The sequence below is a fragment of the Lygodium microphyllum genome, unplaced genomic scaffold (genome assembly GCF_053477565.2).
Source record: "Lygodium microphyllum isolate KBCC unplaced genomic scaffold, Lygodium_microphyllum_v1.1.10 scaffold_207, whole genome shotgun sequence".
Classification (NCBI taxonomy): domain Eukaryota; kingdom Viridiplantae; phylum Streptophyta; class Polypodiopsida; order Schizaeales; family Lygodiaceae; genus Lygodium; species Lygodium microphyllum.
In genome coordinates, this window is record NW_028229690.1 from 2,328 (window position 1) to 137,836 (window position 135,509).

General features: G+C 41.4%; 1 protein-coding gene across 3 annotated transcripts; it reads right to left on the reverse strand.

The window, feature by feature from the left end:
• Nucleotides 1-29,280: 29,280 nt before the first annotated feature.
• LOC148008298 (glutathione synthetase, chloroplastic-like) lies at nt 29,281-114,645 on the reverse strand. Of its 3 annotated transcripts, XM_087674334.1 has the most exons (15): nt 114,091-114,109; nt 111,830-111,953; nt 111,580-111,739; nt 93,313-93,497; nt 92,924-93,093; nt 92,608-92,683; nt 46,443-46,573; nt 31,821-31,943; nt 31,012-31,096; nt 30,814-30,890; nt 30,639-30,708; nt 30,408-30,529; nt 30,181-30,323; nt 29,905-30,100; nt 29,281-29,815 (listed from the first exon to the last, which is right to left on the reverse strand). In XM_087674334.1, the coding sequence occupies exons 4-15, from the start codon at nt 93,487-93,489 to the stop codon at nt 29,677-29,679; spliced, it is 1,509 nt and encodes a 502-aa protein (XP_087530460.1). In that variant the 5' UTR covers nt 93,490-93,497; nt 111,580-111,739; nt 111,830-111,953; nt 114,091-114,109; the 3' UTR covers nt 29,281-29,676. The 3 variants fall into 3 exon arrangements, with proteins under 3 accessions (XP_087530460.1, XP_087530459.1, XP_087530458.1); XM_087674333.1 differs by lacking the exons at nt 111,580-111,739; nt 111,830-111,953 and adding an exon at nt 114,491-114,645 and having other exon boundaries at nt 114,091-114,192; XM_087674332.1 differs by lacking the exons at nt 111,580-111,739; nt 111,830-111,953 and adding an exon at nt 114,366-114,638 and having other exon boundaries at nt 114,091-114,192.
• Nucleotides 114,646-135,509: the final 20,864 nt, after the last annotated feature.

The window sequence follows — 135,509 nt, forward strand, 5'->3', positions numbered from 1 at the left end:
GTAGACTTGCTTGTTTAAGGCACCTTTGAATGTGATGTCCCTAAATTCATTTTTGTGGATGACTAATTCATAGTTTCAGAATTTGCTTTAACATAAAAAACGGACAACATATCATGTTATCCACTGCTTTTAAAGGTCGGCATGAAATTGTGGGACTTCACAAGCAACTGTTCACAATGGTGTATGATTTTATCCATTTCCTAATTAAAACTTCATGCTTTGGAGTGCATGTAAAGTTTTCAGTTTTGGCTTCTATTGAACTGCTCTCTTTTTGTGCAAGCAAGAATCTACCAACTTTGTACCCTCTCACCATCCTTTTTACATAAATATGGGGGCTTTGTAACTATGCCCCTTTGTAGTGTCTAAAATGACTTCATGTTGAGTACATTGGAGGCTTTGTATCTCGACCTCCCTTAAAGAAGATATAGAATGTAATGGATCATCAATGGATATATTGTAGACACATGTCAACCTTTTCATATCAACGACATGAAAAATTATGTTGAAGGTTTAAATTTTGGAGGAGATGGAGTGTCATAACACAAGAAAGGTGTAAAATTAGTCCAAGGTAAGAGAACAATTGGAAAACTAAGGAATTTAGCTTCTCGAGGATGAGCAATATTCCTAATCTCACAAAGAGCTCGTGAAAAGTAAGTGATTTGAGAGGCGGGCAAGGATTGGTAGAGGACATGAAGGTATGCATTTGCAAGATGAGAACACATTAGTGGCTAAGGTTCATGCGAAGAAAAATAGTGCCTTAACAAGATAATGGTGTGAATAGAACCAAGATAAGAACCATTGGAGTTAATTTCTTTTGAATGAGTTGTGTGTTATACCATGAATGGGTAGTGTGTGTTATACCAATAAAGAGCTTGCAAAAGGCAATCCCAAATGACATGTAGGTTGAGGTCCATGTATCTTAGTATGATAATGGAGGAGTTCTTAGATGGAGAAGACGGTCCTTGAAAAAGGTTGTCTTTGTGCGAATAAGTTAGCTCCATGTCCTTTCAATGTCTATTTTGGTCATGTTAATGCCGGTGACCAAGTTGTGTTGTCAATCATGTACAAGTCCATGTGAACAAGCACCATGCCTTTTATTGTCATTTGTGAGGAGCATAGCACTATTTGGAGGTGTCACATTTGGAATCAACTCTTGTATTTTTTGGATATATTTGATTGGTAAAAAGAGAACTTGAACTATGATAATGATAGTGTGTCGTTTTGAATGTAATTGCGACCAAATTGTCCTAACATGTCCATCATAATGAGCAGTCTCTTTGTAGTCCTCTTTCTTGGTTGTTGGAATTGGATTTGGGTGCATTGCCTCCTTTGGGAAGCAAGGGCTATGCTTCTTGGTGTAACTCTAGTATTTACAGCTCATAGAGAATTTGGATCCAACAAGAGTGTTTGGACAAGACATGGCTTTTCCTTGGCTTGTGGAATTTGGATTGTAAGTGTAGTCCTTCTCTAGGGAAAAACAACAAGAGCAACGAATCCTAGTGTTAGTTTAGCATTTGTGAAGAACTTGGTTCTAAGAATGTGACTCCAAAGTAAGCATAGGAGGATAGAGGATACTCTTTCTAATGTATCATCCTAGTAGGCGAATGTAGTGCTAAGATGGTGACCAAGTAGTTAAGGATATTAAAGATCATAATTTTGGTCTTCCTTGGATTCATAGTGCAATTTCCCTTGGCACAAATATAGGGCATTAAGATGACCTTAGAATCCCTTGATAGAACTTAAAATGAACCCAATATAAAGCCTCCTTGTAGTTGTAAGCTTGGAAACATATGGTACAACTCCTTGATCGTGTAGTTAATGGACCAACTTATTTTGTGTAATAAGATATTGCAATTATCATCATATCTTTTGCATCACACTCAAATGATGCAACTCTACTTATACTACTAACTCTTTGTGGCATATGGTTGATGCATGTAAAACCCCATTGAAAAGAGAAGCAAGTTTGTTTGTCTAAGCTCTACATGTACATGTTGGCAAAGTGTATATGATTAATGACTTGCAAGAAGTGGTTCATTGAATGTCTTTAGGACCAATATCAAACAAAGGGGGCCTTTAAAAAAAATGTTTTGATAGTTAGAAAATATTAGGTATATGCAAATTAAAACGAGCCACATGTTGTCAAATGATTCAACACCGTCACCTTTTGCCAAAACTTTTAGTTTTGAAAGAAAAGGCCAAAATCCATTTCAAATTCAAATTTGAATGTCCCACCTACTCATTACCTACTCATGAAAAATTGCACAAACTTCATGGTTGAAATTTAATCCTTTACTTTGGGTTTTTGGTTTTTCTCAATGCAAGTATATAAAATGTGAGGGAAAACACATTATGATGGTCTCTTATCATAATAGATTTAGAATGACCTTGCTTGTTCTCATTGAGCTAAGACCATCCTCATGATCACAATCCCGAATAGTAGGCAACCTTGATCTCGTCCTCCTTATACAAATTAGGCCATCAAAATTAACATTGGGAGCCTATAATGTAAATGGTGTAGGGGTGATCAAAAGTGTACGAGGGAGACTTTGGAGCTCCATTTGAAAGGACACATTTGAGCTTCCAAAGTTGTTGACAAAAATTTGTATGTGAAGGTGCATCATGTCCAGATCCATGCTGTTATTGTTTTGGACACCAAGATTAACACATCAATGATGCTCGAGCTATAGTTGTAATGGATCAACATATAGTGTGGCAATAGAGCAATCACATGCTTGTTCCGATCATTGTTTGCACAACAACACGATCAACATTTTATTATTATGAACTTAACCTTGTGTTGTTGGCTTGCAATGGTGAGGACTATGCTTAAAAGAGGTGTAGAAACTTGCATTTGTTCAATACATTGATCACTCATTTGTGAGAGGATGGTCTGATGCTGTATGGTTACTACTTCACAAGATCCACATATTGTTAAGTGTCTGAATGATACTTGCACATTTGGTTTCTTGAGGTAATTCAAATTTGTAAATACCATACCAACTTGCGGCACATGGTTTTAGTGATGTTTTTTGAGAAGCTATAGTTTTCCTTTTCCTAGAAGAACTCAATGCGACTCTATGATTTGGCATTTGCATTAAATGCATTGCTATCGTATATTCTATTAGCATAAGAATGCATATTTTTTCATGAGATCATTACCATTCTATGTTTAAACATGGGTCAAGCAAAATAAGATGTCTCTTTTATGCTATGCGTTTGTTGGACAACACTCAAAAGTTTTTGGAGCTAATCAAATTTTGCTACAAACTTGCTGCACAGCTTGAGACATTGTGTTGATGAAGAACATCTTGTAAAACATAGAGTGAAAAATCAAAAAGTTGCTTGGTCAAAGTTTGAGATGTGGTGGTTTTTACATTTGACTTTTTCTATTTGTTTAAGATTTAACTTATAACTTCGTATAACATAGCAATAGTAGGAAAAAACACATAAACATGCGATACAAGTAGTTGCATGCAATAGAGTTGTCACGTCTCTTCATTGTTTTATAATTATGGAGGAAAGTGCCATTTCCCCAGTAATTATGTGCTTGTCTATCTCTCACACATAGAAATCATTATTGAGTACATTTAATAACTATATTTATATAAGAATTGTAAGTTAAAAAACTAATTTCATGTTCAAAGTAGTTTTGAGATTTAGTTCAAAACTAGTTACTACTCACAATCCTCCATGCCTTAGCCATTATTGTCCCCGTCACATTATAAAACTATAATTTTAGCTTATAATAACTAAGCATACAATGCTAACTTGTATCAATAATTAATTACTCTAAATTAAGTACCATAATGAAGCTAAGAATAAAAACACAATCAATATATGCATGTATAACTAATTGCTAAAAAGTAATAGGTAACTAACAATAATAATTCAATAGTAATTATCTAACCACTTAACTAACTAAGAAACTAACCTAACTAACTAACTAAGAAACTAGCCTAACTAACTAACTAAGAAACTAACCTAACTAACTAACTAATTAACAAAAGTAATAGTTAACTATACCATACACTAACTACACCCACTACACTAACTAAGAAACTAAGCTTAATAACTAACTAAGAAACTAACCCAACTTACTAACTAATTAACATCATTAATAGTTAACAATATTATACACTAACTACAAAACCTTTCTTGAGTAATTGGTTAACATTAGTAGCTAATTATTAAGCATACACTACACTATACACAATTTCTCTAAGTAATTACAATAACAGCTAATCACTAATTATTTAATTAGAAGATCTATTGAATATTACAGAATCTAATTGATAACTAAGAACTAAGAAATTAACCCTAATAACTAACTAAGAACCTAACCTAATCAATTAACAAGACTAATAGTTAACTATACTATACACTAACTACACACACTTTTCTTAAGAAATTAGCTAACTACAATGATAGCTGTCACTAACAATACACTAACTGTACGCACTTGTCTTAAGTGATAAGTTAACTACAATAGTAGCTGTGACTAATCATTAAACATGCACCACATTATACACTAACTTTACACACTTTGACTAAATAATTACAATAGTAACAGTCACTAATTACTTAATTAGAACATCTATTGAATATTATTGAATATGATTGATAACTATACTCCCTCCTACACTAATTAATAAACTACACTCAATACTCTCTCTCTCTCTCTCTCTCTCTCTCTCTCTCACATTACCACCTAGTCGAGTAATCACTAAAAGCATCACGGACGACTAACAACGAATCACCTGGACGACGCCATGCCGCCTCTCTCTCTCTCTCTCATTACCTCTCTCTACCCACCGAGGCAATGCCATCCATAATGAAGGGAGAAGGCAGGAAGCGAGGAAAGGTGGCAGGAGACGAGACGTGTTGGGATGGGGATTTGTTGTAATATTGCTGTTAAGAGGCTAATAACATTGGATTCTCATCATGGCTTTTATGCTCAAGTATGTATGTGTATAATGGAGAGAGAGAGAGAGAGAGAGAGAGAGAGAGAGAGAGAGAGAGAGAGAGAGAGAGAGAGAGAGAGAGAGAGAGAGAGAGAGAGAGAGAGAGAGTTTCGTGTCATCTTGTTAATTTATATCTGAAATTGCTATTGAGAATTCGATGTAATAGAAAATGCAACCAGCTTTAGACCTCCAACCTTGACAAGTTAGTGATCCAAGTGTGTGTTTGAGAAGCGTTTGCATTCTTTAGAATTTCTTCTATGAGGTAATAAGTTAGAGCCTTCATTTCATTGTAGTATCTTTTTGGTGGGCTTACAGTTTACATGCATTCATACTTTCAACCACCTCTATGCTATTCTTCACATGTGGTCTGCCATATGTAGTGTCGTTCACTCTTATGAACAATGATGGAAAAATCAAAATCTGAGAGAAGCAATAACCATTTGGCAATGTGTCTGGTTGTGTGTGGTTTATTAACATGTATACCATTGCCTAACGAGATCAACAAAAAATGCAAAGGCTACTGCCAAAATACAATGGCAAAATTTATTAATGGAAAACACCATGCCTAGACCTTCCCTCTCACTAGTGGACATAGTTCATTTCCATGTTGGTGAGCTATCTACTTGCAAAGCTTACCGGAAAGCCCATGTTGTGTTGTGTCAGTTGGCACAGTATCACTCCAACAACAAACTTAGAAGCATTGATATGCGCATGTAAGGTTATTGACCAACACAGGGATCGTAAGATTAACTTTAGCTTTTTTAAAAGTTTTATATGCTCCCTTAATACTCCTCAATCTAGTAAGACAATAAGCAATTTGTATATCATCTTGGAAACTAATGCATAGTTCAATAAAAATCACAAGTCATAACCTATGTGGCCTAGGAAGCATTGAACACCGTTGTAGTTGGTCACACAGGTGGAAGCTCAATGATCACTTTGAATGGGTCCTTCCCATTAGAATAGGTCCTTCAGGAGAATCTAGTCTCTTGGTATATGGCAATTTCATCCAGTGTTCTAACTGTCACTTTAGCTTTTTATGACTCTTGTACTCTTGTAGTTTTGCTATAATAAATACAATCCATTATTAGGAGAAATATGGACTCTCTTTTTTACCCCTTAAGGGGAGTGAATAAACAAATATAGGCCTAACCAATGAGAGAGCTGGGATTCTAGATTCTTGTAACATGGATCTTCTTGCCATATCTTGGCCCAAACCTTCCCTTAACAATAAAATAAGGAGAAATGTGAGGAATACAATGCTGTCACTTTCTAGATGTTCGTGACTCGAATTTTCATTTTCTTATTTTTTTTATGTTTCACATTTCATTTCTCCCATTTTCGGTTTCCCCCTCTTTCTTAGGCGGAACTTAAATTTATCATATCTCTTTCCTTGTTTCTTCTTTCATGACGAAATTTTACAGCCTCATTGTTGCTTGCCCTATCTATAACCCTGTGAAATTTCATTTTCTCTATACAAACACAAAGTGAGTTTCACATGTTTTATGAGAGCATAGCTTGTTCTACCAAAGCCCTAAGATTTTCTTCACAAAACTTTACAGGTATATTGTTCTCTTCCATAGATGTTATATGGTAAAGTTTTATCTTGTTTAGACAAAACTTGTGCAAGTTATGTGCATTCTTTGACATGTAATTTCTTTTGTTTTGGTACTCTAGGAGTCTCTTACAGTATGAATAATGATTTTTTGAACAGTCAACTTCTTCTTCAATGTCTTAGGGTTTCTTTGTAAACAAAGTTACATGTAAGTTGTCTTGTGGAATGGTCATAATCATTTTGTGTTAGCGCTGTAGAGAGTCATTGGCCCATTTCTTTTATGAGACAAGAAATTTAATAAATGTCAAATAATGAGCCCCTTTGCAACTTCTATTTCAAGTAATTTAAAAAAAATAAAAAATGAATATAATTTTTTTAAAACTTTTGAGTACTTTCAATTTTGATAATCTTAGTTTACAGTGATCCAAGAGTGCGATAATACATACTGTAATTAGTCAAGCGTGCTAGTTAAAGTCATAATTAAATTGTATGTTGGAGTTCTATAATCTATGGAATATTGTCTTTGCATGATGATATATTGTAGCTAGTCTATTCTACTCATTTCTTAAATTTAAATATTAAATTGGATCCAAAGGGATTTTGAAGGTCTTTTAGATTTCTTTTCTTAAAATTTTTTAATATTTTCTCTAGTTAGACTTGAATATACTAAGCGATCTAAGCATATTTGAGGATATAATAATGTAAAACAAAGTGTTTGTTTGTATGAGTAATTTTAATGGTGACTTTAGAGTATTGAAATAAGGAAACTAAGGTAAGAGTTTTAATTTGAAACTTTAGGGTTAAAAAATTTATAAGAACCTTTATTTAAAACCCTAGATACATAAAAGCTATAACTCCAAACTCATTTTCACTTTCATTCTCTACTTTCCTATACTTGTGCTCTCCTTCCTACTCTCTTTGTGTGCCACTGCTACCAGTCCCACCCTCGCCACATGGATTAGCTCCACACGCTACTACACGCACATAGGATACTATATATACCCTAGGTTTTGCGTGACCTTGAGTCTAGAGAGCTCGCTTTCCACCGTAGACCCTAGCTCTAGTATAGTGGCATCGTTTTTGTGATGCGGCAAGCCCTCTCACTTGCTCTATTCCAGACTTTGCTCTTAGGTGGGTCCCCATAGATTTATTGTATAGTTTATGTGCCAGATTGAGCCATGCAAAGGTGATAAATCGAGCCTTGGTGCATGTGGGGCAACGTCTCCATGCCAAAGCAGTGCCCACCTCATCCCAAGGCCACGCCACGATGGATCTCATCGAGCGCGATGTAGCATTTGTCATATATGTTTTGTGCACTGAGGTGCAACTTGAGGACATTTCGAGAGAGAGCCTGAGGAGATCGCACTCAATTCGAGTGTAGAGGTATCACAAAGCTTAGCCATTGTGCAGCCACCTCCCTGCCCTGATGACACTCCGACAAACGATGAGCCACCCCTCGCTTCTCCCCATGTTGTCACCATCGAGGGGGTGGAATATCTACTCATGCAAGATGTATTAGAAATTTTGGAGCTAAGAGAAGAAGAACTATACTTTATCATGGTGCATGATGCACCTAATGATTTATAGATTTCGATATACAGGATGCCCCAACACATGTTGATGAGGTGACTCGATATGATGGCACGAGTGTCGATGACATCTCTGCCATTGGAGCATCCAAGAGAAAATTGAGGATGTGGCGTCATAGTATAAGATCTTAGATGTGAGGAGTTTGAGCAGTTGCAAGAAAGCCTTTTTCGTCCTCGACTTGACTACATAATACCTTCCTAGGAGAGAGACATGAGGGTGACCTAATTGCAGGAGCAGACCTAGATGTTCCATTACAACAACAAATAGATGATGCAGAGAAGATAATATTCTCGGATTCACGTGCAACTTCACCAGTAGAGCCTCTAGGGCATCGAGACCCTTGGAGTAAATTTTTGCCGGGATCGAGCCCCCAGTCTAATGTATATATCTTTAGCACACTCCATGCATAGTAAGTCTGACACTGAACTTGTGTGATGCACGACATTGTCTATGTAGATGAGTTTTCATCTAGGCAAGGTGGCCGATCTGGTAGCCAAGGAAGGGTGCAGGACTCGGTATTGAAAGAGTATATTGACCATCTTGTGAGTGACATTATTGTATTTCATAGGACATACTCTCTAGCTTTTGCTGAGAACTTTCTGAAGTTGAGGGCACTAATGAAGGCTGGGCCCTTTAAGACCATCCCAACCAACTCCAACTTGGAGAAAGTAGTGTTGCTTTGACGTTCAAAGTTGAGGGCACTAACGAAGGTTGGGCCCATCAAGACCATCCCAACCAACGCCAGCTTGGAGAAAGTAGTGTTGCTTTGACGTTTGAAGCTACTCTACTTATTCTCTAGTACTAGGTTTGGGCCACTTTTTTCCATGGTGGCCCATGGCATGGTTGTTGGTGTTCAAGACCCCAATGTCATTAGGCAGGAACTACTATGGTAAAATGTATTGCTGCCTATGATCAAGAATAGCTCTGACCATGGGGAGTGTAGCTCAAAGAAGCCTAGGAGAGAGTAGATGTACTTATTGCCAAATGATATCTCATCACCAATGTAATGCACTTTGTAATCTTCTCTTGAGGTTATGAAAACCGATGTTTATTGGATTTGAGTGCAATGTAGTTTGTCATACGTGTTGTTTATTATTGTTTTTTACTTGAATGTTACGTTTATTTATTGGATTTATATACAACATGATTTGTACCCTAAATTTAATACGCAGTGCTCTATCTAATTTGTGCGCAACATGTATTCGTTCGAATGCATGTAGCGATAACTCAAAGACATAAATAAAACAAATAACAAGCGACTAACATGGACTTACTTTACCTTCTTGCATGTAGCATCAGCTTCTGACATGGACTGCATCTTGTATGCAGAGCATATATATTCATATACTAGCTTCTCAATTATTCTAACCAAACAATGCAATGTGCAAAAGTAAACCCTTGTTAGTGGTATTTCCAAAATAGGGCGCTAGTTTGGATTCACTAAAACTAGCATTCCATTTCTCATGACTTTTTGATCATGTGTTGGGGCACCTTGTTGTTCTGCCTTGGCAAGCCATTCTTTCTTTCCATGTTTCCCTTTCTTTCTAGTTTGCATGCAGTATATGCATGGAAATTTTGCATTCGCTGCATTTGATAAACCAAACATACACTTTAATGTTTTTAAATCACCTGCAAGATGCCATTCAACTTGATAGTCTCTAAACCCCTCGATGTGTAAAATTGCTCCATTATTTTAGTATTGAATAACATTGGGTATATTAGTGTGGTTAAAAAAAACTTTAAGTACTTTATGGTCCTCCTTTGGTACTTCAAGTGCTGCAAGCCACCATATTTTATTCTCTGATTGCACACTGAAGTATAAAGGGCAGTTTTCATTGATGTTGGGATCCAATGCTCGATTCATAAGTGTTATACTCACACGTTCAAGTTTTTGCCCCTTAATAATCTCACTCTCATCAAGTTTGAGGACAAACTTAAGCTTGCCTCTACATTTTTCCATAGACATATTGTAGAACTTGACCATAGCAATGTGAATCCTATATATATCCAATATAAAGTTGTTGGATGCATTCAATACAAAGAAAACTTCTTTGGAACCATGCTTCAATATGTGTGTGTGTTCCAGATGTGTCGGCTCATCAATTAGTTTTAAAACTTTCTCATTTAGTTTTCTTTTAGCCTTCGTCATGTGAAATGGTTTTGGTAGAGGTATTAATCGCTTAGTTTTGAAGACTTGCTCAAAACTTGTATCGAGCATATTGTATGACTCAGAACTCATTCCCACCTTGTCACATAATCCATGAGCATTTGTAGTAGTAAACAAATTGCTCACATCCCTAAGATGCTCACTTGTGACACCATCTACAATGTCCCTAGATTTACGATTTTCCAATGCATTTTTGACCATATCCTTGCTTTAGGACTTTGGCAATAGTATCATTCTTTGCATGAGGGAACATATTTCTCATTGTAGCAGATTGAGCATATATCCGCCATCTATGATATTGACCTGCATTTTGCAAAGAAAAATGTATGGAAAATTTAACTTGGATTAACATTCAAATCACACAATTACACCCCTTTGATTCACTATATCTGTGTTCTTTTTAACCCAGTTGGATCTTATCTCTTTCTCTTGATTTCAGTCATGATAGACCCTAATCAACCCCTAATCAACCTGTAATCTTAGCTTTTAATCTACCTCTAATTAGCATCAAATCTTATCTTTTATTCTATCCAAAATATTTTCTCTCTCTCTCTCTCTCTCTCTCTCTCTCTCTCTCTTTCTCAACAAGAATTGATCAAAGATATTTAAACACATTTATATAGAAGCTTGGCTAGTGGAGAACAATAACATCATCTTATCTTCTGCCCTAATTTACTCTCTATCACTCTATCACTTATTTTCTTAGATAATCTCACATAGTCCTCTCTCTTTCCCCCCCTTCTCCCTCCCTCTCTCTCTCTCTCTCTCTTTCTCTCTCTCTCTCTCTCTCTCTCTCTCTCTCTCTCTCTCTCTCTCTCTCTCTCTCTATGAATTGATGCTTAAGGATTAAACAACAATTGTGAAGAATAATAACATCACAGAGATTAAAAAATAAAAGATACCTCCATTATCACTTGCTTGCTTGTAGTATAGACTATTGAAGAGGAATATATCTTATAGCATAGTACTGAAGAGGGAGATTGCTTGTAGCAGGGTAGATAGTGTTGTAGATAGAGATTATTTGATTTCAACAAATGGTATCCAAACCACTCTTGAGATTGCTTGTAGTAGGGTAGAGAGTATTGTAGATAGTACTGAGTGCTGCTTTAGAAGAACCCGTATGTAAGAAACCATATTTTGGAGGGAAGGAGAAGAGTACACAAAATTTGGGATAAAACTAGAGCTTTGAGAGAGAATGAAAAAATGCCTAGAAATAGGCATATACTTGTTCAAAAAAGATAAAAATTTACAAGAAAACTCTCGGGCTAAAAATGTGTTTCTAGATAAAAAAATAATCTTAAAATATGACATGTATGCTATTTTATATTATTTTTTAACTTCCACCCTTTTAAGAAGCTAGAATGAGAATGATTCTAATATACTTTAATATTGAAAAGTCATGAGGGCATTAAATAGTCATATATCAATGATTGGCTCCCTTTTTAGAGAAAATAGAATGGTTTTTTTTTAGTTATGAGGATTTTGAGAAAAAGTAACCTTATCCTAGAGTTTGGGAATAAAATAATAGGTGAAATCCATTGAAAATACAAATACAAGATTTGCTTGATTGTAGAATGTCTCTTATTATAATATTATTTTGGAATCTCCTTTTATAGAGAGAAAGGTGAGAGAAACCCCTTAAGGGGAAAAAAAGAGAGTCGTTATTTCTCCTAATGAATATTTATGAGAGAGAGAGAGAGAGAGAGAGAGAGAGAGAGAGAGAGAGAGAGAGAGAGAGAGAGAGGAAAAATTAGTGCTCATATGCATGTCTACTTCCAATTGTGGTTATTGAGTCTTAAAACAAAGCTTATAATCAAGAGATGGACTATTTATTTTTAAAAATATCCTTCTAGTCATTTTCTGTGGTTAAAAACATTGTACCTACATGAGAGATTGAGAGAAAACTATGAAGACATTGAAGATGAATACTATGTGATAAAATTCCATTCAAAGTGGAGTATTCTTTTATGCTTTTGTGGTTATTTGATGGATTCTAAGAAGAATATGAAGAATGTGATCAATTTTGTTAAAGATATAATCGTGAGAGATTCTTTCTATGATGCTACATGAAGATTTATTGTGCTTGGTGTTCTTTTTCCTCGCTACGGTTATATAAAGAATAAAAATAATAGTGTTGATAATATAAGATATATTTCCTTGTAGTAAGATCCCTATTTTCTTAGTGTTCTCTCGAGAGCTCCATGTTTTTGGTGCATAGTTGCAAAAAAAATGCCATCAACAAGCACCGACAAAGGCTAAAAATGGAAGAAGTAGCATTGTTGAAGAGGAAGAAAAGCAATGGAAGATTGTAGAATCCCTACTACTATTGAAAAATTAGAGATCTTCATTGCCAAAGCCACTTTTTGAAGAAGTGCATCCGTCAATGGTGGAAGCATGTTACTATCTTGATGCGGGCTCTATGTACCACCAGACTAATCCCATTGTCTTTTGAAGCTACAAAAAGTTGTATCACAATAGCCAATTGTTTCTCACAAAACTGAACAGCAAAGCAAAAATAGAGTGAATGATCATCCATGGGAGATTTGGCCTTCATTGAACAATTTCCAGACATCATCAAGTGGAGATTGTGAAGAAGCTTTAGGAGTCGTGGTCATTAGAAGTTCACAAGAACAAGAAGTAAAAGAGTTGGAATTTGTTCATGGATGATCAATAGCAAGATATGTGGGATGCTTTGGTGCACTAACAACCTTCTATTTGTCCAATTCACAATCCACTAAAAGTTAGTAGATAGATTGATCTTCACAACCTATACTATTGAAACCCTTTGAAGTTGATATTATGAAGACAATGGCACTATGGCGATCCTCAAAATAATGAATTTTGATACCTTCAAAACTGAATATCTTTCCCTTTGTAGTGGAATGAAAGATGAATTCAGAAACATTGAGAAGAAGAAATGTTGGCAAGAGAGTCCTCCAGAGACTGAAACCCTTTTGGTTTTGTCATGTTGAGTACATACAAATTGGATAGAGCTAACTCCTTGATGAATGACGTGATCAAGAGGCAAGCATTAGAATGAGTCTGGAGTTACATGAGAAGAGAGAAGGAAAAAATCAAAGCCCAGAACAAGCTAGTAGTAGAAGCCCTTGTGGCACTCTTTACAGAAGTCTCCATGGCGAGTCAAGGTCCCCTTCCTAGCCAAATCCATCCTGGAAATATTGATGCGGCCAGCGAATGTAGTCTCGTTGCCAATCTTCAAGGGAGAGTACAATGAAGTCCCTGATCTTCATCTAGATGAGTTCATGGTAGCATGTGCATCCAACAATGCCAGAACCCTCAAGTATTGGTTGGCGATATTCCTCACCACTTTCAAAGGTATGGTGTTTCAGTGGTACAAGAGACAAGTAGCATAAACTTTCGACACATGGGATTACTTGAAGGTGGTCTTTCTCACTAAATTCAAGTGTGAAGGTTTGACACATGGGATGACTTGAAGATGGTCTTTCTCATTAAATTTAGGTGTGAAGGTTTTGAAGAGTGCACGCAAGAGGAGTTCATGAACTTGTCACTCCTTTGGTGAATGGGTGGAAGCATATGTCTTTGGAATGGAATCCATACTTAAGAGATGGTCCAGCCATCACTTGGATGAAGGCATCTAGAAGGAAGTTTTTTTGAGAGGCCTACAATTAGAAGTTCGTAAGTTTGTGGAATTGAGAAGATTAGTAAACCTGCAAGCTGCAGTGGAAGGTGCAAGATTGTATGATGAAATCAAAGTAAGATTTTTGATGACCTCAAGACGAGGAGTCTTACCTCCTCCCATGCTAGGAATGGTATATCCACCAAATGCATCCCAGGGACTGTTTCCTACCCCTACTCTCAGATGTATACAATGCTATAGTACAGTGCACCGAATCCACAGTAGCCATAGACAACATTACCTTAAATGATGGTTCAACCACAACAATAGTAGCCTCAAATAGTTTCCCCAATGGCAACTCAACAACAACAGTGGAACCCTACCGACTAGAACCAACAACCACCAGTCTCAAAATAGGAGCTCTGAAATTAGAATCATAATAGAGGACCCTCTAGATCAACCCAACCAATCTATGTAGTGAGTACGGAGGCTTCCCAAAACCCTACTGTGAGTACTCTAGGAGGAGAAAATTTGAAGGACTATTTGTCCAATCCATTTGCAAGCATCAATAAGGAGTTGATGGTGGATGTGATTACAAAACAACTATAAACACGCTGAAGGTGAATACTGCCAACATATCTAGTCTTGCATGTGGTGGAAGAGATGTGATGCGATCTAATATATGGTGCGGAAAGTGTCATCATGCAGGAAATTTGGCCCCACTGAATGTACCTGAAAACTAACTATATTTGGAACCTTCTATTCATACTGTTTAAGGAAGAACCATACATAAATATCTACTCTCTGAAAAGGAGATGCATAAAAGAAGGAAGAAAGATGAGGAAGCAAGATTCAACTTGTTGAAATCCAAGATAGCCACCTAGGATATATGACCAAAATCTAGAGAGTTAGGTCCTAATTTTGGCCCAATGAGATTTTCCTCTTAGAGTTATAGAGGATGGCAATCTGGCAGTGGCCAAAGATTAGAAGTGGAGAGTTAGAGATGTGGAGAAAAGGGACATTTCCACCAAATTATCCAAACCTTGGAATGTCCATGGACTACAAACCCTTATGCAGTCGATGCAAAGGAGAAGGCCACACTGCAAAAGACTATCCTAGTCTAGCACTTGTGAAAGCTACCACCACTGATAACCAACAGAAGACCCAAGAACTTGCCTCCAATTTGGTGAAATTGAAAGTTGCTGCAATAATGTATGCCAAGAAAAGATAACCCATAGTTCCAAAAGAGAATGTTCTTTCTGCCAAAATTGTGAAGTTCAATCTACCAAAAGAGAAACAGAATAGTACAAAAAAAATGATACAATACATAGTAGTCCAGTACCACAGAAGGATACAAAGATAGTTACAAAAATTGGTGCACAGATCGGACGCCGTATGCACGCGTAGTGAGCGTCAGAAGGTCCCCAAGAACAAAAGAACTCTACTTTTTGCACAAAAAACAATGAAGAAGCTTACACGATATGAAGCAAGAGACTAATTGGGTGCAATCTCCCCCCATGCCTTGTATGAGCGCTCCACAAAGCATGTATTTTATATATTATTCATCTTCAAGCTCACGAAATAGCCCAATTTACAATTAGCACGCTTTAGCTTTTGTGTTTGCTTTTGTGCCACTAAAGAATTAAAGCTATTGGACGCCCAAGAAGTCAGGCGGTACCCAAATACAATGTCCAATACAAATATTTAAATCGTGTGCCCATGCGCATACAAAGGTAATAAATAAATATCAAGTGCTTTGATAAATAAGCACGTCAAAATATGGACGCCATGCGTAAGATACGTGCCCATAAAAAATTGATGATAATTTGAATACACGCTATCCTCCAATGCTTCCCACTGCCACCGCTGCTTGCTCTACACATTAACAGAAGCATTCACAATTGTTAGAAAAATAATACAATTAAACCGACAAAAGTGAATACCTAGCAGTCTTCAGCTACAAAAATAAATTGGTTAGAACTCAATCCTAACCTTAATTTATTACGAGTGTGCACTCTAAACTCATAAACGTTTATTAATTTAAATATGAATTTTGTGGAATCACCCGCTATGGAATCACCCACTTACATATTAAATTAAGAAAACGCCCGAAAAGGATAGGCGTCCCCATCGACTTTTCGCACAAAGAATCCACCTTGTGTATGAGCCCCGGTAATAAAATTTTACGGAATCCACCGCAAAACCTCACGAAATCCACCGTGGAATATGCCTCCTGTTGGCATAAAAAATAGGAATAGACATTCAAGAGATAGAGGATACAAAAGAACCCCCAGTGATAGAAGAAGTGTAGATGTTGCCACTTCTAGAGAAAATAGGAAAGATGAAAGTGGGTGTTACCCCATTCTCTAGCCAACTGGAGAAGCCCATGGATCTTATGAAAGAGCATGACACTTGGTCAAAGACCAAGACACCTTTAAACCAAACCTAATATTTTGACAATTGCTAATGCTATCCTCCAGTTTTCGAAGTAAATTTTAAAAGCATATTGACAAGAACACGTGGCCAAAGGATTGCTCCTACGACTGCCACTAAGTCTAATACAGCCCCAAAGCCTATGAAAGAAGTGGACGTGGCTAATGCCTTCTTGGATCTTGGTACCCTAGAGATTGGCGTTTAGATTGAAGGATGTTTTATTGTGGATGCATTGATTGATGGAGGTTCATCAGTAAACATAATGACGGATGTGACAATGAAGAATCTAGGTCTATAAGGTATGCAGCCTACACAATGGCTTATTAGACTCACAGACCAAATAAGAATTAAGCCTTTGGGTATTCTCCCATATGTGAAGACAAATCTCTCGTAGGACGAGACTATTGGTGGTTGACTTATTTGGTGGTAAAATCGAATTCCTACTATGGGACTTGATACCCTCTATTTTGCTAGGAAAACCATGGCTTTTTGAAGCAATAGCATGAACGGATTGGTTTAAGGGAACCCTAACCCTAGGCAGAGGCGTTAATATTTGCAATCACATCCATGCTACCTCTTTGTATGAAGTAGATGGGTAGAGGATATGCAGGCTACTTGAATCCCATAGGCATAGAGGGGAAGACTGCCACCTACCCTATTCTATATAACATTATACTTGGATGTCACTTTCATATATGATGAATGCAATGTCATTGTCTTTTTGTTTTTTAGCTTAGTATACTTGATTTGCTTGTGTTTGTACTTCCAATCAAGTCTTGAATCCTATAATGTCTAGGTACTCATGAATCTAGTGTTGGTCTATGAGCCACCATAACTGCCATGCTTTAGATCCAAGTTTTTCCCATCGTATCAGAGTGCACTTGAGCATAGATTAGCATGTTTTAGCTTACCTCTCTGCTCCTACATGTCTCCTCTCAGCTCAAGTCCAACTTGGCTTGAGTGCATGAACTCAATTTACACCTCCATCTTTACTTTGCCTTCTTGTCTACCATAGCCAGATAGTACCCATCACATATTTCTTCATGCTTCCTTTTGGAGAAACATTCCTTGACTCTGAGCACTTCTCTGTGCCACATAAAACCCTTACATTGGTGCCTTCCCAGCCCAACATTGCAAAAATTAGAGGTCCCTGCCCATTATGTGCCATATTCTGATCGTACTATCTCTACTCTTCCTGCACGTTGTGATATGGGCCGCCACCATGGGGTTTTCAAAGCCCATGAGATAGGCTTTCTATCCATGTAAAATTTTTGGGAAATGATCAAGTCTACAATAATGCACACATAATAGAAAACTAGGCCAATACAGAAATCCTAATGAAAACTCCATAGCCAATCTTTCAAAAGCTTTATCTCTTCTTCATTTTCTCCTTTGCCACTCAAGTCACAGTGTTACCACTCAAATATCATTGGATGTGGCATACAATCTCACAAAAAATCATTGAAGAGGGGAGATCTTGGTGATTTTTTTTGGCAAGATTGAAGCATAGTGTCTCTTAACATTGATCTAGTGACTTTTGTCACTTGTGTCATCTGACACAATCAGCTTTGCCTTTGATCAAATCAGAGTTTTTGTGCTACTCCATCATCAAATCAAGGAGGGAAAGACTCGGAATTGCAAGACCTTGAGGACCTCAAATATCTTTGAAGATTTCAAGTTCAAAAGGCATACTAGTCACCTAGTATCTCTTGATACTAATCACCTAGTGCTTCTTGGCACTTGTGCTCAACTCTTTTGCTATGCTGAAATCTAAAATTTTGGGAGCTGATTTGTTGCTGATCTTGCAGCCTCAACATAGGCAAGGAATCACCGACAGTTCAATTCAAAGGGGTGGCAGACCTGCATCAAGCTCATCCTAATGAAGAAGGGTCTCTAGGCTATCACAAATGGCAAAGAGAAAAAGCCTTGGGATGCGAACCTTGCAATCACATGGCACAAGAATGATGATAAGGCATAGAATATTATCACATTGGAATTGGATGACAGCTATATCCACCATGTGGATACATGTGAAACGTTTAATGATACATGGAAGAGATTAGATACTTTGTTTGGTGCACAATCAAAGTCATCTAAGTATGGATTACTGATTGAATTTTTTAGGCTAGATATGAAATCAAACACATCTCTTGCAACTCACTTAAACTACACGAAAAGTCTCTTAACTCAGCTTGCAGGAATTGATCTCAAGATGGATGAAGATATTTGTATTGGTGTGTTGTTAAAAAGCCCGTCTCCTGACTATAATAATGTGTCAACTACATTGATCAACATGCCTAGTCCTAAACTAGTTGACATTAAGGCCTCCTTGCTAGAAGAAGAAAATAAGGTAAAATCCAAAGAAAAACTAAGCACCTTTAAAGATGAACAAATGTTATATGTAGGTATCAGGTACAAAGGCAAGAAAGGTCAACTGGTATGTGACTTCTCAAAAGGATCAGGCACACTGAGAAATTTTGTCATGCCAGGAAGAGGTCCCAAAAGGCCTATCCAGTTGTTGTTAGAGAAGAAGAAGACCATGGAGCAAAAGAAGAAGAAGAAGAAGAAGAAGAAGAAGAAGAATATCACTAGGAGAAGGACAAACCTCATCAGCCCTTCTATTATGACAGACTTTTTTAGCCTTGTATTGCCTAGCCCTAATGCTTCTGACATAAGATTATAAACTCCTCGTGTAAACCTTGTACTACAGCCTTTGTACACTTTGTGAGGCCCTTGTTATAGCCTTTGGATGTCCATCATGTCTTTGGTACCCACGCTTAGCCTTTTCTGCGAGACAGCCTATGGTGTTTACCATGTTTTGGTATGCCCACACTTTGCAGGTGGTGCTCACTAAAGCCTCTACACACATTGTACTTCTTGGTTGTGATTAAGGAGGGATGTTGAGATTTGCAATCACATCCATGATGCCTCTTTGAATGAAGCAGATGGGCAAAGGATATGCAAGCACTTGAATCCCATAGGCATAGAGGGAAGGACTACCGTGGATGCCACTTTCATATATGATGAATGCAATGCCATTGTGAGAGCGGAATTTTGATGCCAAGAAGTGCTTAAAAATAGCTAAAAATTACGAATATCAAGGGAAAAATATTCAACGTCGAAGGCGGCGGCTCGACCTAGGACGATTTTAAGTGCCAAAGTGCTTTAAAGGCGCCCGAGCGACACTTGTTGATTTTTCATAATTTTTCAGATTGACGTGCGGCTTGACAAGAGTTACCGGCCAATGTGGGATGGCAAGCCGGATGCCCAGGATTTTTCAGAGCTCAATTCGGAGTCCGGACGGGGAAGGAACCAAGAAACTGGTCAAGATGCGAAGAGGTGGACAAAATTTGGCCAAAATAGGCAAGTGACCCTTGGGAGCCCAAAATTTAAATGTAGCATGAAACTTTTCATGCATATGAGTGAAAAAACGTAGAAAAAACGTGGAGGAAGATGGCGCCCAAAAATTGCGCTTCTTGGATGGAGGAGGCATCATGGTTGCTGCAAACAACCCCCCCAATTGATCATGGGGCTTCAATCCCCCCTGGATGCTGACTCTATCGCCGTGCTTCGCTCCTCCAATGGTGGTCTCTGTGAAGAATTTTGATTTCAGTCTTTCTCTCTCCTCCCTCTCTCTCCCCTAAAGGCAGATTCATGTGGTGAAGAAGAAGAAGAAGAAGAATGGATGACGGATGCTTGTCCAATGAAGACCGAATTGCTCCGTGGTTCAAGAGGAATGAAGATTGCTGATTGTGGACTGTTATGAGCATTAATGGTGGCTGGAAATCAGTCCCAAGGTATGACAAATAAAAACCCGCAACCCGCAAAGAATGGTAATCTCATTTTTACAAAGGAAATTGATGTTTTATGCAATTTGCTTCATGAATATTTGTTCCCATGGGATGATTATGCATTATAATGTTGCTTGCTATGATTTTGATCAGTGTATGCTCAGAAAATCAAAAAATCATAAGTGTTGTGGATGAAATTAATGGTGTAAAACCCGTAAAACATGCGAATTATGGAAAAATTGGGTGTTTTTGATATATAAATGGAAAATATAATAAGACACACCAACTAAATTTGTGTTTTTTTTGCAAATGAACCTAAGTGCCACAGCCCACAACTCATTTTGTATTTTCAGTTATTTAATATTGTAAAAAATACAAGAAAAATAGAAAAAATGGGTAAAAATAAGGGAAAAATGGATTTTGAGTGCCGAAATTAAGGGAAAATAAGATTCATGTTTGTGTATGTATGGGGGGTCTGAAGTATGAGGTTTAGCCTCAGTTCAGCCCTACCTTTATGTTTTAGTGAGTGTTTATTGTCTTTATACAACAAAAAAAAAAGTGAAGAATGAACTCTAAACCGATCAATAATGCACAACCTAAATGGGTGAGGGGGTAGAGTGTATAAAAGGTGTTTAAATGTTGAATGAGATGATGAAAAGCTTGCTGGTTTTTATGCATACCATTTAGATTGGTTGATAATTAAAAATTACGGATCTAGTAGCACGAGGGTTTCTCGGTGCTAGGTTCATGCAATGCCGTATACGAGCGATAGTTAAATTCATTGAAAGAATGCTTTTGCACTAAGCACAAATGCTGATTTTCTTAATTATTTGAGCACATGGACATTCACAATTTGCATGAAGCATAAAATGATAAAAGGTATCAGACAATATCTCCTAGATGCATGGCAATTGCTTTCTAGAGGAACACGACCCGCGTTGAGTGAGAGACAGGATATCCCAAGCTGTAGGTAGACGTGGGTCCTAGGGGAAAGAAAGTGAGGAAAATGGTACATTCCTAGATACGATCAATTGGTACCTTGAATGAAACTATGTGCGATATAGTGTTATATATGTTTAGCGACGTATCGAGGGGCCAATCCCTGAGATGTAGGAGAGCTGCAGTGGGGCTCCGACTATTAGTCAGTGGAGTGCCTCCTATGTATGTGTGACGAGGCGTTATGCCTAAGTACTTTGGGATCTCCCTCTGAGGAGTTTTAGGGAAACGTTGGACTATAAACTATAAACGCATAGATTAAGCTTTAGGGCAAGTTTGTCCTTTAGCATTGGATTGACGCTCCCGGTCCGCGAGGCCGTGAGGGTGTTTGTGTGTCATGAGCATGAGGTCCGGCTAGTGCCATAGCCAGTGCCGGCCCATTTTAGGTCCCATCACATTGTCTTTTTGTTCTCCCCCTTAGTGTACTTGATTTTCTTGTGTTTGTACTTCCAGTCAAGTCTTGATTCTTGTAATGTCTAAGTACTCATGAATCTAGTGTTGGTCTATAAGCCACCATAGTTGCCATGCTCTAGATCCATGTTTTTCACAAGAGGACCCAAGAAAGTGGTAGTCAAGTTGTATGGCTCACGAAAAGGTAACGGATCTACCTCTATCAAAGTCTTAATAGACATCTCCAAACAAAGTTATAGATGGTACATCAACAAATGAATAAGCTATCAAACAGATCTTTCCCAAGTAAACAGAGGCATAGTCCCTAACGGGGCTAATTTTTTTGGGGGGGGGGGAAGGAGGCACGCACTATAAGCCAACTCCTGAAAGAAGCAAAGTCCTTGTCGATTGGGTGAATACTTGCTGTCTGAAATAGGAATGACTTCTGAATTCACCTTTGAAAGTGAGATAGAGGCATAGATGTACTGCTCTCCTTGTTACATGGCCATAACAGAGCCAAAGACAGAAGCATAGATAGAGACAGACACATGAGCAAAGAGATAGACACAAGAGTAGAGCCAAAACCAAAGGTAGAAGTAGAGGATACAAAACAGAGAGTTTGTTTTTCTTGTACAAAGCCCCTACTACAGAGGCTGAGACAAAGTCTATAGAAGATGAGGATGCAGGTCAAGATAAAGATTACAAAAGTGAGGTGGAAGAAGCTATTCAGCTTGAAGAAAATATTAAGGAACAGAAACTTCTAGAAGCATTTGAAGCTAAAGATCCCATTTTATGGGATAGGATGACTTGCCTTTTGGATTAGTAAATGAATCGCATCATAGAAAAAATATCCATAAGAAATGGATTAAGCAGAATAAGCCCTCCTTTAATAGTGGCTCTTGTTACCCTAATTTTCTATTCTCGAGAAAGGACGATAATGATTCTCCTAGCCAACAAACACTAGTCCTACAGCCCAAGCAGAATTTAGATGGTTTCTGTTATGTGACGTTCCTAGAGGCCTCCTCTTAGAAGATGAGTCCTCGAGTTAATGGATAAGTAATTCTCCCATAAAATTCAAAAGTGCTTGTATTTTAGCATCCCAAAGAGTTAGTCGAGTCTCCATGGAAAGAAGAAGTCACTTCCAATGGAGCATTAGACGAGGAAGCCACTCCCTTAAAGGAGTTAGATCTACACCCAAAAGCCGTCTGTGGAACCTTCATCCGCGAAGTGGAAGGCGAAAAGCAATTAAATTTTGTGGATATAGACAATAGTGAACATCAACTAAAGGTGGGTATCAGTCTTCGAGAAGAGGAGTTATCGATCCTACATGACTTATTAAAGGAGAACTTGAACGTGTTTATATAGTTGTATAAAGATCTAAAGGGGATTGATCCCATGGTGTGTCAGCATCACATCAACCTCGAACTTGATGCCAAATCTATGAGAGGCAGAGACAGAGGTGCATGAATCCAAAATATTCAACCCTAGTGAAAGTCAAATTGTTGAAGCTTCCTGAAGCTGAGTTTATTTATCCAATGGCCAATAGTGGATGGGTTTCATCCATCATGGTAGTGCCCAAGAAGAATGGGAAGCTACAAATTTGCATCGACTTCCGAAAGTTGAATTCCAAGACAAAAAAGAACATAGTTGGCTAGACATGAGCTCTATTCCTTATTGGATGGATGCAGTGGATTTAATCAGGTCCAAATAGCAGAAGAAGATCAATCCAAAACAACCTTCACAATTGAACAAGGAACCTATGCTATAGAGTGATGTTGTTTGGGCTTTGTAACACCTTTACTACCTTTCAAAGAATGATGATGGCCGCATTCCAAAATCACCTGCATGATTTCATTGAGGTATATTTGGATAACTTTTGTATCTGTAGTCTCGCTTTGCTCCTTCCTAGAATGTGTTAACCCCCAAGGTACTTAGGGTCAAAGGTGCACTAAAGCAAGATTATGGAGCAGGGTAGGGTCGGTTGGAATTTGCACCTTCTACCCATACTTTCAATCATTGCCAAATCAATGGACTATCTTTGAGCAGAGTGCTAAGTGGGATGGTAACTTTGGTTGATGTAAGTGCTGCAATGATGGAAGGTTCAATGTTTTTGTAAATATATTGCGAGTGGCTTCGTGCATGATGGACTATAGAAACCTTCATGCATATTGACAAAGATGTGTTTTCTTATTCCTTGTGCTTTTCATATATTTTTTAAAACTTATTAATAAAAAATATAATTAAAAATTTTTACTTGTAAATTAAGACTTCCAAAAAAAATGTAAGTCCATATGATGGTGGTCCTAACTATTTGTATGCACGTTTCAAAGTAGACAATTGCACATTGACCCCTCCTATTCCCCAATACAGTGTGCATGTGACTTTGTTGTTGATATGCCCTTGGTCCTACTAATGGAACCAATGTTGGGTATCACATGCTCAAAGTTGGGACTTTAGACACCCTCTTATTGATTCAAGAGGTTCAACTACTACATCGATGACTACCTCTCACATAGTCTCTCGCACACAAGTCAACATCTGATTGTAGTGAATACGCAAAGCATACCTTCATGCATGCAAAATGCTCTTACACACCCCAAAATCCAAGGTGTACTCCTTAAGCTCTCAAACATTCCATGGCCTTCATCATGCAAGAAGAAATCATGGATAAGGCATGACAGAGTACACAATAAGAGATAGGGGCTTCACCCTTAGTCCCTCACCACACATCCATACTCTCTTTCTCTTAATCTCAACCTCTCTCTCTCACTCTCTCTCCCATAAGACAAAAGCAAGAGCCAGAGCCAAAAGTTAGTAGACAAAAGAATATGTTATTCTATTCTTTCTCGTCCCCTTTATATAAGTTTTTAGGATTAATGTTCCCCCATCTCCCTTGGGCATTCCATCTCTCTTATTGGTCAAGTGACTGGTCACTCCTCCTTATATGTACCTAGAACTATTGATTTACATGCCTCTAACTCAATTGCTACTCATATCTCAATACAATTTGCATGAGAGAAAGCCTGCCAACTCTCTTTATATCTTTCAATACAATGGTAAGATATAGTAGTTTGCAAAATATTGTGGCCCTTCCATGCTCTTTTCTTTCTTCATATCTTTATATTGTTAACACAAAGTTTTTACACAAAAGATATATCTAACTGTAATATTTTCACGCAATAAAAGTTAGTTGGTTAGTGCAAAAGTTAGTTAGGTGAGTAAGATTACTAACTAAGGTAAAAACTAACTAACATTAATAACTAATAATTTTTATTTAATTAAAAATATTTTATTTAAAAATGGAGAGTCGTAAATCCGATATTTTTCTCGTATTGACAAGGGCCATAGCCACCATTCACGTAATTTACAACGTGAACGAGACTTATGAGCTATATTAATCACTAGTATTAATGTGTATAGTTTGGATGGTCCAAAAATATTAGATTTTGGGCAAAACTAGTATATTTAGATATTTTATATATTATCTTTAAAAAAGATATGGAGATTTTTGGAACTGGATGTCATTTAAAGAAAAGACAAGTGATGTTTTAGTTAGTTTTGGAGATTTTATAAAAAGAAAAATAAAGAAAAGTGACTGGCGAAATCGTGCGCACCGCGATCGCTGTCTACAGATAGAAAAGAGCACTTCAAACAGAGAAAAAAAGGAGTGAACTAAGAGCTTTTTAATCAAGTGTCTTAGGGTTTTACCCCCCTTTTGGAGCCAATAGAACCGTTAGATTTATGATCTGAGCATCAGATCACTAATCTTCCCAAGATCCCTCTCCACAAAGAGCTCCGCTTCTCAGCCACAAGCCCTCTTCTCTAATTCACTATAAATATGAGGCATGGGGAGGCACAAGGGAGCATAAGGAGGCCCCGAGAGGCTGTGAGAGAGAGGTAGAGAGAAGGATACCTCTCCAAGAGATTGTGAAAGAAAGCTTGAGAGAGAGAGAGAGAGAGAGAGAGAGAGAGAGAGAGAGAGAGAGAGAGAGAGAGAGAGAGAGAGAGAGTTAGCTCAATTCCCTTGTCTCGATCTTCAACTAAGCCATATTCTTTTACGCTCTCTCATCTTGAATCTATTCCACCTTTCCTATCTCTCTAACCACTCGTGGACGATGGCTCCAAAGCGGCGAAGTGAAAAAACCATGGGGACTAACGGAATTGGTCAAGCAACGGGTATTGCCAATGATACGGGAGTGCCCGACGTTATGGTAGTTGCCACTATCAACGGAACATTGGATGTGACTAATGCAAACGCGAGTAAGACGAAATTCCTAATGTCGTCGTGCTAACAAACTAGGTTATTTATTACTAGATTATTATTATAATGTATAAGATAATTACATAAGATATTAGCTCCCATATTCTTCACTTATACAAATTGATAATTCATCTAGAAAATATATTAGTACAAGCATAAATAATCATCGCTATGATTTGCAGCTAGGTTAATTGAGATTCTAAGTCATAGAATCACGTTAAAATTAATTGCCAAAGGTTATTGTACATATGTCTTTATGCACATTCGATATAGTTATGGTCAAATGCGACAAGGTTAAGAGTTGACTAGAGATGGTTATAGAAACTGATTGTCTATTTAAGAGTCCGATAGGACATCTCGTTGAGTTTCTTTAAGGAATTTCGCTTATGTTGGGTAAGATAGCCCAAACGGAAAATTCATGCCTTGCTTAACATGTTATAAGAGGAGATGTACTTAACACTTCTTTATGGGGAGGAGAATCCTCATTAGAATGTAAGGTTACCTTAGGATAAGGTCTACCTTGGCTATGTGAAGTTGTGAATTGCATGATGGGGTGATTGTTATTGCATCATTTAATATACATTTGAAAGGACTGTTTGTGTTTTCTAGAATTTAGATCTCTGATTGAAATTATTGTCAAACAAAATAAAAGGAAGGATCGTGCTAGGCTACCCCCAAGCTAGCGATGAGACCCTACTCCAAGAGGGTCATTATTATCGCTACGAGAGGCTTAGACCGGCTCTGTAGGCGAAAGGTCTATCAATAGGGATAGTCTTGGACAGTAGAAAATGTAGGTGCTAGAGAGGGCTCTGACTGTAAATCCTGCATTGTTCCTAGAATCTGACGAGCCCCTTCGTGACCCAGGATGGAATCCTAGAACCCTAAATACTAGTTACAAGGGTGGAATCTTGGTGGACACAATACCCTCGTGGAATTCTGTGTATCTTCTGCTGAGTTAGAAATATATGGAATTTGTAGTGCCATGTGAATTGGACCGATTACTTCTGCAGGGCAGAAGGGATATTTCTGTTGGACAGAAGGGATACATAATTTCTCCTGTATGGACGGGAGACAAAGATTAACTTGAAGATAAGTTAAGGAACTTGTTTGTCAATAGATTGCTTGCTCTATTTTCATATCTGTGCTATAAGTTATGCGAACGAACCCTGTTTCTCTAAAGGCTTAATTAATGAAGTTGATTTTAAGTGTCGCACATAAATGTGATATGACCTAATTAGAAAACTAAAGCTATCAAGGGAAGCGGGTGGGCAGACCCACGACGGATTTGCCCTATGGCAAGGTGGTCCCAGAGAACTGGGAGGCTTCTCACAGACAACTCTTAGGAATTGTTAGATTAGAACCCTGATTCATGCCGTTCTAGGGGACTGGAATGGAACTATGCCCTACGGGTAGAGAGGTTGAGTAGTGCATCTCTCTCGTTTCCCATTCTCTTTGAACCAAGTGCGGCATGGATCTGCTTTAACTTGGGTATGTTTGCGTAAAGTAGGATGCCCAAGATCTAATGCTAGAATGTTGTTAGGAGACCTTGGCCACTAGGAGCCTAAATTTCAAGTCGATCTTAGTGGGTTCGCCGTGAACGTTTCATTTCGAGGCGGATTCAAGAAACCCTAGGCGACAAAACCCGGAATATTCCATGGGAGTGCCAAGTAGCGACGCTTAGATTCGTTGCTCGATAGACCGCCAAAAGTGTGCCTAGATAGCCGATGGGCGAGCTCCTTATACTAACAATATCAAGTATCATGTTGTCTTGTTCAAATTAACTTGAAATATGTAGCTCTTTCCTCCAAAAGTTTATCACACAATGAATCTTTTTGAGCAAGTTTAGAAAGGTTGACAATGTGGACAATTGTGAACACTCTTTCCTCTTATTTTTTACTATCTTTGAAGCAAGTGTAATACTAGTCCACTTTGGTTCAGGTTGTCTTACATAAGCAACTATCCATAATCAACGTTGGAAACTTTGTTAAGAGACTTTTGAAGCCTTTTAGGACCCCTTTTTAGGTTGACAATCCTTGTGGGAATTAGGTGGAGCATCCCTAGCAAGGGTGAACTTTTCCTTGGGCGTTTCAGATCAAAGCACTTAGATTCATCTCTTTATATACTACCAAAATTGTGCTATCAAAGGCTCGTTAGATAGACTTGTTACACAACACCTTGTTTCTCCAAAATGATTCGATTATTAAGAGTGAAGGGGTTTATGTGCTTCTCAATCCCATACTTGTTGTATGGGCAAAAACCCTTGTTCAATTGTATTGTAGAAGAGTTTCTTGTCCACATGGAAACCCAAACCTCCTTCTACTTAGGATAGCTCTCACTTTAAGTCATTGAAAATACTCCATCTTGCTCAATCACACTTTTCACCCCCTTATGGTCAATACTCCTTGTGCACAATCCTTGCAAAGCAACATCCAAGGTTGTGTGTTGCTATTTATACCCTTTTTAGCTTGTAACTTAAAAAGAGCAATGTTTGATATAGAGATGATACTATCAATATGGAAAAATGAGGAGAAAAAGAAGGTTACATTTTTTTAAAGTCAATTACATTTAGACATTATTGGTGATGAGATTGAAATTTTTCCTTCTGTACATAATAAAATATATAAAGAAATATAACTTCTCATTGGGTTTCATTCTTAGAAGAATTAAACAATGCCAATAACAAGACCTCTTGAGATCACCTCTCTTTTTTAATTTGAGTCTATCCTTGTCTCCTTTATTAAACAAATAAGTGCCCCTCTAAACTCTTCCCATTCTTATTAAAATCTCTCTCTCTCTCTCTCTCTCTCCAAGGTCATTAGTTTTTCTTTCTTTAATGTGCATCGCTCCTTGTCTCATTCATTCATTCATTCTTTACTATAGAACCCATGAGAGAGATCTTGGGATGAGAGTGCCTCTTGAGCAATTTCACATTGTATCTAGCTTAAACATCATTTTGTACTCATTACCGATGCATTGTTCATTGTTTATTTCCTATCTAGATAGTCATAGCATTAGATGATAGCTATTTTGGAACATGGAAAAATCCGTGGACTTTTCAAATATAATATTTTGGTCTCATAGGCTGATTTGGCCTTTTGTAGATGTAAATATAAGATTCTTTCTTTCTTTCTCTCTGTAGAGTAACCTATCATTCATACGAATGAACTATTTACATTAAAAAATATATGTACAACCTTTTTCTTAAATGCAGGTTTTTTTGTTGTTGGCTTTTTTCTTTTGACTCACAAACATAATAATTAAACATTAACTTTTTGGTGCATTACATGTATATAGAATTTCCAAAATATGTAAAAATATTGAGAGAAGTATATTATGTAGTTTGAATCCAATATCAGTATCTTGATCAGTAACTATTAGGGATCTATTGGAAGTTCAAATTACACTTTCTTGTATATATAAGAGAGATAACTTGTATGCATCAAGATAGACCAAGTTACATTTATCTCATAGTTAACAGCATCTCTACAATGACATCTACTTTATATAAGCGTGCAACTATACCTTTGGAACATCATGATTCAATTTGTTTTGATATTATGTCACATTAGAGTAAAAGTAGAGTATTCACCTTAGGGAAGAACAGATCCACAATTTCCTATTGGGCAGCATTCAACATCCTATCTTTTCCACTGCATTAGCTGAACTTTTCTTTACTGACTGTTTATTAATTTTATCAGTTCATAGACCTGTGAACGAGGCATATGCTGTATTTTCCACTGAATTAGCTATGCTGGCTTATCTTTTGCTTATTGGAGGCCCATAAATTTAACCATTTCATTGACCCATAAACAAGGCACAATCTGTAACTGAGAACTGCAAAACCAGCAGCCAATCCAACTGGGCAGCATTCAACATGCTATCTTTTCTGCCAACTTAGTCCACCTTTTCCTCTTTGGCGTCATTAATTCCATCATTTCATTGACTCATCAACAAGGTATACGCTGTCTAGAACAGCAAAACCAGCAGCCACTCCACCTTCATTAGTGGTTGATGCTTTTGTTCTTAGCAGATAACCGGCATGCTCATTTAAGATCACCTCTTCCTTGTTTCTGCACATAAAAGCTCTCAGAAGTCAGAACTTCATAAACATATTTCCTTGTTTCCACTGTATTACCAAAAAGGGATGAAGACCAAATACCTCAAATAAGCAGAGAAAACTCCTAGCTCAGATACAGCCGGTTGAGCACTAAATCTGCCATTCCGTGCAAAATATGTAGTATGAATTGGGGGGAAAATCCTCTGCATTAGAATGTAAGCAGCACGAGACTCCCCTGTGTGATCCTCTTTCAGCTCTATCAATTTCCTTTTAAGTTCCTCACCAAACAGATTGTTTCCTGCAGAGGTTCAGAATAGCAAGAATAGAATCAGCAAACCTAGTGACCCCTAAAGGTCAACAGTGAAGTTCAAAGGTTACCTCCTCCTTCGCGCTGTGGCTTTAATACAAATGCATCAGGGCTTCTTATGGCTTCATCCACTATAGCATCATCATCATCAAGTCCCCACAAACCAGCAAAACACTTTCGAAGCTTGGCAATTGTCTCTGTATCCTGCAGAAATCTGAACTTGCAGGAGCTTTACTTGTCTCAAAGCACATCTTTTGGTAGACAACAGCCTAGATCAATCAGGCAGTCAGCAAGATACCTCTCAAGTACACCAGGTTTGGCAAGTTCTTGCTGAACCTTCTTTGTACCAGCAAGATGATACGCTATATTTGGGCACTTGATAGCATTTGATCTTTCAATTGTAGTCCTTGCACTCCACTCCTGAAAAATTAAAACTACCGAACATAAGGATGTTGATCTGGTCATGAACTGGACTGAAGAAAACTACTGCCTTTTCACATTTAACCTATATACACGTTTTATAACCAACATTTTCAGTTGGATAGTCCTTTGGATCATAACCAGCACGGTAGTAAGCTACTGCCACGATATGGTTCCCACTGCAACCCATACAGTCAGCATGTAAGTTTTTTAAAGATTCAGACATGTACTCGATGCTATCACATAAAGCTTGGTGATGTTTATTCAAAAGCGATGATACTCACATGACTAAGTTATTATCCAGATTGATTGTTGCTTCTGAGTATACTTCTGCAAGTGTTCTCCGAATTGTAGTAATTCCATATGTGGGTTTGGTTAAGATGACAGATGGTAAACCACTCATTTTGTGTTATGCAAAGGAAATTTTAAGGTCATTATTTGCAAGATAAAGTCATTTCTAGAAAGTAATCAAAGATTTCTGGATATAATTCATACAGCCTCGTGCTAAGCCAGTATTGGTCATACATATTTCTTTCCTCGGACTGCACAATCATGAGGACAACAGCACTACACCACCAAACCAGTATATCATATCAGCAAAATAGAATCTCAAGTTGCATTAACATGTTCCTTCAAAGGCATTATCACTGAGATTTCATTGTGGAATGCAACTGAGATTAGGACACAGAATTTTAATCCTAATATGATAACCTGACATTATTTCAACACTATCTCAAAGCTAGTTTCTAATCCCAAGTTAGAAGTCAACTAGCACACAAATGGTAGGATGGTTCCAAGCAGCATAGGCAATGGTTAAATGCATGTAAGCAGATGCAAGACCAGGCATTCGGTGCTCTATGGGAGATGGGAGAGACTACAGGGCACGACTCTGAGTGGATGAGGAGGAGAAAGGCTTTATGCCAACATAAGATTCTAGCAGTTTTCTTTAACCTAGAGAAATATGAGGTCTACCATTACAACCTATCATATTGGTTGTTCACACAACCATTGTATTTATAATATACTTAATAGTCCCTTATAGAGCCTACATTGTAATTTGTATTTTACCTCAGGGATTTCTTCCAAGTGTTAAATAATAGAATCTCTTTTCCTGAGAAAAGAACAAGTATCCCTCCCTCTTGGAGTTGAATTTTCAATACTTAAGCATCACAATATCTTGTTCACATGGTTGCTGTATTGACCTTTTCATCTATGGACTCAGCCTAACCAAAGTATTTGCAACCACACAACACGAAGCCATGTTCAAAAATTTAAACATCAAACTTCATACCTTCTGTTGCCAAACTCTTTGAAAGCAAGTGCCAGGGCCTTGGCAAATCCTTCTACAGCTGTGTTTGGAGATACTTGCTCTGGTTGCAAGCTACAATGATTTTTGATACGGCCAAGTAAATATCTGCAACAAGCATTTCTATCAGCATTCCAGGACATGTAGTTGCTGTAACAAAATACCTTGATTGAAAAGACAATGAGGAAGCAGAGAAACTGCATCTCTTGAGAGAAAACTCATGCAGAAGATTATGATGCCTCTGGCTGGAGGATAGTAACCAAAATAAATTAGAGTCTACAAGACATGCCAACTGATTACTTGCTGTCTGTGATGTTGAGCACGTGAACAATGTCTGTCTGTACACAGATAAGGTGTCTGAGGTGTCGGCATGATAAAGGCCTAAATTAACCTAAAAAATACTATTATTTTTTGGCCAAAAATTAACTCCCAAACAACCACAAAAAAATTATTTCAAAACGAAATGTGACAACATATTTGAACTGGTACAATAAAAGACTCAAAAGTTTCTAGAAAGGTATGCCTTCACCTTCATCAACTTCTGCCTGCCTTGCATTCATCACGACACTGCCTGCTGCATTTTAACACTCCAGCCCTGCACAGCAACCTCTCAGTCTGGATTGCTTATCATCTACTCCATCAATAGAAGGACCTGCTGCTGTTCAACCTGCTGCTGGAGGCTGTCTACTGCTGCATTTTGCAGCCCTAGATGTGCTGTTGTCATCCATCTACTGACATGCTGCTGTTGCTGTGTTTTGTATATGTCTCAAGTATGACACACTTGGAGTTGTTTCTAGCATCTCTTGACTCCCCCATCAGCTCATGTCAACCCAATCCTTGAGTCACGAAGGCTTGAGGCCCATTTTATCATTTTACATTTCTATACACTCTTCTTCGTTGAGCATTCATCAAATTGTGCTGTTGTGTGTCATAGACTCTGCTTGCCCTTCCATTTCCTTTCATGGTATCAGACTTGGGTGCTCTTAACACCAAAGCCTAGATTTACAAAACTTGGCATTCAAGAGCACACGAAAACACTTTCAGAGATGTCTCATCCTTGTGACCAAAGCTCTCTCCCCCATGAATCTTGTTTTCCCCTCTCTACAGGCTCAAAGGCAGTGGTACCCTTAGTCATCCTCCAGGGCTGAAGGGGAAGATCTCCCTCCCATGGGATTCTACCCCATATCGAACGACAAAAATTTGGAAGTCTTGAGGCAGTGATATGAGAGACACTGCAAAGAAGCAAATAAAAGCAATCCTTCTGCACCAAATTATCCTCATAATACCCCTCCACAATACTCAGAACAGCCTGCACAATGGCAGGGCCACAAGCTCAACGGCATGCCAACATGGGGATGTCAAGCTATCCTACGCCTTCATATCTGCCATAGCATCAGGTATGTATGGTTCATATTCCATTGACCCTTCCTTTGTTACTCCACTAAGAAGCAGGTTTTGGGCATAACTTATCACACATACTTCGACCCATACCAGGGTTTGAATTTGAGAAATGGAGGTTCTAGAGATAGAAGGGCATGTTGTAACTTCTTCTTAAGTTTGTTTTTGTTGCACCATCTCACATGCAAAACCCAGCAATTCCACTTCCTTTACCTGTTCTTCTATCTTCCATTGCTCCAATCCACCATCCTCCTTTTCACCATTCTTGGAAGAACCACCTAGGTTCAAAATGACTGAGAAGGATGACTTGACAATCAAATTGCCGAGGATGGGCGCTTACTTGTGAATCACTATCAATGGCCCTTCAAATTATGATGACAACCAAGTCACTCTATTCTTTTTAATAAGGTGCCCCCAAAGCATTTCAAACTTATGCAACAAACTATTTCAGAGCCTCCATTTCCCCCCTTGCATGTGTTCGGGTGTCAAATCTTGCATTTTGCAATGTTCTTTGACCAAGAACACAAATAATTCCTTCTCTTGCTTCAAAGGGGGCTCTGGTATCCACTTTTCAGAAAGGCAAGCCAGCGAGTGGGAAAGACAACACTCTAACACAACTGATAATGAACAAATTAGTTCCCATTCAAATCTAGCTCGGATGGCAATATATACCCAGGAAAACTAGATTTTGCCACAATTGTCAAAATGCAAGCCATTTTGACAAAGAATGTCACTAGAAGGCCAATGGTACTTTGCCTGAATCCAGAGATTCTACCCCCCTAGAGAGGACAATGTTGCACCTTCTTGGCAGCCGAGAGGAGATCATGCTCTTGTACATGTGGCTCATTTCCCACGAGATGATCTGGTCTAGAGGATCATGGAGTGTCAAGCCTCCCTTGGTTCAAATGCCTATGACACTAACCAAGATGTAGCCCCCCTTCCCATCTACATATCTTTGAATCCCACAAGGCTCCGCAAAGTGGCTCACCCAACTTGTCTCTCCCTTCTGTTGCACATTCTTTCCCTGACTATCTTACATCTTAAGCTTGCCTACATTTTGGCCATCACATCTCTTCTTTCTCAAAGCACAAAGAGCATCTTCACTGAAATAGAGGTACGTGTGTCCTAAAGTCTCATGCAGCTACTTATGTTTGATTTGCATTTTAGTTAGGAAGTTACATTGCAAGGACCTATCAGTTTTGGTTGGGTTAGAGAGATGGATAGTTAGGAACTCCCTTAGCAACTTCTTCTGTGACTGCCAAGGCAAGTTACAAGCCTTCCTTGGGGATACCATAGACGTCATTCTCTTCACAACCATGCTCAAACATCGCCATTAAAAGCCCCATGTCAAATTTATTGCTTATCTTTGTCAAGCAAGCAAGCTAGTAGAAAAATGGCCATTGTCACTATTTCATCATCTCCTTGTATCATCTTCCATTTGTATCATGATCATTATTGTAAAATGGTGCTCTAGTATGTGAACAATTCCCTTGCCAAGGCACTGCTCAAGTGACACCTACAGCATGCATATTTCCAACGGGCATTACCCCTTGCAAAGCATTGAAATTTGTGAACTTGGGTGCTTGGGACAATGAAAAAACCCATAGTGTGGTTCCCCAAATGAAAACTCTTGTGCTGTGTGCAAGCAAATCTTTACCTTGTGATTGATTACCTTGTCATTATTTCATCTATGACACACTTGCACTATGTTGTCCTTATAAAGTTACATAGAAGTCTACCCAAAAAAGACCCATGGGCCATTAAAATGGGCTACCCAAAAGAAGATATGCATCGCCTCTACAATCCTAGCAGGCCCTTGGGCAATATTCAATGACACCCTTGGTCCAACACCTTGGTCTCTTTGGGTTGGGACCTTTTGGGTAAATGAGAGCAAAGCTATGCTTTCCCTTCCCTTAGGTACCTTTTCGGGCTTGAGAAGGGGTGTTTAGCAAAAGGAAAATTAAGGCTTCGATTAATCTTACAATTACTAAATTTTGGGTCTAAAAATAACTCCAAAAATTCAAAAAGAAAAAGATATTTAAAGTAATAGGACAAAAGGCCTAAAATTAACTCCCAAAAAAACCCAAAAGATTTATTTTAGAATAGATTAAAGTATTTTAAAATTTCTGTAAAAGGCAATCATGAGCATTCCCATCACCAGCTTTTGCCTTCACCTTCTACCATTCTTCAGTTGTCACAACACTCTCCCTGCCGCATTTATATCCTCCGGCCCTGCACAACAACCTCTCAACTTGCGTCACCATCACCCACTCCCATTGCCAAGTGGACCTGCTTTTGTACCTGCTGCTGTCATCATTGAGTGACATGCTGCTGTTGCTGTCCCCTAGGTGCACCATTGCATTTCCACTCTTGCAGTCCTACTGCCATCATTGCCACCCCTCCCGAGTATGACACACTCTTGGAGCTGCTTTTATGGTCCCCGACTCCATCATCTCACCTCATCCACAATCCTGGAGACATGGAAGATTGAGGCCCCTTTGTATCATTCTTAAATTCTATACAGTCTCCCTTTGTTGACTGTTCATCAGATTGTGTTATCATGTGTGTCATACACTCTGTTTTCTCTGCTTGGCACTACCATTTTCTTACAGATATGGGCTGCTGAACTAGAGGGTCACTGCATCTTTGAAGGTGATAAAGAATCACAGATATGTTGGAGGAAGGGAGGAAACATTGAGCAGCAAAGTTCAATCATTGCTAGAAGAAGAGTGCAGAGTGCAAGGGTATCTTTATAGAGATAAAAGTGGGACACCATGGAAGAGGACCCAAGAGAAATGGGTTGAGCACCTAAAGCATCCCTGACCACAATGTTCAACAAGGACAAAGACCATGAGTGCCAAATCCACAATACATGCAGCTAGAATTTGTAGAAACACCATTATCTAAGAGAAACCAAGCCAAGGTGGAGGATAGACCGAGTAACAAACAAGTGAAGAAGTTGACACTGTTGTTCCATGCCCAAAAACGATGGAACTTTGTACACATGCAATGGAAAGAGTAGCAACAACTATCACCCATCATCCAATGCTGGAAAATGCCACATGTAAATAATTCCAAGCCACCTCTCTCACAATCTTGAACTTGCCAAGGCTGAAGAACTCAATCAAGGACGAAGGAATAGGGTGTGTTGTGATAGGGTGTCCAACTCCCTTTTGGGCACGGCCACTTTAATATTCAGGTGTCCCTATTTCAGTCTCTATTTCCATGCATGAATGACGCATCTCATGTTGCATCCTATCCATTGTTTTGCCATCCTCTTGTGGGTTTTCCTTTCCCTGCCAACCTGTAAACACTACATGGAGTGTTTTTGCACATGTTCTGCCCTTCTCATCCAAGTCATTGCCTCAACTTTGTTTTCAAATATTCTGATATCTTTATTTACTACGTCTATCTGTTCAGTGTTCTCTCCCCATTCTTCCTTGGTTTGCTTGGCAACTTGAGCACAGGATTTGATTTCCTTCTCTACTTGTGTTTTCAAACTGGCTTGTTTGCTTTGTATGTGGCATTGCACCCACGCCATCTTGCACTCTCTTTGTTTCCATTTGAGTCTGGCATGCCTGTTGGCATCCCATCCTTTTATTGTATGATTTGGAATTTAATATGCAATAGGGCTGTTACTGTTACCATTGACACCCCCCCATTATTCTATCACACGTCGTTCATCACTCCTCTCCTGCTATTAGCGCCCTGTTTCTTCATCATCAGGCTGAGTTTTCAGGGCAGACCTGGGCACCCAGCTGTCACAACACTTTCTCAAGGCTGGTGACTACTTCCTGCACATCTTCAATAGCAACAGGCTGTCACATTTGCAATTTGAATGCTGAAGTCCATCTGACTGCTGCACCTTTCTTCATGATTCTGACCAGTTTTCTAAGTCTTCTACAGCTGTGTTTCAGGTGAATAGACCCTTAAAGCAGTTGCATAACCTTCACTCCTGCCCACAGAGCTCCCGTCATCTTTGCGATTACTAAGAACTACTTTTTAACTGCTGGTCACTCTTTTGTTGCTGCCATCTTCATCAAACCAACTCATCTTTATCACTGACAGCTCCTGAGGAATGTGTTCCACTCCCTCTACCACTATCCAGCATCTTTCGATGTCTTCTCTGAGATCCCCTGCCCAAATGACTGTGCTTCATTCCCTCCACAAAGCATTCCTTTATAGGTGCTGCCACCTGATCAACCAGGGCAGTGCAGTCATCTCCAAGCTTGGACATCATTGACTTGACTCTGCTCACCTTGATACCAATCCTAGAGACAAGGGTCACCTGTATCACCATAAGTCAGTGTTCATTTTTTTTGCATGAAAAAAGTGGCCAGTTATATTACTCAGAAGAATTTACAACGAAGTACATGTGCTCAACAGACTAGCTGGAGCTGATACAAAGTCATGTCGGAATTATATACAAGCCTCTCAAGGTGGTCTAGGGGGAATGGGGGATAGAAGCTACAGAGTAGGAGAGTATCGCCACCTGCGATTGCTTGCCTGCATCGTGAAGAACAGATCATGACCACACTAGGTACATAGGAAGTGGGGTTAAAGCTCCTCATGAGCTCCAAGTCACCCAGCACCTAGTCCCAGCAGCTGCGGAGGGAGTGGATGATGAAGGTCCAGAGCTCTCCCAAATTTGCCCAGCCCCCCAAGAGATGAAACCCAAGCTAGGCACCACTCAAGAGAATGTAGCATCCTCCTCTCTGCACCAACTATGCTGCCTCACAAGACCAGAGGCAATGCTTTGGAGTTTCCAAGCGCTACACTAGATAGTGCTTGAAGACTCCGTCCTATTGCATCTGAACCAGCCAACTCCCAACTGCCAAGCCTCCATGTGCCAATAACCATAGGAAATAAGACGCCCTCCGCGGTCTCCAACTATCCCACAAGCGTCGCCAAAAGGTCCATTGAAAGGCCTCAGTAATGTTGTGTTCCGCCCACTCTAGCTACCACCTATAAGGGGATGCCAATTGACAAGAACCTAGCCACCCACACCTCTCTAGGCAACACCAGCTCCTGAGTGGGGGGTCCAACCAATCCTGTGGAATCCTTGCCTCAATCTCGCTCCTCCTAGTCTCAACTCCATGCTCGCATCCAAATGCCTGCGATAGGATCGCCTGGTCAGCGAGCCTATAAACCTACCTCCACACACTAACAATACGGGCAAGGCCAGCCCACTAGACATGAGGGCACTCACTAATCTGGATCTTGTCACAATCTCGAACTTGGGAGAACCTTCCATGTCTATCCCCTAGCGTGGGCCCACAATCACCAGCCTGCCCAAGAGGGCCAAACTCTAATACTCAGGATCAATGATCCCTAGTCCCCCCCTTAGCGCAATGTTGGATGATACTCACCCATGCCACCATGGCCCAGGAGTCCCTAGAAACATCTGTACTAGGCTAGAGAAAATTCCGCACGATGCGGCGAAGCTAGGCCACACAAGACAAAAAGAAACACCAGCAAGAAGCAACGTACCAGTTGTCACTAAGAGAACTCGATTGACCACTAGGGCCCTGGAAACCGGGGAGAGGTGGGTTGTGCTCCAATATGTTAGGTTCCTTATTCTAGAGTCAAGTACTGGGAGAAACTACTAAGGTGAGGTGATGTCGAGACCCACCTAGAAACCATAGTTGCACTAGTACCAGATACGAAAGGGTCCATACTATACCGTACTTTCGGTACCGTACCTTATGTATTAGTATCATGAGGTACCAAGTTAATGGATACTTCTTTTCCTGTCCAAACTGCACTTCGAGATGAGCTAAATGCTCCTTACACTAATAGGATTCTCCCATGGGATTAAATTATTTAAGATTCAAACAATTTCTCTATCTTATTTTGTCAAAAAGAATTGGATTTTAAAATGCTTTAGGATAGAGTAATGTACTCTCATTGTACTATACCTTAAAAAATCTCAAGGTACCATTAAGTACCGTGTTTTATTGTACTGTACCGTACCGTTCTTTTTGTACTTGACAACCATGCTAGAAACCAAGATAGCGGATGGTCTTCCCCCGCTCGCCCACATGAAACCCAAGTGGATGCCCCACTCAATGGTAAACTTTAGATTAGTGAGAAAACCAACTAACTTCCTCCAATTGACTCTCACCCCTCCAATTGTGCAGAATACTTCCAATGCAAGTCTCACCCTCTTTAGCATCACCCCACCATCCTCCACATAGAGGGCATGCAGATCACATGGCCCTCTATGTGGAAGATGATGGGGTGATACTAAAGAGGGTGAGACTTGCATACTCACAGTCCACCAACTTTGTCGCCTCTCTCATTGGGAGCCGAAGGCCTTGCAAGTTGCTCACTCTTGAGTGGAGAAAGTAAGACATTGCCTTTACAAAGAATAGGAAGAGGTAGGGGGCTAAAGCGAAACCTTGCTGGGCCGACCTCTCCAAACAAAACTCCCCCTTCTTGCCTCCTATGAGTACTATACTAATGGCTAACTTGTACATGGCAGCTATCCTTTGATCCACTCTTGGAGGAAGCCCAATCGTGCCATAGTACCTTGTAGGAAGTCCCAGTCAACCTTGTGATAGGCTTTCCCGAAATCTAGTTCAAGCATAACCATCCTCTGGTCACTATGTTGAGCGGGCCTCAAAGAAGGTGAAGATGTTCTCTAGGATGCTCCTATCCTGGACGAAACATATCTATGTGTCATGGATGATGTCTGGGAGAATGGGGCGAAGCTTGCTGCCAATCATCTTGGCCAAGGCCTTAGAGGCCATTGACAACAAGGTGATCAAGCACCACTGGGACAACTCCAAATGGTCTTCCCCTTTAGGGAGGAGACTGACTAATCTTGCTAACAGTTAACTCGACATCCATAGTTGCCAAGGAACCCATTTCATAAGGTTAGGAAACTCGTTTCATACCTAGGCATTTCACAAACACATGAAACACCTATTTTAAACTTTCACAAATCTCATACCTAAATGTCTTGGGACTACTGTAATCATTGTTTATCATAGATTTATTTAACACGTTGACATGGATTGCCAAAATTTTATTTTGAGTTGTTATCCATGATGATTGCATATATTGACGACTCGTTTTACAACTAAAGTTGATGTTGGGCATGGATAGTGGACCACGATGCATGCAAATATTGATGCTATGTTGAATGTTGATTTGCATTGTATAGAATGAATAATGTCAATTTGTGTTTTCTACTTCACATGGGTCATATAGTATATGTATATAAAACTTTCATACTTTTTTTCATCTCGAATGAAACCCCTTTCTAACATTTTTCGAAACTTGTATGAAACCTATGAAACCCGTTTCATACCTCCCGTTTCAAAAACCCTTGGCAACTACGTCACCATCCAACTTGAGCTGAAGTTCTCTTGGAGAGCCTGGAGCAAGGGGTCCTTAACCTCCGAATATGTGGTGAACAAGGCTTTAGACAGCCCATCCTCTCCAAGGCATTTTAATCCCATCCTGTGTGTGGAAAAGCCTCAAGTAGTTCCTTCTCCGTGAATGGCTCAAGAAGTGCCTATCCCATCACCTCAGTCTCACAAGGGACGAGACACACTCCCACACTTGCTATCTGCATTGAAGCACTGTCTAATACGGCCTCTTGTTGAAACGGTTCTATGTAGAAGATCATGGCAAGCTCCATCACCTCCTCTGGGCAAGGGTGTACCCTCCAATTATGGTTGCAAAGACTCCAAATCTAGTCTCCCACGGTACATGCTTGATGCACTTGGAAGAACTCTTTGCACATCATGTCCCCCTTCCATGCCTAAAATGATGCTGAGGTGTAGAAGGAAAACTTTGAGCACCTATCCTCTAAGCCTGCAAGGGCTGCCCGCGCTTGAAGCTCCTACATGTGCAAGGTGGGATCTCCAAGTGCCTCTTGAAGCAATCTCTAAATGACTGCTACAACTCTCTGAAGCGCCCTCTCCTCCTCCCATCACTGCTACCAAGCCTAGAGGGCGTGGCAAATCCTACTCCACTCCCCCAAAATCTCCATCACCTCCTCTGCAGTTTGATCATCGCCAATCCCTGGTCCAAAGTTGCTCAATCTACCTCCTCTTCTCCTCTTGTCAATAGATGGAGTCTAGGGTCAGCACCAGTGCGTATCCACTACTAAAGCAGGCGCATCTAGTGTGAGTAGTACCAGAAAGTGAAAAAAAAGGGTGGTCCCAACCAACTATCCAAACTGCCCTCCTCTGAGCACCCCCACTCCCCAACATAAAACCTGTCCAACCGCTCCAAGAGAGTGCCACCAAACCACTTGTAACCCTAAGAGAACTCCAAGGAACCATCTCGTTTGTGGAAGATAGGGTCCGTCCAACCATTTCGAGCACCTACTGTAAGAAGGAAAACCTCCCATGCCTCCAGCTCCTCCACCATGCCTTGGAAATCTTTGCCTTGGCCCTGCTAATCCTCTAAGGTCTCTAGATATCTAAGAGTCAACCGCAAGGAGACCTGGTGTGACCTCCACCCAAAAGTGTGCGTGAATCTCTGTAGGAGCATAGATGTTGAGGACCAAAAGATAAGAGCCCCTCAAGTCAAGCCTTACTCATAGGACCCTTCCTGCCACAATCGTCCCATGGTCTCACACATAAGCTAACAAATCCGAACCAACAAGCAAACTCCACTCCTACTGTGGGCATCGATGGAGTGCTCCCAATAGATGTGCGATCTCCCTAGGAGTACCTTCCCCACCCTACTGGCCTGGGTAGGGGAGAGCTTATGCTCCTAAAGAAGTAAGATGTCTAGTTGTACAGATGCACCTCTTGCCTAACAATCAATTCCCTAGGACCACGTGCCCCACTATAATGGAGGTTGTTCATATTCTAGGATGCAAGGTGTAAACTCATGGATAGGGCTAGGAGTTTCCGAATAATGCTCCCTATTGCACAACTAGGGCATTTGAAAGATGATGCTGACGTGCCGAACTTAAGCCCCGCACCACCCATACTTTCTTGGTATCTTCCATTGCCACCCGTACTTTCAAATCCCCTACAACCATCATGGAGAAGTGCCCAAACTATCAATACTCAACTAGGAGTCTAGGAAAAAGCAAGGTGACTAGATAGCAAGGGAGCCTATTGTGGAGCTTAGAGCTCTCAATAGTGAAGCCATTGTACGACAGGACCATGTAAATGACTTCTTTCGTGGAATTGCCAACAAGCTCCAAAGCTGCCTTTGTTGAAGTGAGACAAACCATAAAAGTACCCTGACCTATCAATAATGCCTTTGCAATCTGCATGGTACCAATGTGCAAGGTTGAAAGAAGCCAATCACAGAGTCGTGCCTTGGAGAGAGAGTTCCCAATGACCTTATCGAAAAGGGTGGTCTCCTCTAGTTCCCCTTCCATGGCATGAATGGACAAGAGCTATCTGTGAGAGTGATATGCAAGGCATGTGACTGGGGGGCACTCGCAGAGTGCTTTGGCATCGAACTAGGGGTTTTCGTTGTGGGTCTTTAGGGGGGAGTTTCCAAGGGTGCTATCGAATGCGCAGGGAGAGAGGCTACCGCCAAGGGAGGGGGCAGCAATAACAGCTACAGTTCGACTGGTTTGTGGTAGATATTTGGTTTTTTGGTGGAAGGGCGGGGCCACTGGGGTAGGGGGGGCAAGCAAAGGATAGGGCAAGGGCTACTAGGGCAGAGTGTAGGGGAGGTGTTGAAAGAGGTACCAGGCGCCAGGTAGGAGGTTGTGTGGTTTAGGCAAGAGAGTGGTGTGGCTAGGTGGGAGGGTAGTGTGATAGTGTACCGAATTTGGCAAGGGCGGTAACGTAGCTTAAAGGGGGTCATGGGGCTCATCACATTTGTGCTTCAAAAATAAAGCAAAAAGTTAATTTGCCCTTAAGTGAACACTTCTTTATGATTCAATGTTCACGATTCATACGATTCATTAGTTCATTCTTCTTTTGTGTTTTTGAGTTCTTTATCACAATGTTTGTTGTACACACTCTGTGTTACTCCCTGTAAACCCTACTGTTTCTTGACATGGTATCATGGCAAAGGTGTTGGGAGAAGATGAACAATCACTCTATTGATGAAGACTATTGTCATCGATCTTTGATCCCTATGCCACTGGAGTGTATGTGTCTACCCCCTAACACTCCTTGTACGACTTGTCATTCTAGGCAATACAGATTGTCATGCATCATCTTTCAGCATTCCATGCTCAAGGCAATAAGCTCCATATGACACACCCCAAGCCGTTGTGAGTAAGAGGAGGCTCTAAGACCTCACAAGGCAATAAGCTCTCCTAGAGATCACTACAACAGGCTACAGAGGTTTTTCCTAACCTACTTTCACGTCTAGTAGTTTCCACGGCCCTTGGCCTTACAATCCGCTCTACCAAGAGATAGAGGTAGCTGGATACCACCTTTTTGGTGGTCCAATCTCTTAAAAGACAAAGTTGTTCAATTCCTTCAACTTCGTAGTTTGCTTCGCTGCTAGACAGTGGCGGTTCATCACCACCTTTGGATCTGCAATCCACTTGACCAAAAGACATAGAGGCTGTCACCCACCCATGTTTCCAAGAGGAGCTACGCATGCCCACTCCCTCATATGACTCCACAAAGTTTCATTCTAATGAGGGCATTGAGAAGATCATCCATGATATCCCTCCCTCGCTTTTTGATTGGATCCATGCTATCTGTCTCTCCTGTCACTCTTCTATTTAGTTTCAGGATGCCACCTTTGGAAGTCATCTGCTCTCTGTCCCATCACAGCCTCTCATATCTTCTTTGGCACTACTGGCAGTCATTCCTCCGTCATCAAATACATAGACAGCTACGAATCATTAGCTTTAGACTCCCTATCTCTTTCCTTGTCTCGCTCATGCAGGTCACAAAGCCACCACCAAATTGGGTTCATCCCATTATTTTGAAATACACTTGAATCCACTACCTATAAAGTTGGCCATTCATTGATAACGAATATTGATTCTTTATATAGCAACATTATAAAGAAAGTGGTGGGAAAGGCAACATTACGGGTTGAGCTAAACACATGCTACAAGGGCAATTACAATTATTCACCAACCCAAGGACTAGAGGCACACTTTTCTTCGTTACTTAAGAGTTTTAAGAAAAACTATAGAGACAAAAGATCCCTAATACAAAGACATAAAGGTGGATTCAAAGGGGGGCTTCAGAGGAGGATCTTCTTCCTCCACTTTCAAAGGGGGTCACTCTTCACACACCTTGGAAAAGGGCCTTGGCTTACCTCTCTACTATTTTGCACACCACCATCCAAAATCTATACAATTTACCCACACCAAAGCCTTGGATGTTTCAGCCATGAATTGGTGGCTACACCTTTGCATTATTACCAACACGGAGCTAGTGGCTTCTCTCTTGAGGTCAAGTTTTAGGCACCATCAGCTATCAACTTGTCTATTGTTCTTCCAAACATGTTTTCTTTTAGGTGTTGTTCCTTCCTTTCTTGGATTACAGGTGTTTCCTCATCATCAACAACCTTTCCCGTACTTTGGGAATCCTACTATGCTTTTACTTGCCATACATGGGTGGAAGATGTCTCTCTCGCTCCTTTTAGGGCACCTTTTTGGGCCTAAGAGGAGGTGTTGAGCAATCAAAGTCATTAACTCATTAACAAACAATTATACTGCATTAATTCTTATTTTTGGTTTCTATTTACAGCCCCAATAAGCTTTATTGTATTATTTGGCATTTATTATGCATGGTAGAGCAAACATGAGGCTGCACTTTCAGGGCAGACCTAGCCACCCAACTCTCACATCACTTGCTGAAGGTGGCAACTGCTTTCCCACTATTGCCAACTTAGTTTCAGGGCTGATCAAACCTGTGTTTGCTGCCTACAGCTGCTGCCCAGTAAATCTTCATCATTGACAGGCTGTCAAACTTGCGTTTGACTGCTGAAGACTATCTGATTCTGGCGACACCTTCATGATTGCGACCAACTTTTGGAGCCTTCTACAGCTATATTTCAGGCGGACAGGCTCTTATGGCAGCTGCATAGCCTCCAGCTCCTGCCTGTAGAGCTGCCATCATGTCTGGCATGGCTGAGATCTGTGTTTTTCCTGCTAGTCACTCTTTTTTGCTGCCATCTTCATAAGAGCAGCTCATGTTCATGACCAGCAACTCCTGAGAACCGTGTTTGTCTCACTCTAGTGCTGTCCATCATCTTCTGGTGTCTGTGTTTCTAAGTTCTTTGTCACAATGTTTGCTGTACACACTCTGTGTTCCTCCCCACAACCAATTTTTGGAGTCTTCTAGAGCTACATTTCACAGGCTCTTATGGCAGCTGCATAGCCTCCAGCTCCTGCCTGTAGAGCTCCCATCATGTCTGTCATGGCTGAGATCTCTGTTTTTCCTGCTAGTCACTCTTTGTTGGTGCCATCTTCATAAGAGCAGCTCATGTTCGTGACCAACAACTCCTGAGAAGTGTCTATAGTGCTGTCCATCATCTTCTGGTGTCTGTGTTTCTAAGTTACTTTGTCACAGTGTTTGCTGTACACACTCTGTGTTCCTCCCCACAAAACCTACCATTTCTTGACAACACCTACAATAGAGACTTTCTCGGATATGAACTTAGATTATCCACAAGCTCCATGGGAGATGGAGAGATACATGGTGATTCTAAAGCTCCGTATTCCTCCCCTCAAACCCTACCATATCTCAACAACACTCATCCATCCAAAGAAGAATATGGTTTGTCACAATAGGCCTCATGATTGGCTTTTCAAACACTCCTCACAGACTCACTTTTGTTATCTCACAGCATATCACTACTGTTCTAAATAGGACTTGTATTATTTGTACCATGAATTTCTGACCAACATTTAATAAGAGAGTTTTTTCTTTCTTCCAAAAAGAAAAGGAATTCTTGCAACCTCCAAAGTTCAATCTGCTCCTGTGGAACATGAACAGACTAAGCCTCCTCAAAAACATATTCAACAATAGTCTGGATGGCATTACCAGCTCACTATTTCAGCACGCAGATTACATATTGGGCAACTTAGAACTGACAGATATGATAAAAATAAGACAAATTCACGGATCCGGATTTCAAATTTCACTGTTTTGATCTGAACTGCACTGTTTCTACAAGAGAACAAATTATATACACAATGACCTTAGTTTTGAATTTACAAAGTGGTCTCATCAAATTGCATTCCATTTGCAATCATCCAAATGTATCAAAGAGAATCTACAAACCCTACCAAGAAGGCCTCACCGATGCAAATAAGCTACTTGTGAGCCCAAACCCGCAAATGAGGAGGAGATGGTATTCATCTCGACTTGCAAAAGTTTGCCCGTTTGTAGATCAGCCATGTAATCTGATCGATGCAAGCCTAATCGCACAGTCTGTGTTCCATGTCCAGGAAACCCTCAAAAAGTCAGGTTATTACCATTAAAATTTTCATTTACTTGTCAAGTGAAATCACACTCAAATGTCTGATATCTTGTCACATTCTCTGACAGAAAAATAAATAATTAACATGGCATACAATCCCAAGTTATGTGAAGGTTTGCAATTTAGTATTTGGGGATCTGATAACAGATCATTTCAACCTTGTGAAATGCAATGAAAAGAGAGTCCGACTGCCTACTGAAACCAGAAAGACCTTATTAAACAATATTAGCTATAAATTATGCTCGATGCACAGTAAAACCACATACATGCTCTTTGCAAGGTTATATCAAAACATCTAGGTGACAATCACAACCAAGGTAAAAACACATGTGAAATTCCTCTGCAAATAAGAAAACAAGTAGAGGAATTATCCTAGCTCTCTGCTCTCTGTGCCAGATCAAAACACAAAAAGCCTATTAGGCTAGACCATCAGAGTCCCATGAGCTCTAGTGGTTTTGCACATGTTGTCACCACATGCTCTCATATCATGATAGGGTGGGTAGACATGAATAGAACCAGGGTTTCCATAAGGCACTGAAGAAGAAGGCACTCAAACCGGATAACCCTGACCAATCGTCGGTTGTGGCATGGAACATAACCAGAAGGCCCACAAGGGAACCAACAGGTCCAAACTCCACACTCGGGAGTGGAAGTGCTTGGGAGGGTATCCCATGCAAGGAAAACCCTAAAAGTGTGTGAGGTGGAGGATTCCCCCCCCCCTTGTGTATCTGTGCTAGCCATATGTGAAAACACAGAGGCCCTAAGAGGAAAGGATGTACCTATTGTAGAAACCCCCAATGTGATGTGAGATTGCACACGTCAAATCGAATGGAGATGTGAATGATGGTGTGAAAGTAGATGCGGGTGCAGCGGAAGAAAAAGGTGGGGATGGGTGGGATTGGAAATTGAGGTCTAGAGGGGATAGATATGAATGAACATGAATGATTGTTAAATTGGAAAGTAGATGATGGAAAAGATGTTTGAAATAATGATGATCATGCACCAACTTTAGGCTGACTATGAGATACAAAACTTGAAGAAGGGGGATTACCTATTGTTTTCTTATATGCTCCTCTTCTTGTGTTTACATACAAATACCGATCCTCTTCAGGATGTAATTGTAGTGAAGATTTTCTTCTTCTTGATTATTACCAATATCTTGCATGGAAGCACAAACAACATGTGTTGATATAGAAGTAAAAGCATGTGTACCTAACACCAGAGTAGAAGAGGAAGAAGAAAGTGTAGGTTTGTACTCAGCGCTTGTTTCTCCAATGGGATGGCCACTAGGAGGTTCCATCCTTCCTGCACAACCAATAGGTCTATGCATTGAATCTAAAGGGGAATAATCAATATTACCTTCTAGTTGTTGTTGGGCTCGATGCATGAGAATCAAATCAAACTCAGCCCATAAAATCGCAGTCGGAATGTTTCTCCAGCAATGCCAGAACCTCGCAAAGCAAGATGTAAAACCCACTCTTGCTTGATTCTCAGCATAGGCTATTCTAGAGACTGAAGCAGTAAAGAAGTGTTCAAAGTCATCTTCCCTTTGAGAGTTCTTGTTCTAATGATGAGCTTTCTGATCAACATCTAGCTTTGACACCATGTAATGAAATACTCCTATTGACAAAGCACAAACTAATAATAAAACTCAATAGGGTTAGGGTAACTCATAGACCATGAACATAGAAGATGAATGAATGAATGAATGAATGAATGAATACAATGCTCAATGCAATAAGTATACCATGCAAAGCAAATATAGAACTTCAAACTCCCATGTCTCTAAAGGACCTAGACAAAGAGCATGAACTAGGGATAGTGTTGTACTCCGTACGGATCCCGAAATGCAGCAGACAATCTCTACATGTAATCAGCAGCAGGAAACACAAATATGGAGAGTTTCGATCAAGCTGAACAGAACTAAAGCACTTCATAAGATGGGCATCCAGCTGAAGACCATTAGCTAGGCCTAAAGTGCCTTGAAGCATTCAAACTGCAAGATTGTCATAACTTTTAGGATGCATTCACACTAGTGACTTGTAGAGGCCACTGTTACAGACATCCATCAATGATGTCAAACGATGTAGCAAAGCAGCTCACTCAACAACTCAAGGAGAATCAAGACTAGCTCAAGGTGCAATGAAACCAGCCTTCAAAAGCCCAAAGGGACAATAGACCACATTTTAGCAAACACTTAATGTAGGTTAACAGTAAATTCAACAAAAAAAATCCACACACAACCGGAGCTACAGTGCTCTTGTACCATACATGACACCTGTTGGTATCAAAACTCGACACCTCTTTCAATATTTCTTTAGATTACTGATGTATGTTGAGTGCTCAAATTTGATAACAAATGGATGCATTTCAGTAATTTCTCAAGAGACAACTTATCCACGCATGCACAATGACCTTGTCACATTCAATGTTGGTCTCCAACCAGCTGTTCATTCTTCAAAAATGTAAATAAGCACTTCAATTTGCCAAACCCTACAAAATATAGCCAACATTTGGATCCAATTTTGTAGAGCATTCACCTAGACAACTATCGTACATAGTTCCCATGCAATCCCACGTTGTTCCTCTCACAAACAAAGGAATTTCTTGCAATGAAACTTAGAGAATGTCGCTTTCTTTGCGACAAAGTTGCCCAAAAAGTGAGCTAGACTTCAGATCTCAAAGGAGAGGAGAGGATCTCAGCCTACAATGCTGTAATAACCTATTTTTTTAATATTTAGTTTAAAAAAAAGCATGCCTTGCTGTATATGGAGTTACAGGCTTCCCAATGGTATCCCTATGCCAAGATGAGAAGATTGGTTGCTTTCCACACTCCATTCATGCTGTCAACTCATATTTCATGGCCGAAACCTACAATTTTTGTAGCAAAATAAGAGATGAATGGTTGTGTCCAAACTTAGGTTGCTCGAAATGAGAGAGAAGAAGTCCCAAATGGCCAAGATAAGCTTTTCAAATGAGTAACCAGCTGCTTCTTAATGACTAATTAATGACTTAGTCACTAATCGTAAGTGAGCTACTCACTAGACGAAAGTTTAGCCCAAGGCCTGCTTAATAACTTAAATGTCCTAAGTGAGTTGCTTTTACTGGGACAAACTTTCAATGTAACTCAATTCTAAGATGCAAACTTTCAATTTAATGAAAGTTTCACATTGCTTTTTGTTACTTTTGCCACACTTGTCCACTACATATCCAATGTTAAATCCTTCAATGTATGTACAATAGTCACCATGCCAAGAGCTAGTGATACCAAAATTAAAGTTTATTTTTAAAATCTTCATGAAGTTTAATTAAATTATTAAGTTCATATCTCATTCTAGTGACATAATCCCCTCTTGAAACATCACAAGCAACCTTGATCGCATATAGTTAAGATCCAACACTTTATACGAAATGACCAATATATGTTTTCCAAAACCAGACATACTCCCGTTACTGCATGTTTTCTAGCAACCAAGCATAGTGTCGTTACCACATCTATTGCCAATGTACAGTTGTTCATACATATTTCCAAGTAACCAAGCATGCTATTGTTACTCCATGTACTATCAATGTACAATTATCCATACATGTTTCAAAGTAACCAAGCACACTGCTGTTACTCCATATTTTGGTCTGTACTTTTTCTTTTCCATTACTACACTAGTACACAACCAATCATAATTATACAAATCCAAGACTATTAAAATGGTACTCAGTGCACCAGTAAAAAAACCAAGCATAACCATAGAAACACAAGTGTCTAATAGGTGGATCATAGAATACCTATATGGAATCTAAAAGATATTCAAACAGCTTCTAGATGCATGAAAAACATCGAGGTAAATTTGTAACAAATGAGATGATTCTATCAAATCATCCTCCATCCCATTTACATCAAGCAGTGCATGGTTTTGAAACTTTACCAAATAGCGATAAACTTCACCAAATAGTGATAGAAGACTTTACTCTTAATCTTCATTTCTTTATGTGCCAATATCTGCTCAAGAACCAAGATTTCATTAAGTTTCTCAACCTTTGGCTACATCTCATTACTAATATCCTCAAGCACATCACCACAAAAAGGCCTAAGAAGACTCGTATGAAAAGCATTGTGAATCTTCAAATGATTAAGTAGTTGTAAGCCACCCCGTAGATCCTTTGAAACACTTGGAAAGGTACATAATACCACAAGTTGAGTTTAGGGAAAAGACGCTCTTTACCCTTCATTTTCTTTGACCTGGTTGTTTCGAAGCATAATAAGACTCAATCATCCTCTATAAATGCCAAAGCTCAGTGGTGATGGTAGCTGCTTTCTTTTTCTTTTCTTAAAATCTTTTGGAGATCTATCTTTACTTTAGCATAAGCTTCATCCATGCTCTTGACATACTTGTTAGGAACGATATTATCCTTTGTGCAAAATTGGTAGGACTTTCTTTCCCCCTTCCACAATCTCAAACACTGCCTTGCCAATGGAACTATGCACTGTGTTGTTATAAGCATATTCCACAAGAGGCAAAAACTATTTCCATTTCGTTTTATGCTCAGATACATAGCATGTCAAAATGTCTACAATAATAGCATTTGCCTCTTTAGACTAACCAACTGTCTGTAAATGAAAAGAAGATAGAACTTTAGGATCGGACCTATATTCTCAAAAGTACCTCTCCAAAAGGGACTCCTCATGTACGGATCCTTGTCAATTACAATAGATTGTGGCATGCCATGATCTTTAAAGATGTTCTATATGAACAATCTTGCCATGTGATTCACAACTACCTTTTTCCTTATCGAGATGAAATGATTCAGCTTGCTAAACCTGCAAATAATGGTCCATATACCATCATCCCTACGAGTGTCCTAGGAAGATCAAAGATAAAATCCATGGTATACTATCCCACATTTTATCGGGAAAATGCAAGGGCTACAACAAACCTAGTGCCTTCTGTTGATCAAACTTGACCTTTTAACATACAATGCCTATGTGTACAAAGTGATCCATATCACATCTTAAAGCTGGCCAATAAAAGAAAGTCTCAATTGTGTTCATTGTAGCATCAATTCCATGATGCTCTATATAGAGAGATGCATGACTTTCAACCATAACCTTGGCCCTTAACTATTTTGTAACACATAATCAACCATGCATCATAAGAAAGCTCTCTCTAAGAGTGGCCCATTGCATATGCTTCTCAAACAACTTAGTCTAAGTAACAAAATATCGTAGAGTTTAATTATCTATACGTACAACAAAATCAACCCCTACCACATAGTGCTTCTAAGTTTAGTCTTCCTACCCTTATTTTCAGCATTGTCCTTTTAAGCATCTTTGCTGCCCCTAAATCATGTGACATAGCCTTCCGTCAATCCATAAGCTATATTTGCATTTCCAATCAATTGTGCCATGTTGTTCACTTTTGTCTTAGTACAGTAGTCAAGGATTGCTTTGGGTAGATCACAATAATAGGTCTCTATTTGCGCAGCCATGTAACCTCATGAAAAGAGCTAACTAATGGCAAAGCTGCATAAAATTTGTTTGTGTACTCTTCCAAATTAGCACAATGTATTGCATCCAATTTGTGTCAAGCTATTGTCACATCAACTTTAAAAGTGTTTATGAGCCATTCGGAACAAAGAACCTGTTTAAAATGCACCCAAGTTGCTAGTGCCTTACCTTGTATCAAAGGGGTTGTCCACCACTGAAGTGCATTTCCTTTTAAGAAAGTGGCTGCCTTGCACACTTTTGAATGCTCGAAAAATTTGCCCCCAAAGTAGGCTGCATCAAATTGTTGAATAAAGGTCGAAACCATAGTTGTCAGGTACGATACGGTACAGTACGATAAAATACTATAGTAAATGGTACCTTAAGCTTTTATAAGGCACGATAAGATATTCGTACGACAAAAAAATAACTTGATTATTTTGGACAAAAGATAATAGAAAGATATTTCAAGTCTAAATAGCAATGCTATTAGAGTATATAAGATGAGTACTTGAGGGTAACATGCCAAAACCTAATGCGGAATGTGCAACATGCGCTACTACTATCTATAACTTATAACTACATAGATGGAAGTGGATACATCATACATGCATGATCATACAAATAAGAGAAGTGTGGGCTTGAGAGAGAGAAGGTTGAGAGAAATTGACTGAATCTCAAATAACCTAATCTCATGGGAGAATCATATTAATATAAGGAGCATTTAGCTCGTCCCAAAGTGCAGTTCGAATGGGAAAGATACTTTCAATGTTATCCTCAATGGCGGCTTCTGCTTAGCTGGCCGGATTGTCTCTTCCTTTGGGGCAGCACTTCATTAGCCAATCTTTGGCTGATGACACCTTTATGATTTTGCGGGCAGACAGGGACAACATTTGAAAGGCATTAGATGTTTGGACGCTCTTTGGTCAGGCCTCTGGTTTTCGCATCAATGCCTTTAAGTCGGCCATTCTCAATTGCACGGAGCCTGATTTACAGTCATTAGGCTGGCAGGGCCAGGTGGTTTCCCGTGGATCCATTGTCAGGCATCTTGGATACCCGTTGGGAGTGGATGTACGGCCAAAGGACCTACTGGAGTGGATTTCACAAAAACTGGCGACGAAGTTTATGTATTGGAAGTCGCAAGCGTGGCCATTCCATGTGCGCCTCAAAGTGGCTCAGACAATTATGCTACCAATGCTAACGTATTTCCTGCCATTGCTGCCGTGGACGCATACTACTTTGAAGGCTCTCACTCATCCCATTCGTTTCATGCTATGGAAGAAGGATTCCCTGCAGGCAGGCATTTCATGGATTTCATGGTCGCATACATGTACCCCTAAACGAATGGGTGGTGGCGCTATTTTGGATGCAGAAACTCATATGCTGGCTCTTCGTTGGTCTCTTTTTCGTGCCATGTGTGTGGATCATCACCCGTGTACTATCATAGCCCGTTATTTTCTTGAGGACAGCGGGCTACGCCATGGTAACACACGGCTTCGGGCCTCCTGGTGGCATGTCCTTAATTCTGACTCTCGATTTTCCAATCCCTCTTCCTCTTTGTTACTGCACTTGGTCGGCTCTTGGAAAGTGGTGCTCCAAAAGGCCCGTTGGCATCCAGTAGGGGACCGCTTGCAGTCTAACTCCTTTCAGCTGGAATTGTTGGAAGTATCCAGATTACTTTCATGGGAAGACAAACATCAGCTCAGACCGAGATTTAACCGCATGGCCCGTTTAGGTGTGACTTCGATTGCGGATGCTACCCTTGCCACTCGCAATGTCCTCGCATCGTTTCGGACTGCTAGGAGACTTTTCAGGATCCCGCGCGGATACCATGGTTTATGGGAAAAGCTTTTGTTGGAGCTTCAGGGTAGGCAACCCTTTCCTGCCCTGACTGTGGATCGTCCTTGGCAGGACTGGGACCTTGCAGGCCGGTTGAGTCTGGAAAAGGCCTCTACTAATCAGGTGTATCATCTTCTCATTCAAGATCACCACTGGCTGGGTGTGAAAGCTAATACTGTTTGGGGACTGCGGAAATCGCGGTCATGGTGGCAGGCAACGCTGATGGAGGGCTGGCTGAATAAGGCACCTTTCAAATGCAAGGTATTTCTTTGGCGGGTAATGATTGGTGGTCTTCCTCTTGCCTCGGCCCTTTCCAAGCGTCGAATCTCGAATGGCAATTGTTTCTTCTGTACCACTACTGCGGAATCGGCCCGACATCGTTTTCTTTCTTGCCCGCTCGCCAAGAATATCTGGTTACTCTTGTCGCAAATCTGGCACGTGGTGGTGGGGTCCTCACTAACTCCTTTCGATTTGGTTTTTGTGCGCCCAAAGTACCCCACACCGCCACAGTTACATATGAAGATCTTATTTCACTTTTTCAGATACTGGGGATGCTGGCACATTTGGACCACGCGCAATGCTTTTCTCTTTGATTCGGCCTCTAATGTACCGAGACATATTGCCAGGCTTAAAGGGCTCTTGCATTGGCAGCTAGATCTCATTCGACACTCCGACTTCCTCCCTCGGGAGGATTTGCATCCTTGGCACATGGCAATTGCCTCTGGGTCGTTGCCATGATTGGTGTAACCTTTTTAGTGCATTAGTACGGGGATTTCCCACACGTTGGGCTAGGGCCCTCGTGTCTCTTGTAATCATGTAATCGTGTAATCTTGTACCTTTTTCGTAATTAATACAATTACCTTTTACGAAAAAAAAAGAGAGAGAGGCTTGGGGGAGAAATAAGAAAGAAATAAAAAGACGAATGAATGAATGAATGAATGAATGAGAGAGAGAGAGAGAGAGAGAGAACTTCTTCACCTGATGGCTTAGTGTCATCAACTATCTTGTAATCAAGTAATCTTGTATTTTTTCGTAATTAATACAATTACCTTTTACGAAAAAAAAAAAAGAAAAAAAAAAAGAGAGAGAGAGACAGAGAGAGAGGACCAAGGCGATAGCAACCCTTCGTGACCCTCCCTGCACAGCGAATTGATCCCAGCCTCGCACCCTTGCCTTCTTCCGCAGCCAGCATCAAGTCGACAGGCCTGCGCAACTCTGTGCGGCCCCCTGTGCACAGGGCTCAGGCAGAGAGAGCGAGAGAGAGAGAGAGAGCGAGAGAGTCGAGGATGCTGTCCCCTGTGCTGGCCCCTGGCGCCCGCCAACGTGACCTGCACACTGCCTACCTGTAATCGTGCTGCGCGGCAGCGTGGAAGCCCTGACCAGAGTATCGCAGAATTGCCAGGATCAAAGGGTGTGCTTGCAGATTACGTCCCTGCACAGGCTGGGAAACGATAGTAACAGGGACAGGCAAATAGGCATTTTACAAGGACAGATCTGTGCCCAGGAGGCAGCAGATTATTGACGAGCAGAGACTGTAGACAGTACATTCTGTTGTTGCACGTGCAATCTGCCCCTATGCATAGACAAGACAGCAGACCCGCCTCTATACAGAGAGAGAGAGAGAGAGAGAGAGAGAGAGTTGTTAAAGTAGTAATACAACATGGCTGGTCTGGACATGGATTTTATTGACCAAACGGTGGCAGCCCTTGGTCCGGATTCTAAAACAGAGGAACCAGAAGATATGGTTCCTTGCACAGAGGAGACGCCACCTGGTTTTGACTTCCAGCCTGCGGGCAAACGCACCAAGCATACTTCAGAAGATACAATGGATCATCAGGATCATCAGGAACGTTCTTATGCTTAGGTTGCTTCTGATTCTATGGATTCTCAGGATGTTGATTGGGAGCATTTGTTGGAGTTTGCCAACACTCTGCTTGGTGATTATGTTGAACATAATCATGAAGCATTTTCAAACTCTGAAACTGAAGATGTTTTGGAAGCCACGGTGGATCCTAAAAATGTTTTGCGCTCGTTCTCAGTGTTTTATGAACGTGCTGTTATACTCTTCTTCATTGGTAGGATCCCAGTGCTTTCCTATATTCGCCAGTGGCTGCAAAGTCTACTACAAGGGGAGTGTATTGAAGAGATTTTTGTTGGGCCCCGAGGCTCTTATGAGGTGCTGTTGAAATCCGAGAAGCATCGTGCCGATCTGCTGGCTAAACTGCCATTGTTCTTTGATCGCCGTTTGGTCCATGTTGTGCCATGGCGCCCAATCGCAGATTTTCAGCGCTTGCTTCAACATGAATGCCCGGTGTGGGTTGAAGTGGAAAACTATCCAGCTGTCTATTGGCTACTGTTAAAGGATGCCATGGCCGTTGTGGGCACTATTTTGGTTCCCCCGAGCCTAAGGGCCACAAATCGTAACCGTTTGTGTATGTTATGGGACACTGCTCGGAAAAGGCCTACTTGGTTACGTCTTAATTGCTCTGGCATGCATCCTTTGCACTTTCGTAACTTTACAAGGCATTGTTTTTCGTGTAGAAAATTGGGGCATTTTATGGCTGAATGTCTAGCAAAGCAACCGACTTCAGATGTTGAGCATGTTTTGCCTCCCATGGAAGATATGGTGCTTGATGCTCCGTCGCAAGATGCGACCCAACCACCTAAAGTCTTGGATAAAGGCAAACAATATGTTTCGGGCTTGGATTCCCGTAACAATGACTGGGTAGATGTCCAGCGAAGCAACCGACTTCAGATGCTGAGCATGTTTTGCCTCCCATGGAAGATATGGTGCTTGATGCTCCGTCGCAAGATGCGATCCAACCACCTAAAGTTTTGGATAAAGGCAAACAATACGTTTCGGGCTTGGATTCCCGTGACAATGACTGGGTAGATGTACGTGCCAAAAAAGGTAAAAGGTTTGATGCTGGCATGGCGGATATTGTGCCTAATACTTCACAAGATTCCTTGCGTACTTATATACGTAGGAAAGACATGTTGTCTTCAGAGCACACTACTCATGCTATGGTTTCTTCTGCTCCTCGCAATCAACCCACTAGGAAAGTATATACGGATGGTCCGAAGGGCCCACCTGCTAAGATGGCTTTTGATGCTAGAGGTAACGTGATTACCCCATGGGATCGTCGTTATCCCCGTTCCATCCCCAAGACAGTGGATACACTGTCTACCTCTAAATCTGGCTGTCGGAACTCTTTTGCAGTGTTAGCTGATTTTTTGGATGAGGGAGTCCTTGACGTTGTAGCAGAACAGGTTAAATCGAGACAAGCTTTGCCTCATTCCTAATTTTCTTTTTGAATACACATGAAGATAGCCACGTGGAATGTGCGAGACATTTGTTCTCACAATAAGCAACATGCCATGTGGAGTTTATTGCATGAAAATCAGTGGGATGTCTTGTGTGCTGTAGAGCACAAGAGTCACGGTGAAGCAGGAAAAGTTGTGGATTGCTATGGGTTTCGCTTGTTTTATGCAGGGACACATGCCATGCATTATTATGGTGTGCTTATGATTGTACATAAGAAATATGAGCCTGTTCTTATCAAAAATGATGTCCATGGTCGTTTTGTGGTGATTGAAGTTTTATTTGAAGAAGAGATCTTATGGTTACTTGGGCTCTATGCTCCAAATGACCCTTTATCCCGCCAGGATCTTTGGAATACTTTGCAGACCTCCTTGTCACTTGGCAGACGGGGTTTTTTGACTGGGGATTTTAATATGTGTGTTGATTCTTCACAGTCCACATCAGAGCATTTGATGATGGACGCTCCGGAAAGCCATGTGTGGAATGCGTTTGCTCTTGTTGTACTTAAGCAAGATCTCTGGTCATGGCTACACCCTTATTCTACAGGGTTTACTTTTCATTCTACGCAATATACAACTACATGGTCGCGGTTGGACCGCATGTACATCATGCAGGATGATGCTTTTCTTCCTGAGATGCTGGAAATGAAAGTGTTGCAGCAATATGCCTTGTCGGACCATTTTCCTCTACAGCTTGAGATGCTTGTTCAACCCATTGCACCTTTTAAGCAATTTCTGGATAGACTCCCTTTGCGTTTCAACTCGTCTTATTTGAAGCATTCAATCTTTCAGGATTATATGCAACAATTGATTGATAGATTTTTATTGGACTTCTCTGAGGGCAATGCTTCTTTTGAACGATTGCTCTCTAATGTGCAGCGGGTTGTTCGGCAGTATGGGATCCATCATGCCTCTCTTTGTCGGCGGTGTCGACAAGCAGCGGAGGAATTACTGGCTTTGGTTTGTTCTCTACTGGTGGAGACTCCAGATGATGTATTTTTGCTACCATTGGCTATGCGTTTGGCTAATCTTATTAAAGAGTTTCACTTAAAATCTTATCAGCAGGCCAAATTGCAAAATTTGACTGAGAATTTGCAAGATAGTGCTTGTCAGACTCATAAGTTCTTTCGAGCTCTTCATGCATCTCCCGCTCGAGAGAATATGACTAGACTCTAGGATGCAGGTCAAATGGTCATTGATCCTCAAACTATTGTGAATATGTGTAGGAATTATTTTCTAGACCTTCTTGGTTCTACTCCTTCACCTTCTGACCAAATTACGCATGCCCGCTCAGTTTTCTATGATTTGGTCCGCAATCAGGTTCCACATGACATGCAAACTACTTTGGAGACAGATATTTGTGAGGCGGAGGTTATGGATGTTTTGTTACACTTGCCCAAGGATAAAAGTCCCGGTTGGGATGGTCTCACCAATGAATTCTTTGAGGTTTTTGCTACCCGACTGGTGAAACCATTGACAGCTATGTTTCAGCAGATTTGGGAAATGGGATTCATGCCTTCCTCATGGAAAGAATGACTTATCAAACTGCTTCCAAAAGTTCATTCGCCGTCTATGTTGAAACATTGGCGACCAATTTCTTTGATGAGTTCTCTGTATAAAATATTTTCCAAAGTAATGGCGAATCTGCTCCATAAGCATCTTCCTGCCATTGTGCATCCTCTTCAATATGGTTTCATTAAGGACCGAAACATTCTGCATAATGTCTTAAATGTGCAAATGGCTATTGACTATGCAAGGCACTCTAATCAGGAGGTGGTATTGATTCAATTGGACCTGGAAAAGGCTTATTATTTAGACTGGTCTTTCATTGCAAAACTTATGTCTACTATGGGCTTTGGTACTCGGATGTCTCGTTTGATCTACACCATTAGTATTGTGGCTTCTTCGCGAGTTATGCTGAATGGTGGTGTTACCGAGCCATTTGTCCTCGCACGCTCTGTGAGACAGGGTTGCCCTTTGAGTCCTCTCTTTTTTGCCCTTGCGACTCATCCGGTTCTTTCGATGTTATCTCATATGGCAGCTTCTACTCAGTTGGCTGGATTGTCTCTTCCTTTTGGACAACACTTCATTAGTCAATCCTTGGCTGATGACAGCTTTATGATTTTGCGTGCGGACAAGGATAATCTTCGCAAAGCATTAGATGTTTGGACTCTCTTTGGTCATACTTCTGGTCTTCATATCAATGCTTTGAAATTATCCATTCTCAGTTGCACGGAGTCAAACTTGCAGTCATTGGACTGGCAGGGAATGGTTGTTCCCCGTGGTTCCATTGTCAGGCATCTTGGGTACCCTTTGGGTGTTGATATTCGGCCGAAGCAACTACTACAGTGGATTTCACAGAAACTGGCAGCTAAGTTTCTCTATTGTAAGTCACAGGCTTGGCTCTTCCATGTTCGCCTCAAAGTGGCTCAGACAATTATGTTACCAATACTCACATATTTCTTGCCATTGCTGCCTTGGACTACTACTACATTGAATGCTCTTACTCAGTACATTCGTTTCATGTTATGGAAGAAGGACTCCTTGCATGCAGGCATTTCATGGATTTCTTGGTCGCATGCATGTACCCCCAAACGCATGGGTGGTGGGGCTATTTTGGATGCTGAAATTCATATGCTGGCACTCCGTTGGTCTCTTTTTCGTGCCATGTGCTTGGATCATCACCCGTGGGTCTTTATAGCCCATTATTTTCTTGAGGATCACGGGCTTGTGTATGATAATACCCAAATTCAGAGCTCCTGGTGGCATGTTCTTAATGCAAACTCTTGGTTTTCTAGTCCATCATCCCTGCTTGCTCATTTGGTATGTTCCTAGAAATTGGTTCTCCAGAAGACTCAGTGGCATCCAGCGGAGGACCGCTTAGCTACTAACTCTTTTTAACTGGAATTGTTGGCAACCTCGCAATTACTTTCTTGGGAAGGCAAACATGAGCTCAGACCAAAATTTAACCGCATGGCACTTTTGGGCTTGACTTCAGTTGCAGATGCCACCCTTGCCAGTCGCAACGTGTTGATATCGTTTCGTACAACTAGGAGGCTTTTCACGATCCCTCGTGGATACCGTGATTTATGGGGACAGCTTTTGATGGTGCTCCAGAGCACACAACCCTTTCCTGCCCTTGCTTCGAATCGTCCCTAGCAGGACTCGGACCTTGCAGGACGGCTGAATTTGGAAAAGGCCTCAGCTAACCAGGTGTATCATCTTCTAATTAAAGATCATCAATGGCTGGTTACTAAAGCTAATACTGTATGGGGATTGCGTAAATCTCAGTCATGGTGGAAGGTAACTGTGATGGAGGGCTGGTTGAACAAGACACCTTTCAAATGCAAGGTCTTTCTTTGGAGGGTGATGATTGGTAGTCTTCCTCTTGCTTCATCCCTTTCCAAGCGTCGAATCTCCAACAGCAATTGTTTCTTTTGCACCACCAATGTGGAATCGGCCCGTCATCGATTTATTTCTTGCCCTCTCGCTAAGAAAATCTGGTCACTTTTGTGAGCTGTTTGGCGAGCCGTGGTTGGTTTCTCGCTAAGCCCTTTTGATTGGGTTTTTGTGCGGCCCAAATACCCCACACCGGCAAAGTCGCATATGAAGATCTTGTTTCACTTTCTTAGATACTGGGGCTGTTGGCACAATTGGACCATTCGGAATGCTTTTCTTTTTGATTCAGCCTCTAATGTTCAGGGACATATTGCTAGGCTTAAAGGTCTCTTGCATTGGCAGATAGATCTCATTCGGCACTCTGACTTACTCCTTCGGGAGGACTTACTTCCCTGGCATATGGCAATTTCCTCTGCGCCTTTGCCATGACTTTTGTAACTCTTTGGTCGTTTAGTACTTTATAAATAAAATATAACATCCATTATGAAAAAAAAAAAAAAAAGAGAAAGAAAAAAAGAAAGTTGTAGACTTAAAGTAGAGTGGCCAAAAAGTGCCCATTTTTCCGTACGAAATCGTATGGATATGTACCGTACTATACCATACGGATCATATCGTACGGATCAGTCTGTACTACGTACGGAGACAACCCTGGTCGAAGCCTTCAATCTATCTTGCATACCTTTAAAGGTTTCAAATTTGACTACTACCCCGCCCTCTTTGTAGTCTTTAACTTTACCCAAAGGTGTCAAGTGATCATACACTGGTTGTTTAAAAAATGGCGGCATAGGTGATGCCATTGCTGCATTTGCATTTAACATATGCCCAGCAAGACCTCCCAATTGATCACAGATTCCACTTTGCATTTCTGGTTGCATACCAATGTTACCATACATGCCAATGTGCATTTCCCCTCGATAATTTCCCTGGACACCTACCTAATGGAAGATCGTGTTGCTAAACTGGAGCTCCCTGGACATTCAGCTTACAGGTGCAGGTGTATGCAATACTTCTGGCTGTGAAGATTACCCATGAACCACCTCACTTGGCTGTTTAGAATGCAAAGTAACCTTTTTCCCTTTACATCAAGAACCAACTGCATAAATTCAACAAAATTGAGGTTGCTCACTTAATTGCTGCAAGTTCTTAACAGCACTTGCCAATTGTGCCATGAACACTACATTTGCTTCCTGAGCGCCTTCGACTTTGTGGACTTACATGTGATTAAGTTGCATGCTAACCAATCACATTTGTTGCTCACTGTCCTATGCAGCATTTGGTGACTCAAAAACATGTGTTCATTGCCTTTCAGCAAGGGATTCCTGTTCCTCACTCCTATTACCATTGTTGTGTGACTCCTTAACTATTTGCTCCTAGCCATACATTGTTTTCAGTGAGTAAAGATCTTGTTGTAATTGAATTACAGCAAGCCAAAATGCATTTGTTTGCTCCTAGAGACAACCACAAGCTCACCTCTTTCAAAAAGATAGTGATGTCCCAAAACCAAAAACTGGCCTTTGGACGACCAAAGGGCAATCGACCACATTTAGCAAACACTTGATTTAGCTTAGTAGTAAATTCAGCAAAAAAAATCCACACATCTACTCATCTTGAAGAGCCTTAATTGTGCATTTCAACCATTCAATGTGGTCAACTCATTAATTACATCCTTGGCTTGCTGCACAGTGATAGACTATTCCAATAGGGAATGCAAATGCTGTAATTCAGTATTGAATGCACATGCCTGACGAGTCATGTAAGCTCTGGAAAAAGCCCGTGCATTATTCCGAAAGATTGCCCATGCTTCCAACCTCTTAGAAAGGGCTTGTCTACCAAACGAACCCATCAATTGTAGCATGTATTCCAAGAATTGATCTTGCAAGAGGAAAGACTGATTGAATCTCAAAGGCATACACCCTAGCTAGGCCTTGAAAGCATCCACTCAGTGATGAATCATAACCAAGATGAGAGGATAATGGTCATTGGCCCTTCTACTCTCATGCTCTCCATATTTCAACGCCATTTCAAGTCCTTGATGCTCCTCTCTTTGCAATACAATAAGCCTTTGTAACTTAACCTTAATTGGGTAGTGACGGGTTAGGCATAAAGATCGAGACAGTGGGTGTTCCTTAGTTGCGGAGAGACAGAGAGTGTGAGAGAGACTAATAGCAAAGAGTGAGCGCGTTTGTAGGTATAATGACGAGTGTGTACCTTTAGGTTTTTAGATAGATATATATGTGTAAGTACAAGTGCTAAGGGTGTGTTCAAACCCGAGCACATTTAAAGGCACGAGGGCCTTTATTCCCAACAACCTCCCACCTAAAGGCAATGTGCCTTAAGAGGAGAAAAGAATCAACTAAGTCTAGGTATGGACAAAGCTAAAATACATATATCTATCCAACTCCCATCATCTGTCGGCAATGAGCAAACTGCTCTGTTGGAAGACCCTTCGTGAGAAGGTCTGCAGGATTATCATCTGTATGCACTTTGACAAGCTCAATGCTCTTGCTGTCAAGTACATCTCTAATGAAGTGGTGCTGCACCTGCATGTTCTTTGTCTTTGCATGAAAGACAGGATTCTGTGCTAGCATGATAGCACTCTGACTATCACAATGGAGAACACGTAACTCTGAGATGCCAAGCTCTCCCACCAAACGTGAAAGCCATAAAGCCTCCTTGCATGCCTCAGTGGGGCAGCCACATCCTCTGTCTCTGTAGTAGACAATGCAACACACTTTTGTAGCTTGGAGATCCAAGAGACTGCTCCTCCTGTGAAAGTAAACACATACCAAGAAGTAGACTTCCTACAATCCGCATTACCAGCATAGCCTGCATCCATAAAGCCAACAACAGATGCCTTCTCCTTCCTAAAGCACATGCACAACTCCTTTGTGCCTTTGAGGTATCTCATAATACCTTTCACTGTATCCCAATGCTTCTTGCCAGGGGTTGTCATGTATCTGCTAACCACTACCACTGCAAAGGCAATGTCAAGACGTGTAGCAACCATAGGATACATCAAACTGCCAACAACTAAAGCATATATGTACCCACGGGCATAAAATTTTTTACGAATGATCAAAAGCCCCAAAATTTTTGTGCTCAAAGCATCAACCCCACATCTGCATTTTTTTTGTCATGCATGGAACAGACCAATTTTGCCAAAATAGAGCAATTTCAGCAAAAGCCCCAAATTTTACCAAGTGATGATGTCCAAATTGCGTGGAATTCAACCTGAATGTACATAAAATGACCAAATGCTGCACAGATTTTGCCCAAACTGCAAAAGCCCCAAATTGCATGGGGTCCAATGTGCATCAATGTCGAGAAATTGGGTAAATTTCAGCCCAATTTGTGCTTGTACATGAAAAGCCCAAACGTCAGAGGCAAAATGTCACAAATTCCTGCAATTTTTTAGACAAATTTGCTTGTCCTGCATCACAATCCCCAAATCCAAGAAAAGCCCCAAATTTTCAGGCCAAGATTGCACAGATTTCAGTGAAATTGACTCATGCAAGAAAAAATCTCGCTTGCATTTGAGAATCCCCAAGAATTTTCTGAGGCATGCGCATTCAATGTTTGCAATTTCTGGTCCAGAGAACACTGCAATGTGTGTCAGGTACAAATTGGGAAAACCCCCAAATTTTAAGAGGAAAATTTGCACAGATTTGGGCTCTGGTGCTTGCTCATGTGAACACCTGGAAGAAGGGAAATAAACCAGACTGAAAATTTCTGATTTCAATTTTTTTTTTTTAAAAGCGGGGCGTTGATTGCCCAGGGTCCGTGTGGCTGCATGATATCCGTCACTCGTGCAGCCCGACACCCTGTCCCCGTCGCACGTGAGCGTTTGATGCACGCCTCCAATCCTGTCGCACACCAGTCTGTTGCGACTGGACGCCTCCAGTCAATGCAGTAGTCGTGCAACAGTCGCCCATTACGCCTCTCACCTACTCCTCAACGGCTGTTGCTCCCGTCTTGACCCGTCAGATCTAGTCGCCCGCTAGCAGGCGTCCGCTGGTCCTGCTAGACTTCCACTTGACTGCTTGTTGGCGCCGTTGGTCTTCTACTTGACCTGCTTGCTTCACTTGTCGAGTGGACTTCTGTCAGTCCTGCAACCTGACACTCCTTGGAAACGCAAACGTTGTAACCATCGCTCTGATACCAGTTTGTAGTGACGGGTTAGGCACGAAGATCAAGACAGTGCGTGTTCCTTAGTCGCGGAGAGACAGAGAGTGTGAGAGAGAGCAATAGTAGAAAGTGAGCGCGTTTGTAGGTACAATGACAAGTGTGTACCTTTAGGTTTTTAGATAGATATGTATGTGTAAGTACAAGTGCTAAGGGTGTGTTCACACTTGAGCACATTTAAAGGCACGAGGATCTTTATTCCCAACAAATTGGTGATACATCACTTTATTTGCATTCTCTACTTAACAGTACTAAAAATTTTATTCAGAACCTCCTCTCTAGTGCCAATGTCATGCTATCTCAATCATCTTGAAATTGATCCAACACTTGATGCATCCTAAGGTTTCTCATGAAGGACGATAATCCACAAGACATCCACCCCCTCTGAATATGCAAATCCTGCGGATGTGCCAATTGTGCAACCACCCGGATCGAATACCTAAATATCCACCTGTTCTCTACATGTGAGCAAAAGTAGCGATCCTTCTGGATCATAGATCAAAATCACAATCCGTTGCACATCTATAGCACCATACTAAGCACCCCTTCCAAGGTCATAAGCTCATTGGTAGCTCTTATACATTCGAGGCTTTTGAACCTCTATATACATAACAAAATGCATCCATCAATAAAGACATAGCAACATGCTTGCTCTTTCACAATCCAGCACATAGCAAGCTACTTCTACTGACCCTTTCAATACATATCCAACTTAATCTCAGCACCATTAGCATCCACTATGCTTTGAGCATCATGAAAAACATTGAGGCAGTCCATATCCCAAAACATACAGGACATGTTGTGTCTCCACCCACATATTAAGAACTGTCGGAAGGAAAGAATCACTCTGACAAATGTACATCCTATCCAATCTAGCCTAGGTTTTGACATATTGAAGAGAATGAGACTGCTAGAGAGCAAGAAGAAGTTGCTCATATGATTTTCAGCCACCATGGATCAATCCTACACCATGTGACAGAAGTTTGGATCCCTCTAGGAGCAGGTGTGAGTAGCCCAAGGTCCTTCTGGTACAGATGACAACATACAAGAGGTGACACCTTCTATGGCTGTTTGAGCAAAGCAACAATAGGTTTTCAACATTTCTCATGATGAAACTCTAAAATTCCTCTCTATACAACATTCTCTCTCATTCCCCAACTATTTCTCAAGTTATCTCAGCATTTTCCAACAATTTGAGCCATCGAAGGAAGAGATTTCCATCAATCTCTGCTATAAATCCTAATTTACAATGGAAATTAGGGTTTTGGCAACTGCCTCGAGAAGCATGCTCAAAATTGAGGGCCTACGATTGAGTTCTAAAAGCTGAAATTGAGGAATTTCAAGGAGATTTTAGAGGCCAACCAGAAATAGGAGATTTGGGGCTGAATTTGTCTTTCAAGGAGCAGGATGAAGGCTAATCCCCAAGCAAACCAAGGGGCAAATTGGTTTGGAGGCTTGTTGGTCAATTTTGACAGCAAGAGGCACTTGGATTAGTAGAGGAGATCAAAGGATCTCAGTTGTACTCCTTCTATTTGCAATATAAGATAAATAAATACCACAAGGGACACCAGTTTTGGGGCCAACAAGGTATCCAATGTCTAAGATTAAAGTAGTAAAGTATGCATTTTCAGTTTATGCGAATTTTATGCTTGTTGTAATTAGTGTTAAATCGAATTATTTACCACCCTATCCAAGAAGGAAGGGTGATTTCATGGCTCCAAATCAGAAATCCATCTCTTAGCACAAAGTGCTCATGCCTCTGGCCATTGCAAAGCTGATCATAAACATTAGGAAAGTCTGAATCAACAACATATTGCTCCTTCATGGTATCCAACTTAGTGTGATAAACCATACTGACAGTTGTGTGTCACAAAGCAATCAAGGCCCAAAGTTATCACTAAAAGTCATGCTCCTCCGTATGTTGATACCACAGTCAAGTCAAAGGAGCATTTTTTTTATTGATCAGCTTTAAGACATGATATAGAGCAATTTGTCAAGATATACATTGTATGTCAAAAGGTAAAGCATGATAGGCAAAAGATGCCGGGTTTGTTACAGCCCTTGCCTATTCCAAATACACCTTTGCAAAGCATTGCAATGAATTTTATTTTTGAGCTTCCTAGGACACCTACAAGGAATGATGGGATATGGTCTATTGTTTGCACGTTTAGCAAACAAGCCCATTTCATTCCGGTGAGGAAAAAAATAAAGGTTGATCATATGGCACGATTGTTTTTACAGCACACCTTTTAAGTATCATAATATGCCAAAGTCGATCGTTAGTAATCAAGACCCTCAAATGACCAGTTTGTTTTGGAAAGGCTTATTTAAGAATATGGATACCACACTGAAATTCTCATCATCCTTCCATCCACAAACAGATAGTTAGCCTGAGGAAGCAAATTCCAGTGTTAGACCTTTTGAGATGCTATGTTTCAAACCACAAGACACAATGGGAGCAGTTTTTTCCCTTGGTTGAGTTTGCTTACGACAACATAGTACATAGTTCCACTGGTAAAGCTCCATTTGAGGTTGTTGAGAGTAGCAAGAAGGTATCATCTATCTTGCAAACTAAGGATAAGATCTTTGAGGCTGATTGTTATGTGAAAAACTTGGATACAGCCTATGCAAAGATAAAGTATGCACTTCAAAGATCACAAGAAAAGTAAAAGAAGATAGCTATCACCATAGACGTGCTTTGTAGTTTGCTGAAGGTGATTATGTATTGCTGTGTTTTGAAAAGGCAAGGTTGAAAAAGATGAAAGAAAGAGAGAGACTGTATCCAAGTTGAGTATGAGATACTATGGGCCCTTCTAGGTGTTGGAAAAAATCAGCGATGTGGCATATTAGCAGAAATTACCTCCACATTGGCAGATACACAATGCCTTTCATGTCAATTTGTTGAGGCCTTTTCGTGGTGATGTGTCAAAGGATATGTCTGCTGAAATCTAACCAAAGATTGAGGAGCTGGATGAGATTTTGATACCGAGCAAATTTTGACACATAAGGAAACAAAGATCAAAGGTAAAGTTTCCAAGAGATACTTCGGGAAATTTCAAAATTATTCACCAATGAATGCCAAATGGATGGAAGAGGATAACTTCGCTGACCATCCTCAATTGTTGCAGCTTTACCTAGATACCTTTAAATTAGAGGAGTTTAGGCTCAATCAGATTCAGCAAAGCAGGGGTCCAGAGCATTGCCCAAAGCTCAAGGGGAAGGTAGCACTTCCACTCCGCCAGTTGTGGATAGCTCTCATATGTAGTAGATCTCGGATGTATTCAGCATGCATCCAAGATACTATGCTAACAGTATGCTTGCCATGAGGTCACTACTTAGTGTATAGTCACTATGAGATGTATGCAGATGAGTATGAGTTTCACCCAGGCACTAAAACTATACTTTTGCATTAGTTTATGATCAGTTTGGCATGAGTTTTTGCCTCAATTTTGGGACAAAAATTCTGATCAGTTTCAGCTCAATTTTTGATCAGTTTGGAAACGGTTTATGGTCGCTTTTGGGATCAGTTTTGCATCAATTTTTGCATCGATTGATGATCAGTTTGCGATCAGTTTGAGGTCACATTTGCAACAGCTTGTGATCAGTTCTCAAATTAGCAAGTGATCAGTTTATGCTCAAGTTTCAATAATTTACAGCTGGTTCCATGGACAGCAGCATGTTAGTAAATGCCATTGATAATTTCAGCCATGGTTTATGCTAAGATTATACTTTACTATGGTTCTGAAGTCAAAATAGTTGAGAAACATGAGTTATGGATGTATCCAATGAGTTGCTAGCAACAGTTCTAGACTGATTTTCAATTTTGTGTTATGTATATGCTGGCTGGAAATTTTCAGCAGGTTTGGGGTATATAGTATGGTTGGACAAGAGCAGCCAATGTTGTAACTATGATGCCTTATGGAAATTCCAATGCAGCATGCTTTTTCTTTGGCACAATGCAGTGCAATCGAGGATGATTGTAGAGATTTCGAGGGGGAGGTCTGTCACGGGGATGTAAAATTTTGAGATGCTCTAATCTTGCGAATAACATTTCATTTAGATATTAATCAAATGTGCAAGGTGGTTTAGAACATGTGATACACATGGTAGTTATTTCATGGTAACAGGCCAAGGACCCCGAGGATGCTATGGGTGTCAAAGGCAAAAGTTGTGATAAGTTATGCCAGCTGAGCTCTGGGGGTGGTCAATCGGTGTCAAATTTGGCCTAGACCAATTTATTAGCTAATAATGTCAATGGTGATACTAGAGACTAGGCATTAATTATTAATCAATGACGATCTAAGGATCAATAACTACTCAAGAATACTTGGAAGACAAATTGGTCAATTTAATTATTGGCTGGTGAAATTGATTTTCTAAGCATTAGATAATTATTAAATTAATTTTCAGAATTAATTTTTTGAAAATTAATTTAATAAGCTAGATAATGCTAGAAAATGGGATTAGAAGGCTGCTACTTGGCAAAACTTGCCACACAAGGTTATTCGCTCATGGAAGGCTTGTAACGTCTCCCCTATTGTCAAGCTTATGCAAGGCTTGTTGCTTGAGTTTCACTCTCAACTTCAACATTTTGACTTAGCATCCGAGCGTTGGGCACACTTGACTGACTGCTATGCGGATCAAGATAGAACCCATTGCATCAATTTGAATCATGAGCTCCAAATTTTCAAAATCACAGTTAAGGATGACTTGAAAGTCAAGTTGGCTGAGTGTCGGCATCTCCTCGCGGAGTTCTCAATCACTGGGGCTCCTAAGTCCTTTGACGATCAAGTTACCCTGTTTCTTAACAAGTTGCCACGAAAATATTTCCATTTTGTGCAGCAGGTGATTTCACAGCCTCAGATATCCACATTTTATGTGTTTGAGTATCAATCGTTGCATTACACATGGTTGTTCAATCAATTTCATAACACGCCCTTGATGAAGGGGGCTCTAGTTGCATCTTCTCAAAGAGGGCAACAAAGCAAGGGCATACAAAACTTGAATCAAAATCCAAATCAAAATCACAATAGGGCTAGTGAATCCCAAGGAACCAATCAATCTACACTTAAACCTCAACGGCAGAATATACCTAAAAGGAACAGACATTGTCAACATTGCCACAAGGCTGGCCATTATCATGATGAGTATGAATCTAAGGCAAGAGGCACATAGTCAAAATCTAAGAATCAGACCCCTGCACCCCAGTCAGGTAACCCTTAAAGGAGAAGCAAGGTAGTAGCAACCCTCAACAGGGGTAATGGCGAGGCCAGACGACCCACTCTGCCACCAGTCAATCATCACACTCAGCGAACTACTCAACTCCAAAGGGTTTGTCTAACCCGTCTGCAAAGGCCCACATCGTCTCCTTAGATACATCGGGTGTGAATCTCCTTCACATCTGTGAGTTGCCTCCTGATGAGGTACTTGCAAAGGCCCATTCGTCAACCAAGCACGTCAGTACATATTTGGCTTGTGGACAATGGAGCTACCCATCACCTGACTCCTAGAGCAGACATTTTCATTTCCCGAGCCCCTACAGCTAGCAGGAGTGTCCATATAGGAAACAACTCCTCAATCAAGATTCAGGATCGGGTTTGCGTTAGTTTTTCCATTGATTGGTCCAGATCTCACTTCGCAGAATGATGCCTATTATGTCCCCTAGCTTAGGATAAACTTGTTGTCCGTTCAGCAGCTTTGCCAATTGGGGTGAGTAATTTTCTTCCCAGCAACCACATTCAAGGTCCTAGACTCTCAAACTAGTTTAGTGATTGCTTGAGGCAAGGCACAACCTAATGGCCTTTACCACATTACACACTTTCTTACCGAGCCGACTGTCGATGATTCAAAGTTCCATTGCTTCCAATCTTTGGCCACTAGATGGGAGCCCATGGACTCTAAGCGTCTTTGGCATTTTCACTTAGGACATCTTGGCTACAACTCTCTTTATGAGTTGTCACGTCAAGGGATGGTTGAGCGCCTTCCACACCTAAAACTTTCTCAAGAGGTCTCTAAAGCATGTCAGCTAGGTAAATAGCATCGTGCATCATTTCCTCAATAGTCTATTACTCATGCTATTGAACCCCTTAGGCTTATTCATATAGATCTTTGTGGTTCCACAACTATTGCTCTGAATGGCACACTATACTTCTCTTTGAACATGCATGATTTTTCTAGATACATGTGGGTGTATTTCCTCAAGCACAAGTCCAATGCTTTTACTTATTTCAGTGCTTGGGTGCTGCTATGGAGTGATTTTGGTGGCGAGTTTACTGCTTACGAGTTTTCTAAGTTTCTACAGGAGCAGAGCATTGCACACCAGCTCACCACTGCCAACTCCCCTACACAGAATGGAGTCATAGAGCCGGACAGTCCTGAATATGGCCTGCTTCATACTGTTTGCAACAAAGCTCCCTAAACGCCTTTGGGTCGAGACTATTAACACAACAGTGTACATCCTCAACCCATGCTCGACTGCACCAATCCCTAAGAAGACTCCATACGAGGCATTCTTTGGCTCTTAGCCTGTTATTTCTCACTTCAAAGTTTTCGATAGTCATGCTTATACACACCCTCCTAATAACAAGATAGGAAAGCTCACCTCTCGAGCAGATCTCCTGATTTTTGTAGACTATTGCCTAGATCCCACTGTCCATCTACATAAGAATACCTCGGGTCAATCTTTTGATTCTCACATCTATCATTCTGTTGTGGAAAAATTACTCTAGTTGATTCTCAATTATTTTGCTTCGTCAATATTTTAAAGCATCTAAAATGTCTCGTTGAATTGCTTGTATTTGTGAGTTAAGATATTTACGGTGTACCTATAATTATGAACTAACTTATGGTCATGATTTATGCTTGCAGGGATACACTGGTTCTGACTCAACAAAAGATCCTGACACCCAACGTTCCCATGGAGGCTACCTCTATACCTTGGACACGACACCTATCTCTTGGGCTAGCCTTAGACATGAGATGGCGGTGGCTTCCATAGTTGAGGCAGAGTATTGAACTCTCTTCGATGGTGCTACGAAGGCTATCTACCTAAGCAACTTGCTTGCCACATTACAGTTTCCTTATGAGTCGCCTACAATTGCCTACTGTGACAACCGAAGTGTCAGTACCCTTACAGGCAATCCTATCATCACTCCTCGTATACAGCACGTGGCAGTGCACTATCACTTCACCAGAGAGAAAGTTGAGCTAGGTACCATTCGCCTAGAGTTTGTGCCGTCAAGCGACAATTTTGCAGATAGTTTGACCAAGTAGGTCAATCGGGCAATTCTACAGTATCTTCTATTGTGGATTGACTTGGGTACACCCTCCTCTACTTCTTCCGATTGACAGGGAGAGGATGCTTTCCTCTTACTTCTCCTTCCAGTTTGAGAGGGGACGGTTTCCTTCTCTTGATAGTGACAGTGATGATGTTTACAGTTTTTCACTTTCGAACATTTATTTATTTTGTATTGTATATTTATGGACATTTGTAATTTCATCCGCACTATCAAGATGATATGATTGTAAAAGGACGCTTGGGCAAGTGAATAATTCCCCTTGCTTTTTAGCATACAACGAGTCATCTCCATAAGAGTCCGATTCTTCCTTTCAATAACACCATTTTGTCAAGGAGTCATTCTAACAGTGGCTTGATGCGTAATGCCATGATCAAGCAAATATGTCTCAAAAGCACGAGATATGTACTCCCCCCCTCTATCTGTGCGAAGTGTCTGCACTTTTAAGTCAATTTCAGCTTCAAGCTTTGCAACAAGATGTCTGAAATGTTTGAACACATCGGATTCTGCCTTCAGCCCATACACCCATGTATACCGAGAGTAGTCATCAATAAATATAACAAAGTACTAATGACCTCCACGTGCACGTGTCCTCATGGGACCACAAACATCAAAGTGAATAAGCTGCATTTTTGGGACAGCATGCACTGCACCATCCTTTTTTAAGGCAAACCTATGCATCTTGCCCAAAATACATCCCTCACATGCATGAGGAGGTGGAGTCTCCACTGGAGGGAATGCATCTATCATATGATACCTCTGAAGGGTCATCAAACTCCCAAAGCTCATGTGTCCATAGTGGGCATGCCATAGCTCCGCATTTTGCATAGCGCACAAAAGAGTAGTGACTGCTAAAGCATCATGAGACTGTCTATCATATGTATCCAACAAAAATAGACCCTTATACAGGGTGCTGGACAGCCTAAGTGCATAATCCATCTCTTTGTCTCTAACAATGCATTTGTCATCCTCAAAGATGACCTGAAAGCCATGCTATTAAAAGCAAAGATAGACAACAAGTTCTTTGTAATGCCAGGTACAAACAAGACATCTAGAAGCATAAAATCACAACCGTCTGCATGGGCTGCATGCAAAGAGGTAAATAAACACTATCTAGAAGTGATGTGCTTTGACGCCCCACTGTCAAAATACCATGTTTGCTGCGTTTCAGCAGCATTAAATGCTCAATTAGCCATTGAAGAATCATAACTGCATGTGAGAAATGCATAGTCCTCCTCTACAAAGTTGGCTGAAGTATCATCATCAGTAGATTTGTTGGCTGATGTTTCTTGGACAGCCAAACTGGAGTTCTTTTTCTTCTCTTTGGCCAATCTCTTTCTACATTCATCGATATAGTGACCGGGCTTCTTGCAATAATAGCATTTTCCCTTCTTTTTAGTATTTTGTGTGTCTTGGACAACATTATTATTTGATGGCTGTCTAGCATCACCCTTTTGCTGATTTTTTACATTTTTCTTGACTTTCCCTTTGCCTTTGAAATTGAAAAGCATAGCCACATCACCTAAACACAATGCCACATTCTTCCAAGTCTGTTCCTCTTGCAGCAAGAGGCCCTCCAACTCCACAATGTAAGGGGCTGCTGCCCCCCCCTCAAAGACAACATCAAAGAGGTGTGGAAACCAAGATATGACTCTGGAAGAGAGTTTAGTGTGATATTTACCAATTCAGCATCCTAAATTACCTCATCAACATTGAGTAGCTGCTCACGCAAATCCTATATGTGAGTAAGGTGCTCTGTCATGCTATCACCTTTATCCATGGTCACATTGGCCAACTCTCCGCGGAGATAGGATATCCTAGCCTCATTACGTGCTTCAAACATACGCTCAAGTATATCCAATGCTAATTTTGAGGTCTTACAAGACCAAATGTGCAGAATAATTGCCCTTTTTACTGACAAGGCAATCAAAGAAAGTGCCTGTGTATCTTTTGAGTCCCATTTCCTCTCATTCTCGGTAGGAGAGAGGAGAGACAACAGCAATAGCAGCACCAATACTACCACCAACAGCACCAGCAACTTGTCCTCGAGCGTTACACTGAGGTGTCTGAGGTGCAAGACCTCCTAGTCGTTGCAAATCATCTATAACATAGTCCCACAAGTCCTTCACTACAAGAAGATCACAGACCATAAAACTCCACAATGGGTAGTTTGAGCCATCAAGTTTGTCCTCTTGAGTGAGGACACCAAGGATGTTGCTCTGATCATTATTTCCCTGACCTACCATGCTGTCAATGATAGACAAAAATATGCAGCCAAATACTTCAATGCTAAAGTATAGAGTATACTCAGAGTACCAAAATCCCCCACGGGATTAAGAAACTATTACCAAACTGTCACACAAATGTCAAAGTGTGCACAATGCCAACCAAATCAGCACTCTACCAGTAAATTACAGCACTATACTAACTTAATGCTAATTCTTATCAAAATTTACTGAATTTTTCCAAAATTTTCTGCCCAATCTGACTATAACAGCAATTAAATGCTGTAGTATTGCTTGTTGCTTGCCTTGGAGTGCATTTCAGACAAAAGCCCCAAATTTCTTTCTAAAATTTCAAAGAAATTGAAGAAATTTGTACCTTACATCTGGAATTTCTGCAAAAATGTCACCTCGAGATGCGTGTCAACAGTGAACAACAGCTGAAATCTGCCTCATGATGCGTGCAAAATCCAAAAAACTGAAAAGCCCCAAATTTTCTTGAACCAATTTGAAAGAAATTGCACAATGTCTATGAGTTTGGTTACAATTTGCACAGAGGGCCTCCAATCGGGCAAAAGCCCCAAGTTTTTGGTGGGAATATCCAAGAAATTGAGAAATTTCTTCGAATTGGCTATCAATTAGAACTCCGGGAGCAAAAATTAGAAAAAGCCCCAAATTTTTGCGCAACATGAGCTGAGATTCGAGAAGATATGGCTGAAATAGATTGGAAATTCCAAAAATTTTGAGAAAACCCCAAATCTAAAAATTACGGTTTCTGCACTTTTTAGGGTTTAAAAAATTAGCGGGCAGGATTGCGAAAATGGCAGGCAGAGCTGAAAACAGCAACAGCTCTTCCAAAACAGCAGCTCCTCGGGCTGCGTGCAAGGCTGCATGTGGGACTGCGTGCAGGGCTACACGCAGGCTGAAAACAGCAGATATGGAGCAGATGACTGAGCTGGACAGATCTGGAGCAAATGGACAGATTTGGATCTGATGGCTGAACTAGACAGATCTGGAGCAGATGGACAGATCTGGAGTAGACAAGAGACGGCTCAGCTACAGCTCCTCCTCCACTTCAGCAGCATCTCACAGCAGCTGAAAACTCTTCCTCGAGCTGAGAACCAAGCTGGCAGAAGTAGGACCTTGGGCGGGATGGCACCGGCTAACAGTGGCTGAACGGAATCCACGCGTACAAGCTGCTCTGATACCAAATGTTGGAAAATGGCAGCCAGCTATGGAGAGAGAGAGGAGAGACAATGACAATAAGAGAGTGAGCTGAAGCAAAAAGAGAAGAGTGTACTTGCCAAAATAAAAGATAGAGTGAAAGTACAACTTACGTTTAGGTCAAGGGTTGACCTAACTAGCCTTCCACCAACTAACTAGAGTTCGGTTTATTTTACTCTAGAGCCTAGTGTCACTACTTTAAGTTTCTAAGACACTAGGTGTACACACCTTACATTGACACTTTAATAAGTGTCCACACCACACAAATTACATTGGGCGCTGCCCATAGAATCAGTAAATTCTGACAGTCGGTGTGGCAAGACTATTGTAAACCCATTTATTAGGAATAGCTTTCCTATCCTTAGGCAAAGGTACAAGCTCCCATGTGTTATTTGCATATAGAGACTTCATCTCTTCCTGCATAGCAAGCTCCCACTTTCTCTTGTTTTCACATGACTGTGTCTCTTTAAATGTTAGAGGCTCACCCTCATCAGTCAACAAAATGCAATCCAAAGATGGCCGAAACCTCTACGGCTGCCTTTTGACACGTATAGACCTTCTTACCCAATGATATGTATTATCAGGCAGTGGGCCTACATCTTAAGGAATGTGCACACCATCACCAGGTGGCTGATTTTTAGCATTTTCTTGCTGCTGTAATCTGTTTTCAGCATGTTCTTCTTGCTGTCTTATTTCATCCTGTGCATCTATTTGCTGTCTATGATTTTCTGGCTGTAGCACAATAGGTTGCTGCTCATTTTCAGCATCAAAAGGGACAGAACTTTCAGCTAATGGCTGCTGAATGGTTGGCTGTTCATGCTGAAATTTGACCTTCTTTTTGTCAAAATCACCATGTTAGCATTTTTCAGCAGCTTTGCCTCATTAAATACTAAGACTCAGTTGCGTATTATCTTCATACCCTAAGGAAGTCAAACTCTATAACCCATCTCTCCCTCATCTCCATATCCCATGAAGATGCCCTTGATGGATTTCATGTCTATTTTGGTCCTCTATTCTTCAGGTACATGCACAAAGGCATCACAACCAAAGACACGCAAATGGTCATATGAAGCAGGTTTGCCAGACCAAACCTCTTCAGGAATGCCATTTTCCAATGCATGATTGGGAGAGCGATTACATACATGAACTGCAGTTTTAAGAGCCTCTCCCCAAAACTGTTGCGGGAGATTTGCTGTGGACAACATGCATCTGACTCTCTCACAAAGTGTGCGATTAAATCTTTCAACCATGCCATTTGATGCAGAATTATAAGGGACTGTCAACTCCCTCTTAATGCCATGCATCTCACAAAACTTGTTAAATTCATTTGAGACATACTCACCCCCATTATCTATTCTTATAGCTTTCAACTTAAGCCCTTTCTGTGTGGTAACAAAAGCATGAAACTTTTTAAAAGCATCCAACACTTCCTTTTTGCTCTTAAGTACATACACCCATGACTTTCTACTGAAATCATCAATGAAAGTAACAAAGTACCATGCACCCCCATACGAATTAACAGGCATAGTGCACACATCAGAGTATACTAAGTCAAGAGCATTAGGCTTCTTAATGACACCAGAGTAATAAGGACAGTGTTTTCCATATAACCAATCATTACAAAATTCGAGACCAGGGCCTTTTACATTAAATCTCCCTAAAGAGGAGAGAACTTGAAGGCCTTTCTAGCTCATATAACCAAGTCTTTTGTGCCAAAGCTCCATCTGTGAATGGACTTCAGCCATAGCCAAGAACTTGCTAGGTAATGCTCTGCAATGCAAGTAATATAAAGTCCCCCTTTTGCTGCCTTTAACAATCAGCATAGAGCCCTTATGGACCTTCCAAGATTCACCACCAAAGGTAGTAAAATACCCTTTAGCATCAAGTTACCCAACTGATAGTAGACTTTTCTTTATGCCAAGTACAAATCTCACATCCTGCAAAATCAGCTCTTGGCCATTTTCAAGAGCCAAGTGAATGGTGCCAACACCCTCTATCTCATATGTATAGTTATTACCCAAGTAAACCTTGCCTAGGCAACTTGCAGTGTATTCAGAAAATGACTCCAAAAAGGGGGTAACATGAAAAGAGGCACCACTGTCCACTATCCATGATTGTGACAGCCCATCATGAGCTGAAAGTAAGGTATCAATTACCTCCTTTTTGGTGATGTGCATATCACCTGCTGCTGCTATAATATCTGCATCATTACATGAGGCTACAACCTCTTCAATGTCAGGAAGCTCTTCAATGACCACACTAGACGCAACATTTGCCTTTGCAGCTTCTTTTGAGGAAGAGCTGTCATCATCTTTCTTATCATCTTTCTTTTTCTTACCCTGCTATTTCTTTCTTTTTTGCTCTTTCTTGAAGTACCGGCAATCATGCTTTTTATGCCCTTTATGCCCACATTGATAGCATGTGACATCCTGTTGTTTGCCCTTGCTTTTGCTTCTGCTTTTCCCTTTACTGGCTGCATTACCCCTCTTTTCAAACCTGCCTCTTACATGGTAAGCTAAGCCACTGCTTTCACCACTAGACTTTCTTCTGATTTCTTCATTAAGGATTGAACCTCTAATACCATTAAAAGTCAAAGCGAGGTTGTCGCTAAGTGACACAACCAAAGATTCCTTTCAATTTATCATCGAAAGCTGCCAAACCGGAGTCCTGCCAACTGACTCAAAATCCCTGTGAAAGCACTCAAATGCTCAGATACTGGCTTAGACTCATCCAACTTCATGTTCACAAGTTTACGCATACGATGCACTTGATTCATAGGAGTTGTATTTTCATAAGTGTCCTTAAGCTTTTTCCATATAGCATAACCTATACCAAGACGCTTGATGTCTGTAAGTACATCATCAGACACTGCCATCTTAATGTATGCAATGGCCTTCTTGTTAAGTCTAGCCCAATCCACATTTGTCATAGCTGCAGGCTTAGTCTCCAAGAGAGCATCTTCATAGTCCTTGAGAAGCCATTTTTCAGCAATAAACCAGAAATTCAATGCTGCAATTTATGACAACAAAAATGAGTTGAATATTTAGCTGATTTCAACCCAATTTTTTTGCAAATAATAACAAGATTCAGTCCAAGTACATGTACAGCAGTAGAACGAATGACTTTCAATAGTATGACTGTAATTTCAGAATACATTAAATGCATACATCACTCCCAGGTAACTCCCACTTCAGCAATATCACCAAAAAATACATCTGCAACAATCCCAGATCTGCAAATGATCACTAAGACTGCTGCAACATGAATAATCAGCAATACATCAACTCAATGGGAGTTGTCCAACATGTGTACTGCATACATATGTGCTCGTATCAACTTCTCATACACAAAACACCAAGAAATATCTGCAATTTCTCCAAAATCGCACAAGCGGGAGATAAAAATGCTCAAATCACTCTGCTTATGGCAACAAGATTGCTTCAGCAACATTCCCAAAGTGCATTTCACGCATCAACTTTGCCAAAATCCACAGATTTCAGCAAAAACCCCAAAATTTCACTATCAAATCTGCCCGAATTGCATTAATACATATTCCTGAGATCATAAACCAAGCAAGTTTAGCAAAATTTCACAAAATTTTTCAATATCCCCAAATTTTCCGGGTCCAAGTGTGCACAAATGTCAACCAATCTGACTCAACTGAACAGAATTTCACCAATACAGCAAAAGCCCCAAATTTTATGGATCCAATGTTGAGAAATTTCACTCAAATGAGCAAAATTTCACCAAATTTGGTGAAATCCCTAATTCAAACGTGCACAATGTCTGCAATTTCTGACAAGATGCCTCACTAGAAAAGCCCCAATTTTCTAGACCTAAATCTGCACAAATCTGCGCACTGTGCTTGCCGCGCGAACACCCAAAAGAGAGGAGATAAAATAACCCAAAAGTTTCTGAAAAAAAAAAAACAGAAGAGGGATCCCTTGACCCGTCGTCCAGGTCCGTGACATGTCACGCATAACGTCGCCTGCCCAACCGCTGCCCCGTGATGGTCGCACTAGCGCCTAGTCACTGGCGTGTCGCGATTGGTGCCCGCGTGCCCTGCAAGTCGCGACTGCTGGTTGTGCTAGTGCCCTACCGCCTCGTCGTGGTCGTTGGTCTGCAACGTCGTGCTAGACACGAAGTCCACTATCGTCCCTGCCGTCACGCCTGCTGCTGTCTGCCGGTCACACTGGACCTGCCACCTGGTCTTGCTTGACTATCGCCTGTGAGTTGTCATCCATCACCCAGCAGTCTCGTCGACTGTATGTGTCAGCCTATCGCCCGACAGTCACACACTCGGCAGCTACCAATCACCCTGACTAGTGCTCGGCTGACCTTCTTCTACCTTGAGCTGAAAGTGAGCTGCCTTTGATCTTGGGAAGCGTGCACTGTGTGCTGTAATACCAATTTGAAGGTGCGCAATGGAGTGCAAGATTGAGGCGTGAGCTGCAGAGCTAAGAGTTTGTTAGAAGATACAGATCTATAGCATGACAAAGGCTATGGCCAGTGGAAGATGAGGTCCAAACTCATGATGACATAGACAAGTAGAGACAATCTGTTACACAAGTGAATTAGGTTCCAAGATGGTAGCTTGGACTCATAAACACAATCTTGTGTAGGACTGACAAAGTCAAGACACTTAACTGAAAGTACAAAGTATCATGACATTGTATTCATTCCATATGAAAGTGATAGTCAAGTACAATGCTTTATAGAAATTTGGTTGTTCCACTCTCCTCATGTGCATATGGGATTCAATATGGCTCTTCTTGGAGCATACATCATTTGTCTATTTCTCAATACCCCCCCTCAAATGATGAGTCTCTACCCTTGCTGGCTTTTGCCCCCCTTGCATGTATACATGGACCAGGAGACTAGCTCTTTGGCAGCCTAGTCAAGTTAAGGCTTGAAACTTTACATCTTGATAGGGTTTTTACATCCACTATGGGAAACACATTCCTTAGAACAATCTGTCAGAGTTGTTGATGGTAGCGGAAGTATCTTTTTCTTCTTCTTCATTAATGAATTGACCTTGGTGGTGATCATTCTGCATATGCTGTGCTCTTTTCTTGTGAAAACACTCACTGGCAATATGGCTAGTCTTACCACAATAATGACATTGCATCCGACTTCTGTTGTTGGTGTTGAATCCTCAACCTCTTTCTTTGGGTCTAGTAGCTCCTTTGGTGTATAGGAGATTTTCCCTTGAGCTGATCTCTTTTACATCTTTGCTTTTAAATTTGCTTTCTCCATCAAGCAGTGAGTGCTCGATATCTTTGAGTGAGAGAATGGGAACATTACTTAGAGTGAACACAAGGTTCTCATATGGATCCTTGTTTACACTTGCAAGTAGTACGGTTATTGCTTCATCTTCATCAATATTCTTCTTAAGAGTTGCAAGCTGGGTTTTTAGACTCTTGAACTTGTTAATGTGTGTGGTCATAGAAGCACTGTCTTTGATATGTAGTTTATAAAACTGCATGAGTAATTTTACCTTTGAGTTCTTTGCTTGGATACCAAACATCTTGTCAAGTTCCTCCCAAGCAGTTCTAGCATTCCTAATGCCAAAGATATGATGCAGCACATCATCACTTAGTCCCTAGGCAATGATGCCTAGTGCCTTGTTATTCATCTTCTTCCATTCTTTGGTTTTGAGCTGGTCTTCTTCAACGAACCCGTCTTCATCATCTTCCTTCTTGCTATATGCATCATCTTCAAACAGGTCCCACAAGTCCTTTCTCATCAGGTGATACATGGTCTTTTCCTTCCAGGCATGAAAACCTTCACCATTGAATTTAGCTATTTACTCAAGCTCTACCATGTTGATAAGCTTCAATTAACCAACAAAAAGATTGTATTTTAATGTGTCAAGAGACACAAGAGAATCACTGTCAAATTGACACTAGTTGAGTATTAATGGATACTAGTAGGTACTTGATCTGCTTTCTCTCATGAACTTTGTGGATGACTTCTGAGCTTCCTTGGGCACTTCCAGAACTGTAATGAACTTCAGAGAGTATTGCTCAATGATTAAAATCACTGTTGATAACTTCAGTGAGAAGAAACAGTGAAAAATGTCAAATTTTGAAGCTTTGGCTATGGCTTCCTAGATTAGGGTTTTGACCCAGGCCTGGTTTTTCACTGATTTCAGGAGCTGCAGTGGATCATTTTCAAAAGTTTTTTATGGAAATGAAGCTCTCTTCATTCTCTACAAAAGCCCTATGACCATCATTTGCATTCCTGCAAAATCGTCGTGCGCAAATCACATAAACACAAGCAGGCGCATTTTCGGGCAAGGCTGACGAATTTGTGTAATGCTGTGTTGAATGATCAGTAATGTCAAGCTTTGAGTCTTCAGGAGGGCACCTTGATGTTAGGAAGATATTCTTAGAAGGAGTCTTGTGAAGATATTGCCTCTAGAGAGAGATCCAAGTCCTCCATGAAGGGTATGTCTTGCAAGCCACAGACTGAGTTTATGGCAGCAACTGACAAAAGTAACAATGCTGAGCTCCCGGTAGGTCAATGTTGATGTTTCAAGTGATACAGAGAAGCTTCAGTAGCGGGAAAACACTTCTTCAGAAGAAACTCGATAAGATTTGCCCGGTAGAGAGAGATATGAGAGCTTCAAGCAGGCAGGGTACTGCTGGCTATGGCTGCCACAAGGTTAAGTGAAGAAGGAGTGGGAGGTGAGGTCCTAGACTTATTCTGAGTTGGACTGAGCTCAAGCTGAACTAGATAAGGGCAAAATGGAGCTATGCCATGCTCAGCTACGCTCTGATACCATGTTAGAAAATGCGGATCTAGAGCATGACAAAAGCTATGGCGAGAGGAAGATGAGGACCAAACTCATGATGACATAGACAAGTAGAGACAATTTGTTACACAAGTGAATTAGGTTCCAAGATGGCAGCTTGGACTCATAAACACAATCTTGTGTAGGACTGACAAAGTCAAGACAATTAACTAAAAGTACAAAGCATCATGACATTGTATTCATTCCATATAAAAGTGATAGTCAAGTACAATACTTTATAGAAATTTGGTTGTTCCACTCTCTTCACTGTGCATATGGGATTTAGTACGGCTCTTCCTGGAGCATACATCATTTGTCTCTCTCTCTCTCACCAAGCCAGGACTGCAAATGAGGTATTCCCTGGTTGGTCTTTTCACCACTCGACCTTCGGCCCGTGAATCGAGCAATGCCCTCTCTAGTTGAAACGCGGCATGACCTTGGAGATGATTCACCCGCTCAAAATATCCTTCCTTAATTAATCCAATTAAGAATTAAGAAAAATCAAGACAATCAGCCTAATATCATTTTCCAAGAAAACATTCATTTATCCTCATGGCAATTTATCATTACCTCTTTAGGTTTCGGCATTGTCTTCTTGTCCTTAACATCGGCATCCCTTCCCTATTGTACCTCCCTTTTACATTGCATGATCATCATCTTTGTAAGAAGGTGCTTCGACAAGTGAACAATTACCCAATGAAGGATACTGCCTCAACAGCACCTTGTTGCATATGCGTTCTCATAATGTATGCATCTTGAGCAAAGTCCCCGTGAGCACCTTGTTCATATCATATCCCAAGCAAGTTTCACCTCCATACTTCTTCATCGGTACTTCTTCATCAACACCCTTGTGAATGACTATATACATGCTCTCTCTTTTGTAATTTGCAAGCCAATCACCCCTTTCCCCAAACAAATTCAAAAGACAAAAAAAACAAACAAAAAAAGGTTCAAATTGGTTAATACATTGCCTACACACGTCTTGATAGACGACTAGGCAAAGCCAACAAGCACACCCTTTGTCCAATGCCTTGGCCTCTCTAGGGTGGCCCTTTCAACTCCTGAGGGAAAATAATCATCGCCTCTGTAGTCTTCGTAAGCACTAAGGGTGAAATAGGGTCAACTTTGAATCACAATCCCTCTTGATTCCTGTTTTGGGACTGAGAGGGGGTGTTAAGTTAAAAAAGGTGCATTACTCACTAAAACATCCATTAGCTCTTTGAACAGCCCCAAAACTCAAATGCACTTAGTGTGCTCCAGTGTCCCATAAGCCACACTTTTGATTGGTTCCATCTCTATAACTAGAGTGTGCGCTAGGTCACTTGCACCCTTCTCATCCCAGCTACATCCTCTTGCATCCCACTCTAGTCATTCAGTCTCCATCACATGGCTGCCATCTCCTTCAGCTGGCTGCTTCCCACTTTCTGTAGCTGCTGCTACGGATATCCTGCAGCTGCCCGTTGTCATCATCTAGTGGACTATGTTTGTTCCCAGCCTGGTGACATCATCAACCACTTGCTCTACCTTCTCTAGCTGCCACCCTGCTGATCTACACCTAGTGTATAGCTGCATTTGGCTCTAGGACAAAGCCTACACCTGTCATCTTGCTCCTAGTGGGGATCATCAACCTTTGGTCCGACTGGTGGTTTCTGCACTCCAGATCATTCTTTGGTGGATGACACCCGAGACCTCCCTCAGCTCACTCCCACAAGAACCATCTGCTGTTGGACAGTTCAGCCCTTGAGCATTGTGTACATTTTCATTCAAAGATGCACATAGTTGACCCCCTCTGAAGTGGTTTCTAGTTCAACAAACTAGTCTCACACTCCCACAAGAGTCAAGAGAGGTGCAGACTATGATTGCTAACTTGTAGTTGTGTGACTCTAAGATCTCCACTATCTTGTGTGTTTTGTTAACCACCACCCTACATCCACTGAGGCGGTTACCCATTGACCATGGGGCTGTTAGCGATCAGATCCTGTCCAGGTGCTGCACAATCGGACTGCCACGTGGCAGTCCAACCTGATTCTGCATCAGTCAGCTGCATTAAATGCAGCCGACCTGTCTATTTCTGGCGCCCAGATCCTATCTATTTATAGCCGATTTTTCCAGCAGTCTCACACATTCTTCTGCTCGCAGATTACAGGCTGGAGGCTCGCGCAGATTCCGTCTCTGTTCGCAGATTTCAGACAGGAGATCGTGCAGACTGCAGCGGACTTCGAGGTGAACAGCAGGTTGCATCGTCGAGGTGGAGACACGCAGTCCAGCGCACTGCGCCCATGTATATATCTGCATATCTTTGTATACAGCACACTTTATACAGCAGATCTTCATCTTCCACTATCTCTTTCTCTCTCTTCTCTCTCTCTACGTTCTCTCTCTCTCAGTCCTACGCTTCCGCACCGCTGCACTCTGACATGGTATCAGAGCAGTGTTGAAGGGCTGACTGAGTGAAGAACCAACCTGAAGAAGAGTTTCCATCGCTACACAAGGCTGCATTTTCAGCGTTTGAGGGCAAGCAGGAGGGCTGCGCCTCGAACAAGGCTGAAGCGAGCGTGGGCACGCGGGAAAGGAGTCCAGGTGGTGGATTTGCCGCTGTTTACTGTTGTTTGACGAGGAGGAAGTTTGAGTTTTCAGCTTTCAAGTGCAGGTTTTGCTTTTTCATCGCCTCCGACGGGTGAAAAAGTTTTGGGACGCGGAAGAGCCCTAGCAGGCTGAGCTTTCACAGTCAGTGGGGGCTACTTTTGCGTTTGTGAAGGCATTACAGGTGAAGATGTCTACAGAGATTGACTTGGAGTTCCAGACGATTATGGACCGGAAGGTGCCTGTCTTACCGGCTCTTCCCGCAAATCAGAAGCTCGATGGTGACAACTATCGCATCTGGCGTGTGATGATGTTGGCCATCCTTGAGTCCTACGATTTGGCGGAGCTTGTACAGGAGGAGATCGACCGGCCCTCGGTGAGAGATGAGTCCAAACTCTCTTCCGATGCTTGTGCGGAGTTGGCCAAGGCACAGTTCACTGGGACAAACTGAATGCCCGGATTCGTTCCTTTCTTTTTCTGTCTTGTACTACAACCGTGATAGCTCACATCGAGCACTTGACGGTGGCTCGGGAGATATGGCTGGAGCTTGATCAGATGTATAACCGGATGACCCTTATGAAGCGGGTTTCTTTGGAGGTGCAGATGCGGACCTTGTCCGTGAACAAGTCTTCTTCGTTGCGGGAGCACATCAACAAGCTTAGACAGCTTCAAATGCAGGTTCAGAATGCGGGGAAGCCAATTTCCTCCGAAGACATGGCGATCACACTCTTGTCCCAGTTGCCGCCACGATTCGGTGCTTTCTACTCCGCCCTTATTGCTTCGGGGCGAGAGTCTACTCTTCAGTGGGAAGAGTTGGTTCCTATGGTCTTGGACCAAGAGAAACAACTAAAGGGACAGAATGCTTCCAAGTCGGAGGCACTGACAGGTCAAGCCTCTCAGAAGAAGGGGAAGGACCAAAAGAAGAAGAAGGGGGATAACAAGTCAAAGAAGGACAAGGACGAGGACAAAGAATCCACATGTCATATTTGTGGAAAGACTGGCCATTGAAAGAAGGATTACCCTGACAAAGACAAGAAGGACACCAACAAGAAGGACACGAAGGATTCTGGAGCGATAGCTGCACCCTCATCAGCTGCATTTCTTCATCTAGCTGTTATTGAGGACTCTACACCGAATGCTTCTGATGCTGCGATGACAACTCCCCAGGCTCGAGAGTGGATCATTGACAGTGGTGCCTCCCAGCACATGACTCCTTCATCAGATGGTGTTGCCCAGTTGCGACCCTCGGTTGGGTGGATTCTCATTGGAGATAGCTCTTCAGTGTCTATTGCCGGACGGGGTGAGATGCAGCTTATTCCAGATGGACGTGGTGGTACCCATACCTCATAGGTCTTGCATGTACCAGGTTTAGGGTATCATCTTCTGTCAATTCATAAGATTTGCTCCCTTGGACTTTTGGTGGAATTTGACAGTGATTCCGTGCGAGTCCTTGATCGTGCGTCTAGGAAGGTTCTCTCATCTGGATATGAGGAGAACGGCATCTACAAATTGAAGTCTTCCACCGCCCTCTCTACTCTTCTTCTTACCTCTCAGACACAGTCAGAGCTATGGCATGCTCGGTTTGGTTACCTTAATTATGATTATCTTCGGAGGGCGTCACGTGGACAGCTTGTTCGAGGGTTGCCGGATATAGTGGTGAGCCAACAGCCATGCGTCTCCTGCATTCGTGGGAAGCAGCATAGGGATGCCATTCCCCACAAAGCTTCGCGGCGGTCTACTTTACCGATGGAGCTAGTATCTACGGATCTTTGTGGCCCTATGAGGAACGAGTCCTTGAGAGGAAGCTTGTACTTCATGTTGATCGTAGATGACTACAACAGGATGACATGGGCCTATTTCTTGGCATTGAAGTCAAAAGCTTTCTCCCACTTCAAGGATTGGCTTCTCTTTGAGGAGAACCGATCGGGCCGGAGATTGAAGACCTTGCGATCCGACAAGGGTGGTGAATTTGTTTCTAATGAGTTTGCTCGTTTTTGTGCAGATAAAGGTATTCACCAAGAGTTTGCTAATATCAACACTCCTCAAGAAAATGGCATTCTTGAACGGAAGAACCGAAGTGTGATCGAGATGGCGCGCACCATGATGGAGCACCGACAGACACCTCAGTTTCTGTTGGCCGAGGCTGTGACTACTGCACTCCACATCCTTAACCGATCCCCCACTTCAGCCGTTGATGGGATGACACCTTTTGAGGCTTACTTTGGGACTAAGCCCGATGTTTCTTATTTTAGGGTCTTTAGGTGTGATGCCTATGTTCACATTCCCAAGGCTCATCGTGATAAATTTGAGGCAGCTTCCCGAAGACAGGTATTTGTTGGCTACAGCTCCCAATCCCAAGGCTATCATTTGTATGATCCCGTCAAGCGGGATGTGTACACCGGTCGAGATGTGCGATTTGTGGAGCTTCCGGCCATAGCAGCGGATGAGGAGCATCCCGTTCTTGGAGATCCAAGGGAGAGTTGGGCTCATGCGACAGTTCCTTTGGAGCCCGCGCCTTTTGATTCAAATTCTATTTCGGATACAGAGTCTACTGTTCCACCAGTCACCCCCGAGGCGTTACCACCGGTGGATATCCTAGAGTCTTCAGCTGATGGAGAGAGACAAGGAGAGGTCCGGCCTCCTCCTCGTTGGGCCCGTGACACACTTCGTGATTCAGGGATCGAGGGGGTCCCTGAGGAGTGGGGACCGCAGGATGGTCCGCGGCGGTCACGACGGTACCAGGCACATTCTTCGGAGCTTGTTTGCTCTAACTATTGTTTAATGACCCGTGTTATGCAGGATCGAGAGCCCACCTCTGTGAAGGAGACTTTACAATCCGCACCATGGAAGAAAGCTATGGAAGCCAAGTTGGAGGCTATTGAGAGGAATGGCACTTGGTCACTCGTGCCTCACCCCCCGCATAAGAAGGTGATTGGCGTCAAATGGGTCTTCAAAACCAAGTACCTTAGCGATGGTTCTTTGGACAAGCACAAGGCTCGCCTTGTTGCTGAAGGTTTTGCACAGCGCCCAGGGATTGATTGTCATGACACTTTTGCCCCCACTGCTCGTATGGCGACTATTCGAGCTGTTCTTGCCTTGGCTGGCCATAGGAGATGGCCTGTCTACCAGTTGGATGTGAGGTCGGCCTTCCTCAATGGTGATTTGAAGGAGGAGATCTATGTAGAGCAGCCTCCTAGCTTTGGATCTTCAGATAGGAAAGTCTACAGGTTGAAGAAGGCCTTGTATGGCCTCAAGCAGGCTCCGCATGCATGGAACGAGAAGATTGATTCGTTCCTTCAGTCACATTTGGGATATCGGCGTTCTAAGGCCGATCCGCAGCTTTATGTACACACTTCCGAGGCTGGTTGTGTGCTTTTTGTGTTGTATGTTGATGATTTGATTGTCACAGGTGATCGTGCACAGAAGGTCCAAGCGACGAAGGCAGCTTTACATCGGACGTTCGAGATGATGGACTTGGGTCTACTCCATTTCTTTTTGGGCCATGAGATTTATCAGTCTCAGAGGGGGATCTTCATCTCTCAACAGAGATATGTACAGGAGCTCTTGGTTTCTTTTGCGATGGAGGATTGTCGGACCCTTTCTACTCCTATGGATCCGAACTGGAAGGCCACTTCCCATTCAGCTTCTCCCATGGCGGATGCTTCCCGCTATCGTCTCTATGGGAGGAGCTATCCCCGCTTGTCTTGGAGCATGACGAGCGACTCAGAGAGGTCAGTGCTAGTGGATCCGACTCCACTAGAGCCTTTGTTGCAGGTTCGGGAGGACAGAAGAAGAAGAAGAAGTCAAAGGCTAAGAAGAATAACAGTTCTTCAGGCTCTGACACAGATTCAGAGAGCCCGAAGTGCCCACACTGTGGGAAAGGGACACATCCCGAGGAGAAATGCTGGAAGAAGTACCCTAACCTTCATCCGGGAGCGAAGGGTGGATCTACATTGGAGCCTTCTTCTACCTCTACACCAGCTGTTACCCATGAGTCAGTGTTCCTTCATATCCATGCTTTGGAGGAGGATCCTTCTTCTGTGGCTGCAATGTCTTCTGCGCAGCCTTGGTTAGTGGACAATGGTGCTTCGAGTCATATGACTCTCCGAGGTGATTTGTTACAGGATCTCCGTCCATCAGAGGGTTCAGTCACTGTTGGTGACATTTTATCGGTGCCTATAAGTGGTGTTGGCACATTGCCTTTGTTTACCGACCGACCTTCGAACTCCTTTTCACAGGCCCTACATGTTCTGGATTTGGGCCTTCCCCTCCTCTCAGGTTATGGCCTTACGAGGCTTGGCACACGAGTGATCTTCACCGAGCATGCCGTTGTTATTGAGGATTCTTTTACAGGAGCTGTCTTATCTACAGGTTGGCAAGAGAGCAGGCTTTACACGCTCCATTCCCCTTCTTTAATGTAGGGTCCTCCGCGGCAGTCTATTGCTACACCCGTTCCCGCTTGTGTACCTTCTATTCCACAAGTTCCTTCCCATCCCCCACCTTCTCCTCCGGCGGTTCCCTCGTACCCCCCATCCCTTTTAGCGGGGGACGATCTCGGTGATGCGACTATGGATTCCCTGGCCCCTAGTGTTTTAGAGAGGGATTCCCAGGATCGTGAGGAGCTCCTTTAGCGGCAGTCTACATCGACGGACTTCATCGACATTGGCATTTCTCTTGCCACCCCAGGATCTATTTCCTCTTCGGCCTTCAGCCACATCCAGGATCTGAGAGGGGGTGTTAGCAGTCATGTTTGTCATGCCTTGTCATCTCCTGCCTGTGAGCCTCAGTCTGAGTCAGACGAGGACATTAGGAGCTCTGACATGTCTGTCATGTGTTATGATGGGGGAGGCTAGTCACTCTTGACTGGCTATCTTAGGATGCGTATTTCTTTTTGGCCTCTTTTAGTGGGCAGCCACTGGCTGTCCGGCCACTTTTTGGTCACTGTTGTGGGGCGCCCATTTTAGGGCATTTTTAGGGTTTGCGCCCATTTTAGGGTTAGGGTTAGGGTTTGTCCTTTTGCCTATTTATAGGCAGCCCCCCTCCCCACTTGATCACTTGTCTTCTTGCAGATTCCGACACTCCTCCCCCGTGGTGGTGATGCCATCATCATCAGCCTGATCTGGTGCCCTCACTGACGCTGTGGGCTGCGTGCAGGGACTGATCAGTCTCCTTCCGCCTTCCCGTTTGTATTCAGCATTCATTTCAGTCAGTGCAGATTTCTCTTCCTTATTTTCTGCTCTCTCTCTCTCTCTCCCTCCGTGTTCGTATTCCCTCTTCTGCAGCGCACTCTCACAGAACCACCTTTTATATTGTTCACATACAAGTATCATAGCCTACATGTCAACTGAAGTGAATAAAAAAGGATTAGAAAATTGAACCATCTTTAATATTGTTCACATACAGGTATCATAGTCTACAAGTCCACTGAAGTGAACAAAGGAGGAGTAGAAAATTCAAATTCTTTACCTTTCACTGATTCTGATGGGTTCGGATTGAAGAATGGTATGTATACCATCTCGATGTGTCCTCCTTGGGCTGATGGGTTTTGGTTCCTAGTGAGTAAAGTACCCTGGCTGTTCTATACCTCCCTTCAGGTGTACCGTGTAGATAGGAACATGTGGCTGGTAATGCTGAAGTAGGAGTAGGAATATATGAGCTTTGAGGCATACCCCTTTCTTGTTTACATTTTTCTCATCTCCACAATAAGAATGCTTTTGTGACATTGCATGAGATACCTTCCCTTTTTTGGGTTCTTACTTCTCTACAATGTCAAGCTTTCAAATCAAGGCTTTGGTATGTCTGAGAGTACCTAGCTCTGATGCAATGTAAAGAAATGCTTGAACAGAGAATGAGAAGTCAAAGTGCATGACAAGAACACAAATATATCAGTAAAAATCAAGAAGAAAAGGCTCAATACCAAGCACAATTGTCTCAACTTTGATACCAACATCCTTAATTCATGCAAACTGTCTAAATTATGAAGAGGGTTTAAGGCAAGACTCACCAACACATGCCAAAGCTCACCTATCAAATTGCAATAGTAACACCAGGTGATTACCCATGTACTATCACATGTAATCATGACCAAAGATCAACTTGGATGCAAATGATTTTATTTTGAGGTTCCTCCTATCCCCCATTTTGTATGAGAGAAATCTGACAGGTCCTCCACCTTCATGATCATTAAGTTGAATCAAAGGATCACCTTGATCCCCTTAGTTGTGTAGGAAAATTGTCAAAAATTAGAACTTATCAGCAGCATTGGTGCATCCCAACATTGGTAAGCTCATATTATACTTGAGCCATTCTCTTCAGAGAGTTTCTCAATTCATTGAAACAATTCAAAAGGGAACAGTAATGGGAACAATAATACTAGCGCACCCCTGGTTTGCCCCAGTGCAAGTTGGCAAGAACATATACAAGTCAGGCTAAAATAGTGAAAGGAGGAAAGAGCCCCCTTTGGGTGGCAATACTCCCAAGCATGCAAACTAAGGAATGATTTATCGATCCAAACAACTGCAAATGCTCAGTGACACTTGATGGCTCAGTACAATGTACTGTATACTGTCTCAGTGTACCCTGAGAGTGTATACTACATATCAAATCAGCACAGATTTAGATGCACATGCCACAGTCGATTGGTGATAGCTGCTGTAGCCAATAATTGTGCAGAAAAAAGCTTATGCAAATATGTCAAGTTATGAGACTAGCAATCAGATACCACAGTGGAAAAGAGAGGAAAGTAGCATGTGTAGTAGTTACCGATCAAAATTCTCCTTTTGCATTTTGAACTGCAGAAAAAGTAAACATGTTTAACACTTTCAAGTCATTGCCTAACCATTTTCATTTCCTCATCTTTAAGCCGTTTCCTAGCCATTTTGTAGTCTTTCGCCATTTCTGTAGTCTTTAGCCATTTCTGCTGTGGCAAAGTTGGGCTGATGCCATTCCCGTTTCCATTGCATGTGCCTATGGTTCAAACTTACTCAGCCACCTTTGTCGCTTTACATGACTATCTCTTCTAGAGTAGCCAGCCAGTATCATCAAACATCACCATGTAGACAGGAGGTAGTAGCACGTATACTGGATCTTTAACATTATCAGCTTTCTTGGTAGGTTTTTGTGAATGTCTCCTTACAGCAGGCAGCTCAGAGTACTTGCTTTTTTTATGATTGCCTCTCTGGGCTTTGTGTCTAAAAGAATCCCCTCTTTCAAAGGTTAAACATCAGTAAGCTCTTTCGCTTAAATAAGTGGATGATGTTTGTATGATAAGACTTCTCAGTAAGTATGAGAGGGTCTCTATACGTAGCCTACCACATTCAACATTCACTAAGAGAGAGCATTAACATGCAGAACAATTAGCCAAGCCTTATGAGGGAATCTTTAACTAATCAAGCAGGAATTATGGCCTGTGATACAGTTAATTGTGTGCTTGAAGCACCTGATTAAAATCTTGAAGACATGGAAATTTCCCTATATTAATCTATACAGAAGTTTAATGCAGTAACATAACAAGCAACAAGAAGTATGTACAGATCATTAATTGGGATTTGTGCAAACTCTTATACATTATCACACAGAGCACAGGTGGAAATCTGGTTGTCAAACATCTGCAAAGGGTTACTTTGATGAAGCATATGAATCAAACCTGCTTAATGCCCTCTTGGAGCATATTGGAATGTATATTTAGAAGTCTTGCTGTAAAGGTGTCAGCTTTGATTGTTCTGCAGCAAAGAAAACAGAAGTTAACAGATGGGGTACATGTTGAATGACACGTTGCTGGGCATGACAACCTGCTATGAGTGCGCTAAAATGTTCATGGAACATTACAAGAGAACATAAAGCTAGAAATAAAACGTTAATGGCAGAAGTGATGTCATCAGTAGAAAGTGAAACTCTTTCTGCACGCGCATAATTTGCCACCAACCATTGAATATCAACAGCCATCAGTTGTGAATGAGCACCTGGCCAAAGCCTCTTGGAGAAACTGATCATCCATGCTGACATGATCCACAAGTTCATTGAATATAGGCGCCAGCTCTAGAGCCATTTTGAAATGTTCTTCTAAAAAGGGAGACGGTAAAAGGGAAAGCGGAGCATGGAGAAGACCTTGGCCAGGAAGCTTTCCTGAACCCTGAATTGAATATCCAAGGGAGAGAGGTTTCAATTCTGATGACTCCAATATTTGAAATGTAAAAGCATGATACTCATCCAAAAAAAAAACTTGATAGTGAAGAGCTGAAAGGTCCAGTTCCATATTATAATATTGTTATGCAGTGTATCAATGCAACTATCAACAATGTATTTCAAGCATTATTCTCCAAGTATAAATCTGATGAATTACATACAATACCTCAACTGTTTTGTCACCAATAAGCAAGCCATGAAGCGATGCCCATGCAAGTGCTTCATCAACGATCTGCTCAACAAGCTCTTGTGGTACAATCCCACCAGTCTCCAAAGAAATATTTGAAGGAAAGAAAGGCATATTCGGCACTCTGACTGTTGCCCTTTGGTTTATGTCCTGCATGAGATTACCTGCATTAATAAAAAGTAAGGCCAAAGTTAGGAGGAACTTTTTTGAGCTGCAGATGATCTGTCAATTGCCAGCAGACAAGTATCATATATACAGTTGATCTGATTGAAATAGGTAGCTACAGTCCCCCCTAAATCACCTTGGTTGATCTATGCTATTTGTAGGAAGTTTGTGGGTACTGAGAACAGGGAAATAACAGAGGATATCCTACAACCTACAGCATCTAAGTTATGTATTAATCAATGCCGTTGAGGTAAGAAATGCATTCCATGCTGATTAGCCACTTAAACAGCCCCAAAACAAGCTTAATTTAATGAAAACCCTAAAACACGGCGTGGTTCAAGAGGGTTCAGTAAACCCTAATTTGGGAGGGTCCATCCTCATCTATAAATAGATAGGCTGCCCCCATTCAGTCTCAATCCCTTTTGTGTAGGTTTCTTACCCTTGAGTGCAAATTTCGGCCATCAGTCCACACACGTGTGGCTCTCCAACCCCATCAACTGCTGCCACTCCATCTGCTGCTGCTCCAATGCCTGGCGTCCCTTGCTATAGCTGCCGCCCACTAAGAGACACTCTTTCGGGCTATGTTTGGCATCCACCAGCCATCGCCAGCATCTTCCTCACCTTTTGTAGCTTGCATTTGGTTCCAAACCAGCCAGGCATCAGTTGAGGTAAGAAATGCATTCCATGCTGATTAGCCACTTAAACAGCCCCAAAACAAGCTTAATTTAATGAAAACCCTAAAACACGGCGTGGTTCAAGAGGATTCAGCAAACCCTAATTTGGGAGGGTCCATCCTCATCTATAAATAGACAGGCTGCCCCCATTCAGTCTCAATCCCTTTTGTGTAGGTTTCTTACCCTTGAGTGCAAATTTCAGGCCATCAGTCCACACACGCGTGGCTCTCCAGCCCCATCAACTGCTGCCACTCCATCTGCTGCTACTCCAATGCCTGGCGCCCCTTGCTATAGCTGCCGCCCACTAAGAGACACTCTGCCGGGCTATGTTTGGCATCCACCAACCATCGCCAGCATCTTCCTCACCTTTTGTAGCTTGCATTTGGTTCCAAACCAGCCAGGCGTCAGTTCCTACACACTCCAACTACTTGCATTTGGTGTCATTTCCTCCAGCAGACAGGTGTTGGTGCTCCTCCTCATCTTGGCGACATCTTCAGCTTGTGTCTACACTCATCTAGGGGCCACCTTCCATCTTCCACACCTCTCCTACTTGCATTCGGTGCTCCAGGCCCTTCTGACACTGAGTTTACAGCATCCTCTTCATCCTACACTCCGACTAGTGGTCATAGACTTGGGATCCGTCTACAATGGGCATCACTTTCCGACACTCTGCTCTACCCTTGGGCACATTGTATACTCTTACGTTCATTTACAGCATTCATTCACTTCAGAATTGTGTTCTTTCTCTGCCTTCTTCTATTTGTGTTTGAGTTTCTATGTTTGAGTTTTGAGGTTTGCGTTTCAAGGTTTGAGTTTTTTGCTTTCTGTGTTTGTGTTTCTCCTTGTGCTTCTGTTGTGGTTGTACACTCTATGTTTCCTCAGTGCAAACCCTAGCAATGATTCCACAGTCTTCTTCACACGTGCACTATGCTATTCTTTCAGCAATATCCTCCTATAAGTTAGACAAAAATGCTTGCTGAAGGTGGTGAAATGTGCAAGCAAAGATGCTTAGGATGCAGAGCTACCTGAGGTCATGTACTCACTACTAGCCTCTAGGTGCCATGCTCATACAATAGGGCAATGGAATTTTCATACATGATGCCTCCTTTCCAAAGGTTAGACTCACATGCTATGCAAATCCAAATAGTTGTTGAGGATTTGCAAGAGAAATGAAAGATTAAAGAAACTAGAGAATACATAAAACTGAGGCACATTTTTCCATCTAGAGCCACGAATTGCTTGGCATTATAGACCTGATTGCATTTTCATACAGCCCTTGTATTAGACTCTGTTTTGCTATATTGTGATCTACCATTGTTGTCCTATACAAGGGTTGTATTGTACTTTACCATGGCCTCTTTTGATTGAGGTAGCTATTAACTGAACCTCACTCTTCTAGGGAAAAAGAACAAATGAAACTAGAGAGACACATGCAAACACTTGCAATGAAAAGCAACAAAGCAACTAACTGTCAGAATGACACAACATGGCAGCAAAAGCTAGAGATCAAACAAAACAATGAATACATAAATAGAAATGAGAGCAATGGAACTAACTCCACTAGTGTGCATCCAAAGCAAAATCCAATAGCCATCACAATAGCAAGGAAGAAGCAAGAACAAAGCAACCTCTTTCCATGTCCAAGCGCAAGCATCTAGGAGAGTGTGAAAAGGAAGAGAAACACAAACACAGAGAGAAAAGAGAGACGGCAAGAGAGAAGAGAATAAAGTGATAATCTGCACTAAGGCTGAATAAAATGATGGACTAATCAGTCCCTACAAGCAGCCCAAGGTGTCAATGAGGGCATTGGGTCAGGCTGATGATTGTGGCAGCAACAGAGATAGAGGAAAGTCGAAGATTGAGTGTGCTCAACCTGCAAAAGAAGATGATTTGCCGTGTGTGGGGGCTGCCCATAAATAGCATCACCAGCCCAAAATTGGCCAACCTGATCAGGTTGGTTGCACCAATTGGGGCACAATATCCAGGCAATTGGCAGCAGTAAATGCTGTCCAACCAGGCTGTACAAATCCCAAGGCAGGCGCCCCCCTTCTGGCCACGAAAATATGCTGCCTAGCCACTAAAAAAGAAATGCATGTGGTTGGTCCCAGTGTGAGCACACCCTAGACACATTAGAAAAGAAATGCACACAAATTAGAATGGGCTGAAACAGTCAAAGCTCCTTTGTGTCCATCAAACCTTTGTACCCTTGACACCAAGAAAAGTCCTCAGCAATTCTAGAGTATCAATGGCCACTATCTCTAACCCCATATGGAAGCAGCTATGCCTATTCCTTCAAGATTGGTTTATGCCAAAAGGACCCCAAGGCCCACCCAAGTGTCTATCTAAGGAGCTATTCATTGCTTCTATCAAAATTTTGGATGGCACTAAGTTTAAATGGACTTTATTCCTTTTCAGCAAGATGGATTAGCACTTCCAAAAGGTCCAAATTTTGGTCCAAAAAGGTAGGTCACTAATGTCTCTCATGGCGCCTTTCTTCAATGGGTCATTACCATTGTGCCTCCTCCAAGTGGAGTCCCTATCTCAAATTGTCATAAGGACATGAAATTTTAATGCTTTACTTAGCATTTGATTAAAAGTTAATCAAATGTGCAAATGTGACTTGCACGTGTGAGGTGCCACAATGTGGAACCCAAGACCCCAAGATATCAATTGGTACCAATGGCAAAAGTTGTGGTAAGTTATGCCTAACAAGTACTAGATGATACCCAAGGTCCAAACATGGCTTAGAACATTTAATTAGCCGATTTCCAAACTAATAATTGCTCAGGATCACTTGGGTGATAAATTGGCCTAAGCAATTTAATTCTTGGCCAATCAAATTATTTTTTTGAGCCATAAACAATTATTAAATTATTTTTCAAAATTAATACTATGATAATTAATTCAATAAATATGGATAATGCTGAAATTAGTTTGGGCAAAACTTGCCCATGTAAGTGAAAAAAACGTTTTTGAGACTCACAGAGAGAGAGAGAGAGAGAGAGAGAGAAAGAGAGAGGCTCATTCCAGTAGCTTGAAGAAATCACAAAGAGAGAGAGAGAGAGAGAGAGAAGGTTGAAGAGAGAGAGAGAGAGAGAGAGGGGAGAGAGAGAGAGAGAGAGGCGATGGCGGATCGTGGTTGTGGGCGTCTGTCCTTCGTCGGGTGAGCTCGTCCGTCGCCTTTCCGTCACGTGGCCCTGCACCTCTGCCGTCTCGCCCCTGCGCGTCGCCCTGTTTCGTCCCGCCTTCCGTCCCGCCCTGTCGGCTGCCTGTCGTGCCACCACGTCTGCAGCCGCCCTGTCTCCCTGTCGTCGCCTGTAACCGCCCTCGTGTCGTCACCCGCAGGCTCGTCGCCTGCATCTGGCGGCCCGTCAGCTGCGCCTCCAACCCTGTTGTCGCCCGCTTGAACTGCGGGCTCTGCGCATGCTTCACGCCCGTCCGCCTTGTGCGTCAGGGCTTCTACCCACGCCTGATTTCTACCCACCCCTGATGTCCGCCCTCGCCTGTCGGTCGCCCCCCACGCCTGTCGAACGCTGCCCTCGCCAGTCAGCCACCGTGGTGGTCGCCCCAGACTTTTAACGCCTGCAACCTGTTCGTGTGACGTCCTGAGGGTCGTCCTCCGCCGTGTGCGAAACCAGCTTACAGGGGTGCAGATTTCTAACTCAGCCGACAGTGATCTGCACTGTGCGTCAGTCCTCCTTCGAGATCAGCTCGTCATACAAGATGGCTGGTTTGGATCTGGATTTCATAGACCGAACGGTGGCAGCACTTGGCCCGGATTCTGATGCTGAGGAACCGGAGGATATGGTTCCGTGCACTGAAGAGATGCCCCCGGGTCCTAACATCCAGCCTGCGGGTAAACGTACCAAGCATACCTCAGAAGAGATAGGTGTTCTTCAGGATCGTTCCTATGCGCAAGTTGCTTCGGATTCTGTGGACTCTCAGGATGTGGACTGGGAGCATTTGCTGGAATTTGCCAACACTCTGCTTGGCGAATATGTTCAACATAATCAGGAAGCCTTTTCTGACTCTGCACCTGACGATGTTCTGGAAGCTACTGTCGACCCAAAAACTGTCCTACGCTCCTTTTCGGTGTTTTATGATCGCGCTGTGATACTCTTCTTCACTGGTCGAATCCCACTGCTTTCCCGTATTCGCCAATGGCTGCAGAGTCTGCTACAAGGGGAATGTGTTGAAGAGATTTTTGTTGGGTCCCGGGGTTTTTTTTAGGTCCTCTTGAAAACTGAGACGCACCGTGCTGCTCTCCTGTCTAAACTGCCTTTGTTTTTTTATCGTCGGTTGGTTCATGTGGTTCCATGGCGCCCGATGGCAGATTTTCAGCGCCTGCTGCAACGTGAATGCCCTGTGTGGGTAGAAGTGGAAAATTGTCCGGCTATTTATTGGCCGCTATTGAAGGATGCTATGGCCGTTGTGGGGACGGTTCTGGTCCCTCCCAGTCTCAGGGCTATGAATCGCAACCGCTTGTGCATGTTATGGGACACTGCAAGGAAAAGGCCTGCTTGGTTACGCCTCAATTGCTCTGGCATGCATCCGTTACACTTTCGTTTGAAATGGGGCAATTTTGCAGGCCATTGCTTTTCCTGTGGACAGTTGGGGCATTTTATGGTCGAATGCCCAGAGCAGCAACACATTTCAGATGCGGGCCATATTGCGCCGCCCATGGAAGATATGGTGTGTGATGCTCCGTCGCTGGATACTATCCACCCACCCCAAGTTCTGGCCAAAGGTAAACAACAAGTTTCGGGTCTGGATTCCCACAACAGGATTGTTGCTGGCATGGAGAGTACTGTGCCTACTACCTCACAAGATTCCATGCGTACATATATGCGCAGGAAGGAAATGTTGTCTTCCGAGCGCTCTGCTCCTGCTATGGTTTCCTCAGCCCCCCGTCCTTAGCCCGCCAAGAAAATGTATTCGGATCGTCTAAAGGGTCCACCTGCAAAGCTGGCTTTTGATACCAAAGGCAACGTCATTACCCCGTGGGACCGTCGTTATCCACGTTCCAACCCCAAGCAAGCAGATATGCCGTCTACTTCCAAATCTGGTCCTCAGAACTCTTTTGCGGTGTTGGCGGATTTCTTGGATGAGAGAGTCCTGGACATTCTCGCCGACAAAGTCAAATCGAGGCAAGCTGTGCCTCGTACCTGATTTTGTTTTGCATACACATGAAAATAGCCACGTGGAATGTGCGAGGAATTTGTTCTCGACACAAGCAACATGCCATGTGGACTGCATTGTATGAGAATCAGTGGGATGTCCTGTGCGCTGTTGAGCACAAGAGTCACGGTGACGCCGAAAAAGTTGTGGATTGCCATGGCTTTCGTTTGTTCTATGCAGGAACACAGGCCATGCATTATTCGGGTGTGCTCATGATTGTACATGCCAAATATCAGCCTGTTCTTATTAAAAATGATGTTCATGGCCGCTTTTTGGTGGTTGAAATTTTATTCGAAGGGGAAATCTTATGGTTACTTGGCCTCTATGCTCCGAATGATTCGTTATCTCGCCGGGAGCTTTGGCAGACTTTGCAGACTTCCTTGTCACTTGGCAGACGGGGCTTCTTCATGGGGGATTTCAATATGTGTGTTGATTCTTCCCAATCCACATCGGAGCACTCGGTAATGGATGCGCCGGAAAGTCGTATGTGGCATGAGTTGGCTCTTGCTGTTCTTAAGCAAGATCTCTAGTCCTGGCTACACCCGTCTTCTACAGGGTTTACTTTCCATTCGGCCCAGTATGCAACAACATGGTCGCGGTTGGACCGTATATATATCATGCAGAATGATGATTTTCTTCCTGAGATGCTCGAAATAAAAGTGTTGCAGCAATATGCCTTGTCGGACCATTTCCCTCTGCAGTTCGAGTTGCTTGCACAACCCATTGCACCTTTCAAGTAATTTCTGGAGAGACTCCCTTTGCGTTTCAACTCGTCCTACTTGAAGCATGCAATTTTTCAGGGCTATATGCAGCAATTGCTTGACAGATTCTTCTTGGACTTTTCCTCTCAGGGCACTGCGTCATTTGAAAGATTGCTCTCTAATGTGCAGCGGGTTGCTCGGCAGTATGGGATCTATCATGCCTCTCTTTGTCGGCGCCGTCGACAGGCAGCGGAGGACCTGCTGGTTTTGGTTCGCTCTCTGCTGGTGGACACTCCGGATGATGCATTTCTGCTTGCACAGGCCATGCGGGTGGCCGATCTTATTAAAGAATTCCAGTTAAAATCGTATCAGCAGGCCAAATTGCAACATCTGACAGAGACTTTGCAAGATAGTGCATGTCAGACCCATAAGTTCTTTCGAGCTCTCCACGCCTCTCCTGCTCGAGAGAATATGACCAGACTCGAGGATGCAGAAGGCCACCTTATCCTGGATCCACAGACTATTGTGCATATGTGCAGGAATTAGTTCTGTGACCTTCTCGGTTCCGCTTCTCCAACTTCAGCCCAAATTACTCAGGCCCGTTCGGTTTTTTATGACCTGGTCTGCAATCAGCTTCCGCAGGACATGCAAGCTACTATGCAGAGGTTATGGACGTCTTGTTACACTTGCCCAAGGATAAAAGTCCGGGTTGGGATAGTCTCACCAATGAGTTCTTTGAAGCTTTCGCTACCCAGCTGGCGAAACCATTGCAGGCTTTGTTTTAGCAGGTGTGGGAAACGGGGATCATGCCTTCCTCATGGAAACAAGGACTTATTAAACTGCTTCCAAAAGTTCCTTCGCCATCTAAGTTGACACAGTGGCGCCCAATTTCTTTGATGGGTTCAATGTACAAAATCTTTTCCAAAGTAATGGCGAATCGGCTCCATAAGCATCTCCCTGCCCTTGTGCACCCTCTCCAGTATGGTTTCATTAAGGGCCGAAATATTCTGCACAATGTTTTGAATGCTCAATTGGCCATTGATTATGCCAGGCATTCTAATCAGGAGGTAGTACTGATTCAACTGGACCTGGAAAAGGCTTTTGACTATCTGGACTGGTCTTTCGTTTGCTGAACTTATGTCTGCTATGGGCTTTGGTGCTCGGATGTCTCATCTAATCTACACCATTAGTGCTGCGGCGTCTTCGCGAGTCATGTTGAACGGAGGTGTTACTGAGCCATTTGTCCTTGCTCGTTCTGTCAGACAGGGGTGCCCTTTGAGCCCTCTATTCTTTGCCCTTGCGACACATCCAGTTCTTTCCATGTTATCTCATATGGCTGCCTCTTCTCAGTTGGCCGGACTGTCGCTTCCTACAGGACAGCACTTCATTAGCCAATCCCTGGCGGATGATACCTTTATGATTTTGCGTGCGGACAAGGATAACCTTCGAAAAGCATTGGATGTTTGGGGTCTCTTTGGTCAGGCGTCAGGCCTTCGTATCAATGCGCTCAAATCAGCCATTCTAAGCTGCACGGAGTCGGATTTGCAGTCCTTGGACTGGCAGGGTCTGGTTGTTCATCGTGGCTCCATTGTCAGGCATCTTGGATACCCTTTGGGTGTTGATGTTCCCCCAAAGCAGCTTCTGCAGTGGATTTCTCATAAAATGGTGGCTAAGTTTATGTATTGGAAGTCTCAGGCCTGGCCCTTCCATGTTCGCCTCAAAGTAGCCCAGATAATTATGTTGCCAATGCTCACATATTTCTTGCCACTGTTGCCCTGGACTACTACGACTCTGAATGCTCTTACTCAGTCTATTCGCTTCATGCTATGGAAGAAGGACTCATTGCATGCAGATATTTCCTGGATCTCGTGGTCGCATGCGTGCACCCCCAAACGCATGGGTGGCGGAGCTATTTTAGATGCCCAAACTCACATGCAGGCACTCCGTTGGTCTCTTTTCCGCGCCATGTGCTCGGATCATCATCCATGGGTCGCTATAGCCCGTTATTTCCTTGAGGGCCACGGGCTTCTGCATGGCAATACCCAAATCCGGAGTTCTTGGTAGCATGTTCTTAATGCTGATTCGCGGTTCTCCAGTTCTTCTTCATCGCTGCTTACTCATTTGGTATGTTCCTGGAAACACGTCCTTCAAAAGGCTCAGTGGCATCCAACGGAGGATCGCTTAGCTACTAACTCTTTTCGATTGGAATTATTGGCAGTCTCGCGTTTACTTTCGTAGGAAGGTAAACATGAGCTTAGACCACAATTCAACCGGATGGCACGTTTGGGCTTGTCTTCGGTTGCGGATGCCACCCTTGCCAGTCGCAATGTGCTTATATCGTTTCGTACAGCTAGGAGGCTTTTCAGGATCCCTCGTGGATATAGGCCTTTATGGGAACAGCTTTTGACGGTGCTCCAGAGCAGACAACTCTTTCCTGTCCTTGCTTCGGATCATCCCTGGCAGGATTGGGACCTACAAGGCCGGCTGAATTTGAGCAAAGCTTCTGCTAACCAAGTGTATCATCTTCTGATTAAAGATCATCAATGGCTAGTTACTAAAGCGAATGCTTTATGGGGATTGCGTAAATCTCAGTCATGGTGGAGGGCAACTGTGATGGAGGGCTGGTTGAACAAGACACCCTTTAAATATAAAGTCTTTCTTTGGAGAGTGATGATTGGTGGTCTTCCGCTTGCTTCGGCTCTTTCCAAGCGACGAATCTCCAATGGCACCTATTTCTTTTGCACCACTACTATGGAATCCGCCCGCCACCGATTTATTTCTTGACCCGTCGCTAAGAAAGTCTGGTTATTTTTGTCGGCTGTTTGGCGAGGGGTGGTTGGTATCACCCTGCGCCCCTTTGATTGGGTTTTTGGCCAGCCCAAATACCCTACTCCCGCACAGCCACATATGAAGCTCATGTATCACTTTCTTCGATATTGGGGCTGTTGGCATAACTGGACCATTTGGAATGCTTTTCTGTTTGACTCCGCCTATAATGTTCAGCGGCATATTGTGAGGCTTAAGGGCCTCTTGTATTGGCAGTTAGCTCTTCTCCATCGTTCTGATTTGCTCTCTACGGAGGACTTCCGTCCCTGGCATATGGCAATTTCCTCCGCGTCCTTGCCATGACGTTGTAACTTGTAGTACTTAGAACCTCTTCACATGATGGCTTGGATTGTCGTCATGTATCTTGTAATCAAGTAATCTTGTATTTTTTTCGTAATTAATACAATTACCTTTTACGGAAAAAAAAAAGAGAGAGAAGGTTGTCATTGCTGCTAAATATTTGATAGGCCATCTCTAACCAGCAAGAGACCCTCCAAGAGCTGGTGACATATCCAAAAGAGACTACAGTAATAGATGACAGTAATTTGAGGGCTATTTCAACCAAGCAACATCATTGTCGAGGTATTCTATCAATGGAGATGGAGCAATTGATTTCTTCCATTTTTTCACGATGGAAGTTTGGATTTTCTCTCTTCAACATTCTCTCTCATCCTCCAACCTATTCTCATCCTTTCCCAACAATTTCCAGCAAAATCAACCATTGAAGGTGGAGATTTTGACTAATCTCCATTGTAAACACTAACTTACATCAAAAATTAGGGTTTGACAAGCACCTCAAGAAGCATGCTCAAAAATTGAAGACCTAGAGATGTCATTGAAATTGGGAAATTTCACAAGATTCAAGTGCCAATAAACATTTGGGGATGTATTTGCCACCCAAGGAGCAAAATTGAAGGCCAATTCCCGAGCAAACTAAGGAGCAAATCGGTTTGAAGGCTTAGTGATTATTTATGACAACAAGAGGCAATTGGAGAGCGAACGAGATTCAAGGAATCTCATGGTATTCTATCCAAATTGCAATTCAAGATGAAGAAATATGGCAAGGGAGGCTAGTTTTGGGGCCAACAAGTTGTCCAATGTCCAAGATTCAGTGGTAACATTTACATTTTCAGTTTATGTGAATTCTATGCTTATTGTTATCATAGATTAATCAACCACCGCAACCTAAAGATGCACCAAATATTGTGATGAACAAAAGCAAATGGTACTAGTAGGATTGGATATGCAAATGCAAGGCCATCTTGATAGTGCCAATCCAATGGGTTTTGGACAATCGAGCATACATGTAAGTATAGGACAGCCGGGATACTTTGATGGTGGCACCACTTTTCAATGTATGATAACTTGACTCCCAAAGGGGTAACAAAGAACCATGATGAGGGTGGAAAGATAGTGAAATTTGAGGCCTTTAGTGGGGCACAAGATAGGCTGAAAACTTTTGACTTTTATTCAACAATTCGATGCAGCCTATTTGGAAGGCAACTTCACTGAATCCTCAAAGATTCAAAAGGCAGCCACTTTCTTGAAGCAAAATGCATTGCAGTGGTGGTCCACGCTCTTGATGCAAGGTAGAGCACCACCAATATGGATACAATTCAAGCAAATGTTTGCTTCAAATTGATTGAGTAGACATTTAAGGTGGACATTATGGCAACTAGGAACAAGCTAGATACAACACAATGCAAGAATTTGAAACAATATAATAAGACGTTTTGGGATGCCTTGCTACCAATGACTTCTTATCATCCAGTTCCACCTCATGAGCAAGTGGAAAAGTATGTATGTGGGCTTTCTATAGGAATTGGGGATTTTTGCATTAAATCCACCATATCTTAGATCTAGCATGTCTCAACTCATAGAAAGAGCTACTACAACTGATGCATTGCTACGAGGGAAGGATTTGGGCTTCCAAGAAGCCTTCAAAGGTTGAGAAAAGGGGAAGATCTGAAAATCAGGCTGAAAAGAGGCCAAAACAACAAGGAAAGGACTGGAAAACAATTGCACAATGTAGGGAATTAAGGGTTGCACATAAATGCATTTTTTGTGAATAGAGGGGTCACATGGCTAAGAATTGTTCCAATGGGCAACAAGCTGAAAAATTAGAAAATCAAGGAGATCCCAAGGGAAAGAAGCCCAAAACATCCATTGGTTTGATGCCAGATGTTGTTAGTGATCAGCTCAATGATGATACTATTGAGTTATGCAGAGGCAAAATCAGAAATCAATATGCATTAATCTTCTTTGGCAATGGGGCACATCCAGCTTCATTTCCACAGACATATCACTCTGCCTAGGCATCAAAAAGAATGAAATGGGACCCATAGCAAAAGTTGATATGGCATGCAAGGGCCATGCAGAGCTAGTCACACCACTCATTGGGAAGTTTCACTATTACTATTCAATATAAGGGCAAGGCCCATACCTTGGATGTAAAGTTAAAAGGAGAATTTATCCATGTATCTGTTACTACAAATAATGAAAAATCACCTTTCAATGTACTTGGTTTCACTCTTTAAATAAAATCACGATAAAGAATCACTTTATGATCCCCAAGATCAATGATGTTATGGATAGATTGCAAGGAGCATCCATATTCAGCCATATGCAGCCATATTGATTTGAAAAGTGGTTACCATTAGATTCACATTAGTCAAAAGGATGTGCCTAAGACAGCTTTTAGGACATCTTTTGGGTTATATGATTTTCTTGTCATGCCTTTTGGACCTATGATTACTCATGCCATATTTAATTGGATGATGGATCGTATCTTCAAGCCACACAGGAGATTTTTGCATACTTTCTTTGATGGCATGATTGTCTATTCAAAGAATGAGGCAAAGAATAGGTAACATTTGGGCATTGTCTTCAATGAGTTGCATAAGCATAGGTTGATTATAAATGATAAGAAGAGTGAGTTTTCTTGTGCATGAGATCCATTTTTTGGGACACATTTTACCGATTGATAGCATTCATATGGATCTTGCAAAGTTTGAGGCAATACGTGTTAAAATGTTGGATCTAGAGCATGGCAAGAGCTATGGAGGTTGGAAGGTGAAGACTAAATTCATGTTGACATGGACAATGAGTAGACAACAGTTACACAAGTGAATTAGGTTCTAATATGGAAGCTTGGACTCATAAATACAATCTTGTGTATTAGACTGACAATGACAATGACACTAACCGAAAGAGGAAAGCATCATAATATTGTATTCATCTCTTCTTGGAGCATACATCATTTGTCTATTTTTCAACACCCCCCCCTCAAATGATGAGTCCCTATATGGTGACATGGCCCGGGAGACTAGCTCATAGGCAACCTAGTCAAGTTAAAACTTAAAACTTTACATCTTTGGCAAGGGTTTTTACAAAGCAAATCCACTAGGGGAAAAAATAGAGATCCACTATGGGAAAAAATGAAAATTCTTTAGAACAATCTATCAGAGTTGTTGATGGTAGCGGAGGCATCTTCTTCTTCTTCTTCTTCATTCATGAACTGGTTCTAGTGGTGATTATTCTGCATCTACTGTACTCTTTTCTTGTGGAAACACTCACTCGCTGTATGGCCAATCTTGCCACAGTAATGACATATAATCCAATCCTTGTTGTTGTTGGTGTTGAGTCCTCAACCACGACCTTTTGCTCCATAAGTGCCCTTGGTGTACAAGAGACTGTTGTTGGTAGTGTATTCCTTTGCATCCTTGCTTTTAACTTTGCTTTCTCCATCAAGTAGTGAGTGCTGAATATCTTTAAGTGAGAGACTTGGAACATTACTTAGGGTGGATACAAGATTCTCATATGGATCCTTATTTACGCTTGCAAGCAATACAGCTATTGCTTCATCTTCATCAATATTCTTCTTAAGAGTTGCAAGCTGGGTTTTTAGGCTCTTGAACTTGTTAATGTGTATTGTCATGGAAGCACTATGTCTTATATCCAGTTTATAAAACTGCATGAGTAATTTTACTTTTGAATTCTTTGCTTGGGTACCAAAGATCCTGTCAAGTTCCTCCCAAGCAATTCTAGCATCTTTGATGCCAAAGATATGATGTAGCACATCATCACTTAGTCCCCAAGCAATGATACCTAGTGCCTTGTTATTCATCTTTTTCCATTCTTTGGTTTTTGGTGGAGCTACTGCAAGATCCCACTTTCTGAATCTTCTTTCCCGCCATCTGCATCACCTTCATCATCTTCAAAGAGATCCCAGAGGTCTTTCCTCATGAGGTGGTACATTGCCTTTTCCTTCCCGGCACGGAAGCCTTCTCCATTGAACTTTGCTATTTGTTCGAGCTCTGCCATTTTTAATCAGCAGTAAATCAGCCAACAACAGAGTTGTACTTCAATGTGTCAAGAGACACAAACAAAATAGTATCAAAAGATACTAGCTTGATTTCAAGCTTGATGTTGCCTAATTTCAGGTGGTCTTCTTGATCTTCAGGTGGACTACTTGAATTCAAGTGGGTTGCTCCAAATCTTCTTCCTGAGGTTTGACTTGCTGGAAACTTCATATCTCAGTGGTAGGAACTTGATTCAAATGAAAGAAGCGAGAAAATGTAGGAAAGATGAGCTTACGCCTTGAGTGGCTATGGAGTCCACAATTAGGGTTTCTGTACCCAACTGGTTTTTTCAAATTTCAGCTCATACAGGAGATCATTTAGGGAACCCTCTGAGCTAGAGAAAGCTTAGAGGTAGAGCTTCAGTTGCCCTATGGTAACGGCGAATATCGCACTACGTGTAGAAGGAGCAGGCCATACGAACATCAGCAAGCGCAGTTTCAATAGCAAGCTCAAACTTCATCAATGTTGAGCTATAGCCAAGGCAATGTCAGTATTTGAAGTGAGAGAAAGTTACCCAGGGAGTCAAGTGAGAGAGCTTGAAGAGATATGCTCTAGTTTGAGAGATCCAGAAGCTCAAAGTCAAGTAGATGCTGTTTTGGCTATGGCTGCCACAAGGTCAAGTGGAGATGGAAGTGAGAAATGGAACCATGAGCTGGATTTGAGCTGACCTGAGGTTAAGAGGGATTGAGGGAGTAGAGAGGAGAGTTATGTCATACTCAGTTGAGCTCTGCTGATACCATGTTAAAGTGTTGGATCTAGAGCATGGCAGGAGCTATGGAGGTTGGAAGGTGAATACTAAATTCATGTTGACATGGACAATGAGTAGACAACAGTTACACAAGTGAATTAGGTTTCAAGATGGAAGCTTGGACTCATAAAGACAATCCTATGTATTAGACTTACAATGACAATGACACTAACTAAAAGAGGAAAGCATCATGATATTGTATTCATCATTGTGAAAGTACAATGCTTTATAGTAGTTGGGTTGTTCCATTCTCCTCACTGTGCATATGGGATTTAGGACATCTCTTCCTGGAGCATACATCATTTGTCTATTTTTCAACAATACGCTTATGGCCACCTTTAAAGAATGTGCACAAGATCCATAGTTTCTTAGGTCTATGTTCCTATTATAGCAAATACATGTGTAGCTTTGCTGAAATTGCGTCTTGACTGCATGCTTGCAAAAGAAGGGTGTGCCTTTTAAGTGGATAGCAATGGAAATTTCAGCATTTGAGAAGCTAAAGGAAAAGATGACTTCAGATATTGTGCTTGTGTTGCCTAATCTAAGTCAGCCATTTATTATTCAATGTAATGCATGTGGAAATAGCATAGGGGTTGTTTTGAGACAAGATGGCTGAGGTGTGGCATATGAGACTCATGTTCTCCATGGTGCAAAATGGAATTTATAGGTTTATGGGAGAGCTATTGCTTGTAATTCATACACTTTTAACATGGAAACATTATCTCTTAGAGGTTGATTTCATAGTCCAAATGACCATCAAACATTGCGCTACTCTTTGACTCAAACTAAGTTGTTTGAGAAGTACATGAGATAGGCCAATTTCTTATCTATGTTTCACTTTCACATTGTACACATAGATGGGAAAAAGAATGTGGTGGCTGATGCATTGTCACCTAAGCCCTCAATTTTGGCTGTCACTATGGTATATCACACTAAGTTGGATGCCATGAAAGATAGTATGCTATTGATTCAAACTTTACGAATGTATACAATCAGCTTTGCAATGGCCAGAGGTATGAGTACTTGTACTTAGAGATGGTTTTTTAATTATGCATGGATGATTGTGTGTCACAAAGCAATTGAGACCTAAGGTGATCACTGAGAGTCATGCTTCTCAATGAAACCCTATTCCTAGTGTCAGTGCCTAGGAAACTAGGGGCAACAACTGTATTTAATGAAAGTTTAAATGCCTAAGATTTTGCCAATCTTTGAGTGACTCAAAGTGAGAGATGGCACATCAAGGAAGTATTGAAAGGGGGGTAGTATACCAACATGATGTATCAACCTCTGCAACAAGCTATCGTGAGGATTCAAGGCCTAAACATGCATATATGTGTCAAAGGAGATCCCATAAGCTGTGTATGAATGAAACCGATCTAGTAAGAGCATCTATCACAATCAAAGGAGCCCCTAGCTCAGCTCTAATGATCTCATGTGGGACTAATGCTTTACATCTGATCATCCTAGAACTCATAGATACCAATGGTCTCTCCATCAACCTTCGTCCATCATATGTACAACCTGTGGTCAAGGCTAGACCCCCATATCTGGATTCCATACAACAATGTGGATGCAACCAGAGTATCAAATAGTCATATCTTAGTTTAGGACTGATGGAACTGTACGTAGGAGCATATCCTCTCCAACCCTCCCAATGGTTCTATAACCCTGTGTGAGCTTAGTCTGTATTGCCTCTCTCATAGAGAAAGTAGGCCTTGTATATAAGACCCCAAATATGTATAAGAATCAACATACTCCACAAACTATTTTCCATAGGTAAAAACTATGATATAGTATTAAACGCCATAACCTTGGCCTTACTGAGGTTAATTGAGAGGCCATTGTCCATTTTATAATAGTATATTGAATCCTAAATCCAAACGTCTTTGTAGCCCCTCTAGAGAAGCACAATATCATCTACATACAATAGGAGGGACATCCAAGTACTGGCCAACTAAAGATGTAGTCAAAGATCTCATCAATATATAGTCCAAAAAGTGTAAATGAGAAAGGGCACCCCCGCTTCACTTCAATAGTCGAGTGAACACGTGTTGAGATCACAGGTGTTGAGATCCCCTCAAATCTTTGTACTCTGTCAACCACCTACTCATATAATGCTAAAATATCCCAAGTGAGCTCCCTAGATACTCCCAAGTCCCATGTTGTCTAATCTATGCATCAATCTCGCCCAATGTGGTGTAGCACTCCGCTAGACAATTCTTGGTCAACCTTTTAATCTTCATGGCGACCCATAGAAGGTGCAATAGGCAAGCTTACTATCTTGATAGACAACCTCCGGATGATAGATGACCTATAGATGGTAGTGGCCTGCGGATAGCACAAACAACTTGCAAATGACACAACATGATATAAGCCTGTAGGTGGTGCAATCTCAAGGAAATGGAATGTGTGACCTGCAGATGGTAACATGACCTATAGACAAGCACATTGTACATTGTGGTACAGCAAACAGAACGATGTAGATCTTGTGGTCAAGCCAAGTCCTGCAACAACATATAGATGTGATGCAAACGCGAGAGAGAGAGAGAGAGAGAGAGAGAGAGAGAGAGAGAGCATTTTGGTGACAAGAATGTCTTTGATTCAACTCCTACATTCTACATGATTATTTAGTATAGGTAGAGAAAAAGGGAGATTTGAAGCCAAATCACTCGATTAATAAAATAAGTGGCTTACCACTAGGGTAGCCACTAGATTATGAAAAAAAAAAGAGACAGCATTCCCCTTTGCTTGTATTTCAGTCTTTATACCCATGGTTGGACTGGGCTTTTGTGCAACCAAATGACTTTTTGGCCTACTCGGAATAGTAAAGCTAAGTGGCATGATTAGTTGTTACAATCGTGGATGTCTTAGCTTCCTTGCGAGGGGAAAGTTTTCATATGGAGGCTTCTTATCAAGGGTCTGCCCATAAGGATATGTTGCACAGTTGCAAGATCTCCAATGGTAGATGTGTCCTCTATACTACATGTGATGAGACTTCTATTCATCCTTTTATCTCTTGCCGAATTGCTAGACTAGTCTGGGGTTTCATTTTCTGAGTATGGACTTCAATGACACGTCAACATACAATCATCTAATTGTTAGGTTTAGGGCAAGATGTCATGCACCACCACTTTATAGCCACAACATCTGTATCTTTCTCAATTTTCTACGTTGGATTCATCTATGGACCATTTGGCAAACACGGAATGCACTGATTTTTCATTCGTCATTGTCAAGTATTCATGGTCATGTAGACCCTATTCAAGGATTGCCATTATGGCAATTATTTCCATGGTTTCGGCTTCTATGATCCTCAGAGTGGTGACTGCTCCATGGATGCATCTCATCCGCACCACCCCAATTGTGTCCTCTTCGTGATCCCCTTCTTGTATTCTTATAGCCTTAATGTGTTTTGTAGCCTTTTGGTTCTGTGGTGTTTTCTACTTGTCTTTCAGTGTGCTCAGTTTGCTAGAAGACCGTTTGTAAATATTTCAATTCATTAACTCAAACTGCTAAGAGAGAGAGAGAGAGAGAGAGAGAGAGAGAGATGTAGCATTTCTGGTCTTCCCGATGGAGAGAGAGCGCGCAGAGACCTTTCAGGAAGGACTCGGATTCAAGCGATGGCTACCCGCATTCCGCAGACTCTGAGAGCGCGTCCCGAGGCAATCCCTGTAGCCGCAGAAGTTGCCAGGTGTGCTCCGAACGTCGTCAGGGAGATCTGCTATGGCCTTGCCGTCGGGATTACAAGGGGTGCTGCATGGAAGGCTTATCACTTGCAATTGAGACAAACGATAGAGGAATTCTACTATCTTTTAGAAAATGGTAAAATCACAGTGGTGGTACCTGAGGAATGATGTCAACTGGATTTCTGGTGGACTGGATGCTGCCCTTGCGATTTGGCAGAGACTTATATGAAATCAGTGAACAGTGGGAGCTTTCATTCTCTTCTCAGGAAAATGTGAAGTTACTGTTGCAAATAGATAAGGTATCATATCAACTGATGAACAGTTAATAAAAGACACATGGGCGAAGGTACATGCTTTTATGTAAGAATTCTGCTTTGGTTCTAGATAAGAGTGTTCTCTCGCTATTATCATACAGAACCACAGTTGTGTTGCTGAAATGATTGGGGTTTACTGAAGTTGAATAAAAGAGAGAGATGTAATGTTTTTTGAAGCCTAGACTACCAATGTGGCAAAACCCTTGACAGCCATGTGCCAATAGGTCTGGGAGACTGGGATTATGCCCTGCCTCATGGAAGGTGGGAGTTATTAAGAGTTATTCTAAAAGTGTCATCACCCTCGATACAAAAACACTAGCGAGCCATTTCTTTGATGGATCTATGTATAAAATTTTCTCTAAAGTCATGGCTAATCACCTCCATAAGCAACTCCCTAGCCGTGTGCACCCTAATCAATATGGATTTATCAAGGGCAAGAATATCTTGCACAATGTACTGAATGTTCAGATGACCATTGACTGTGCAAAGCACTCTAGGCTGCCCTTTGAGCCCATTCTTCTTTGCCTTGGGGACCCATCCGGTCCCCTCCATGCTATCTCATTTGGTGGACATAGGACAGCTGGCTTGTCTTTCTCTTCAAGTTGATTGTGTGGGATGGGAAGTAAGAAGATCATCCTAAACTTAATTGCATGGCACGACTGGCTCATCTTCTATCTTTGATACCACTCCGCTAAGTCGTAGAGAGATGATGTTTTTCTGCCCCGCTTGGAGGATTTTTTGGATCCCCCAAGGATATAGGGACTTGAGGGACTAGTTTGCGACCACACTATGCCCTAGATTCTGATCATCCATGGCGTGATTGGGACCTTGCACATCAACTCCTAAAAGTAATCAAGTACATCACCTATGATTAAAGACTACCATTGGCTGGTCGCCAAGGCTAATGTTGTTTGGGGCTTGCATAAATCTCAAGATTGGCGGAAAAAGACTATCATGGAGGGTTGGGTCAACAGCACTCCATACATATGTAAAGTCTTCCTTTGGTGTGTATTGGTTAGTGGGTTTCCTCTTGCCACCACACTTGCAAAATGCCAAATTTCCAATGGCAGCTGGCTTTTGTCCCACCAATGTGGAATCTTTCACCACCATTTTCTTTCGTGCCCCTTGGCACGGAAAATCTGGATCGTCTTGTCTGATATTTGGAGGGCTATGGTTGGCATGTCACTATGCCCCTTCAATTGGGTTTTTGCTCGGTTTTGCTCGACCAAATATCCCAATCTAGCACAGCCATATATAAAGATTCTGTTTCATTTCCTGCATTTTTGGGACTGTTGGCATAATTGAATAACTCGGAGAGCTTTTTGTTTTTGATTCCGTGTCCGAGGTGCAGCAACACCTTGCTATCGCAATTGGATCTCATTCAGCACATTGATCTTCTGTCCAAGGAAGACTTTGGCATTCAGCAATTTCTGTTGCTTCTTTGCCGTGACTTTTGTACTCCTTCAGTCATCTGAGTCCTCACTTTTTGTACTCTTGTAGTCATTTGATATAATATAAATTACTCATTATGAAAAAAAAGAGAGTCGTAATATCTACTAGAGATTAAAAATGGCCTATGAGAGCACAACCATGGTATGTCCCATCATGGATGTAAAAGAACAAACCACTAGAATAAAACAAACATGATGCGTTGAATGTGTAGAAGGGCTCCTAGCATAGGGTGATGTTAAGATCTCAGCTCCTCTCATGACATGAGGGGTGTAAGTCGTATCAGAGGAAAAGAAAATGAAGCAAAACAAAACCAATACTAATGCACGCGTATACGGCTAAACACAAGAAGTTTTAGACATTTGACCCCTGGCCCCAAGGGCACCTAGCTATGTATGCGATATGATAGCTTCCCTTGTAGAAGCTCCTGATGCTGTTGTAATTGACAATGTGAGGATTTTAGTGGAAATTTGTCAAAACTTCTTGTGAGTATGTCCAGCATGGGATTTGCAAAAAATGGATGTTTACTACCGCAGTGAATGTTTGTGGTGATGGTGATGATGATGATGATGATGTGTGTGTGTGTGTGTGTGTGTGTGTGTGTGTGTGTGTGTGTGTGTGTGAGAGAGAGAGAGAGAAGGGGGGGCGCACTTACTGCATGTAGCAAACCGAATGGTTTTGTAACTGGTCTTTACGTCGCTCCTGCAATTGATCTCCAAATTCAAGCAATGAAAAGGCAGGGAAAACTTTGCATCTCCTGTAAAGAAAGAAAAAAGGCACAATGTCACAAAGATGAGAAAGGCATTCCCCCTCTCTCTCTCTCTCTCTCTCTCTCTCTCTCTCTCTCTCTCTCTCTCTCTCTGTGTGTGTGTGTGTGTGTTTGTGTGTGTGTGTGTGTGTGTGTGTGTGTGTGTGTGTGTAAACAGCCACCTTCAAAACTTCCCGTTGGGAAGAAAGATCTTATCATTCTTCCGCGCAGGACATGGCAGGTTCTTTGATCTGGTACATGAAGCACAAAAAGCTACTTCACCCCTACACAGAATCAGCTATCTGACCTTCAATATACATGTGGTCCAGAGCAGGCTATATATACAGAATAATGTGATCTGATCTGCCACCTTCCATGTCTACACACTTGTGGTTGCTATGGCAGTGTCAAAAATGGGCATCTAATAACATCCTTTCTAAATTTTACTGAAGTTGTAAAGTTTTGTGGTTGCCTGCAAGAGACGCAGCATCTTTACTTGCATGACTAGGTGTACTAAAGTTTATTGAGTGGTTTACGTTAGCACTGTGCGTGCGTGCGTGCGTGCATGCGCGCGCGCGTGTGTGTGTGTGTGTGTGTGTGTGTGTGTGTGTGTGTGTGTGTGTGTGTGTGTGTGTGTGTGTGTGTTCTGATTGAGTTGGATTCCTAGAGACGGCTCGTCTAGAGTTACCTCACCTCTATGGGGGATTGTAGTACCTTAATAAATCAATTGCATCACAAAACCGTAAGAATTTAATGCCGCCAAGGGCTTGAACGGTGAGCGAGTAAGCTAAGCTATATCACACAATGTGCTACTTGATCACATCGTTTTCACCCTGGTGCAAAGGGTGAATGGATGGCACCATAAGTGCATATTGGTGCAAAGGGTGCAAGCTAGTTTATGTTACATAGACTTTTGAATGACCCCACCATTCAAGTTCAACTTATATTTTTTGCAATATTGTGGGTTTATGAATGTGGTCCAAGATAACCCATCCCATTTTACTTATATGCCTTCTATTACTAAAAAGAAACATGATATATATATATATATATATATATATATAACCCATCCCATTTTACTTATATGCCTTCTATTACTAAAAAGAAACATGATATATGTAATAGAAGGCATATAAGTAAAATGGGATGGGTTATATATATATATATATAGAGAGAGAGAGAGAGAGAAAGAGAGATTTTCATCTTTTTGACACATTTGCTAAACTTGAGAGAAATTGGGAAATTTTTATGGATTGGATTATTGTCTTATGTAAGATACATGTGAAAGATAAGGCTACTTTGGAAAGATGGTAGCTTGAGATGGTTTCATTATTTAGAATGATAATTTTAATGCTCTCCTTATCTCTCCTAGTAATATGTGCTTTATTCATCTCTTGCAAGAAACTAAGAGTGCATTAAAGTTGGGGGATTATAGAGCTCAAGTGTCCTAAGTTAGTTGAGGGCTAAGGAAAGTCTTCTTAGGGAGGCTTTCTTCTCTTTTAAACTAGTTAGTTGAGGGCTAAGGAAAGTCTTCTTAGGGAGGCACCTAATCAAACTTTCTTCTCTTTTAAACTAAAAATATAGGAGAGACAATGGTTATGACGACTAAGGATCAAAATAGAGTTTCTATCGAGGATAAAGAAGGCATTGTTGTTGTTTTCAAATAGCATTTTGCGACCATTTTCAGTTGCAAACCTTTGATTGATGAGTCCTATCAATGAAAGGTTTATTATGTCTTTTGTCACCTTGTTCAGAAATTTGGACCAATTATTATTGTGATGTTGCAACACAATCCCTTTTCTAATGGAGAACTTGAGTTTGTTATCAAGGTTATGAAAAGAGTCCAAGATTGTAGACAATGTTTTTTTTAGGTGGGTACTTCTCAACTGTTGAGGATGTGCATTCTGAGGATTTGTGCAGAGAATGCCTAGTCATTGTTGGAAGAATGGCACTATATTGAGGTTTATTCATCAAGGAATTATTCAATTGGTGCCAAAAAATGCCAAAGATGGCTTTACAGGTCCTTAATCATGGTGAATGTAACAAGATTATAGAAAGCCCTTACTTACACATTAACTACTTGATGCCTAAATTGCTACATGAGGAACAATAATCTTTATCCATAGTAGATATTTGGGATGTTGTTTGGAATTCAATGCTTGGGATTGGTGATGCAATGACATGTTGAGATATTTATATACTATAATGAATGTGGATTTGGATAAAGCTTATGATTTTATTAGTTACACTTGTATTCAAGGGGTGCTAAATTACTATTAATCATTAAATGTTGATTCCCTATCCGTTAATGCGTTTGCTACCATCAAGGTAAATGGCTACAATATTGGTGAGTTGACCCTTAGGTCAATGATACAAGGTTGTTTGCTCACTACTGCCAGCAATGTAAATGGCTACAATATCAATGATTTCTTTCTCATAAGGTTAGTGGGCAAGCTTTCCTTCAAACATAACATATTGTGAGACTATTAGGAGGTTAGACAAGCTTGGAAATGAATCACGAGCACCATGAAGGATTTAGGGCTATATTGTGGTGTAAATTGGAACTTTGTTAGGAGATTATGATAACATCATGAAGAATCATTTAAAATCTATGAATATCTGGGAATGAAACTGAAGTGAATATAGATTATTCAGAGTTTCCTTGAGGTTGGTCAAGCTTGAGGACCTTCCATGGATTCCCCTATATAAGCTACGGCTGAAGTAGCAAAAATTAAAGCTTGAATAGCACTAGTAAATAGTCCTAGAAGCATTGTGGGAGTTTCTTTTTTTAACTCATTATTTTAGGGCAAATTTTCCCATTTCCGTATTCACGACCAATCCATTCAATTACTTGAAAATTTTAGTTGGCCATCCATTTTTTCCAGAAGTTTTATCATGGCAAAGCTATAACATCCATTTGCTAGGTATGGATAGCAAGGCAGACAAAGCAATCATTTTGCTTGGCTTCTTCAATCTTCATTCATATCACTAACCACTAGACAGTTGAATTTTATGCACATAATTGCTTAGGAAAAGGTTTGATTGTCAATAAAATGATTTCTCAAACTTCAAAATTCCAACAATCTTCACCTTTTATAAGAAACTATTCTCTTCATACAAGAATCTTCGTTTGACCAATATGGACTAGTACAAGTGAAGTCCTATGCACGCACACACACACACACACACACACACAGAAGATGCTTCTTTCTTGGTGCCTCAATAGCTCACTTGTGAGTAGTACTTTATTGCCTTATCACTCAAAGAATAATGAATGAGTGTGAACATGTATAGTTAGGGTTAGTATGTAAGATGGGTAGCAAAGAATAGAAGAACATGTGAGGTAAATATGTGAGATACCCTCACCCAATGCCCATCAACTCTTTGCAATGTGCAAATTTTTCAAAGGGCAGTGTTATGGCAGCACTAGACAGTGCTCAAGAGACTAGACTAGATACAAGATTTGTTACAAGAATTTTGATTACAAGATAATCCCATGTAGGAGCACAAGGTACAATGATAACTTAACAAGATACGGAAAATCCCACAACCAAAATTGTAGGTATGGATACAAGATATCAAAATTACAAGATCTCCCTCAACACGGATGAACAATATACAAGACAGTACTAGACAAGATCTCGTACTACGAGATTACAAGGTGACAAGACAACAGGAGACAAGACAAGACTAGATACCATGACTAAACAAGAACTAGAACTAGAACTTCAAGTTACTTACTTGGAGGTCTCGACTCCTTGAGCTCCCAAGATTGGCATTGGCAAGACTAAGAAGCTCTATGGTGAGCCCCTCCTTTTATAGGTATTGGAGGGCGACTAAAGATGTTTTAGAATGCTCCATGATGATATAAGCAATGATGCATGTGATGACATGGCATATATTCTAGAACGTTTTGTGATGACATCATCAATGATGTAGGCAATGACATGGCATATCTTCTAAAAGATTCTATGATGACATGGTAAGGGTGGGTTTGCATGGTTAGCTCGAGGATGTCGTATTAAGCATGCATTCACATGTGGTGTGTCTTCATATGGCATGAGCAAGAATTAATCCATACACTTGATCATGACATGTCTATGAGACAGGCAGACTCTTAGAAAGTATGTAGGATTATCATCAATATGAACTTTGACAAGCCCAATACACTTGTCCTTAGGAAGTACTTGATGAGTGAAGTGATACTTCACTTCTAGGTGCTTGGTCTTCATAAGAAACACAGGATTCTTTGCCAACAGTAATAGCACTCTCGCTATCATTGTGTAAGAATGGCATGTCTTCTCCGAGGCCTAAATCTCCCACTAGGTGAGTAATCCATATAGCTTATTTGCATGCCTCTATGGTTGCTACATACTCTGCCTCAATGGTAGATAATGCCACATATTTTTGCAAATAAGACATCCATAAGATTGCCCCGCCATCATAACTTTTGATCCATGTGTCTATTTGCCAAACTTTTTAGCTAGGATCAAAGCTAACTTTGCCCTTTTCAAATGGAGTATAATAAACCTTTGCCTAGATGGTTGAGAGAAAAATATGCCAAAGTGTTCTTCGGTACAAGTACTTCAAATAGCTACTTATATTATGAATAGAACTAGACTTGAAGATATAGTGCATGGCATGACTCCTAAAGTATACTTTATAGGGAGAAAGCCTAATGCATCATATTTGAAAGTCTTTGGTTTTATTGCATATGTTCATATGCCAAACGAGTTGAGAAAGGAATTTGACCCAAAGGCCAAAACATGTATATTTAATCGAGTGCTCCACTTAGCCAAAAAGGTATCATTGATATAGTTGTGTCATTGGTAAGTTTAGAGTGAGCAAGGACGTCATTCAATGAAAGGAGAATTATGCGGTGTAATGATTAACCATGTAGGTCTAGATTTAACATTGTTATCCATTTATGCACTAAATAACTCTCATGATAGGCACAAGTATGCAAGATGTTGGCATCTCAAAATTTTGTTCATTTCTCCCTATTTTTGGGGGATTGGAATATGGTGGAATCTTTTGTTATTCGAGGGCTCATGGGAATGGAAATTGGAGGGCAGTTCGGACAATGCTCCATGATGGTTCAGATAACAGATGTAAGGAATGGAGAGATCTTTCTTACTCCATTGGGAATAAAGTCTCCAAATACACAATTGCAATATATACACAAGAATTTCCAAGATGGGCACAAGTGTTTGTGCCACATGTGGAGATGTGCACCTTTAGAAGATGATGCAACTACATAGTACCAATTCATTCACACTTGGTGGACCTTAGGCAAGGTTTTGGACAGCAATATTGCTACAATGATTGGTGGCATCTCAGATATCTACATTGGCGAGGTAACTCTAATCCATAAAAGTGGGTAGTGTGATATGTGCTATAGCTATTTTCTTACACTCCACACACATTTATGTTGGTTTTGTGTAGCTAATAGAGGACATCGCTCATATGCCAACCACAAACTTAGTAAAGCGAGTGCATGGAAGCTGACTAGCCAATGAGGGATTGAAAGGGACTATTAACTTACATGATGCATGTGTTAGTAAATTGACTAGTGCTCTACTATAGAGCATAAAACATTATGCATTTAGTGGAGAAAAGTTCCATGGTGCAAGACCGAATGTAGAGAAGCTTCTAAGTCAACTGCAATAAGGGAGTAGCCCTAGTCCAATAGTGGTAGCAAGGATGGTGGAGGAGGTGATACTACATGATACCAAATTTTATGGATGATTGTTGGCTTTGAAGTGCTTTGCTACTTATCTCCATGGCTTCCTTGGTTTGAGTATTTGGCTAAACCATCTACTCAACCACTTGATCTAACTTAGAAATAAGCTCCATATGTCTGATGGAACAATGCAGCTTAGGTATTGCATCATGTTGTTCCTTGATTTGTTGTTGGACATCCTCATTGGTTGTATTATTTCCCCTATTTCTTGCCATTTCTACTCATTATCAAAGTGTAGTCCAAATAGACCCCATGTCACAAAAATGGCTATAACTTTTCAATACAATATCCAAAGGAGAAAATTTCTAATTTAGATCAAAGCTAACAAATAGCTCTTTGAGATGAGCTATCAAGCACCAATTTTGAATTAGATTAGAATATTTTGGAAATACTCTTTTCTTGATGTACGGAATAATCTAATACCCTTTGTAAACTTGTTGTTTTGGTTCTTCAAGCGCATGTAGGTCCAAAGTAAGGTCTCTAAGCCCTATAGCACCTTGGATAAGACCTATAGGAAATGAATACCACATTCAATGACATGTATAAGCCCTGTTCAAGCTATGAGATAACCTACAACACCTACAATCAAGTGGATAATATTCCCAAAATGACTCCTAGTGCCTTGTTTCACTGTAATAACTTGTAAATAACTTGTATAGGACCTGGAATAGTCTGTAGCACATGTAGATGAATGAACATCTTTCAAAATAAATGCCCAAGTTCCATGTTTCTCTTGCAAGTTCTTGTACCCTACTTTTAAAGGTTAAAATGACATATAATTCAATTGTAATCCCTATAATATGATCAATGAGTGACTTATTTTAATGCTCTTTAATTGAGGACTTCAAATCTTCAATAACTCCACTCATATTATCTACGTGAGGGAAAAAATAACTAGATAGGGCTTCCTAAACGGGCTCCAAAATATTGGGAGGTGGGCAATGTTCCCCCCATGTCGATTGTTTGCACCCCTTTGAGATCTTTAATAGTGAGTGAGGGTCACCTTTCTTACGTATCTTTTGTCCCACTATCTCCCTTGGCATCCACCTTTGAGTACATGATAATCCCACATAGGGGCATAAGGTACAATGATAACTTGACAAGATACGAGAAATCCCACAACCCAGGACCGTAGGTATGGATACAAGATATTAGAATTACAAGATCTCCCCCGAAAGGGATGGAAAAGATATAAGACAACATACTAGACAAGATCTCATAATACAAGATTACAAGGTGACAATTTAACAGGAGACAAGACAAGACTAGACAAGAACTAGAAGTGGAACTTGAAGTTACTTACTTGGAGGTCTTGACTCCTTGAGCTCCCAAGGCTGGCATAGGCAAGATTGAGGAGCTCTATGGCGAGCCCCTCCTTTTATAGGTGTTGGAGGGCAACTAAGATATTCTAGAATGTTCCATGATGACACCATTAATGATGCAAGTGATGCCATGGTATATGCTCTAGAAGGTTCTATGATGACATCATCAATGATTCACGTGATGACATGATATATTTTCTAGAAGGTTCTATGATGTCATGGCAAGGGTATATTAACATGGTTGGCTCGAGGATATCCTATTGAGGGTGCATTTGCATGGGGTGTGGATTCATATGGCATGAGCAAGAATTAATATGTACACTTGATCATGGCATGTCCGTGAGAGGGAACACATGATTGAGAATACTGCAAGTTCATATTTGCTTTTATTTTGTGTGGCAATTTTTTATTTGGGCAATGGTAGTGATACTTGAGCTATCATAACCATTGCCGAGGTCATGAATTTGGTTGTTTTATCGATGCATGCTAATGGATTTGTCGGTAACTAAATCCATTAGTTACTTGCATAGTAATTTGAGCATGCAATAATGGGCTTGGGATCCATTGCAATTTGGTAATCTCTTATAATTTTGGATTTAGGGTTTTCGTCTACTATAAGTGGATTTGGTTGGGTTTTGTTAGAGCTACAAGGAGAATGAATATTGCATAGATATCGGGGAGAGAGAGAGAGAGAGAGGACACTATGTATGTGGTGCCTCTAATGGATCTCTTGTGAGTAGTACCTTATTGTCTTATCACTCAAAGAATACAGAATGAGTGTGTACATATAGAGTTAGGGTTAGTGAGTAAGGTAGGTGGCCGGTGGTCACATGGCCTTTACCCTAGCAAGCTCCCATTTATTAAAGGCCAATGTGCCTTTAAGTGAGATAATGTGTGATGTACAATACAAGTGAGTTAACCCTCACCATCAACTCCTTGTGCAATGTGCAAAATTTTCAAAGTGCAAAGTCTTGATGGAAAAGTATGAAAGGTTATCATTAGTATACACTTTGATAAGACCAACTCACTTATCCTCAATTACTTGATGAATAAAGTGATACCTCACTTCTATGTGCTTGGTTGTAACATGAAACATAGGATTCTTTGCCAATATGATGGCACTCTAACTATCACTGTGCAACAATGATATGTCTTCACCAAGACCCAAGTCTCCCACTAAACGAGTAAGCCATATTGCTTCTTTGCACACCTCTATGGCTATAATATACTTAGCTTCATGGTAGATAATGCCATGCATTTTTGCAAGGGAGACATCCATGAGATTGCACCACTACACACAATGTTTCTTGCCAAGATTTGACATGTACCTACTCACTACTCCCAGTATAAATGCAATGTCCAAGCAAGTGGCAATCATTACATACGTGAGACTACCCACACATGATGAATATGGAACCTTGACCATTTTATCTCATCATGAAGATCACCATAAAGAGATGTTGTCTTGATATCCTATTGTAAAAGTTCCATATCATCCTTAGCACCAGGGCAAGCGATGTGGGAACCACAAGTGAAAATATCTCATCAAAGTCCACATCTTTTTCTTGCTTAAACCTTTGGATACTAACCTTTATTTGTACTTTGTTTTAGCATCACCTAATCTTCAACTTCTAAGCTAGCTTCCACTTAAGCTTATCATCACGAGTCACGGCCTCTCTATAACAAGATGGCTCCCCACAATATGTCAACATCACATAGTAAAACCCTAGGCTAAAATATCTCAGGGGAATGAGAGGTACGAGCAGATCTTTGTAGCACAATGGGCTAACTTAGAGTGGAATTTTTAGCCTCCAGTATTTCTTCATGAGGCACCATATGGGTCTCAACCTCCTACTCAATAAATCTCCATTCTTCTTGTTCACTAGTTGAAGCATCACTAGTATCCTTTTTCTACACACTTGGTACACTAGCACTTGCCCTATGTGGCAACATAATAGGTGGTAGTGCATCCTGGAAAGAAAACTTTCTTGTTTTACTTCCTTACGAGGTTGCTTATTATCTTCTTCTCACTGAAGATCACATCATTGCTATGGACAATCTTTCTATTTCTAGATCCCAAAGGTGGTAATCCATCTCACCACTCTATCCATAGCCCAAAAAAATGCACATATTGGATTTTGGTTCTAACTTATTACCCTTTTCCTTTGGCACATGCACATAAGCTTCATAAACCAAACATTCTTAAGTGATCATAAGAGGGCTTCTACCCAATCATACCTCTTCAAGAATGCCACTATCCAAATTAGTATTAGATGACATGTTTATCAAATGTACAGTAGTTGCCATAGCCTTAGCCCAAAATCCTTGAACAAGACAAACATTAGAAAACATACTCAACATTCTTTTATTTACCATCCTATTCATATGCTTTGCAACACCATTTGGGCTAGGATTAACAGGTGAAATGAGCTTTCTTTTTATTCAACATGCTTCAAAAAAGTTTTTGAACTTGTGAGAGACACATTCTCCACCATTATCAGTTTGAAGACACTTAAGTCTCTTACTAGACTACTTTTTTTACAAGTGCCAAGTTTTTTTGAAAACACAACAAAGCCTCATGTTTCCTACCCATAGTAAAAGCCCACACTTTTCTAGTTGCATCATGAATGAATGTGATAAAATAGGATCCCACCCCCCACCCCCCAGAGACTTTGTAGACTAGGCCCACATATATCACTATGCAATAAGTAAAGAGGCTCACTTCTTTTTCTATTTAAGTTTCTCTTATGGACTAAACATGCATGCTTTTTGTATATACAAAGCTCACAAATAGAAAGATCAGAATAATCAAGAGAAGGCAAGTAACTCTTTTGAGATAGCATTTCCATTCTTTTTCTAAACACACATTGTAACTGGTGATACCACAAAGATACATTTAGTTGGTTATTGTAGCTACATGATTTTTGATAGAAGATACATAAAGGGAATACAAAGTGCCACATTTATCTCCTTTAGCAAACAACAAATTGTCCCTTGTGGACTTTCGACGATGGACTCTCAAAAGTAGTAGAGTATCTTAAGTCATCCAACTGACTAGTATATATGAAGCTCTTAGTAAGCTTAGATACATGCTATACATTTAAAAGAATAAAGATAGATCCATTCTAAATACATTACCTACACCAACTATATTGCATATATAGTCATTACCAAGATGGATTAATTTACGCTTGGTACTATCATATGAATAGAACCTCCTTATTGAGGAGTCATATGAAAAGATGTGCTAGAATAAAAAATCCAATCTTGAGATAGTTGTCTATCCACTACAATTCGTATATGTGTAGGAAGAGTAGAGATAAACATTACCTCACCATCATCATTATGCATAGTCATCATTGCATTGAAGTCTTCAATCTTTACCTTTCCTTTGCCTTCTTTTCCTATCAACATCCTTATCCTTTACTTTTCCTTCTTCGCTATCAATCCTTATCATCTTCATCTTATCATTTTGCTTTTGCTTCCATTTGTAACAGTCCTTCTTGATATGATTTGTTTTAGCACAATGGAAGCATTCAAGGTCTTTTTTGGACTTGGATTTGCTATGTGATTGTCTAGGGTCTTAGTTCTTGTTCTTGCATGTGTACGATTTTTTTCCTATTTCTTCTTGAGTTGCCACTGCTTGACAAATTTTGCCTTGCTCTATGGATTTTCTATGTATTTCCTTAGTCAATAAACTGCCCACAATATCACTAAACTTTAGCTCACCATTTGGAGATGAATTACTAATTGCTATTCTAAAAGCATCCCATGATGTAGGCAAGGAGCACAAAAAAAAGATCGCCTTAATCTCATATTCAAACTTCAACTTTTGAGCTTGCATTTGACTGAATATGATATTGAATTCATTAAGATAGGAGGCGATACTGGAGTCTTCCTTCACATGCAACTCAATTAAATTTTTCATGAGATGCACCTTGTTAGAGGAAATTTCTTTCTCATAAGTGTTACATAACTTCTTCCATAAGACACATGTAGTAGTCTCATTCACAATTGTAAAATATATAGATTCTACTAAGTGTAGCCTAATAGTGGATTTAGCAAATGCATTAAGCTTTTTTGACAAATCATCTTCATACATGTTTGTTGGTTTCCCATCTTTGCCTTTTATGGGCCTTAGCTACTTCTTCTAAATAAGGACATCGTGGATCTACTTCTTCCACAAAGTGAAGTTTGTACCATCAAACTTCTTGATGTTATATAGTTCGCTGTCCATTGTAGATGATGAAGCCGTTTGTCCAAAATAGCAACCAGAAAATTAGCAAATTGCACCAAAAAACCCGCAAACGTTTTGCAACACCTATTCAATATAACCAAAGCTAGAGAAGTTAGAAAGTGAACAATTGCTAAGCAATAATGTGTATATCACTATGTAAACATTGTGAAAATCACTACATGTAGTTAAAAACATGGTAGCATAGCATTAATGCTTCCTCACAGATATAATAACATTCCCTCAGCCAAATGTTTAGAAGTACATTGGAAAATTGATCTCCCTGAAACCAATGCAATACATCAAGAAACAATATTCTTGCTCATTCATGAGCAAATATGCATGGACAATATATATAGCTCAAGAATTGATATAACATATACATTAAAGTCTCTACTCTAGTAATCCTTACTACATATAATAGCCACCAATAGCGAACTCAAGAACTATGAAATCTATAATTTGCAACTTGTGACAAAATGCGTATGACTTCAAACCACTTATTTCTATTAGCACATCACTATTACCAATGCCCGGTAACCTGCATGCATCATCTCTATAGTGGACAATGTAACCCTTGACCTATTTTCTAGTTGTACAACTTGCATAGAATATTGAAAAAGAGGAAACATTTTACGTAGCATTTACAAGTCTACAATGGAGCTTGAAACAAGTACCATGATTATTGCAGATACCCACTCCACATGCTCAATCTTGTAAATGAATCCCATGCTCAAGAATTTACCATTTCTTTCTTAAAAGAATGAGCATGCTTAGGATTTATGGTATATGGTCTTTATCTTATTAGAGTGGCATGTGGGGCCATAGGAATGTTATGAGTATAAATGCTAGGCTCTATCCATTTAAGCTCATCCATAGACCAAGCGAACACATCAGAGAACTTCTTTAAGAGACTAACTAAATTAGTCTCCTCCTCCTTAGTTAGATCTTTGTCTATGAACACGAGTTGGAGCTTCTCCCCTTCGATGGCCAAGTTGACATCCTTAACTTTGGTAGGTCCTTCAATCGGATCATTGGTTTATCACTTTCTCTTAGCTCCTAGCAATACTATGATTCAAACACCTTTCTTGAACTTTGTGGATTTTTTGGGGAGATCTTGAAGTTTCTTTTGTTGTTTAGCCTCTGAGTCCCCCTTGGACATCGAGTCTTCGATGGTTGAAGGATTTCGAGGTCACTATTAGAGCTAACCTCTGATTTAGAGTTGAACTCGCATCTTTCACTAGATGAAGGTGTTTCACCAAGTGGTCTTAGTTCAAATTCCACCTCTACTTTGTAGAGAGTTGTTAATTCAACCTGGTTTAATCTTTGCCTACTTGTACTCCAAAACTTTAGAATGCTCGGTCAGAATCCATTCAGATCACTCTTTTCTCTAAAAAGCGATGGTCTCTTGTGGCTTTGAGTCCACAATGATCTGCTCAATTGTACATCCATTTGTATCATAATCAATGATTTTTGCTCCATTGGAAAATGTTTCCTTCCTAGAGTCAACAATCTATGTATTCATCCTTCGAGTTCTATTGGTTGGAAGATCCATAATCTAGTTGCTTATTGACTATTAGGGTTTCTTGATTTTTTAGAAGGGACCAATTGTACAAGAGGTTTAGGTTGTGTATCTTGGTCCACTTCCATTTCAGAAATTCCATGAGATCTTTTAGAGGCTTTAGGTTGGCTATAGGATTTCTCACAATGTTCTCTTTAGATACTCAAAAATATTTACTAGCTCCAATTTATTTGTAGGAATGTGGTAGGCCATACAAGGATACTTCTTCTTTGAGCTTCTTGCCATCATGCAAAGAGGTATAGAGAGATAGTTTTTGTCTTTGGATGTATTTTTATTCATAGTTTTTCCATGAGAACTTGATCTCTTGACCACTTTCTTATATCATCCTCATCGTTAGAGAAGGGTAGATCGATGATTGCAAGAACATGATTCCAATAACACTCATCCTCAAGACATGGGATGTAAGTTATAGGGTTGTAGTTGAGTTTGCTATGCAATCCTCCCTTGAGCATTGTAGAAATGGCATCCAAGTTGACAGGTGAGGCCTTACACGTATCCACCTCTATTTGAAAGGTAAGAAGGATCAAAGCTTGCACTCGAGAGCTATGGTGGGAGAGCAAGAGCAAGAAAGAGATAGATAAGAAATGGGAACTCCAACAGTCACAATGTGTGACCGGGCCTTCCTTTATTCAAACTGTCACTAAAAGAATAAAGAATAAAATGACGGTGAGCGCCCGCCACCTGCAGTGTGCAGTGGCGGTGACTGTCAGTGTAGTAATACACGGGCGGCTAGGCGGAGGCACCTTTACCCCCAACAACCTCCCACTTAAAGGCGAATTTGCCCTAGTGAGGAGTGAAAAGAAAAAGAAAAAGACAGTACAACATGCACACATGTACAACAAGATGAGGAAAGACGTCATCTCATCCCATGCCCATCAACCTCCTGAGGAAGGCAAAGCGCTCTGTAGAAAGGCTTTTTGTGAGCAGTTCTGCAGGATTCTGGTCAATCGAGATCTTGACAAGATCAATAGACTTGTCCTCAATGACCCCACGTATGAAGTGATACCTCACCTCAATGTGTTTTGTCTTTGCATGGAAGACCGGATTCTTGGCTAACTGAATAGCACTCATAGAATCCGAATGTAGTGTAGGAATAGCATCAATACCAAGGTCAGCAACCAAACGACCCAACCAAATGGCCTCCTTGAAAGCCTCAGTGGCTGCAACATACTCGGCCTTTGTAGTAGAAAGGGCCGTGCATTTCTGCACCCTGGACATCCAAGAAACAGCACCTCCAGCATATGTGAATACATAGCCGGAAGTGGACTTCCTACTATCTGCATGTCCTGCATAATCAGAGTCAGTGTACCACACGACTCTTGTATCCTGGCTGCCATAGCATATGCACATATCTGCAGTGCCCTTCAAGTACGTCATGATACCCTTCACGGCATCCCAATGCTTCTTGCCAGGTGTAGCCATATAGCGTGCCACAACACCAACTACAAAGGTAATATCTGGATGAGTGGCTATCATGGCATACATAAGACTGCCCACTGCGAATGCATAGGGAATCTTGGCCATCTCGGTCCTTTGCTTATCTGTCTGCGGACAATCAGCCTGTGATACCTTCACATAAGAAGGCAATGGACAGCCAATAGACTTTATGTCTTGCATGCGGAAGTGCTCAAGGACTTTATGAATGTACTCCCTCTGTGACAAGTAGAGGAGTCCTTGATGCCTATCGCGTCTAATGCGCATACTAAGTATGTGAGCAGCGTGTCCCAGATCTTTCATCTCAAAGCTCTTCTTGAGCTGAGCCTTAAGAGCATCTAGCTCATCATGAACTTTCCCTGCTATTAGCATATCATCCACATAGAGGACCAAAATCAATAAAGAACCATCACGGGCTTTCTTCATGTAAAGACATGGATCCATAGCACTCCTGTTGTAGCCCTGTGACTGCGTAAAGGCATCAAACTTATGATACCACTCCCTAGGTGTTTGTTTCAAGCCATAAAGACTTTTCTTCAATTTGCACACTAGGTGCTCCTTGCCAGGTTCTGCAAAGCCCTTAGGCTGCTCCATATAAATCTCATCATGCAAGTCCCCATGTAAGAAAGCCGTCTTGACATCCATCTGGTATAAATCCAAGTCAAGCTGAGCAACCAAAGCCAAGACTAAGCGAAGGGTGGTCATCTTAACCACATGAGAAAAGACCTCATCAAAGTCTACACCATGCTCCTGCTTAAAACCCTTTGCTACCAATCTAGACTTGTATGCCAGCTTGGGGTGTCCAGGGGTACTTTTCAGCTTGTATGCCCACTTGCATGGCAAAGCCTTCTTGCTCGTAGGCAAGGAAACCAAATCCTAAGTGTCATTCTTATGTAGGCAAGGAAAGCCTTCTTGCTCGTAGGCAAGGAAACCAAATCCCAAGTGTCATTCTTATGTAAGGAGTCTATCTCAGACTGCATAGCCCTCTCCCAGGAGTGAATGTCACCCCTGCGCATAGCCTCATCATAAGTGAAAGGATCTCCTGCATCTGTAACCAAGATATAATGCATTGAGGGCTGAAATCTATCAGGTGGACATCTGTCTCTAGTAGACCGTCTTACGGCAGGCTCGGCTACCTGCCCAGTTGCCTGTCCAACACCATGACCATGAGCATCTGCTGCAGCTGTAGGCTATCCAACTGGCTGTGCGGGAGCTCTCGGTTCCTCCTGAAATATGACACTGCGGATCTCAACAACTCTCTCAGGCTATGCATCTTGTCTTCGTGGAAGACTACATCATGACTGCGGACAACTTTCTGCGCCTGCGGATCCCAGAGATGGTAACCCATCTCACCTACATCCCCATAACCAAGGAAAATACATTTGACACTCTTAGGATCCAGCTTACTTCTCTTGTCCCTGGGCACATGACAAAATGCCTCACATCCAAAGACACAAAGATGCGCATAAGTGGGAGGTTTTTCAGTCCATACCTCCTCGATGACCTGGAAATCCAAACCACTAGAAGGTGATCTATTTATGATATGCACAGTTGTACTAACTGCCTCAGCCCAAAAGCTCTGTGGTAGGCCTGCGTGGCTAAGCATACTTACATGCTTCTGGATGGTTCTATTCATCCGCTCAACCAAACCATCCTGGGGGGGGGATGTAGGGGGCGGTCAACTAATGCTTAATACCCCTCTCATCACATAACTGCTCAAAAGCACATGAGACATACTCACCCCCATTATCTATCCTTAGGCATTTTAGCCTATACCCAGACTGGTTCTCAACCAATGCAAGCCATCTCTGAAACGCAGCCAAGACATCGGATTTCAGCTTAATGGGATAAGCCCAAACTTTTCGTGAAAAATCATCTATGAAAGTAACAAAATACTTGGGACCACCCACCTACCAAACTTTTTATTCGTAGACCTAGTTTGCCTACCATAAAGACAATGCTCACATGAATCAAAACATGCATAATCAAGGGGTGGTAAGTACTGTAAACCAGAAAACATTTTCATTCCCTTCAAAGACATATGGCCCAAACGGACATGCCAAAGAGATACATGTGGGATAGAACCCACAGACAAAACATGATCAAGGGAAGAAGCAGATACAATCAAGGGATAGAGGCTGCCAGCCTTGGCACCTCTCGCAATCATAAGTTTGCCATGATTGATCTTCCATGCAGAGTCTCCAAAAGATACATGATAACCTGCATCATCAAGATGTCCAGCTGACATGAGACTGCGTGTCAAAGCAGGTACATGACGTACATCTTGCATAACAAAACTGCTGCCAGAAGGAAACTACAGCCTAACATCACCAATGCCCACAATATCAAGAGAGCTGTCATCACCCAAGCGCATAGAATCCGAAACAGTACGGTATGAATGAAACCACTCTCAGCAAGGTGTCACATGAAAGGACGCACCTGAGTCCAAGAGCCAACACTGTGTATACATAGAGTGTATCTCTGTCATCTGCGAAGCACTAGAAGAAGCTGCAAGGATATAATCATCATCATCAACATCCTCAGGTTACATAACATTGATCTCTTTAATTTTAACACTGGACTTTGCAGGCACTATGTTGCGATCAGAAGACTTATCCTGCACTTTATCTTTCCCCTTATCTTTGTGCCTTTCATTGCGCAGTTCATGGCATTGTGGCCTAATATGGCCCTTTTTCCCACAATGGTGACAAGTAACATCTGCATTCCTGCCACGAATTTGCTACATGACTTCCCACGAGACTTGGATCGAGATTTCTGAGAATCCCGTCCACAGCCACTGCCACTACCACTGCCATGCTTTCCATATCCATCATTCCTGCATCTAATTGTCATAGCATGTGACACACGAGAGGTATCCAAATTCTTACGGTTAACCTCTTCCTGCAGAAGAGCATTCTCAACATCAAATAATTTCAAGGTAGCAGTAGAGGCACATAATGTAGTGCAGAATACATCCCATGACTCATTAAGAGTACCAAGCAAGAAAAGAGGAGTGACATCCTCTACAAAAGTGATGTCCTACGAAGTCAAGTTCTTGAGTATAGCATGGAACTGGCTCAAGTGAGCAGACATGGTCACATTCTCCTTCATGCGCAGATCCATAAGCTGCTTCAGCCAAGACATCTGACTCGCTAGACTTTTCTTGTCATAGAGATTTTTGATTTTATCCCACAACTGCCATGCACTCTGTTCTTCCTCAAATACATTGTAGTGAACCTGTTCTCTGAGAGATAATACAATAGTGGACTTGCATAACTCATCAAGCTCAAGCCATTCCTCATCTAGCATAGTTGCAGGCGGATGCTCGCTCAACCTCAAAGGTTTGATCTGCGATTTCTGCACCAACACCTGCCAAATTTGATGCCAGGAGGCATATTTCACGGTGGATTCCGTGAGGTTTTACGGTGGATTTCGTAAACTTTGTTGATCGGGGCTCATACACAAAGTGGATTCTTTGTGCGAGAAGTTGATGGGGACACCTATCCTTTTCGGGTGTTTCATTAATTTAGCGTGTACATGGTCATAGCGGGTGATTCTGCAAAATACATATTAAATTAATAAATGTTTATGAGTTTAGAGTGTGCACTCGTAATAAATTAAGGTTAGGATTGATTTCTAAACAGTTGATTTATTTATGTAGCTGAAGACTGCTAGGTATTCACTTTTGTCGGTTTAATTGTATTATTTTACTAACGATTGTGAATGCTTCAGTTGATATGTAGAGATAGCAGCAGTGGCAGAGGAAAGCATTGGAGGATAGCGTGTATTCGAGTTATCACTTATATTTTGATGGGCGCATACCTTAGGCATGGCGCCTATATTTTGTTGCGCCTATTTATTAAGGCGTTGGATATTTATTTATTATTTTGTATGCGCATGGGCGCACGATTATGATATTTGTATTTGGACATTGTATTGGGTATGCCTGACTCTTTGGGCGCCCGCCCATTAGCTTTATTTTCTATTTTGTGCTAAAGCAAACTCAAAAGCCAAAAGCGTGCTATTTTGTAATTTGGGCTATTATTTGAGCTTGAAGATGATTAATACAAAAAATACATGCTTTGTGGAGCGCTCACACAAGGCATGGGGGAGATTGCACCCAATTGGTCTCTTGTTCATGTCGTGCATGCTTTCTACCTTGAGTTTTGTGCAAAAAGTAGAGTTCTTTTGTTCTTGGGGACCTTTCGGCGTTCATTACGGGAGCATATAGCATCCGATTTGTGCACTAGTGGTATCAGAGCGAAGCTGAGATCGAGAGCTTCCAATCGCTACCCATCTTGTGCGAAGGTGGAGCTCCTGGAATGATCAAGCTCTATAGTCAGTCTCATCGCGAACGGTCGATACGGGTGGATTCCTGGTGGTCAAGAACCTCTGTCTACAGCCTCTGATCGCGAAGGACTGGCCTGAGGAGGCGGAGGACCACTCCTACATCCCTCTCTCCAAGTCGCTTTGAACAGAGAATACAGTAATCTCCATATCTTCCAAAAAGCTTAAAAGCTTAAATTTAAAAGTTAGAAAGCTTAGTGTTAAGCTTTAAGAAGCTTAAAATAAAAAATCGTCAACAAGCAGCAAGAGGACGTGTTTGGCGCGTCAAATTCGGCGACAGTATATCGACGTCCTCAAAACAAAAATTCCATAAGCTTTAGTTACTAAAGCTACTAAGCTATCTAATCTTCTAAATCTTCAAAGTCTGCAAGTTCAGATTCTGCAAGTCTAAATTTACTTATTCCGCAAGTCAATCAAGTCACTAGAAGTCAAAACTGACTTGTGCCAAAAACTCCCATAAGGACTGTTCCTGCGCAGAAGCACTGAACTGCAAAGTTGTTCCCTGGAAGACTCTGTTCGCATACGCAGACTTGCTGAACCAGTTTCAGCACATGCAGAAGGTCATACACAGATTTTACGAAGATTTCAAATTTCGCAACCGCAAAAGTCGAAGACCGTGAAAGCCAAACAAAAATCTATAAGCCTTGTACACCCGACTTTGAGCTACGCTCATCCCGCTAATTGGATTTTGAGAGTGTGAGGTCTTTTGAGTTTTTACAGGATGACGGAACAAAATATGGATGATTTAATGGCTGAAGGCGATCTTCCTGAACCTACCATGGAACAAAAATTGGATTTAATTATAATGCAGTTGGATGAAGAACGAAGAGTCCGGCAAGCCTTGCAAGTTCAATTGGCCAATTTACAACGATCGACTACCGACAAAGATGGACTACAACCCGAAGATCTTATCCGATGAACCATTAATGTGACTCTCGAAGCTCAATCCATCCGCAAAGAAACAAAGATAAGTAAAAGAAATTTCAAATTCCGTACTTTCAATGGCACTCGAGATGGAAAGACTGTTCTTGCATTCATCAGTCAGCTTGATGATTACTTTCATGAAGAGACATATGCTGAAAAAGATAAAATCAAGTGTGTCACTAATCATTTAGTGGATAGAGCATCTCTTTCGTGGACCGTGGTTTGTAAGGGCATAGATTGTCCCACTAGCTGGGAGAGTTTCAAAAAGAAGTTTATGCAGAATTTCCTTCCTCCACAATTCCATGAAAAAGCCATAAAGCAATGGGACCTTCTTCAGCAAAGAGATTGTGAGCCTATTTCCTAGTATACCGAATGCTTTTGGAATGCCTTACTCCAACTACGCATGCTTGAAGACGTACCCGAAGCGACTCACAAGTGCAAGTATATGTTTGGATTACTTGGGCATTACTACGTTGAAGTCAATATGTTCAAGCCTGCAACTCTTGAAGATGCAATTTCTTTAGCTCATGACACTGAAGACAAGCTTCAAGGAAGAGATAAGCGTCCACAAAGTCAATCCATTTCTCTTGCATAAATAATTTGGCCATAGATCTTACCTTGTATTTAGGCAATGCATTAGATGGAGACATCTTCAACTTGTAGGCCTACTTACATGCCTATGCATGTTTGCCCTTCGATAAAGGAACTAAACTCTTATGTAGCATTCTTTTCCAAATAATCCATCTTTGACTGCATAGTCCATTTCCACTTATGACTATTATCCCTAGTCATATATCTACATAACAAGAAGGCTCACCACAATCCATGATCATGACATAGTCTACAAAATCCATTTGTGAGACTAGCATTAGAGAGCACACTACAAACCCTTTGTTGAATGGTCCTATTCTAGAGTTGCCAACTCTCTCTTAATACCATGGCTTGCACAAAAGTTCATAAAGGCATGTGAGGTGTACTCTCCACCATTATTAATCCTCAAGCACCTTCGCTTTTTACCTAACCGATTCTCTACAAATGCCAAGAACTTTTAAAATGCATCCAACACATTACTCTTCTTAGATAAACCCACACCTTACTTTCGGCTTCATCTATAAAAGTAACAAATTACAATGCTCTATCCAATGAAACCATGGGCATTGGCCCACACAAATTGTTATGAACCAAATCAAGATGTTCTAATCTTCAACTCCCAGTACTTCTCTTAGGTGAATTTTTGTTTTCTTTCCAAAGAGATAATGCTCACAAGAACCAAGGTTAGAAAATTCTAGATAAGACATATAGTCCAAACAATAAAAGCTCTCATTTGAATGACTTACATATGCTCCAAATGGTGATGCCATAAAGAAAAATGTGCCTATTTATTGACAACTACAATATGGTATTTAACATCAAAAACATACAAAGGATATAAAGTATCGGATTTCTGCCCTTTAGCCACAACAAGAGATCCCTTGCAAATCTTCCACACACAAAGATCACTCTATAACCACAATCATCAAGCTACTCTATATTGATCAAATTCTTTGTCAAGTCTAAAATATGCCATACATTCTTCAAGATAAAATAAGAAACATTTGGTAATGATAGGTGTATATCCCCAATGCCAAAATGCTACATACATAGTTGTTTACAATATGGATGCATTCTCTTTTTCCAGCATCATAAGTAGAGAACCACTCACCATGTGCAATAACATGAAATGATTCTCTAGAATCCATA

Bases quoted from the DNA above. Each gene is read 5' to 3' on its own strand.
- LOC148008298 (XM_087674332.1), bottom strand. From the start codon at position 114,402: ATGATAAGATCTTTCTTCCCAACGGGAAGTTTTGAAG. The intron at 93,094-93,312 runs GTATTGTATGTA...TATTCAATTCAG, and splicing joins TTGGTGACAAAACAGTTGAG to GGTTCAGGAAAGCTTCCTGG. The intron at 31,944-46,442 runs GTGAGGCCTTCT...TGCTTGTTGCAG, and splicing joins CAAGTAGCTTATTTGCATCG to ATATTTACTTGGCCGTATCA.